Source organism: Hyperolius riggenbachi, chromosome 1 (genome assembly GCF_040937935.1).
Source record: "Hyperolius riggenbachi isolate aHypRig1 chromosome 1, aHypRig1.pri, whole genome shotgun sequence".
Lineage (NCBI taxonomy): Eukaryota > Metazoa > Chordata > Amphibia > Anura > Hyperoliidae > Hyperolius > Hyperolius riggenbachi.
Genome location: NC_090646.1, coordinates 427,468,967 through 427,613,145, shown reverse-complemented (window position 1 = coordinate 427,613,145; position 144,179 = coordinate 427,468,967). Strand labels below are relative to the sequence as shown.

The following is a 144,179-nucleotide window of genomic DNA, read 5'->3' as shown; positions in this document are numbered from 1 at the left end:
CTCTAGGTCTTGGCAAGCTATGATTAAGGAGCCACACATTGCTCCGATACGCGTGAGCTTTTTACTTGTACACTGGTAATGGATTAAGATGGATTTACAATAAAGTATTTTTTCTACTTCACCCTACCTCTTGGTGTAGCGGGACTTCCTTGGATATTTATTTGTTATCATGGTCTCTGCATTGTATAGAAACCTGTTCTTGCTTCAGGTTGCTGCTAGTGGTATTGGAATTTCATGCCCTGCTGATATTTACCATTCATTCTGAGTAGTTGATATCTAAAGCATAAAATTAAAAAAATACTTGTCGTCACACAGCACTCCACAGGTTTTGGCAATTACCCAAGAAGGCAGTGAAAATGTTATTTTGTAATGTGGACTTTAAGACTTGATTCTTCGACACTGGACTTTTGCCATTTACCGTTGACGTTTTTCTTTCTTGCTGATCAAACAAACATTGCAAATATTTTCTTTTCATGCATTCACTTTCATCTTTCTGTTATGGAGAACATAGGGCAACTTTAATCAATAAAGTTAACTAAAATTACCGTGGAGTGTTTAACTCTAAGGTGCTTTTAAAAGACTCTTTCAGTGGTTTACAAATTTCTCCTTTCCCACTCTTCTGAATTATTAGGATATAGGGCCCTAAAAAGCTTTTACAATACTTACGAACTGTACCTACAGTAGTATGTTAATGCAGCAAGGGAGTGATCTCCTTTTTCTTCAGAATGTCACCCTAGCATTGCCTAACCAGTTCTATTGTCATACCAGTGAGGTAACCCAGACAGGCAGGGTTAATAGGGAGAACGGTGTGTACAGAGCTTCATTCTGGTAAGTTTAAGCATTTTTCCAATTTGTAGATAGTGCATCATTACCTTGTTTTAGTCCAGGAAGGAAACACTAGTCTCTAAATAACAAGCTGAAAATTCAGAGAACCCCTTCAGCTTGGTCTAGATCAGTGTTCCCCAACCCTGTCCTTAAAGAGCACCTAAACTCAGAATATCCTCTCTGCCATTACAGATAATCAACAGCATAATAACCTTTAAAGAAAAACATGTATTTGTTACAACTTATAGAACTCCAACAGAGATCCTGCAGTGTTTACTTCCTGGTTTTCTGGGAGCACTGAAAGGGTTCAACTCCTGTGTTTACATATCAGCACAGAACCTCAGCACAGCTCAGTCAGAGCTGACAGCCCTGATTTACACTTGCTGATTACTTGCAGATAAGGGGGGATTAGATTGGATGTTGTCTGTAAACACACACACAGGGTGGATCTCTCTGTGTTTTCCTTGTCACCTTTGCAAGAGTTTAGGTCCACCCACCAACAGTGCATTTTTTTTAAATTAAACTCTACAAAGACAAGCCATTCAGTATAGGTAGTCAGAAGAAGCCCCCCCCCCCGTATAGATAGCCAGTAGCCTCATCAGTATAGGTAGCCCGAGGACCCCCAGTATAGGTAGTCAGAACACTAAAAATAAATAAATATTATTACACCTCTCTGGTTTATTGTGTTTTCTGGGACTGCATTGTATATCCCCCCTCCTGGTATAATCCTCCTTAATAAGGTCAATGGATTTGGGGTGAAACCCTTTCTCCTTAGCATTTGGACAAAGGTGTAATGCAAAAGGAAAGGAGGTGTTGTCTCCCTTTACAAAGTTCACTACCAATGTTAAAAGCCATAGACTTAGATTGTCAGCTATTTTGTGTTTTGGATTTTGTTACACATTTATTCATATTAATGATGTCACTGTTATTACCAATTCTGTACTTTGTACCAAATCTGTATTGTGTACCAACCCTGTATTTTGTATAGTGGTGTATATCATTGTCTGCATTATTTTATTTTGTACCTCATGTTTGTTTCTTACTTTGTGCAGCACCAGGGTATATGTTGGCGCTTAATAAATCAATAATATTAATAATAGGCCTTGTCATTGGTCAAGGGGCTGAACACCATGTTTGTGGGTTTCATCTTCCAAGGCAATACGACCATTCATGGTCAATGGAAAGTTTGGGACAAGAGCTACGCAGTTGATATTTTTAACAAAATAAATTTTAATAAACATTTTCTCATATTATTTTTTGGCATGGAAAATATTGATACAGTGGGATGCGAACGTTTGGGCAACCTTGTTAATCGTCATGATTTTCCTGTATAAATCTTTGGTTGTTATGATAAAAAATGTCAGTTAAATATATCATATAGGAGACGCACAACATGATATTTGAGAAGTGAAATTACATTTATTGAATTTACAGAAAGTGTGCAATAATTGTTTAAACAAAATAAGGCAGATGCATACATTTGGGCACAATAAAAAAGAAATGAAATCATATTTAGTAGATGCTCCTTTTGCAGAAATTACAGACTCTAAACGCTTCCTGTAGTTTCCAATGAGAGTCTGGATTCTGGTTGAAGGCATTTTGGACCATTCCTCTTTACAAAACATCTCTAGTTCATTCAGGTTTGATGGCTTTTCAAGCATGGACAGCTCTCTTTAACTCACAACACAAATTTTCAATTATATTCAGGTCTGGGGACTGAGATGGCCATTCCAGGATGTTGTACTTGTTCCTCTGCATAAATGCCTTAGTGGATTTTTAGCAGTGTTTAGAGTTGTTGTCTTGTTGAAAGATCCAGCCTTGGCGCAGCTTTAGCTTTGTCACTGATTCCTGGGCATTGGTCTGCAGAATCTGCTGATACTGAGTAGAATCTATGCGTCCCTCAACTTCGACAAGATTACCAGTTCCTGCACTGGACACACAGCCCCACAGCATGATGGAACCACCACCATATTTTACTGTAGGTAATAGGTGTTTTTCTTGGAATTCTGTGTTCTTTTTCCTCCATGCATAACGCCCCTTGTTATGCCCAAATAACTCATCAGTCCACAGCACCTTATTCCAAAATAAAGCTGGCTTGTCCAAATGTGCTTTAGCATACTTTAAGCAGCTCTGTTTGTGCTGTGGGCTTCCTCTGCATCACTCTTGCATACAGCATCTCCTTGTGTAAAGTGCGCTGAATGGTTGAACGATGCACAGTGACTCCATCTGCAGCAAGATGATGTTGTAGGTCTTTGGTGCTGGTCTGTGGGTTGACTCTGACTGCTCTCACTATTCGTCGTTTCTGTCTATCTGAGATTTTTCTTGGTCTGCCACTTCGAGCTTTAACTTGAGCTGAGCCTGTGGTCTTCCATTTCCTCAATATGTTCCTAACTGTGGAAACAGACAGTTGAAATCTCTGAGACAGCTATCTGTATCCTTCCCCTAAACCATGATGGTGAACAATCTTTGCCTTCAGGTCATTTGAGAGTTGTTTTGAGACTCCCATGTTGCCACTCTTCAGAGTAAATGAAAAGAGGAGGGATTACAATTGACCCCCTTAAATACTCTTTCTCATAATTGGATTCACCTGTGTATGTAGGTCAGTCGTCATTGAACTTACCAAGCCAATTTGAATTCCAGTAAGGGCCGGTTCAAGGGGCTCTGGGGCCCTGTGGCAAATTGAAGTGGGGGCCTCCTGGCCAAACACTTTATCCCCCCTTACACTTTATATATAATGGGTGGTGGTAGAGCATCCCCCCCCTTTAGACATATTTATACTATCCCACCCCCTTCTCCCCCCCCCCAACCAAAGGAGAGCGACAGATGTCCTGGCTGCCTGCAGTGCAATTGCCAGAGTGACTTACCAATTAGCAGTCCCAATCAGGCAGAGGCAGGCTCTGGCTCACTCAGGCGGCATGCGCACGTCTACCGCCAGCACAGCACCGCCAGGCAGCGCATGGACGTCCACAGTCACAGGCATGGATATCCATGCACTAATGTCCATGCCTGCGTGATGTCACATCAAGGAGCTTGGAGCACAGCTACGCCGGCAGCGCTGCGTGTATGGAGGGAACCATGGAAACAGCCGCCGGAACCGCTATGAAGAGGTATGTATCAGAGTCTCTCCTCCTCCAGGTTCAGTCACTTCATTGCCCGCATGGCCGCCACCCGCACCCAGCAGCAGACCACACAGGCAGCACGTGGGGCAGTTGGGCAGACACACACAGTTGTCAGCATCGGGCAGGGCCGCGCGGACATCGGCTGCCAGACAAAGGGGGGCCCCCAGGGACACTGGGGCCTGGGAGCAGTTGCCCCCTTTGCCTTACTTGTAGCGCCGGCCCTGGTTCCAGTAATTAGTTCTAAAGTTTTTGGAATCAATAAAATGACAACAGTGCCTAAAGTTATGCACCTGCCTCATTTTATTTAAACAATTATTGCACACTTTCTGTAAATCGAAGAAACTTTATTTCACTTCTCAAATATCACTGTGTGTGTTTTCTATATGATATATTTATCTGACATTTTTTATCATAACAACCAATGATTTATACTGGAAAATCACAACGATTAACAACGTTGCCCAAACTTTCGCATCCCACTGTATAACATCCTTGATGTTTTGACACGTTGATGAAGCAGAATTGCCAGCTGTCAACTGGCAATCAGAGCCTCTGTCACTAAGGGCATTGAGATGGTTAGCGCTATCGCCTTGCAATGCTGGGTCCCCGGTTTGAATCCCAGCTAAGTCAACATCTGCAAGGAGTTTGTATGTTCTCTCAGTGTCTGCATGGGTTTTCTCCGGGTACTCCACTTTCCTCCCATATTCCAAAAAACATACAGATTAATTGGCCCTAGACTACGATACATACACTAGATGATGTAGACATAAGACTATGGTAGGGATTCGATTGTGGGCCCCTCTGAGGAACAGTTAAATGCAGTGGCGTAGCTAAGGAGCTATGGGCCCAGATGCAAGGTTTACATGGGGCCCCCCAAGCGCTCCATACATAAAAATTGATACGGCACACCAAAACCTGCCAAGGACAGCCACAGTGTCAGAGGTGCAAGAAGGGGATTGGGAGCAGTTTGTTAATGATAACTACTAATAAAAGCATCTATAGAAGTGATTATTTATTACCAGCATAGGATCAATAGAGAGTTAATACTGTGGTTGAGGGAGTGCCCTTCAGGGCCCCTCTGGCCCAAGGGCCCCGATGCGGTCGCTACCTCTGCACCCCCTATTGCTACGCCCCTGGTTAAATGACAAGTCAATACTGTATATATACTCTGTACAGTGCTGTGGAAGATGTTGGTGCTATATAAATACTAAATAATAATAATGAATTACTTATATGCCATTGATTGTCAGTCAAGGTGGCATGCACAAGCCTGTTTTGCTGGTTAAATCTGTGATATGAATTTTTTCCTGATGGTGGATTAAATAAATTAAGGCCTTGGTGTGTCATTGGTGGACCCAGGGCCGGCCCGCTCATGAGGCGGGGTGAAACTTTTGCCTCAGGCGGCAAATTTCCAGGGGCGGCACCCGCCCGTCCGTGGGTGCGGGGAGCCGGCCCGCCGAGCTGGAGGGGTAGCTGGCAGGACGGGGGTATTGGGCCAGCGGCGGGGAGGGGGGTCGGACCCCCCCCTCCCTCGCCTGGGTCCCCCGTCCTCCGCTCCCCTCCAGCCTAAATAGAAGCAGCCGTATGCGTAAGAGGCACAGGCGGGGAGGACACTCACCTCTTCCTCGCTCCAGCGTGCGCTCCACTGACATCACTTCCTGCAGCAGGAAGTGACGTCAGTGGAACGCACGCTGGGAAGAGGTGAGTGTCCTCCCCGCCCGTGCCTCTTACACATACGTCTGCTTCTATTTAGGCTGGAGGGGAGCGGAGGACGGGGGACCCAGGCGAGGGAGGGGGGGGTCCGACCCCCCTCCCCGCCGCTGGCCCAATACCCCCATCCTGCCAGCTACCCCTCCAGCTCGGCGGCCCCCCAGAGCGCCCCCCCCCCCCCCCCTCAGGCGGCAAAAAGTCTAGGGCCGGCCCTGGGTGGACCAACATGGGTGTAGAAAGATTTATACATGCTCTATTTTGGAATGAAATTAAGATACTTGAAGAGTTACACCAGCATTGTTATTCTTCACTAAGAGAATATTTAAAGTGGATCCGAGCTAAAATTTTACTCATTGCATAATTGTGTTCCTTTCATATAGTTTCTAGGGCCTTCCTGGAGCCAAATACTTTTTTTGTTTTGTTTTAATACTCTAATTCCCTATAAACTAAACAAGCCTCGCCCACAGCTTCTCCAGAGAGCCTTGGCACTCTGAGCCTTAGTAGCCAGGGCTTATGGGATCTCAGTCTGGGCAGGAGGAGGTTACTAACCAGAGATTTCAAAGGCAGAGGGGAGGAGGGAGGAAGAGAGTGGGAGTGAAGTTTTCACAGGCCGAGGGCTGGAGATGCAGATCAGCTTGCCTGTGTGTAATGTTACAAACAGAACATGGCTGCCCTCATTGTATCACAGAAATAAATAATCATAAACTGTTGAAGCTGTTTGCAGCTAGATTTGCTGTGTAAACTATCTAAACTTTAGATAAGATATATAGACAAGTTACTTGTTAGTTTTTTTATCTCGAATCTGATTGAAAGAAAAACCATAACCAAGAATTGAACTTCATCCCAATCAGTAGCTGATACCCCCTTTCCCATGATAAATATTTTCCTTTTCACAAACGGATCATCGGGGGGGGGGGGGGGGGTGCTATAGCTGATATTGTGGTGAAACCCCTCCCACAGTGGGATGTCAAGACCATGGTTCTGACAGTTTTCTGTCTGTGAACCTCATTGCATTGTGGGAAATAACAGCTGTTTACAGCTGGGTCCAATGGCCAAAAAAAGCAAGCAGCATCTCCTTCCACTGACATCACCTGCCAGCAGTAAAAATGTCACCATGTGGTAAATGTCAGAAAGTAAATCAAGGGGAGGAAAGATTTTACAATGTGAAAAAAAAATCGCTAAATAATTTATACATAATTATTGTAAAAATGAAGCACTTTTTTATTACATTATTTTTCCTGGAGTTCCTTTTTAAGATCAAATCGGTAGTCTTGTTACTGGTATGTTTTGAAACACAAGGGCCTCAATTCACTAAGCTTATTTCTTGTCTTTAATAACATTTCTAGAGTTATCACCATGGTGATGAGGCATGTAGTATTCAGAAAACATTTTACCTCAGGCAAACCTAAAGTTAACTCTTCTGTCTTTAAAGAGACTCTGTAACAACAAAAACCTCCCCTGGGGGGTACTCACCTCGGTTGGGGGAAGCCTCCGGATCCTAATGAGGCTTCCCACGCCGTCCTCTGTCCCACGGGGGTCTCGCCGCAGCCCTCCGAACAGCCGGCGACTGTGCCGACTGTCAGTTCAATATTTACCTTTGCTGGCTCCAGCGGGGGCGCTGTGGCGACTTTCGGCACGGAAATAGACGGAAATACCCGATCTCCGTCGGGTCCGCTCTACTGCGCAGGCGCCGGAAACTTGCGCCTGCGCAGTAGAGCAGACCCGACGGCGATCGAGTATTTCCGCCTACTTCGGCGCCGACAGCCATCAGAGCTCCTGTGCAGGAGCCAGGAAGGTAAATATTGCGTCACGGCTGTACGGAGGGCTACAGCGAGACCCCCGAGGGACGCAGGACGGCGTGGGAAGCCTCATTAGGATCCTGAGGCTTCCCCCACCCGAGGTGAGTACCCCCCAGGGGACGTTTTGTCGTTACAGTTCCTCTTTAAGTTAAGGTGAGATCTGAAGTTAACTCTTCAATAAAATAACTCCAGAATTCTAAAATGAAAGACAGGGCCCACATGCAATTCACTTTTTCACCTGAGTTTTCTCCTAGGAGATAATTTTTCATCTTCAATTTATAGCAACTTTTTAGGATTTTGCAATGGAAAAAGTACCAAAAAGTAGGTGAAAAAGTACTATAAAGATTATTTTGAGTATTTGTTTGCTTGTTGGTGGTTTAAAATGCATTTTATTGACAAGTTTGAAAATTTCACCTTGGAGAAAACTCAGGTGAAAAAGTAAATTGCATATGGGCCATGCTGTTAATTAACTGCATGTGAAAATAACTACAGAAGAGGTAACTTAAGGACTGAAGAGATAAGATAACTCTCTCACTGAGAAGACTTATCTCTACACCTTAAAGGGAACCTTAACTGAGAGGGATATGGATGTTTCCGTTTAAACTGCAGCTGTCCTTGGACGGTTTTGGGGTTCCATATCAATAGAGTTCTTACTTTTGCCACTGCTTGTATTGCAGTCTCTTTAAAGGGAACCTAAACTGAGAGTGGTATGGATGTTTCTTTTTAAAAAAAATATCAGTTGCCTGGCAGTTCTGTTGATTTTATTCAGCTCCAATAGTGGCTGAATCACACACCTGAAACAAGCAATCAGCTAATTCAGTCTGACTTCAGTCAGAGCACCTGATCTGCATGCTTGTTGTGGGGCTGTGGCTAAAAGTATTAGAGACACAGGGTCAGCAGTAGAGTCAGGCAACTGGTATTATTTTAAAAGGAAAAATCCATATCCTTCTCAGTTTAGGTTCCCTTTAAACCTGTGTGGGTGGAGCACAATGAGGGGAAGTTGTAAAAAAAAAGTCAAAATAGAAGAAACCCAAATAGCTTTTGGAGCAATTTTGAGCATAGATGAGTAATATAGTTTTAGAATATTTTGTTTGACTATGTTCTTAATGATATCTAGGTTTTGACGATTGATGAAGTGAATTATCATCTTTGCTATTGCAATGGTTCTTACAAAGCTAATTATGGGCTTGATTCACAAAGCGGTGCTAACCTACTTAGCACGCCTAAAGACTTTTGGGCGTGATCAGCATTGCACTAAGTAGGTTAGCACCGCTTTGAGGGAAAAACTCGCGCGCAAAGTTTTGTGCGCAAAGTCCGGTGGGCGCGAAATGTCGCATAGGGTTTAATGGCGTTGTGCGCGTAAACTTTGCACACAAAAAACTTTACACGCGAGTTTATTTTATCACGCCTAAACTGAGTTTAGGCGTGATAATGGGCTTTTCATCAGCGTGCTAACAGTTAGCATGGCTTTGTGAATCAAGCCCTATAAGTGATATATCTGATACTACTGAAACTTATACAGTTAACAAATCCATGTTTTCAGTCCAGCTCAGCTGATCTATGGATCACTTCTCTGAGCTGTATCATGCAATAGATGGGGAGGCTACTCATCTCAGCCTATTAGGCCAAGTAAATGAGAGGGTGTTAGTTATTCAATCTGGCGTATAGTTTATGCAATTTATAGATTACTATATAGCATTTGAATTTCTAAGATTTTCTTTGTCTTCCATACTCAAAATGTAAGTCAATTTGTACTGGTACTATCTTTTGACTATTTGTGAGTTTATATTTGTTGAATTTTTCGCTTCAATAAAACTTGATGGTGAAAAAAAAAATAGATCAGATCAAAAAATAAATAGAGGCCCACCCAGCATCTCAGAGTGGGTTAAGGTTTGTGAGAAGGCTGACATAGCATTGCCACTTAAGCTTGTGTAAAATAATGACTAAGATCGTGCTTTCATTTGACTTTACCGGTGACTCCAATTGGGGACACAATAGCAGTTCTCTACACCTACTTGCACTAAAACTCAGAACACACACTGGTGGTCATCTGTTTGCCCACTCACTACATAAGCCACATTCCAAACATAGTATTTAATTTGATTATTTTCAGTGTCCCTCTTTACTCAGGTGTTCCAATATGTTTGCTTCTAACCTATGCTTAGCTTTCTCATACCTTACAAGTGTACTTTTAGACCTGATGGTCAACAAAGCATTATCAGTTCTCATATGTTGAAGAACAGAGTATTTGCATACTTTCTAGTACAGTACAGAATCAAAGACTGAAACTGTTAGGTCTCGTAGTTGGTAAAATTCTCAATTTTGTTGTGCATAAAATGAAAAAAAAATTATACTGTAGAAACATGTGTTCCTTACAGCATTGCTCTCACTGTATGTATATACAATATAGTGCATTGCAAGTTTTTAGTACCCTGTCTTGTGTTCCAACTTCCCAGGAACCCCAGCAGTGTGTCCTCAGCTTTCTAGTGCCCTACTTTATGCCCCAGTTTGGGTCTTCTTGTGGGAGATATTTTTATACCTTATCAATAAAATATTTTTTAAAGCAAACCTTAAATGGGGAGGGGATGGGGTAAAAGTTAGATACTTACCAGTGGGAAGGTTCCTGTGCAGGGTCTCTTCTGCTGTAGTCCCAGCTCTGGAAGGGTACATATAGCCTGAGCATGTGCGAGTAAGGTCCATGCATGCCCAGCAGAACAAAATCATAAATGCATGGCTTATTTTCCTCTATTACAAGAAACCTATTTGACAAGCTTTTCTAAATGGGTTTAGAAGGACCTGGGCTGGAACTGTGGGCTGCAGGAGGATCCAGGAAGCCTTTAGATTATCCAAAGGCTTCCCACTACCAATGTAAGTATGTAATTACTGGCTGTTTTGTGGAAACTGATAGTAGTTTTACGGACATGGGAGGCCTTTAAAGCTTTTTTTGTGAGGTGTTCTGATCAAAGAAATTAACCACTGAAGTACCAACGGTCTCTGCCCCCTTAAGGACCAGAGACCGCTGGTACAAGAAACAGCAAAATAGCAACGAATGCTGACGAATCTCCGCACATAACCGATGCAATTGCCAACACAGCCGCATGTTGTGAACCTGGGCCACCCACTCTGCCGTCTCTATGACGGCATAGTTCCTGTGAGCCGGTCAGAAGCCGCTTTCATTGGCTCCTGACCCTGCCTATCAATGTAAGCAAATGGGAGCTGCTTACGTTGGACAGGGTCAGGAGCCAATGAAATCGGCTTCTGACCCAATCGGCTCCTGACCCGCTCACAGGGCTCTGCCGTTATAGAAATGGCAAATCGAGTGAGCTGCGGCAGGAAGACAACAGCGATATCGTCGGGAGCGACAAAAGCGGTGAAAACACGCAGCCTCGCTGTATTGAAATCTATGTCCTGGCAGCCAGATAGCCATGAAAACAGGGTGTACATTTAAATTATCAAGGTCCTTAAAGGGGAACTTCAGCCTAAACAAACATACTGTCATTAAGTTACATTAGTTATGTTAATTAGAATAGATAGGTAATATAATCTCTTACCCACCCTGTTTTAAAAGAACAGGCAAATGTTTGTGATTCATGGGAGCTGCCATCTTTGTCATGGGGGCAGCCATCTTTTTGGTTGAAAGGAGGTGACAAGGAGCAGGAGAAACAGTTCCAACTGTCCTGTGTCCTGATAACCCTTCCCAGCTGCGCACCCTAGGCTTCAAATGTCAAATTCAAAATGTAAAAAAAACAAATTTGCACCAAAACAGCAGAACGAGAGCAACAACATCAGAAATCCCATCATGCTTTGCACAGCATCAGGGGAAAAAAGCCCAGGCAGTTTTCTTCTGTGCAGCTAAAATTGAGGCTTGGATAAGAGAAACAAAGTTCTGATGCTGTCATACTGTTAAAGCAACACCAGGCCTTTTCAGTGCTGCTGAGTCGATTTTTAGTCCGGAGGTTCACTTTAAGTAGTTAATAATGTTCCCTTATAAATTGATTATTTCTTGTAATACTACAGGATCCTTTGTATGCAACCCCCTAATTCCTAATAATGATATGTTTGTTCTACTGCTTTGGCACTTGCCATATTTGATATATCATATTTGAAGTTTGACTTTATAGCCTGTATTATTTCTGGCATGGTAGGGCTTCCAGGATCCCTCCAATGTCTAGCTATGATAGATTTAGTAGCGAGTAAATTATTTGCAACTAATACCCTAAAATGAGTAGGAATTACTTCCGAGCCCAAATTGAATAAAGCCAGACCAGGATCTAGGCCTAGCCTTGTCCACTGCAGATATTGATATTTGTATAAACTGGAAAACCTGCTGATAATACCATATATTCTCTGCTTATTGATACAGTTTGTGATATGTTTACTTTCTTTTTTATTGTAAACCGGTGATGTAATGATAAAACTTGATGTATGTGACTGATATGTTGAGCCGCAATAACAAAATTAAAAGCAAAGAAGTTAATCAGATTAAGACTCCAATTTGGGGCAATATTTTGGCATTCCGAAGTGGAAAAGATATTAAGTGGGGGTGGGACGAAGATTGAAATCAAGATTTGTGTTGAGGTACAAGTGGACTTGTTGATAAGTTTGGGAAGAACTCGGGTGGGGAATGGAACGGCGTATGGGACAAGGGGAGAAAAATGTAGGTTGAGGGCGGAAAGCATAATACATACCGTATTTTTCGCCGTATAAGACGCACTTTTTCTCCCCCAAAAATGGGGAGAAAAAGTCCCTGCGTCTTATACGGCAAAGGCAGGGAATCCCCAACTTAATAACGCCCGCCGTTCCGAACCGCCGACCCGCCGCCATGTTGGGGATTCCCTGCCTGCTTTCCCCATGCCTGCCCGAGTCTCCTGGCCCCCCGGATGGAGTGTTAATAGCAGCGGCAACTTACCTTTGGCAGGCTCCCGCGCTGATCCTATATCATCGCGCTGCCCCCCCGCTAGCCTCCTCTGCCTCCCCCCACTGTATCTGGCCCCCCCGGGTGAAGGAATAAGTATCGGCAGCTTACCTCCGCAGGGCGCCCGCGATGACTGCAGACGTCCGTCTTCAGGGCACTTCTCGCTCTAGTGGCCGGCTTTGAACTGCGCGTCATCAGTTCAAGCCGGTCACTAGAGCGAGAAGTGCCCTGAAGACGGACGTCTGCAGTCATCGCGGGCGCCCTGCGGAGGTAAGCTGCCGATACTTATTCCTTCACCCGGGGGGGGCCAGATACAGAGTCGGGAGGCAGAGGAGGCTAGCGGGGGGGGGGGGCAGCGCGATGATATAGGATCAGCGCGGGAGCCTGCCAAAGGTAAGTTGCCGCTGCTATTGACATTTTCATCCGGGGGGGCCAGGAGACGCAGGTGGGAGGGAGGAAGGCTGGGGGGCACTGGAGGACATATGGGGGGCACTGGAGGACATATGGGAGGCACTGCAGGACATATGGGGGGCACTGCAGGACATATGGGGGGCACTGGAGGACATATGGGGGGCACTGGAGGAAATATGGGGGCACTGCAGGACATATGGGGGGCACTGGAGGACATATGGGGGGCACTGCAGGACATATGGGGGGCACTGGAGGACATATGGGGGGCACTGCAGGACATATGGGGGGCACTGCAGGACATATGGGGGGCACTGCAGGACATATGGGGGGCACTGCAGGACATATGGGGGGCACTGGAGGACATATGGGGGGCACTGCAGGACATATGGGGGGCACTGGAGGACATATGGGGGGCACTGCAGGACATATGGGGGGCACTACAGGACATATGGGGGGCACTGGAGGACATATGGGGGCACTGGAGGTCATATGGGGGGCACAGGAGCACACATGAGGACACACAGGAGGGGCACAGAAGGACACGTGGGGGGACACATGAGGACACAGGACACATGGGGGGCACAGAAGGACACATGGGGGCACATTAGGACACACAGAAGGACACATGGGGGGCACAGGAGGACACACAGAAGGACACATGCGGATATGGGGGGCACAGGAGCACACATGAGGACACACAAGGATATGTACAAGACGCTCCTGGAATATGGACGCACCAGGTTTAGTATTTTTTTTTTCCCCTGGTTTTTGCCCTCTAAACCTGGGTGCGTCTTATATTCCGGAGCGTCTTATACGGCGCGAAATACGGTAATCTGTATATAGAGTATATATATTATATAGTAGCAAATATATCGGCGCCAAGGGACAATGGAACCGCCGCTGAGAAGAACAATGTGCAAAAGTTCAGAAGTCAGGCATACATCAAAGGTCAGCGCAGGTTTAGAAAGTCATTATATGTAGGGAATGGTAAATTCTTCACCACAATATATCAAATGGTCAGAGGTAGATATCCGCCAAACATCAAAACTAGAAAAGGCTTACCAGCTCCCAACAACCCCCATTATAAGGTTGTAAAATGGCTCAGGTCACAGATAACGTCCAGGGAACATCAGACGTCGTGAAGATCCAGTGGACATCCGTATGGAGGTAAAGTTTCAGGAATTTATATAGGAAAACAAAAACGGCAATATCTAAGCGTAACCCGTTTATTTAGATAAAATTTCTTTAAAAGGCAGTAGATATAAAAACGATAACTCACATACGGGGCCCATAAACAGGGTACCCCGGAAGATTAGCGCGCATGTAATGGTCAATCGTAGATCAATAGACAATAGTGCCGCCTGTTACCTTCCCGACCGGTTTCGCAGTCTTGCGTCCCCTGATGACGCAAGACTGCGAAACCGGTCGGGAAGGTAACAGGCGGCACCATTGTCTATTGATCTACGATTGACTATTACATGCGCGCTAATCTTCCGGGGTTCCCTGTTTATGGGCTCCGTATGTGAGTTATCGTTTTTATATCTACTGCCTTTTAAAGAAATTTTATCTAAATAAACGGGTTACGCTTAGATATTGCCGTTTTTGTTTTCCTATATAAATTCCTGAAACTTTACCTCCATACGGATGTCCACTGGATCTTCACGACGTCTGATGTTCCCTAGAGTATATATATTACTTATCTGTATGTATCTGGTTTGGTTTTCTTATTTCCTTTATGAACACCTTGAATAGAAGAATTATTAACAATAAAAAAGAAAATCAAACAATGATGTGAACCATACCCAATGATGGGAGTGCTTCAATGAAGCCAATATTTCTCTTGGGTACAATACCGTGGGTACGCCGAGTTTGAAAAAAAAAAAAAAGATTAAGACTCAATTAAAGGTTTTAGAGCAAAACAGTAGAACAAACCTTTATTACAGCAGAGGCTTCAATTATAGCTAACCAATCACGTGATAATAAGAAATACTTGATAGAGGCAGTACACCAGTTGAAGGTTTATAAAATGACTAAAGTCAATCATAAGTGCTTCTTCATGGAGCAGGCCTTTTTTGAACAAGGAGACCAGACTGGTTATTTACTGCTGATCATCACAAAAGCTCAAGAGCTGCATAATTATATCTCAGCTTTGACTGATACAGGAGATATGGTAATTGATACTCCTGGAATATTAATATAACTTCAACGTTTTTATACTCAGCGTTAGTAGTCTCCTATACTTATAAGGAACTGTACTCCTATATTCAGGATATACCTTTACTTAAATTGGAAGAATCAGATACATTTTTTCTGGAGGCCCCACTTATGTTGGAAGAATAAGAGATAGCCCTAGCTACTTTTCCTATTAAAGTGGACCTAAACTCATGCACAGGACAGAAGGAAAACATAGAGAAATGCACCCTGTGTGTCTTTGGAGAGTTTAGCCAGTCTAATTCCCCCTCATGTGTGTCTAATCATAAATTGTAATTTGTGTCAACTGACTGCCATGGCAGATAAGCTAATTTGAAAGCACATGGCGTTAACAATATGTCTGCTTCCATGAAAGCAGTAAGTAGTATCAGTGCAGATTTATTTCAAGATTTGTATCAGCTGTAACAAAGAAATGTTTTTGTTTTAAGGTTATTATGCTGCTGCATTTCTTTTAGACCAGAGAGGAAGTTCTGAAATCAGGTCCACTCTGATAAGGTTCTGGGAGTGATGGCCTCCCTATGGAGCTATACAAACTGTACTCAGAGGTTTTACTCCCTAAGCTCCTGGAGGTTGGTCTTTGATAAAGAGTCCCTGGCTCCATCTATGGCTGAGGAAAAAATCCAACAAGTCCGACAAGATAAAATCCGACAATCCTTGTAGGATTTTATCTCACTTTCCACCTTTCTCTTAGTGTGGTTTTCTTACCACCATTTAGCTGGTTTACACTATATGTACTTTATTTTGGATGTATTTAGTCCTGTGATCAATGGATCATCTTATGTGATGGTACTCTGTATTTTGAGGATTGTGTCTATTGATTCCCATATTTATTATACTATAGATATTGCTCCTTATCACCAGTTTGATTATGTGATATTTATATATTTATATTTATATATTTAAATTTACCATATGTAAGAGTGAACCATATAATTTGACTATTATATTATAATTTTGTTTATATGGACCGCAGACCCATGTTGTTTGTATGTGGTTTTTAATTTTTTCGATGGATTTGAATAAAAGTGATTTATTATTGTTGATCTATATTCATTGGTCAGTGTGGTGCTTACAAGGGCTCTCTTTTTCTCCTTGTTTCTAACATTGTTTCTTCCTTTCCCTCATCACACTTTGTACCAATATATATTATTATATTATTTGATTTAATTGTATGGTGCTGGTCCAACACTTTTTTATAATTAACTATGCCAATGTAGTCATCTATGCCAGTAGAACATATGAAAGCCATTTACTAGGTGCACTGTGCACCTTGCACTCCATATAGAAAAAAACAGATTGAACCTATCACGCTAGGTGCTATGTGGACCAATACACAATATCAGCTGGCTGCAGTACAGTGAGCTAGGCAGAATCGGAGACGGTAACAGGCTAAGCTCATATACGTTAGATCGGATGGCTGCAGTACAAAGGGCTAGGCAGAATCGGAGTCGGTAACAGGCTAAGGTCATACAAGTTAGATCAGATGGCTGCAGTACAGAGGACTAGGCAGAATCAGAGTCAGTAACAGGCTAAGGTCATACACGTTAGATCAGATGGCTGCAGTACAAAGGGCTAGGCAGAATCGGAGTCGGTAACAGGCTAAGCTCATATACGTTAGATCAGATGGCTGCAGTACAAAGGGCTAGGCAGAATCGGAGTCGGTAACAGGCTAAGCTCATATACGTTAGATCAGATGGCTGCAGTACAAAGGGCTAGGCAGAATTGGTGTCGGTAACAGGCTAAGGTCATACACGTTAGATCAGATGGCTGCAGTACAAAGGACTAGGCGAGAGAGTGGTCAGTGAAGCTAAGGTCATATCTAAGTCAGTCTAGCAGTCGCATTGAAATACAATAATGAAAGTCACATTGAAATACAATATGATTATCACAGAGAGATAAAGTGCCCAGCAAAACCAGCGTACTGATTGCTATCACGGGCAGTGAGCAACTGAAGGAACAAAGCTTATATACAGGTGGAAAAGATCACAGTCCAGCCCAGAAAAGGAACTGGCCAATCAGCAAAGGTTCCAGCAGAAAAGTGTCAGCTGACTAGTGTTGGGCGAACAGTGTTCGCCACTGTTCGGGTTCTGCAGAACATCACCCTGTTCGGGTGATGTTCGAGTTCGGCCGAACACCTGACGGTGCTCGGCCAAACCGTTCGGCCATATGGCCGAACTAAGAGCGCATGGCCGAACGTTCCCCGAACGTTCGGCTAGCGCTGTGATTGGCCGAACGGGTCACGTGGTTCGGACCCGAACGCGCTCTGATTGGCCGAACTGTCACGTGGTTCGGGTAAATAAATACCCGAACCACGTCATATCTCCGCCATTTGTCTGTGGGTTTAGCTTTGGGTAGGCAGGCAGGGTAGTTCGCGCTCCAGCCACGCTAGCCAGGGTCCCCCCCAGTCATTGTGTGTCGCTGCTGGGAATAGTAGTACACCGCTCGCTCAGCATTCTGTTTACTGCCACTCTGTGTACCTCGCTCAGCCACACTATATAGCATTCTGTTTACTGCCACTCTGTGTCTGCTGGGAATAGTAGTACACCGCTTGCACAGCCACACTATATAGCATTCTGTTTACTGCCACTCTGTGTACCTCGCTCAGCCACACTATATAGCATTCTGTTTACTGCCACTCTGTGTCTGCTGGGAATAGTGGTACACCGCTCGCTCAGCCACACTATATAGCATTCTGTTCACTGTTCTGTGTCTGCTTGGAATAGTGGTACACCGCTCGTTCAGCCACACTATATAGCATTCTGTGTACTGTTCTGTGTCTGCTGGGAACAGTAGTACACCGCTCGTTCAGCCACACTATATAGCATTCTGTGTACTGTTCTGTGTCTGCTGGGAACAGTAGTACACCGCTCGCTCAGCCACACTATATAGCATTCTGTTCACTGTTCTGTGTCTGCTGGGAATAGTGGTACACCGCTCGCTCAGCCACACTATATAGCATTCTGTTCACTGTTCTGTGTCTGCTGGGAATAGTGGTACACCGCTCGCTCAGCCACACTATATAGCATTCTGTTTACTGTTCTGTGTCTGCTGGGAATAGTGGTACACCGCTCGCTCATCCACACTATATAGCATTCTGTTCACTGTTCTGTGTCTGCTGGGAATAGTGGTACACCGCTCGCTCAGCCACACTATATAGCATTCTGTTCACTGTTCTGTGTCTGCTGGGAATAGTGGTACACCGCTCGCTCAGCCACACTATATAGCATTCTGTTTACTGTTCTGTGTCTGCTGGGAATAGTGGTACACCGCTCGCTCAGCCACACTATATAGCATTCTGTTCACTGTTCTGTGTCTGCTGGGAATAGTGGTACACCGCTCGCTCAGCCACACTATATAGCATTCTGTTTACTGTTCTGTGTCTGCTGGGAACAGTAGTACACCGCTCGCTCAGCCAGAGTATATAGCATTGTGTTTACTGCCACTCTGTGTACACCGCTCAGCCAGACTATATACCATTGTTTACTGACACTCTGTGTACACCACTCAGCCACACTATATACCATTGTTTACTGACACTCTGTGTACACCGCTCAGCCAGACTATATACCATTGTTTACTGCCACTCTGATTCTGCTGGGAACAGTAGTACACCGCTCGCTCAGCCAGACTATATACCATTGTTTACTGACACTCTGTGTACACCGCTCAGCCAGACTATATACCATTGTTTACTGACACTCTGTGTACACCACTCAGCCACACTATATACCATTGTTTACTGACACTCTGTGTACACCGCTCAGCCAGACTATATACCATTGTTTACTGCCACTCTGATTCTGCTGGGAACAGTAGTACACCGCTCGCTCAGCCAGACTATATACCATTGTTTACTGACACTATATAGCAGACTATATAGCATTGTGTGTACACCGCTCAGCCAGACTATATACCATTGTTTACTGACACTCTGTGTACACCGCTCAGCCAGACTATATACCATTGTTTACTGCCACTCTGATTCTGCTGGGAACAGTAGTACACCGCTCGCTCAGCCAGACTATATACCATTGTTTACTGACACTCTGTGTACACCGCTCAGCCAGACTATATACCATTGTTTACTGACACTATATAGCAGACTATATAGCATTGTGTGTACACCGCTCAGCCAGACTATATACCATTGTTTACTGACACTCTGTGTACACCGCTCAGCCAGACTATATACCATTGTTTACTGCCACTCTGATTCTGCTGGGAACAGTAGTACACCGCTCGCTCAGCCAGACTATATACCATTGTTTACTGACACTCTATGTACACCGCTCAGCCAGACTATATACCATTGTTTACTGCCACTCTGATTCTGCTGGGAACAGTAGTACACCGCTCGCTCAGCCAGACTATATACCATTGTTTACTGACACTCTATGTACACCGCTCAGCCAGACTATATACCATTGTTTACTGCCACTCTGATTCTGCTGGGAACAGTAGTACACCGCTCGCTCAGCCAGACTATATAGCATTGTGTTTACTGCCACTCTGTGTACACCGCTCAGCCACACTATATAGCATTGCGTACTCTGCCAGTCAGTGTGTATATTGCTGGGATCAGTAATACTCCACTCACCGTCAACCACTATATGAGCTCAACATGAGTTCCCCAGAGACCTCCGCTGTGAGCAGCACTCCCAACAACAGCAACAGCCAACGCCCCACGCAAGCTATAACATCCACCCCAGCAGCCAGTGGTCAGCAGCAGCCCTCCCCGGAGGAGAACGTTGTGTCCATCAGTCCGTCGCCAGAGCGATTAATGAGGGCTGCCATTGAGGAGATGATGGGGCCTGATGTGGAGGAGGAGGTCTGGCTCAGGCCAGCATCCCAAGTTAATGTTGAGGACGATGAGGGGTCTGTGTCTGGGGATGTTGGGGTGGCAGAGGTGGTGGGTGGGTCAGACTCAGGAGAAGAGTTGTATGATGAGGATGATGATCGGGACCATCTGTATGTGCCTCAGAGTCCGACCCCGGAAAACATGTTGTATCGTGTGTTTAGGTACTAAAATCTGCGTTCCCTCCCAGTAGTGTTGGGCGAACAGTGTTTGCCACTGTTCGGGTTCTGCAGAACATCACCCTGTTCGGGGTGACTATATAGCAGACTATATAGCATTGTGTTTAATGCCACTCTGTGTACACGGCTCAGCCACACTATATAGCATTGTGTTTACTTCCACTCTGTGTCTGCTGGGAACAGTAGTACACCGCTCACCCGCCACTGTATAGCATTGTGCTCTGTGTCACTGCTGACAATAGTGGTACACCGCTCACCCACCACTGTATAGCATTTCTGTACTGCCACTGTACTGCTGCCAGTCAGCGTGTACTTTAAGGATAAGTGAAATGAGGAAGAAATCCGGTGAAAGAGGGAGGGGCAAGGGAAGAGGTGTTTCCCCTGACGGTTCACGTACAGGCCACAGGGGAGCACCCAAGAAAACCCACTCAATACTGCCCATGTTGTCCAGGACAACAACCCTCACAGATCCAAAAGAACAGGACCAGATAATTACTTGGATGACCTCTCAAGCGTCCAGCAGTGGGTTAAGCAGCACCAGCACATCACGCACGAGGTCCGAGTCCTCAGCCAGTTAAAGTCTGGGCTTTCTTTGAAGACTGCACTGAGGATGTTACCATGGCGATTTGCAAGGTGTGCAAGACCCGCCTGAGCAGGGGGAAAAGTATTAACAACCTCTCCACCACCAGCATGAGCCGCCACATTCTATCCAAACATCCCACTCTGTGGGCAAACGCGGCAGGACAGGGTACCACCAGCAACACTGCCTCCCTTGGGTTCACCAGACTCACCACCAGACCCGCCTCAGCAGCAGCAGTAGCCCAGCCATTGCGTGGTTCACAACATTCACAAACATCAGACGATGCTGACACTGTCACTTTCCGGACTAGTGCTCTTGAGGTCTCCCAGTGTTCATCAAACACAACAACCAACAGCCCTTCGGTGTGCAGCGCTACGGTTGAGTTGTCTGTTTCTGAGATGTTTGAGCACAAGAGGAAATTGCCAGCAAATGACCCCCGGGCCGTGGCAGTAACAGCCAGCCAGCATAGCCAAGCTTCTGGCCTGCGAAATGCTGCCATATCGAGTGGTGGAGACAAACAGCTTCAAGGGCATGATGTCAGTGGCCATCCCACGTTACGTGGTTCCCAGCCGCTACCACTTTGCGCGCTCTGCAGTGCCTGAGTTGCATGAGCACGTGGTCAGCTAAATAACCCGAAGCTTGAAGAATGCCGTTGCCTGCAAGGTTCACCTCACCACTGACACCTGGACGAGTGCGTTCGGCCAGGGTCGATACATCTCCCTTACCGCGCACTGGGTGAACCTTGTGGAGCCTGGCAGCGATTCCTCACCTGCTACGGCGCGGGTGTTGCCCACGCCGCAAACAGCTGGATAACAACAGCAGCACCTACCTCTCTGACTCCTTCTCCTCCAACGCATCTCAAAGCTGTACCTCATCCGGAAATGCTAACCCAGCACCAGCAGCAGTAGGATCGTGGAAGCAGTGCAGCACAGCTGTTGGCATGCGTCAGCAAGCGTTGCTGAAGCTGATCTGCCTTGGGGATAAGCAGCACACAGGGGAGGAAATTTGGAGGGGAATAAAGGAACAGACGGATTTGTGGCTGGCACCGCTGGACCTGAAACCGGGCATGAAGCTAGACACCTGGCACGAACTGGCAATGTACGCAATAGAGGTGCTGGCTTGCCCGGCAGCCAGCGTTATGTCGGAACGCTGTTTCAGTGCTGCCGGAGGCATCATCACAGATCGGCGTATCCGCCTCTCCACAGAAAATGCAGACCGTCTGACTCAAATTAAAATGAATCAATCCTGGATTGGAAACGACTACGCAACACTCCTGGACCCCAACCAAGTAACATGACCGATGAACATCTGGGATGGTTTAGCGTTTCCGGTCCCTGTTTATTGAACCTCTCATCTGTATTACATTTATGACTGCATGGCGGCAAAAAGCATTGCTGCTATATCCGCACGCTTTTTGTCCTCATGCAAGGCCTGGGTTGTTGTGTCTCACAAAGCGTGGCCTTCTCCTCCTGCGCCTCCTCCTGTTCCATCACGTGTGCTGCTGCTGCTGCTGGGTTACCGTTGCCGCGTGGTCCCTGTTTATTGAACCTCTTATCTTTATTACATTTATGACTACATGGCGGTACAAAGCATGCTATCCGCACGCTTTTTGTCCTCATGCAAGGCCTGGGTTGTTGTGTCTCACAAAGCGTGGCCTTCTCCTCCTGCGCCTCCTCCTGTTCCATCACGTGTGCTGCTGCTGCTGCTGGGTTACCGTTGCCGCGTGGTCCCTGTTTATTGAACCTCTTATCTTTATTACATTTATGACTACATGGCGGTACAAAGCATGCTATCCGCACGCTTTTTGTCCTCATGCAAGGCCTGGGTTGTTGTGTCTCACAAAGCGTGGCCTTCTCCTCCTGCGCCTCCTCCTGTTCCATCACGTGTGCTGCTGCTGCTGCTGCTGGGTTACCGTTGCCGCGTGGTCCCTGTTTATTGAACCTCTTATCTTTATTACATTTATGACTACATGGCGGTACAAAGCATGCTATCCGCACGCTTTTTGTCCTCATGCAAGGCCTGGGTTGTTGTGTCTCACAAAGCGTGGCCTTCTCCTCCTGCGCCTCCTCCTGTTCCATCACGTGTGCTGCTGCTGCTGCTGCTGCTGCTGGGTTACCGTTGCCGCGTGGTCCCTGTTTATTGAACCTCTTATCTTTATTACATTTATGACTACATGGCGGTACAAAGCATGCTATCCGCACGCTTTTTGTCCTCATGCAAGGCCTGGGTTGTTGTGTCTCACAAAGCGTGGCCTTCTCCTCCTGCGCCTCCTCCTGTTCCATCACGTGTGCTGCTGCTGCTGCTGCTGCTGGGTTAGCGTTGCCGCGTGGTCCCTGTTTATTGAACCTCTTATCTTTATTACATTTATGACTACATGGCGGTACAAAGCATGCTATCCGCACGCTTTTTGTCCTCATGCAAGGCCTGGGTTGTTGTGTCTCACAAAGCGTGGCCTTCTCCTCCTGCGCCTCCTCCTGTTCCATCACGTGTGCTGCTGCTGGGTTAGCGTTGCCGCGTGGTCCCTGTTTATTGAACCACTTATCTTTATTACATTTATGACTGCATGGTGGTACAAAGCATGCTATCCGCACGCTTCTTGTCCTCATGCAAGGCCTGGGTTGTTGTGTCTCAAAGCGTGGCCTTCTCCTCCTGCGCCACCCTCCTCCTGTTCCATCACGTGTGCTGCTGCTGGGTTAGCATTACCGGTCCCTTTTCCTGGAACCTCTTATATGTATTACATTTATGACTGCATGCCGACAAAAAGCATGTTACCTGTGCAAAGAAAACAGACATTTCCCGCATTTAAAAGACAGTTTTCCCTTTGAAACTTTAAAATCGATTTTCTCAAAAACTATAAGCTCTTTTTGCTAAATTTTTTTTTCCTCTTGTACCCACTCCCAAGGTGCACATACCCTGTAAATTTGGGGTATGTAGCATATAAGGAGGCTTTACAAAGCACAAAAGTTCGGGTCCCCATTGACTTCCATTATGTTCGGAGTTCGGGTCGAACACCCGAACATCGCGGCCATGTTCGGCCTGTTCGGCCCGAACCCGAACATCTAGATGTTCGCCCAACACTACAGCTGACCAGTGTGTCAGCTGACACCCACTAGACCCGCCTCCTCAACCTATAAGAACTGCTCTGGGGCAGGTGTGTCCCCCTGGGGAGGCTGGAGGAACGTACACGCTGAGTCACAGCCGCAGGGGTGCTAGGGATGCCGCTGCAGAAATCTGAAGAGGAAGCATCCTGCAGCAGCCCAGTGCTGCCTGAGCCCTCGCTGGAACCATTAGCATGTAAGAGCATTACAGAACCTATATCTGTTGATGATACTGTCTGTAAATCTTGACTTTAGAGAGCCTGGTCATTGGTTGCTGTTATACAAATACATAATGATTTATAGACTGTGAAAAGAAATAGTACTTGTGCTATATCTATATTCCCTTCATATGCTAACTTAATTTTTATAGTCTGCTTAATAACTGAAAGTGGCTGTAAACAGACATCAGTCACTGTGTAATCAATGCCACAGTATCCCAGGTTGAGGTTGGCAGCAATGCGGGCCACACCTCTGACCATGTCAAATCAGAACACCAGTTAATTGACTTCTTATCTGCTATTTATTTCTATAATGACACATTTCTCTCTTTCTGAAAGCTCTTCAGTGTAACAGAACACTCTGTAGCTGATAAAGATACATCTGTAGTTGCCAGTTCTTAGAGTACAAATAGAATGGGTGGAGTGCCACTGAAGTAGGCCCCACATGTTTACTTTCTTATACAAAGTTTCCTATGGTACTTTCTCATGAGTAAAACGTTGATGTATCAAAGCCTTCGATTCAATAGAATGGTCCGTTGGCTGTCTTAGGGAGGTTCAGTTTTGGCACCAACTTTAAAAAATGGTTCAGCATTTTATATAACTCCCCTAGAGCAAAAATTAGAGTCAATTCAAAAATATCCCATAGCTTCGAAATTACTTGTGGTACCAGGCAGGGGTGTCCACTCTCCCTTCTGTTGTTTGCCATCGCAGTAGAAACCTTAGCCCAATCCATCAGAATGTCACAATTAATTCAGGGACTTAAGATAAATAAAAGTATATCATTATATTCAGATGGTATATCTTGCAGATCCAGGCCCTTCCTTAAACACTGTATTAGACATATATGACAGATGTGGATCTTTGTCCGGTCTAACAATAAACTGGTCCAAGTCAGTACTATTCCCTTTAGATAATTTCAACACCCCTATAATCTCCCCCCGCTCTTGCTTACAAATAGTAGATAAATTCAAGTATCTTGGGATCTGGGTCCAATGCTCTCCGAAGAAGTTCCTCGAGTTCAATTTACAACCAATTATGGAATCTATTGAACTCAAGCTAAAAAGATGGTTATCTCTTCCCCTTAATTTATGTGGTAGAGTGTGTATAATTAAAATGAGTGTGTATAATTAAAATGATAGTAGCTCCAAACTCTTATATGTTCTGCAGATGGCTCCAACATGGATTACTCTCTCTACATTTAAACGTATTGACTCTCTCATTACATCATTTATATGGTCAAACTCCACATCCAGGATTGCTTTATCCACATTGCAATTGCCTGTCTCTCAGGGAGGACTTGTAGTTCCCAACTGTTTCTTGTACTTTTTGGCAACACAACTCATTCCCATTAACTTTTGGTTAAGCGACTACAGACGAGATTCTTCGCTGACGTTGGAAGCTGATGTTGCGAGCTCTTATGAGTCCTTGTGTGGAGCCATCTATAGATATACAGTTCCAGGTCTTGGTAGAGGAACTACACTTATACAAAATACAATTAAAATGTACAAAACCACTCGTAAAATCTTAAATGAACCTACAGTCCCGATGTCTCTCAGCTCCCCAATATGGTTCAATACGAATCTCCCAGAGTTGCTCTCGGTGCCTGACTCCAGCTTCTGGATACAGTACAATGTCAAATACTTATTATAACTTTTCTCTGATGGGAACATTAAGGATTTTTTACAATTCCGTACAGAGTTTGGTCTTCCTAGACATGCCTTGTTCAGATATTTTCAACTTAGGCATGTTGTAAGGGCCCAAATTGGGCTACATGGCATAGATTTAACACCCTCAAACTTGAAATGCTACTTTTACATAAGGACAGAACCAAGAAAATATCCAAATACTATGGCTTTTTGTTAACATCCCACATCTTACCCAAATGTACATATGTGAAGGAGCGATGGTCAGGCACCGAGGCTGACTTTACTAAGGATGATTGGCAGGATTTTACAAAATGCTATCATAGAACAGTTATTGCTGCATATGATAAATTGATTACTTTAAAATGGTTTCACCAAGCTTATCTCTCCCCTACCTGCTTAAAAAAAATGAGCCCCCTCCAGGATGGTCGGTGTTTTAAATGTGGTCAGGATCAAGCACACTTCTTGCACTGTGTATGGTTTTGTCCCTAGGTCAATGGTTACTGGAAATCAGTAACTCATTTTTTGAGAGATATTCTAGACCTCCCTGATGTTTTCTCATTTAAAGCATGTATGCTAGGTATGCTGCAGGATATGTGGTTGCTGGAAGAAAACAATTATCCAAATTATATTGTTTTATGCTAGGAAATCTCTAGTCATTAAGTGGAAACTGAATACGGTCAGCCAATTTATCGGATTGGAAGAGACTGGTGAACTTGCCTCTTCCACTTTATAAGCTAACTTATCAGTCTCGCAATCAACCTAGCAAATTTAATAAAGTTTGGTCAATTCGGTAGACTCCTCAGACACTGTAATACCCAATCTGGATATTAATATCTCAGTCCAAGACATACCAGTAATACCTTGATAATGTGTGCACAACAGAATACACCTTACATTGATTGAGTGCTCCCTTTTTTCTTCTCTCTTAAAGATGAACTCCAGTGAAAATAATGTAATAAAAAAGTTCTTCATTTTTACAATAATTATGTATAAGTGATTTAATCAGTGTTTACCCATTGTACAATCTTTTAACTCCCTGATTTACATTCCGACATTTATTACATGGTGACATTTTTACTGGTGGCAGGTGATGTAGCCGCTGCATGCTTTTATGGCAGTTGGAAACAGCTGTAAACAGCTATTTCCCACAATGCAACAAGGTTCACAGACAGGAAACTGCCAGGAGTACCACAGTCCTCAGAGTTTCTTGTGGGAGGGGTTTCACCACAATATCAGTCATACAGCGCCCCATGATGGTCTGTTTGTGAAAAGTAATAGATTTCTCATGTAAAAGGGGGTATCAGCTACTGACTGGAATAAATTTCAATTCTTGGTCGGAGTTTCTCTTTAAAGGGACTATGAGCTCAAAATAAAAACGAGATCAGTACTCACCTGGGGCTTTCTGCAGCCCACTGTAGGTTGGGAGGTCCCACAGCGTCCATCTGGCTCTTCTCCCAAGCCTTTGCTCAGAAATGGCTCCCCGGCGGCTCCCGGCGACACTGGGCCAAGTGTCGGGCTCCTCTTCCTGAAATGTCATGTCTGTCGTCACCACACCGGCCACCCCGCGTCATCACGGCGGCCGGCATGACAGTACTGCGCATGCACAATTTAATTGTGCATGCCAGGGCCCTGGCTAACCTATACTGCAGGCACCTACCTATCTAGCCTATACTGCAGGCACCTACCTATTTAACCTATACTGCAGGCACCTACCTATATAACCTAAACTGCTGGCACCTACCTATCTAACCTATACTGCAGGCACCTACCTATCTTACCTATACTGCAGGCTCCTACCTCTAACCTATACTGAAGGCACCTACCTATCTTACCTATACTGCAGGTACCTACCTATCTAACCTATACTGCAGGCACCTACCTATCTAACCTATACTGCAGGCACCTATCTACCTATCTAGCCTATACTGCAAGCACCTACCTATCTAGCCTATACAGCAGGCACCTACCTATCTAACCTTACTGCAGGTACTGGGGGGCGATTTTTACACCCTCGCCCTGGGTGAAATTTAGCCTAGAAACTGCCCTGCTACACACCTTATCAATAAAATGCTTTTTAAGCCACCAGTAAGAAAGTAAATACTCAGAATACGTTTGACAGTATTTTTTCTCCTACTTTTAAGTACTTTTTTTTAATTGCAGAGTGCTAAAAAAATATTTTAAACAGAAGTTTGGCCAGGCTGCGCAAGGGGTATGCGGGGGGGGGGGGGGGGGGGCTGTATCGCAGCGGTTAGCGGTGCATCGGCGGCGGGCGGTGGCGATCAGACCAAACACGCAGCTAGCAAAGTGCTAGCTGCGTGTTTGAAAAAAAAATTATGTAAATCGGCCCAGCAGGGCCTGAGCGGCACCCTCCGGCGGCTTACCCTGTGTCACACACACGGCGTTACCGCCAAGGAGGTTAAGATGGTGTTGCTCCCTAAGGTCCTCTAGGTTGGGGGAAAATAAGTTGAACTTACTCGGGGCTTCTAATTGTCCCCCGCAGACATCCTGTACCCACGCAGCCACTCGCCGATGCTCTGGCCCCCGCCTCTGGTTCACGTCTGAAATTTCAGACTTTAAAGTCTGAAAACCACTGCGTCTGTGATGCCGTGTCCTCGCTCCCACTGATGTAACCAGGAGCGTACTGCGCAGGCCCAGTATGGTCCGTGCCTGCGCATTACGCCCCTGGTGATATCAGTGGGAGCGAGGACACGTCAATACAGGCGCAGTGGTTTTCAGACTTTAAAGTCTGAAATTCCAGAAGTGAACCGGAGGTGGGGCCAGAGCATCAGTGAGTGGCTGCACGGGCACAGGATGTCTGCGGGGGACCATTAGAAGCCCCGGGTAAGTTCAACTCATTTTCCCCCGAGCCCCCTACAGTATTCCTTTAACTTCTTTAAAAAGCTCAAATCACTAGTAAATAGTTTTATCTGAAATAAATCCAGTGTTAGACTTTGGCGCTACCCTCCTTTAACAAATACTATGCTGCTGTGCAAATACAGAAACTTGCCAGCTGGTTCATAAGCAATGATCATTGTAATCCTTAAACCTATGGGTATCCATTAGAAATCGGCAAAGATAACTTCGCATTGGAAATTTTAAAGAAAACCTGAACTGAAAATTAAAAGTCAAAATAAGCATACACAAGTCATCCTTACCTTTCATGTAGTCTACTCCTCAGAGTCTTTCTCCTGTCCCGCGTCCTGTTTGTTCACTGTGATCAAGGGAATTTTCAGTCCTCCAATTTGAAAATGGCCATAACCCATAACAACTTTCTGGTCAGCACACTGTTAAACTGTAACATCGCCCACTTAAGCCATAGGGAAACATGGACATTACCTGGTACATCAGTTTTCCTCTCAGCTATAACTGACAGCAACTGATATTTTACTGACAGCAACTGATATATTTCAGATCTGACAAAATATTGTCAGGACTGGAAGGGATCGTTGTCAGAAGAAAATGGTGAACTTCTGAGAGGAACTGATGGCGAGGTAACTATGTAATGTTCATTTGAAGTTACCTCATGTGTTTATTTTAAATATTTTTACTCAGTACAGGTTCTCTTTAAGATGTCATATAATGGGACATGAACAGCGGCACACAATAGTGAAAACAATATTGATCTGGAAATGGTTGACAAACTATCTGAAACTGAAGGGATTAGAGCATTACACTCCACTCTGGTGTAACCCAACCCTGGCTGAGTTGCTGCTGCTCCCTGATGCTTACTTCTGGATAAATAGGGGAATCATGAGGATTGGGAAAGTGTTGCCATTTGAAGATAGTAACCTAATACTCAGTACCTACCACACAAAGGTTCAGGTATATCCAATTGCTACATGCCATGTGCTCCCAGTTTGGCACGCTTCCTATTATCTTGCATAGTCCCCCTGTGCTAGATTGTATTAGAGATAGCCCCACCAAACACCTCATTGGAGATATATACAAAGAACTAGTTGAACATGTAGTTTTAGATAGCACACAACAGCCGAGGTCAGTACATTGACACCTCTGATAATAAGAATTTGGATGAGGCTCTGTCTGGAACTAAGCGAGCCTCACCCAATCTGCACAGAAAACACAACTATATTTTCTCCATCAAATCTACATCACCCCTGTTAGATTACACAAGATGAACAGAACAATCCCAGATGCCTGGCCTAAGTGTCAAGGCTTTTTTCCACCCTGTATGGGAATGCTCCCCAATAGATGAGTTCTGTGGTCCCAGTTCAGTGTCTGCTGGGTGTGTTTTCGATGAGAGCATTCAGACAGACACAAAAACATTTATGTCAGAGACTTTATTTGCAGCCAGGCAAGAAATACTTTTGAAATGGCTGAGCCCAAACGCCCACACATTCAACTTAGGCAGAATGGGTGCAGCGAATTGAGAATGCCCTTCCATATAAAAAAAACTAATCTATGCATATAGAAACCTGTCCACATGGCAGAGGCGCCTTAAGCCACAGACACTACAGCTGGCCGCCTAGAGCGCTGTGGCACTGAAAGGCGGCACTGCTGGAACCTGTAGTGCACCACCGCACTTGCGCATGTCACTATTTGTCCCCATCTTGCAGGCTGCAGCGCTCGACACATTGTTCTCATCAGCGCCGCCTTCATAACGTCCCTCTCCACCCGCTGGCCAGTAGAGACAGAGCAAATGTGCTCTGCCTTGCCTCTCAGACCACCCCTTCCTCACCACCTGGTGCAGGGCCAGCCACTGAAGCAGCATGATGCTCCCTGGTCCCGCCTATTTCAGCCTCCTACCAGGAAGAAGTTCGGGGAAACTATCTAGCCACTGTCTGATAGATCATTCCCCATTGATATACTGCGTCTCGAGTCTGCTGTTAGCGGTGACTGAGCAGAAGTTTAGAGAGAGAGAGGAGTGAGCCATTCAGTGAGAGGCAGCCGTGAGCCCCGGTCAGCAGTTTTTGATCCCAGACATGCTGCAGTGACAGCTCTCACTCTGCTGACAAGAAACAGACTCACAGAAATGGAAGCACAGACAAGTGTTAAGGCTACAGGGGAGACCTCTAATCAGATCTGTGCTATAGTGTGCTGGCAGCTGAACTGACCTGCACCTCTGCTGAATGACTGGTATCAGCTTCAGCCAAAAGCAGGAGCAAATGTTACTTTTCTGACACAAACCCCTATGTAAAAAAATAAGTGGGGAAAGGTGCAGATGTACTGAGTTTATTCATGATTCCACTAATACGTGAGTGCAACAGAAAATGTATGACAAGCCTGTGTAACCAAAAATGAGAAGTATTTGATAAAAAAGAAAAATGCATAACATAGAGAAAATGCTTCTTAAAGGGAACTGAGCACCTCTGTTACATTAAAATATTTAAAATGAACCTCCCCTAAGGGAGATTTGCAAATTATGAGTACTTTGTGGGGGCAGTATTCATTTACTTACCTACAGGGAGGGGGGTTGCTCTGTAGGCCCCTCCCTCATCTATACAACAGCATCCATCTTTCCTCTGTCAATTCTGCAGATCCGCAGGTTCGAAGTGCCCACGATGTGTGTGTCCCTGGCCACTTGTGCATGCCGTCAGATGTACTAGCAGCCAGGGGATGCTACATATTCTGGATGGGGATGCTACATCTCCCATCATGCACTAGCGTCTGGATATGCGCTTGACATTGCGGGCATTTCGAACCTGTGAGTCTGCAGCATTAACAGAAGGAAGATGTCATCAGGATAGAGGCTAGAGCTATACCATGTAGCTAGGTTCCACTTCTCTTTCACTATTCACAGAGGAATGATTTACTGTTTGTTTCTGCCCGCCTGCTTTCTCACAGATCATATCAGAACAACTGAGGGATTTTTAGATACAGAGAAGGATCTGAAAAGAAAGACCTGTACTTTTTCCTTACTTGTACCTTTCACCCCATTCAGAATGAGCTATTCCAAACCGTAAACTGTTTACTTCAGACAGCTAGTCAGAGAGAGTCAGAGACAGGAACACATAGAGCTGCAGATGATGATTATTTCCACATATTGGAAGCTATATTTCTGCTTTCTATCCTTCTGAACCATTTCAAGTCACAGTATTACAGTCAGTGAAGATTGTTTCTGTATGCTGGTTGTTTTAGACCATCCTCATCAGTAATGCCCACAGTGAAAACTGTTCTCTGTAAATGTCATGTCATACTTTCTTCACATAAAATATGAAAAGATGAAAAAAAGCCTTTGTATTGCTATTTGCTTGTAATTACTGGAAATATATGTGGCATTTAGAATTTTTGTTAACTTTGATAGTTCTCCTTTAAACAGTTGGGTTATTGCAGTGGCATAGCTAGCGTATTGGACACCCAGTGCTCATTACTTACAGACCCCCCCTGCACACACACACACAAAGCAAAGCGGGCCATGGCAAAAATGGGCATGGTCCCCCACAGGTAACCATATAGGTAAGTAATCCCCACCCCTCAGTCTCAGACCTCCAGATCAGAGGCGACTCAGATTAACTCCGCCCCTTCCATCACAGTCGCTCCTACCCTTCACCCACAGTAGCTTCACCAGCGGTAGCTCCACCACTTCACCCAATTGTGAAACACACTCTCTCTTGCTCGCTCTCTCTCTCTCTCTCTCTCTCTCTCTCTCTCACCCCTGACACACATACAATTCCTCTCAACACAAACAGTACACGCACACATGCACCAATGCACCACTTACACACAGACCATCTCACTACACTGTCCTGCTGTCCTCTTCTTTGCGTGCCCCTTCACATAACTTGTGGCAGAGCTGGTGGGAGGAGGTGTAGTGGAACATCCAGCCCTGCTGTAATGCTGAGGGGGGGGGTCATACTTTCTGACCACCCAGCGCAACAAAGCTAAGTAGCTGGATAATGGAAGAGGCTCCACAGATGGATACAGGAGTAATAAACAAGGGAGCAAGATTGCCCAGAGCAACTGCAGCTCTGGGCCACCTATCAGGCTAGATGCTAAGTGATATAATGCACACCAGACGTAGTCGGTAACAGGCTTGGGTCATACATGTTAATTCAGATACCAGTCATATTGGAAGGATTAGGCAGATTCATAGTCGAGAGGCAGGCAAAGGTCGGTACACAATACAATATTACAATAATATAATACTGACTAGAGTACATATATATCGCGCTGATGCGCAATATATGAAATGTATGTCTCAAATGACTCACTAGCTAAAGCACAAGTAATGACAATTAACAAGACAGACAACAGACAGACAGACGGAATGCTCAGCCAATCTAGTCGCTGTTTCAGCGACGGCAACATTCACACTGACATAGACAAGACTACAGGTAACTAATGGCAACCGCTGCTTTTGTTACGTTCTCAAGAACTAGGCAAGAAGAAATACTACCAGTCACCAACGTGGTGCTGGCAGAATCCAAGCTATCAGGATCAGAAGGACCTTACTGTATCCCCGCAGATACAGCAAACATCCAAACAAGAAACACGATTAAACAAGGCAACATACAATTCAGAAAAATAACAAACGGCTCAACTAACAGATAAATATACATTCGCAAGTCTGCATATATATTTATCAAGAAACTAGCTAAAGCACAAATAATAAGGTCACATAGAGCTACAATAACAGAACTATACAGAGTAACAAGGTGCCCAACAGATCAATGTACTGACCACTATAACAAGGGGTGGGGGTATGAAATGGGAGGCAGACTTCTTTTATGCTGGCATCAGCCAATGGATGCAGGTATGCAAATCTCCACACAGCTGAATGGTAATCACTCAATCCTGAGCTGGCTTGATTGCCATTTGCTAGCTGGCTGTGAATGCAAAGGACTCCCATAGGAAATACATGCAGTATTATGTAACAACATGCATGCAGGAAATTCAGGGCTATCTGTCCGCAGCTCAGCTGCAACAAGCAATTGGTGGAATGATGACAGCATCCTGAGCTAGCCCAGAACTGCAGAGCGATTGCAAATGACAATGAGACCCATTGCAAATGCACAACCGAATGTAAGCAGATAAGCCAGAACTGTCCGTTTGCAGCTCCACTGCAACGGACAGAATACGCTACAGGAGGGATCCTTACACCTGCCCTCTGAAGTAGCACAGAATGAACACACTGGCTGGTACCACTGCAGAGGCTGGAGCCTCACGTACTGCATACTACTTCTCCCTGAGTGTCACCCCACACCCCGAGGTTTCACCCAGTGCAGCCAAATCCTCTTGCACCTGCCTTACAACGCTACTGGTCGTTGCTATTGCTATCTTGCTTTAACACTTGAATGTCTCGATACTGGCTGCCATTTACAGTATGTTAATATTTAACCTGCACCTTTGTAGGTAGACCCTACTGATGCAATTTATTGATCAATATTGTTGTCTAAATTTGTATTTGACTTCCATTGATTGCTCCAAGTTGCACCTTGATGCACTTTTCAACTGTTATGCTATTAAAGGACCACTAGTGCAAAAATGTGTAAAATTTTAAATACATGTAAAGACATGCAAATAAGTATATTTCTTCTAGTGTAAAATGAGCTATAAATCACTCCTCTCATATGTTGCTGTCACTTACAGTAGGTAGTAGAATTCTGTTGGAACTGACAGATTTCGGACTAGCCCAATTTTATATGCGGGATTTTCCGTTTTTCATTTATTCTATTACAAAAGCACTCCCTGCTAAGGATCTATATAAAGATGCAGCCCCCCACACACACACCTGTGTGCACACTAATCTAGCAGTTGGACTGAGCAACTGCTATTCACTAAGTGCTTTTGGAAATTAAGAAAACCCTGAGAATCTCCCATAAGTAGATGGACTAGTCCGAAACCTGTTAGCTCTGTCAGAATTCTACTACCTACTGTAAGTGACAGCAACATAGGAGAAATGTAATTTATAGCACATTTTATCTGGGAGAAATGTACTTTTTATTTATTTTAGTGTTTTTGTAACAATTGTGGGATATCTCCGTGGTCAGCGCACAAGATGTGCGCTGACACTGCGGAAGTCCTTCACAAGCGTGTCAAAAATGATAGAACCCAGCTTTTGGTGCAAGCACCAGTAGAGGGCAATTCCCACCGGCAGATGGAGCTGTGGAGTGCAAAGGAATAAACCCTCTGCGCTGCCACAGATGCCAGATGGAGATTGTACGAAAAGAAGCAACACAGGGCAAGATAGCCCCTAAAGAGAGAGAGTACAGAGACAGAATCAATGTGTATCCCCCAAACTAGTCGACACCCAGCGACGGTGAACACACAACGGCGGAAACGAAGTGGGAAAGCAATCGCAAGAATGGCGATTGCCAAATAGTGACGCCAGACTGAGCAGGACAGAGCACGAGAGTAGCAAAGGCACAGCAAACAACAATCAGAGGATAAGTAAAATAACAAACGCTAGGTAAACGCGAACACCGCACTTATTCACAACAGCGAACGCGTTTTCTGCACGATCACCGCGCGTTAGGCGCCCAGTGATAAGCGTGCCACCCTAACTAGCCACAAGTAACACAAATGAACACAAACAGACAAGACAGACAAATGAGGTAGCCAGTAGCAACCGCTGCTCCAGCTTACACTCCAGGAACACAGATCAGAAGGATCCACAGCCGCTCCCGCTAGAGGCTAGTGCGATCCAAACAAGACGGACAGATGAGGTAGCCAGTAGCAACCACTGCTCCAGCTTACACTCCAAGAAAACAGATCAGAACGATCCACAGCCACTACCGCTAGGGGCTAGTGCGATCCAAACAAGACAGAGCGATTCGCTATCAACCGCCGCTGGCGACAGCGCAATCGCGACAGAAGAACAAGACAGGACTGAATAGGCAGTACAAATTATACACAAACTGACTGCACTAAATAGGAATGCAAGAAGCCCTCCCCAAGAATTAACTATACTAAGATAGCAGTGGCTGACACTCCAGGTGAGTCCAGCAGGAACAAACCTCTATGAGCAGCAAAGGATTCTGGGATCACATGGTATTTATACTGCAAGCCTTCAAAGGAGGCAGCTAGGCCGTTTGCATGACAGGTATATGCAAATTGCTCAGCAGCAGAGCAGGTCTGAAACTTGCAAAGAACGGGCAGGTCTCTTTTCCAGAGACCTGCAGCCCTCAGACTTAAGGAATGGACAAACAACTGTCTGCCCGTGCCGACAGCTGAGCAGATCGTTACAGTACCCCCCCCCCCCCCTTTCTAGGGACGGATTCCAGACGTCTCTCAAAACTGACGTTTCCAAAAAGATCTAATTGAAGACTCATGAAGGTCAGGTCAGCCCGACAAGGCCCAATTCCAGAGTCAATCCTCCCGAAACCGACCTCGTCAGAAACAGAAACCACCGAAACATGCCCATCAGTACTACAAGTCTCAGCGTAACACCCAACAGAACTGTGAATGCCAGAGAACAAGCCATCAACACCCTCCAGGCAATACCCACCACCTTCCAGGGAGCGTCCAAAAATACCAAACCTGCCACAATACCTATTTGAAGTGTTCCTTTCAACAGAGAAGCCACTGTTGATCCCATCCAGGTCACCCAAAAAATTTTCTCTCAGAATCTCCCAGAACACTTTGAAGCCCCGCAGAGATCCCAAGAGGCCAGAACGCCCACCAGGCTCACATGGAGAACTACCAAGAACCCCTATGAAACCTATGATTATTCCGTATTCAGGATTACCAGGACAACCATCAAGATCAGGGCTGTCAGGGACCACTTCTAGGCATGCAGGCAGGCAGGCAACATCAGAACATGTCTCCACCGGTGAAGCATCTGAGCATGCTGGTAACCGAGGCACACTTGGGCTTTCTGGGTCACAGAGCACATCGGGGTACACTAGCACAGGAGAAACCTCAGGACATGTCGGGGAACTGTCAACCTCAGAGTCCGACACGACAAGACCAAAACCAGGACCAGGCAGAGAATCATCACGAGTAGTGGTCACAGGTACTGGTCTTCCAAAAGAAGACTTGGACTCAGACTTAGAAGTTTCCGTGACTATAATTGTATCTAACCAAAACTCATCATTGACTATGCATGACTGAAGCTCCACAGGAGCTGCAAGGGTAGTCAGCATAATGGCAATGCCTACAGAAGTGGGCAATACCTCAGACGGTTCTGGGGGACAGGAGGCATCCCCCAAAAGTTCTGCACCCTTTGGAAGGAACTTGGGAACCTCCAAAACATCAAACAAGACCTCAGAAATATCATTTTCCAAGTTTTCTGACAAGGATTCTGAACTATCCATGTTACAGGGCCGAACATTAAATACCTTCTGCGGACAGGGCAGCTGTCCCAGGAATGGTTCTACCATATGCTGAGACTGAATTTCATCATCAAGACAAGGATACACTGGAATATCTAGTGAAACTAGATAGCGATTCGCTATCAACCGCCGCTGGCGACAGCGCAATCGCGACAGAAAAACAAGACGGGACTGAATAGACAGTACAAATTATACACAAACTGACTGCACTAAATAGGAATGCAAGGAACACTCCCCAAGAATTAACTATACTAAGATAGCAGTGGCTGACACTCCAGGTGAGTCCAGCAGGAACAAACCTCTATGAGCAGCAAAGGATTCTGGGATCACATGGTATTTATACTGCAAGCCTTCAAAGGAGGCAGCTATGCCGTTTGCATGACAAGTGTATGCAAATTGCTCAGCAGCAGAGCAGGTCTGAAACTTGCAAAGAACAGGCAGGTCTCTTTTCCAGAGACCTGCAGCCCTCAGACTGCCCGTGCCAACAGCTGAGCAGATCGTTACAGTTTTCATATATTTTACATTTTACATTTTTTGTGTGATATTGCTCCCTTAATGAGGGAGTTATTGATACCTCACATTATTATTGCATTCTTTATGTTTAATGGAGATGTAAACTAATTTGATATTGTGCTCAAATAAACTTTTTTGTTGTTGTTGTTAAAAAAAAAACAGAAGATGAAACATTATCTTCTAAGTGAAGTGAATTGAATAAGGGCCTAAACCACCTGAGGGTTACGGACGAGCTTAGCTCGTCCAGTAACGCCGCGGTGGATTGCTCAGGCCCTGGCGGGCCGATTTGCATAATTTTTTTTTCAAACACGCAGCTAGCACTTTGCTAGCTGCGCGTTTGTTCTGCTCGCCGCCGATCACCGCCGATCCGCCGCTACTCGTCGCGAAAAAGGCCCCCCCCCGCAGACCCCTTGCGCAGCCTGGCCAATCACCGCCAAGCTGCGCTATGGGGTCGATCGGGACTCTCCCTGACATCAATGACGTCGATGACATCATTCCGATCGTCGCCATGGCGACGGGAAAAGCCCATACAGGAAATCCCGTTCAGAACAGGATTTTCTGTTGGGTATGATCGCCGGCGGCGTTCGGAGGGGTGGGAGGGACGCTGCAGGGAGGGGGGAATCATGTAGCTTGCGCTAGGCTAGCTACATGATAAAAAAAAATTAGGTAAAAAAAACCCTCCCGCAGCCGTGCGCCGCAAATAATCAGAACGCTAGGGAGGTTAACCTCCCTGGCGGTAAGCCCGAGCTGAGCTCGGGCTATGCCGCACAGGGAGATATCTCAGCCCCTGGTGGGGCGATTTTCACAATGTAAAGTGCTGTGCGCGCAGCTAGCACTTTGCTAGCTGCGCGCACAGCTTGATCACCGCCGCTCTGCGTCGATCGCCCGCACGCAGCGGCAGAAGAGGGCCCCCCCGCCAGAGCCCTGCGCTGCCCGGACCAATGAGTTCTGGGCAGCGCTATGGGCTGGATCGAGTGCGCCTGACGTCAGGACGTCGGCTGGCGTCCATGACGTCATGCCGATCATCGCCATGGCGACAGGAGAAGCCAAACAGGGGAACGCATTATATACGCGTTCCCCTGTTTGCTATTGTTGCCGGCGGCGATCGGACTAGAGGGCCACATGCGCCCTCTAGTGGTGTTTCATGTAGCTACCACTCTGGTAGCTTTACATGAAACAAAAAAAATTAAAAAAAACGTTTTTTTTCACTATTTGAAAAAAAAAATTAACCGCCAGGAAGGTTAAGCCACCAGCAAACATGAAAATTCTCAGAATAATTGTGACAGTACTTTTTCACTTACTTACTTTTTTTTGGTACTTTTTTCGATTGCTGCAGTGCTGAAAAGTTCTTTTTAACAGAACATGAAAAATTATACCCTAGGAGGAAAAGTGAAGTGAATAAGGGTCAAGTGAGAATATTATAGTGTTCTCTAGTTAAACTGTCACCACAGCACCTTTCCTTCACAAGCACTGCTCCTCACTCTTTCATCACAGTGTGTACGGATTTCCTTTGTTTCTCACTAATTTGCAATTGGCAATTATGTTGAAATCCTGCTAGTGACAAAACTTACAGCAGTGGACTGTGTAAGCACTTGTGTAAAGTTATCAAGTTCACCTTCCCAGTAGAAGGATAGGCATGTCATTCAATATTGTATCACTTTTGCTTCCGAGAAAATAATTCATGACACAAGTCACCCTGTTTCCCTTCTTTCTATGTAAATGTCCTGCTGACATGAAGCAATCAGCAGAGTGAGCAATTAGATTTCCTAAAAGGTGGAGCGAGAATACAGAGAATACAAGCTGGGAGTGTCTGCTAGGCAAGTCAGGTACACCTCTGTCCTCCCTGTCTGCACAAATCATTTAATTTCTGAGAACTTTTGACTAGGCTATAGCTGCTCCAAGATATATGCTGCTGACTGGAAGTTGCTGTGAGGGACATGGAACTCACTGAGAAGACCTATGATGGGGCTAATGGTATCAGCAACCTTACCTTTGAGGTCAGTCATCTATGCACTCAGTTTTAATCTTAAAAAAACAAATGCTGTGTTTTGTGTTGTGGCTTTAAAAAAAGGTGTTGCATTCTGCAATTCATAATTGATTGTTTAATTAAGTCTTATGTGTAAATGGAAAATTACGTTTGTTCTCTCATACGTTTACAGGTGTACTAAGCATGAGAGGAACAGGTGCGCCTCTGTGTTGTTGTTTGTTAGCCAGCAACACAATAATAAATATAAGGCATACAATAGATCTGTAGAAAATGCCAAAGGCTCTCTTGTTTTCATGCTGCCGGCTCTTTGTCGTGACTTGTAGATTTAGATACTTTTTGCCAAATGGGTCAGCTTACCATTGAAAGGAGTACCTTTCATTATCCTGTACAGAATTGTTGTGCCCGATGTGTTGGTTTCTACACTATCCCAGTCTATAGTATGCTGCATTTCTCAATCTCTAGCACTGAATCTATCAGAATTTATGCCACAGGCTAACTCTAACATGGACACCAACACCAATAAATACTTCTGGCCCATTTATACAGATGGCAATCTACAAACCACCACAAAAGTGCTGCCATTTCTACAGAAATAACATCTTTTTTGCTGATGGTCAGATTTATAAATCAGCTAAATACCACTTGAAGGCCCGGTTCACACTGGCATTAAAAAACATTACATTTGCGGATCAGAACGGAATGGATGGGAATGGATCCAATGTTAACATATGGATCAGTTCACTTCTGTCTGATAAAACAGATCCGTTCCACACATTCTGCTGAATGAAACGCACGTTTCCTGCAGCACCAATTTTTCCGGACCGCTGAGCCCAGTGGAACGGAAGCTAAAGCACTGCATTGGGGGCTATGAGAAAATAGAATATTTCTTCACACTAGTGAAGAAACGGACCATTCTAAATAGAAAAATATACTTTGGGGTGGGGGTCTGGGGGATGTGAGGAAACAGAACGGAAACGGAGTGGCAGCGGAGTGAAAACGGATCCGATCGACCAGTGATCAGATCCGTTTTCATGGATCCATTTGCCACTCCAACACAAGTGTGAAGCGGGCCTTATATGATTGTCGCTATTGCCCTTAATTATCAGCAATATGAACCGAACCTGCATTTATAAATGACCCTGTCGCTGTGATAGGCAGCAGGGCAGAAGAACTGAGAGCACTGTTGTTCTTTCAAACATTGCATGGTGAAATGTGGATACATTATTTATTTTTAAACAACTCTGGATTTGGATGTATAGTATAAACAATATTTTTGGGTTGTTTTCAATTTGTTTTTAAAGTGTTTTAAACGGCTTACATCAGTTTATACAATACTGTAACAAGTAACAACAAAAATATGTGTACTGTATATTTTGTACATAAAGACATCTTTGTGCGCATGTGGGAAGAGTTATAACTCAAGTCATTTGTAAGTAGGAGACCGTTTGTATAGAAGAGTCCTAAAATCTGATCGCCTTTTAGAAGAAATATGGGGCAACAATAAAAGGGTCAATCAAATTCTACAAAGTGAAGAGCAAAAAAAGTTCATTGATTGTTCTTTTCTTTTTATAAATAGACTCTTTGGAAGAACTCAAGCTCTTCCCTATAAATGTAAAACTAGACTAACAGATTGAACTGGAGATGTGGTGAAATGAACATGAAAAGTCTCAATATTGGCCAAAACACTGGTTGTAAACATTGCATTACTAGTAATTAATATATGTAAAGTAATTGCATGGCATACTGTTTTGTATTTAGGTGTACTCACTTGTAATTATGCTTATTTGATCTATGTATATCTCAGCGTTGCAGAGGGAAGTATCTGTTTTATTGCATGTTACATTATGTTTATGATCCATTCAGTACATATCATTTGAAACAATATCCAGAGTTTTGGCAGCAAAGTCTTGTCAGTCAGAACATCTCAAATGTAACATACGATGGTCATCTAATGTCTTCTAGGTGTGAAGGAAAAATACATTTACATAAATTAATGATGCCACTGGTTGCCTCTACAATACATTATCCTATATAATAAAATACAGGTGTCCCTGCGTCTGTCCCTGCATCTGTCCCAGTGGACGGGTGCACGTGCACTGACTGGCGGCGGTGGCGGCGTGAAGAGACCTAGAGCCCATTTTTAAACGGGCTTAGGTCAACTAGTAGAGAATATTTATGTAAGAACAATGCTGGCTGTGTTGCATGGCATTGTGTAGAGTGGGAGATGCTAAACCTCAGAATCATTAGAAGTCTGCTTGAGAAGTTGAAGGGTTCCATCCTGTAGCAGGCATTGCACACACTCCCTTTGCACTACTAATAATGTATGCCACTGGGTGTAACTCTCCTGTAGTTAACCTCTGAAATGTAATACAAATGTAGCTGCAAGCAAGTTGGGCTTTGAGAAGGGGGCTGTAATTCCCAAGTAGGAGCTAGGATTAGCTGACAAATGGAAGGATAAACAGTGAAATAATGAAAACATAATTGCATAGGGGAAATATGATCAGCATAGCAGAACCCAAGTTAGTTGTGCCAAGTCAAAATATACCAGGTTTTTAATCATTTGTATTTTATTTATTCTGGTACAATCCTAAAGATGAGCTTTTTAGATATCCATACTTTGTTACTTTTTTAGCGAGAGAGGCACCACACGGCACCTGATAATTGGGTACCACCATGGACAGCAATGTGAATTGCAGCTACAACAACACACGATGTATAATTTGAACATTCAAACATAGTCGAAGTCCAAATTTTGATTACGAAGGGACAGGTAGTGTTAGGTGTAGAGTTTACAGTAGGGCAATATTTAGGAGCAGTTAGGGGGAGGATCAGGCCCGTTTCTAGGGGTGGGTGAGTTGCGGTATTGCACAGGGCACAGCGGGGTGCAGGGGGCGTATGCTGTACATTACTGTATTGGAAAGCAATCAATTTGAAAGCCCCACGGGAATATCATTGTATAGCACTGCTATCGTCCGTTGCAACACAATGCAAGGACGTAGTGTGAAGGGTTCCTTATTCTCTACACTTTTTCCATTGTATGATTATTAATGCAATTAAATTTACTTTTCTCTTTTAGTCGCAGTATTATAAAAGTTGTATAGGAAACGTAATGTTAAACGCAAAGAGAATCTTTATTTGCAAATAAGTATGGTTACAGACTACCCAGCAAGCTCATGGGTAACCAACGTGTAAAGAGCTATAAAGGACCAAAAATGCTCACTCAACCTGAATTATTGCAAATACCTTCTGTTTTAAAAAGGCAAACTTTATTTAGCATAACAAATAAGTATGGCAACAATTTTCAGGAGGCAAGCAGTTGCAATTAATACATTGCAGTAAAGGTAGTAAAGACCAGGGCCGGATTTACCATAAGGCACTGTAGGCACGCGCCTAGTGGCGCCTGATGATGGCAAGGCGCCTCTCCCCTAGCGCCTCTCTCTTTCACTATACACAGTCCTGATGAGAGTGTAAATGAGAGGTTACTCACCCTGCTCTCGGCATTCCACTAACGAGATCTTCCTTCAGTCAGGGGCATCTCTAGCTACATAATACTGAGGTTCCTCTAGCTACCTAATACTTGGGGGCACCTCTAGCTACTTAATATTGAGTGTACTTCTAGCTACCTAATACTAAGGGGCACCTGTAGCTACCTATAATGGGTTAGGGAAGTAAGGCAGAAGTGACAGCCAGGGCAACCAGCCATCCTGTGGTACAGGTCGGTGGGGGTTTGTAGGTTCATAGAGGGTGAAGTCTGAGGTGCCAGGACATCTGTGCCTATAGGCTCCTGTGAGGTAAATCCGGGCCTGGTAAAGACAGTTGACAATGCTTTGGTAAATTTTCTTTTGAAGTATAAACTCTGCTTATAAATCAGTGACTTCTGTTTTCAATGTTTATTGGGTACCTGAAACAGGTCAAATTATTTAAATTATTTAAAGTTTAACATAAATGCATGATGTACCTGCAAATGAATATTGCATACTGACCTCACCATTAGTTCTTCTGAGAAGCTCACTATTTTCTTCTAAAAAATATTCCTTCCAGTTACGACTGGATCTGGTTGTATTTGTCTTTTCCACTATATAAGTTGCTTTCAGTTTTAACTGAAAGGACAACTGATGTGCAAGGTAATGTCCATGTTTTCATATGGCTCAAGCAATATTACTATTAAAATGGAGGATGGAGAATTCCATTGATCACAGTGGACAAACAGAAAGCAGTACAGGAAAAAGAGATTGATGAGTAGACTAAGTGGGAGGAAAGTATGACGTGTATGTTTATTTTGACATTTATTTTTCAGTTCAGGTTTGCTTTAAGTTAATTAGTGACTTGTAGGGAAGAAATCAATTCCATTGTACAAAAGTACATCGTAAAGAACGATAGATTTACAGTTTCTGGTTGGAGAGCTGATAATAGCAGTGCAGAACATACAGTGGCTTGCAAAAGTATTCGGCCCCCTTGAAGTTTTCCACATTTTGTTACATTACTGCCACAAACATGAATCAATTTTATTGGAATTCCACGTGAAAGACCAATACAAAGTGGTGTACCCGTGAGAAGTGGAACGAAAATCATACATGATTCCAAACATTTTTTACAAATCAATAACTGCAAAGTGGGGTGTGCGTAATTATTCAGCCCCCTGAGTCAATACTTTGTAGAACCACCTTTTGCTGCAATTACAGCTGCCAGTCTTTTAGGGTATGTCTCTACCAGCTTGGCACATCTAGAGACTGAAATCCTTGCCCATTCTTCTTTGCAAAACAGCTCCAGCTCAGTCAGATTAGAGCAGTTTTCAGATCTTGCCACAGATTCTCGATTGGATTTAGATCTGGACTTTGACTGGGCCATTCTAATACATGGATATGTTTTGTTTTAAACCATTCCATTGTTGCCCTGGCTTTATGTTTAGAGTTGTTGTCCTGCTGCAAGGTGAACCTGCGCCCCAGTCTCAAGTCTTTTGCAGACTCCAAGAGGTTTTCTTCCAAGATTGCCCTGTATTTGGCTCCATCCAGCTTCCCATCAACTCTGACCACCTTCCCTGTCCCTGATGAAGAGAAGCACCCCCAGAGCATGATGCTGCCACCACCATATTTGACAGTCGGGATGGTGTGTTCAGAGTGATATGGAGTGTTAGTTTTCCGCCACACATAGCGTTTTGCATATTGGACAAAAAGTTCCATTTTGGTCTCATCTGACCAGAGCACCTTCTTCCATCTGGTTGCTGTGTCCCCCACATGGCTTGTGGCAAACTGCAAACGGGAATTTTTATGCTTTTCTGTTAACAATGGCTTTCTTCTTGCCACTCTTCCATAAAGCCCAACTTTGTACAGTGCATGACTAATAGTTGTCCTATGGACAGATTCCTCCACCTGAGCTGTAGATTTCTGCAGCTCATCCAGAATCACCATGGGCCACTTGGCTGCATTTCTGATCAGCGCTCTCCTTGTTCGGCCTGTGAGTTTAGGTGGATGGCCTTGTCTTGGTAGGTTTACAGTTGTGCCATACTCCTTCTATTTTTGAATGATCGCTTGAACAGTGCTCCGTGGGATGTTCAAAGCTTTGGAAATCTTTTTGTAGCCTAAGCCTGCTTTAAATTTCTCAATAACTTGATCCCTGACCTGTCTTGTGTGTTCTTTGGACTTCATGGTGTTGTTGCTCCCAATATTCTCTTAGACAACCTCTGAGGCCCTCACAGAGCAGCTGTATTTGTACTGACATTAGATTACACACAGGTGCACTCTATTTAGTCATTAGCACTCATCAGGCAATGTCTATGGGCAACTGACTGCACTCAGGCCAAAGGGGGCTGAATAATTACGCACACCCCACTTTGCAGTTATTGATTTGTAAAAAATGTTTGGAATCATATATGATTTTCGTTCCGCTTCTCACGTGTACACCACTTTGTATTGGTCTTTCACGTGGAATTCCAATAAAATTGATTCATGTTTGTGGCAGTAAAATGACAAAATGCGGAAAACTTCAAGGGGGCTGAATACTTTTGCAAGCCACTGTAACTGGACCCAGATTTAAAAAAAAGAGACTGCATTAGATACAGTAACATACGGCACCAATGTTGCTCTCCACTCAAGCACTGATCCCATTCAGTGACATGGAATGGAGAAATGCTGCTCTGCAGACAAAAGATGCATGCAGCAGTACATTTTCGGAGTTCACTGCTGTGAAATGCGTATGTGGGAATGTCAGACAATGCAGTGTCTAATGTCCTTGCTTAGTGTACATCATACATATTGCTTATATACCCATAACTTAGTGCAGGGGCTGCACTTTACTGCAGTGGTACAACTGCTAATTTATGAAACTTTCAGTAGTGCCAGCGTAGGATAGGAGTGGGAGGTTAGTGTGGCTTTAAAAGGGGGGGGGGGGGTAGTATGAGAATAGGAGACAGAAGGGGAATATGACAGGGTATTGGCCAAAATGTATCTTTGGTAATATCCTATGCCGAAAAGAAAAAAGAAAAATAAGAAATGTATGCTCTGTTTGGGGGGGTGAAGGTTTCGGGGGGGGGGGGGCTGAGATTTCAACGTTGAGAAACAGGATTCAAAATTGTGTGTTGATTCCTTTTTGTATGTTCTTTTTTAATGCAAAATTCAATGTGCAAGATATGTTTCAGCCTAGTAATGTCTATGACAATTCATGGGGAGTGCCGGTAATCAGTTTGATCAGGTGGTACATTTGTAATTCCTCTAATTTGATGGTCAAGATTCGATTAAGACCATACAGGGCCCTAGGCAGAGCAATGACTTTGGTTCCCTTTCCCCCTTCCTAGGCTCACAGCTTATCAGTTGAAATGGTGGTCAGGAAGATTGGAAGATTTGAGCCCAACAGGGAAGGGGAGACAGCAACTCATTATACTGCCGCAGAAGCAGCCTGGCTTTTATCTAAAGGCCACACAAATGTTATCAGATAGCCGTGTGGTCACTATATATTAGAGTTAAGCAGCTGGGTACCCCAGATATCACAATTTAGTAGCTATTATGCCCCAAATGCATAAATTAAGTAGCCAGGGCCAGGGCCAGTTCTAGACTTTTGCTGCCTGAGGCAAACTAGTGAGGATGCGACCTCCCCTCGATTTGGAATGATCGCACAGCACCCGACAATTTACTCTACTTCATTTGATATTCTCACATGACATGCTGCGGCTCAACACAATACAATAGCACACTGGCTGGCTGTGAGTCTGTGACAAACAAACTGATGACCTTCAGCCACTCCATTCCTCCTCAGGAAGGTAAAAAATGCTGCCCCTGAAATCTCTGCGCCTGATGCAAATGGTTTACCTTTCTTCATGAGAGAACCGGCCCTGGCCATGGCCCTCCTACATTCCAGAATTAAGTAGCTATGTACTTCCAGATAAATGAACTAAGTAGTCACATGCCTCCACATAAAAGAAACAAATGGTCAGTAGTCACATCCCCCCAGATGAAAGAATTAAGTATTCAAATGCCTACAGATGAAAGAAGAAAATGCCCCCATGGAAAAGAAAAAAATGCCTCAAGATAAAATAATTACCGTAAGTAGACAGGTGGCCCTATATACAAAAATGAAATAGCCATGTTCTCCAGATAAAAGAATTAAGTAGTCATGCTCCCCTAGATACCATTATTAGGTAGCCAAATGTGCCCCCAGCCAGGTAGCAGTATAAAGTAACCCTGGGTGTCCCTTTTCCACACCCACCCCTCGTTTTACTCATGGCAAGTATGGCCAGCCTGACCAAACCCTCTCTCCTCATTCCCCAGTATAATTCCTTTCCCAACTCCCCCTTCTCCCATATCACATATGGTCAGCATGATTACACCCTCCCCTCCTACAACAACATTGTGTCAGTACAGTCTCCCTCCCTATATGCACAGGAGCACAGAAGAGCGGTGTTTTTAACTTTTCTAGATGGTCTGCATTTCTCTCTTCTCTCATATCAGGCAGCTGCCCACTGAACTGTTACTTCTGTGTGGCTCCTGGGAGTTCTCGAAACAGGTGACACACGTATGAGTCACATGGAGGTAATTATACCACTCATGCTGCTGACATCCGTTAAGAGGAGCAAAGATTGGTGGAGCACCCATCTCTCTTCTTCAACCAGAGGTTGGTGCCTCTGTCACCTCAGCCCAGCTATGGCCATACTGGATCAACTTGCAGACAGCATGTATTTCCACCACAAGCTGCTCTAATTAAAATGTATATATTAGTTCCAAAACATGCCGCAGTATATGGCTATTCAGGACAATATAGACAATAGAGACATAGGACTGTAATTCTGAAATAATAGACATTTCCCCATCATCCAGTACTCTCCCAATACTACAAGAAGTTGTTCTCCCTCCCCTAGTCCTGTGCAAGGATACATGACACCGCAATCAAGACAAAAAAACAGCTTTAGCCACAATTACAATACAATTAAAGGCTGTCTATTTGTAATGCTAGTTTTTTTGGAACTTAAAGAGAACCTGAACTGAAAATTAAAAGTCAAAATAAACATACACAAGTCATACTTAACCCCCATATAGTCTACTCATCAACCTCTTTCTCATCTCCTGCGTCCTGTTTGTCCACTGTGATCAATGGAATTCGCTGTCCTCCATTTTGAAAATGGCCATTACCAAATAACGGCTTCCTGGTCAGAACACAGTTAAACTGTAATATCGCCCGCTTGAGCCATAGGGTAGCATGGACATTGCCTTGCACATTCAGTTGTAACTGACAGCAGCTGATCTATAACTGACAGCAACTGGTGTATTTCAATTCTAACAAAATATTGTCAGAACTGGAAGGGATCACTGTAAGAGGAAAATGGTGAGCTTCTGAGAGAAACTGTCGCTAAGGTTAGTATGTAATATTCAAATGCAGCTACATCATGTGTTTATTTTAAATAATTTTACTCAGTTCAGGTTCCCTTTAAAGAGGAAATCCAGTGAAAATAATGTAATAAAAAAAAGTGCTTATTTTTACAATAATTATGTATAAATGATTTAGTCAGTGTTTGCCCATTGTAAAATCTTTTAAATCCCTGATTTACATTCAGACATTTATCACATGGTGACATTTTTACTGCTGGCAGGTGATGTAGCTGCTGCTTGATGTTTTGGCAGTTGGAAACAGCTGTAAACAGCTATTTCCCACAATGCAACAAGGTTCACAGACAGGAAACTGCCAGGACCATGGTCCTCAGAGTTTCTTGTGGGAGGGGTTTCACCACAATATCAGCCATACAGAGCCCCCTGATAATCTGTTTGTGAAAAGGCATAGATTTCTCATGTAAAAGGGGGTATCAGCTACTGATTGGGATAAAGTTCAATTCTTGGTCGGAGTTTCTCTTTAAGCTCAGATTTAAGGTAATTGTAGATTGTATTAAGAGTCTAATTAGAGAAACATAGAAGGTTAGAGTTAGCATAACGTCTTTTCAGAGCTTCCTGAAATCCTACTATAAACTTTTCCCGATCATGTCCTGCTTATGCCAAACAGTGCTCAATATATGGTACTGTGGCCTGTATTTGTGCAATTAACTAATTACGTGTCCAAGTACAGAACACAATTTAGAGGTAAATGGATGTGATCATTCTGTATCTACTACCTAATGACTATATTACTTTGAAGATGCTTTAGTAAAAGAAGTTTGTTTGAACTCTGCTATCAGTAACATGAGGCTCTAAACCTTTTCATTTAGAGGTTACTTTTCCTTTCCTGTCTAATGCTGGGAATACACAATTAGATTTTGTATTAGATAGATGGTTCGATAGATAATTTCTGAAATGTTTGATCTTATTTTCGACCGTTTTCCTGATCGATTTCTCATAGAAGTGAATGGAAATTGATAAGAAAAGATAAGAAAATCAATTGGAAAATTGATCTGAAATAAGATCAGACATTAAATCGACTGAGAAATCTCATCGTGTATTCCCAGCATAAAGGTGACCACGCACTGTACAATTTTTTAAAATATATTTTCAATTCAAGAATTGCAATCAATTTTTCTGACTGATTGTAATGCCTAGTACACACGATGAGATTTTCAGGCAGATCGTGTGTGTGCCAGATCGATTATTTTCAACATGTCCGATCTGATTTCGATCGATTTTCCGTTCACTTCTAAGGAAAAAATCGATCAGAAAATTGATCTAAATCAGATCGGACATGTTGAAAATAATCGATCTGGCAGGAAATCTGCCTGAAAATCTCATCGTGTGTACTACTAGGCATAACATCTATGCATTGCATTAAAAAATCTGACCAATGTACCACATACATATGTTCCATTTTCCCCAATTATAAAAAAAAGACATTGAAAACTCTGAAAATATTGCTTGGGTCTGTACAACAAGTAATTGACAATCTGCCCTGCTCCATACAATTTCTTACATTTATTTTCAATTGAAGGATTACAATATTTTTTTCTGATTGGTTGCAACATTTGAAAAATCTGACAAATGTACCACACACCTGTTCAATTTTTTACCAATTATGAAAAAAAAATATTGAAAAACTTTGAGAAAAATGTTTTGGTATATATATTAAGAAATTGACACTCTACCACACACCATAAAAATTGATCAGAAAAATCCATCACTCTCAATCAACTTATATTGAAAAAAAATGAAAAAAACGATTGGATTTCTTGCTTGAATAAAAAAAAAAATGCTTTTGATTTTTTGGGAAATCTGATTATTTTTTATTGAACTGCAATACAATCAGATCATTTTATTGTATTGTGTGTGGCCACCATAAAGGTGGTTATACACTGTAAATAAAAAGACAGCACCTGAAGAACAACATTTAGTAATTTTTGATGATTGATTTTCCATTGATCTGACATGTTTATTTCTTATCTGATTGAAAGTGCTGGGAGCATGGGGGGAATTGCACAGATGGCAGCAGTATGTGGTCGAGGCTTCCATAGCTTTGCATTGTAGCATTGTGCAATACAAAGCTAGCAACAGTGGCAGTGTAAGCAATATAAGACAATAATAGACAAGCGATTTCTCCTGATGTTTTTCCAAGAAAAGTTAGACAATCAATACCAAAAAGGTTTCAATCATTTACCTCATCCAACACACAGTTACAAACATGTGACTAGCACAACATTGCCGGTATAGCAAAATGCTCAATGTATGTCTCTTAGATAGAAGCCTGTAGTAAGGACTTTTGGTAATAAATTCAGAGCAACCTGTATTTTTTTCACTAACCTCTTTTCACTATAGTCTGGACAGTTTTTAATAAATCTAGACCATCCATGTCAAACTCCGGTCCACAGGCCAAATCTGGCCTTCAGAGCCATTAAATTTGGTCTGTCCTCAAGTGGTTTCCCCACTTTGCATTATGTTTGGCCAACTCTAGATAAGATCACCAGAGAAGCTATAATGGAGTTGAAGCCCTAGAACAACAGGTAAGCCATACATGGGAGGTAGGGGTAAAGCACTGAACACTAATAAACTGTATAGGTGAGGGTGGGGAGCACTAGACACCAGGGAACAGTATAGGGGAGGGAAGACCACTAAACACCAGGGAACTGTATAGGGGTTGGAAGGGGGGGGGGGGCATTAGACACTTGGGAATTTTATAAGGGAGGAAGGTGGCTAGTAGACACTGAGGTTGGCCATCGACTAGGTCCCAGTGTACAATTTCGGCCCTCTTTGTATTTGAGTTTGACACCTCTGATCTAGACCATGTTTGCTGGAATCACAGAGGTACTATACGAGGAGGAAGGAGGCACCACTCAAAAGATGAAAAGATAAAATAATTAAAAACTGGTTAAAATTACTAGAAAAAGGCTTACCTCTGGGGCAATAATAATAAATACCTTATTCTAAATAAAGAATGCTACTGAATGGCAGCATTTGTAGCCCTATGCAAGTCAGCATTTGACACGTGATGAAGTTACCAAGCAGCAAAATATATATAGCCACACTCTGCCACACTCAGATGTGGCTCAGTGCAATGGCTGCCTCTGTACTGCCAGTGCCCGGCCAGTGCATGGAAACAGCTGAAAGGCTTCCATGTAAAAGAGGCCTAAATTATGTTCTAAGTTATAACAAAGCAGCAGGTCCCTACAACCTAATTCTTTCTATAGGCAGGTGAACTTTATTAGTCTATTAACTAAACACAACAAACAAGATAAATGTGTTGTTTAAATGACATTTACAGTGAGTCACAGATACTAGCACACTAGACATTTAGTGAATTGCTTTTATGAATCAGGAACAAGTCAGGCACACCTTTGTTGCAATTAGTTATTTTTATGTATTAATATCCTTGTATATATGGTATGTGACAGAAGTGATCACATGAAAACACCTTCTGTTTTGAGATGGTATTGCTGTACTTCACAGTTTTTAATATGGGGAGTTATGTGTTTGGTTCTTTAGATGTTCCTTAAGGTGTACCTGAGAGGCTACAATGTAAAGATTTGATTCTCATCCGTGGCTTCCTTCAACTCCATAAGCACCGCTGAGTCCCTTGCCGACCTCCCAAGTGCCTTTGTTTGGCCGCAATCAGCAACTGTAATCTGGCTCAGTTGTGTCAGTCGGGCTCTTCTGTGCATGTGCGGCCCTTCTGTGCCTGAGCAGGAGAGCTTGATTGGCGCAGTTTCCCAAGGCTGATTGTGGCTGAATGGAGGCACTTGGGAGGACGGCGAGGGACTCAGCAGTGCTTATGGGGCTTGAGGAAGCCCCAGGTAAGGAACAATCTTTAGATTATAGCGTCTCAGGTTTACTTTAATTACGGTGCTTGCATTTAGGGTTAAGGTGCTAAAATGTATAATATCAGCTGGGCATTGTGAATACTGATGACTTTGCGTAATTTGTACTATATTACAATTATGTATTACTCTACCTTGAAGGGTACCCGATGCGCATACATGCAAAAACAACGCGGGTTAATTTGGACCGATAGCAAAGCCGAAGAATGGCTCATCCTGATAATGCAAAAGTTCCTGCGATGTTAATGACTATTCCCCATCCAGGCCACCAGGGACTCAGGAAGAAAGAACTAATTCAGCTGCCAACCATTGTTGGCAGCCGAAATACGCTGTTTTTATAGTAATTTGGGCTCCATGTTTTGACGGCACCCAAATTAGTGTCTGAGCACCGCTATAGCCATAACTCATATTACGGCCTATGGCGACGTATGGTGCCCCCAAATTTCCCTGCTCTGTTTTGCGCTGTCTCGACCTGAAGTGGTATGTGGCATGTAAGCACCTGAACATACAGGATCTTCTCAAAAAAATTGCATATTGTGATAAAGTTCATTATTTTCTGTAATGTACTGATAAACATTAGACTTTCATATATTTTAGATTCAAATACACACAACTGAAGTAGTTCAAGCCTTTTATTGTTTTAATATTGATGATTTTGGCATACAGCTCATGAAAGCCCAAATTTCCTATCTCAAAAAATTAGCATATTTCATTCGACCAATAAAAGAAAAGTTTTTTTAAAACCTTCAAATAATTATGTTCAGTTACGCACCTAATACTTGGTCGGGAATCCTTTTGCAGAAATGACTGCTTCAATGCGGCGTGGCATGGAGGCAATCAGCCTGTGGCACTGCTCAGGTGTTATGGAGGCCCAGGATGCTTCGATAACTCATCCAGAGTGTTGGGTCTTGCGTCTCTCAAATTTCTCTTCACAATATCCCACAGATTCTCTATGGGGTTCAGGTCAGAAGAGTTGGCAGGCCAATTGAGCACAGTAATACCATTGTCAGTAAACCATTTACCAGTGGTTTTGGCACTGTGAGCAGGTGCCTGGTCGTGCTGAAAAATGAAATCTTCATCTCCATAAAGCTTTTCAGCAGATGGAAGCATGAAGTGCTCCAAAATCTCCTGATAGCTAGCTGCATTGGCCCTGCCCTTGATAAAACACAGTGGACCAACACCAGCAGCTGACATGGCACCCCAGACCATCACTGACTGTGGGTACTTGACACTGGACTTTAGGCATTTTGGCATTTCTCTCTCCCCAGTCTTCCTCCAGACTCTGGCACCTTGATTTCCGAATGACATGTAAAAGTTGCTTTCATCCGAAAAAAGTACTTTGGACCACTGAGCAACAGTCCAGTGCTGCTTCTCCGTAGCCCAGGTCAGGCGCTTCTGCTGCTGTTTCTGGTTCAAAAGTGGGTTCATGCTTCCATCTGCTGAAAAGCTTTATGGAGATGAAGATTTCATTTTTCAGCACAACCTGGCACCTGCTCACAGTGCCAAAACCACTGGTAAATGGTTTACTGACCATGGTATTACTGTGCTCAATTGGCCTGCCAACTCTCCTGACCTGAATCCCATAGAGAATCTGTGGGATATTGTGAAGAGAAATTTGAGAGACGCAAGACCCAACACTCTGGATGAGCTTAAGGCCGCTATCGAAACATCCTGGGCCTCCATAACACCTGAGCAGTGCCACAGGCTGATTGCCTCCATGCCACGCCGCATTGAAGCAGTCATTTCTGCAAAAGGATTCCCGACCAAGTATTGAGTGCATAACTGAACATAATTATTTGAAGGTTGACTTTTTTTGTTTTAAAAACACTTTTCTTTTATTGGTCTGATGAAATAATTTTTGAGATAGGAAATTTGGGTTTTCATGAGCTGTATGCCAAAATCATCAATATTAAAACAATAAAAGGCTTGAACTACTTCAGTTGTGTATATTGGAATCTAAAATATATGAAAGTCTAATGTTTATCAGTACATTACAGAAAATAATGAACTTTATCACAATATGCTAATTTTTTGAGAAGATCCTGTATAGTATCAATCCTACTTACAACTTGCCTTGCCCATGTTCATTTTTTTCATTTATTTTCTCATTACAAGTGCTTTATCACTGCACAGCAGCAAGAAGCAGCTCTCCTGAAAACTAGAGGCCAGAAAACCTTTATGTGGCTGTGCAGGGTAGTGATATCAACCTCATTAGGTCATCATTTCTCTGTGGGGGAGCTGAATGAAGAGCAGTAATGTAAGGGTGATGTTAAGCATTGCCTAGACTTTAAACTGAGATCTATTTAGCTTTAGGTATACAAATACAATAATCTTTGTCATAAGTTTATCTTAACTTCAGGTTTGCTTTAAAGAAAACCTGTAATGAGGAAAACCTCCCCTGGGGGGTACTCACCTAGGGTGAGGGAAGCCTTCGGATCCTATTGAGGCTTCCCCTGTCCTCCTCGGTCCCACGGCGGCGGAGATAAAGCTCCCCGAACAGCGGGGATGTAAATATTTACCTTCCCGGCTCCAGCACAGGCGCAGTATCGGCTCTCCACTCGGAGATAGGCAGAAATAACTGAGCGCTGTCGGCCTGCTCTACTGCGCAGGCGCAAGTCGCCTGCGCAGTAGAGCGGACCCGACAGAGATCAGCTATTTTCACCTATCTCCATGCGGAGAGCTGCAAGAGCCCCCCCGCTGGAGCCAGGAAAGGTAAATAAATCAGCGCTTGTCAGGCTTGTCGAGGGAGGATTCCGGGACACTTTGGGGGATCCATCGCTGGACTGCCTGCAGCTACAGGGGAGGGGGTAGCCTCATTGGAACCCCGAGGCTTCCTCCTCCCAAGGTGAGTACCCCCCAGGTGAACTTTTTTTTGTTACAGGTTCTCTTTAAGTTTTCCAGTACTATATTTAGCAACTGAAGCAGGGCAAGGATTTGAGAGCACTGCCAAGAGAACAGGATCCATTTTATTCTGGACTGAGGACTTATATAATTAAAATCTACAGTGACAGAATTGCATAGTCTTAATAAATGTGGCTCCCGGCCTGAGTAAACAATCATGGCTTAATGCACGCCAGTAATGCAAGAGGGAAAAGAAAAGTATCTTTCAACTTTAACAAAGTATCTCTGTGTTTTTCACACTGTTATTGGCATTGTGGTGTTTGCTTCTTGTCTAGTCATGTCATTTCTTACCTCAAGATTACCACTAATGTTGCATAAACAAGGAAGAGTAACAATATCAAGCCTGACGTGGTGTTGACAAGGTTTCCTGCATAAATCAGTGAGTAATAAAGTTCATAGGGGCTATGTGAATACATGCTTTTGTGAAGTCACTTACAATTAATATATCAGCTTCAGCCACAAAATAGAAGTTCTTACATTAACTCATAGTGGATTGTAGTAGATGACTGTAATCATGGGCAGTATCATAGTTTATTGTTTATGCAAAGAGTAACTATTGTTGCAGAAGATATACATTGAGGGTCCTTTCACATTGTGCGTTGTGGTATTTTTACCAATTTTAGCAATACACTTCCGCGCACGTGATCGATTCGGCCACAGGAAGTGAGCGTCATTTCCTGCTTGGCCGGCTGCCAGACGGGGATTACTGTGTACTAACACAGTAATCCCTGAAGGCATGTTTGTGGTAGTGCCGCCAAAGGGATCACACTTGTCTTTCAGTTTTTGGCAGGGTTCACACTTATCTTTCCGTCTTCTGCGTGCATTCGTATGCATAAAAATGCACACTTTTTTACAGTAGCTATTGTAACTTATAGCGAAAGCTGACAAGTGGCTAGATTCACTAAACTATGATAACTCATATCAAGGGCGTGCTAGCGTTTTGCACGCATTATAATGCACATAACGGTTTACATGCACAAACGCGAAGTTTTCGCACAAATGAGTCCGATAATTTGTGTTTGCACGCATAAACCGTTACGCACGTTATAACGCATCACGTTATCACGGTTTAATGAAGCAAGCCCAAATAGTGCAGAATTAAGCTGCAGGATGTCAAGGTTTTTTTTCTGCATGTGAAAAAACGCTTTCAAGTGTGAACTAGCCCATTGATTAACATGAGTTCTCAGTTTATTATTTATTATTTCTCAGTTTATTATTTCTCATTTTTTTTATAGAGAACAGATCGTTTCCAGCCTGCAGCTCCCCTATGATCACAGTGATTATATGATCACTGTGATCATGTGACCCCCGATGCTACTGCTAGCTAAGGGACTCAGCTACAGTACAAAGCAGGGTCCCGTAGTATATCGCCGGGAAGAGAGGCGCACAGACGGACGTCTGTGCAGCTTTCCTCCATTGTTATGATTGCAGTGATTACATGATCACTGCGGTCATGTGACACGCATAGTGGCGATGGGCCACTCTGCTACTAACCACGGGACCCGGCTACAGCATACTGCCAGGTCCCGTGGGATACAAGTGGCGGGGGGGCATTCAGCTGCAATTACTGAGTGCCTGAGAACTGACACTCGTGCGCTCTTTATAAATGGCACTCAGTAGTAAAGAGGTTAAAGAGAGAATTGTGTGTATGGTTGTTATTTTTCAAAGTGTAAATTAACCTCTCTGCCCTTAATGCAAAATGTGTGCTATTATGGTCCAATATCTACTCATTATTGTCAGATAATGATATCTCATCATGTCACATGTCACCTCGGGTACACGTTTAAGCACACTCCCTATCCTCCTTTGCAACAATTTCCACTACTGTCCTGGCTGGTAAGTTATGATACATTATTGGGTTAGTATGGTCAAGGAAGGTTTGGGTAAAAGTGGACTTGAACTCTTACAAAGGACACAAGGAAAACAGAGATAAAATCACCCTGTTTTTAGAGAGAAGAGCTTGTCTAATCCTCCTTCATCTGTAAGTAATCACAAGTGTAATTTGATCTCTTATGGGTCTCAGCACAGGAATTCAGCAGTTTCGAAAGACACAGATATTTTGTAAACACAGGATGTTAACCCTTTCTCTGCTTTCATGAAACCAAGAATTAGACGAACTGCTTATTTTTTATGGGAGTTCTGTAAGCTGTAACAAAGAAATGTTTTTCTTTAAAGGTTACTATGGTGTTGCAGGGGCGTAACAATAGACCCTGCAATGGATGCAGCCACAGGGGGCCCAGAAGCCACAGGGGGCCCCGTGGGGGGAGAAGTTTTTTTCCCTGTCATGAGAGACAGACAACTAAGGGCACAGAAGAGAAAAAACTTTCTGCTCTCTGCACAATTGTTCTAATGACTGCATCTGCTCAGCCACTGATAACAAATCATAGAGAAACAAGTAGACCATCCCTATTCAGTGCACAGCAGTCACTTGTGTACAGCTTCCAGCCCCCAACCTCTCTACCCCTCTGTCTCCAAGTACTGTGTACTGCAGTGATGCTGGAGAAGTATGCAGAGCCAGTTCTGCTGCTCCATCAGAGATGGACAGAGTGAGTGTAATAAAAAGCTGCAGCTGGGAGCACACTCGTCTGTCAGTTTTCTGTGTGCATTTTTCTGTATGTGTTTTCTGCACATCATATGTGTCTGTATGTGTGGAACCATGCGCGTTTTATCACAGAAGCTAATGTAATTGATAGTGGGTGCAGTGATTCATTGCTGTCTGTTTTTATCTGCATGGAGAAAACACATTCAAGTGTGCACTAGCCAACTGAAAACATTGGTTCTGAGCTTACCTGTGCAGAAAGCAAGGTGGGAGAGGTGTAGGAGGCCCCATCCAAAATTTTGCCTGGGGGCCCAGTAATTTCTACTTACGCCCCTGTGATGTTGGTTATCTTTTAGAACAGAGAGGAAGTTCTGAGTTCAGGTCTACTTTAAAGGATATGGGGGTTTGGTGTGGAATGAGGAAGAAGGCAAAATACGGTACTATAGAGTATAGAGGTAGGTTACAGTTAGGTTGGGGTTATCAGTTAGGGTTAGATACAGCTAGATAAGATATGTAGCTAGATCTAGCTACATAAAGGTTAATGGCTGGCAGGTCTCAAGTTAGTTCAGGGTAAGGAATTATTTCATTGGTGAGGGTAAGAGTTAGCTAGAATTTAGGTTTACATTAGGTATGTCAGAAAGTGAGGGTGAAGGTTTGGTGCACAGTTTAAATTGGGAAGTGTACAAGATGAGATTCAAGTTAAGGGTATACAAGAGAAAAGGTAAGGTTAGGGTTAAGTGTAGGCCAAGGAAAAAAGTTAAGTTTAAACTTAGTGTCTTAAACATTGCAGCTACTTGGTGCACAGAAAATCAGACTGGAAGAGGAGAGGCATGGTTGCTGCAATTTTCCCTTCTATCACCCTCTCATTCCCTCCGATTAAAGGGAATGAATGGGGTAGGGAAGGGAGGGAATGGGAGCGTGATATAAAGAACATATACAAACAATGCTGCTAATAGAAAATTTGGGAAGCAGCAATCAATTAATGCAGTCTGCATTCTTATGGTGCCTACACACATGTAAAAAGAACCAGAGATGAAGCACCCTCATGTATTTTACCTTATAAATCAGTGGGAACATGACAGTAAACACCTAATCTGCTCTTTGTTTCATTGTTCTCTGTTTAATCTGACTGTTATCACCTCTGATAAGAATCCCCAACTGAGCACTCAGTCTAGCTTTGCTACAGAAAGATTATAGCTGAGTCTGTCTTCTCTGGTGTCTTTTCAAGCCCAAGACTGCTCCCTTGTGGCTCTGCTATAATGACTCAGCTATAATTATTCCCTGCAAAGCCAGACTGAATGCTCAGTCCGGGATTCTTATCACAGCTGATAACAGACACCTTTAGCAGTGAGGATGAAACAGAGAGCATGGTAAGTGTTTTCTCTAATGTTCTTACTAGGGATGGGACGACGAATCCGGCGATTCCACGAATCCCTCGAATATTAGGAAATATTCGAGATTCGTGGACTCGAATCCCGACGACATTTTCTGATCGCCGAATCCCGACGCTGCATCGCCGCGCATCCGCCGCTTTACCCATTTGCAATTGTCCTCCACCCTCCCCCCGCAGCCTCCTCCGCTCGCCCGCTGCATAAATAAGAGGAAGCAGCCTCCCACCTCCAGCATCAGCGTGGAGCCCGGAGCGGCAGACCTCCTGCACACTTCCTTATTCCCCCTAGTGACCGGTTCTTACTACGCGTCATCAGTAAGAGCCGGTCCGGTGGCCACTAGGGGGAACTAGGAAGTGAAGAGAGAAGTCTTCCGCTCTGGGCTCCACGCTGATGCTGGAGGTGAGAGGCTGCTTCTCCTTATGTATGCAGGGGGACGAGCGGAGGAGGCTGCGGGGGGAGGGAGGAGGGTATGTGCCACTGCTACCCAGATATATTATACTGCAGCCCCTCATAGCCTGCTACCTATACTAAAGTACCCCCATAGCCTGCTACCTATACTGAAGCCCCCCATACTGTAGTCCCCCATAGCCTGCTAACTATACTGAAGCTGGTTCTTTGGGATTGACAAGATAGTTCCAAGTGTCAGAGGAGGTGTAGACTTGGAACGATTGCTCCTCCAAATTGAAAGTAAATGGATCATGAGATTGCAAACAGAGGGGCCGATGGGCTTCAATGATAAATTAGATATGGCAGTGTTTCTGTAAATTGTTGGAGGTCGCATAATGATAATTGAGACTCGGAGTGGTGTTACCACTCTGGTAGGTCTCACTTTGAAGCAACCCATTGTGGATAAATGTTGGTGAATTATTATGCATATATTGTGCTTCTAATGTATGTGGCAAATTTGTAGTACGTAGTACAATGATAATGGTAGATCTGAGGGTACAGTGTGATCTGACCCGGGTTATCTACCAAGTTTGAGTCTACAATTGGCGGATTCTATTAAACCTACTATACTGGGGCCTCCTACCTGTTCTCTTTCCTCAATGTAGTGATTAAAGGGTAGTGCAATGAAAAGCAGTGACATAATCCTGGTGGGGCACTACTCCCAGATTGGTCACGTTTTGAGACTACCTAGAATTAACTTTTATATGGACAGATGTATTGTTATAGAGTGTTAGATGAATTGTTTAGCTGCATAGTTTCACACAATGATTCTTCCTATGACTATGATTGTTTTAACAGTAATTTAGTATAATAATTGTAAATTGTTCCAATGTTATTGGCATATGTATGTCTCTAGTGGAGAGTGGGGCTGTATCATGGTGCTAGCTTCATTTATTTCCCTATATTTTCCCCTTACCAGGCAGCCACTGTCCTTCCGAAACGTGGTTTGTAATTCCAACACTAGATGGCACTGTTCCTCACTAACTCCCCACTCCCAGAGGTAACGTGATGTACGTCTTCACGTATGGAGTCATTGGGGCACGCCGCTGGAGCGCATTGCGCACCAACGCTGAAGGCAGCCGGATTTCCGGCCCGACGCGGATGCGGCTACGTCATAGGGTATGTGGGCTGGCGGCGCCGCGTATCCACTTAGGATTGGCCAGGCCAGTGATAGTAATTTAGGACAGGTGAGTCCGCAACATACGGGCGAGTGGGGGACAGGTGATTGGATGACAGGGCATATGGGGCGGGCGCAGGAGGAGCGCACCTGGGGGGATTGGGGCTGGCATGATAGTATATAGCCTGACTCTCCATGAGAAGGGGGTGTTCGGTCTCGAGAAAGCCCTAAGTGGGGGCGAAACGGCCGTCGACTCATCCTCTGCACCTCTATATCCACCCTTGTGTCTGATAAGTATATTTTTATACAATGTGTACAGCTTTTTCAAAAAATTTTTAAAGATGTTGGATTAAATGGTATTTTTTAAAGTGATGGTGAGCTGCTCCTGGAATCTTTACCTCTCTCTTTTTTTGAAAACAATGAATGATCTATGCAATTACATCTGGTTGATGCACCACCAGTGTTGAAGTTAGTACAGTGGACTTTATCGTGTGCACTCGCCACGCTCTGTTCTTACCTAAAGAAGTAACTATACTGAAGCCCCCCATACTGAAGCCCCCCATAGCCTGCTACCTATACTGAAGCCCCCCATACTGTAGCCCCCCATAGCCTGCTAACTATACTGAAGCCCCCCCATACTGAAGCCCCCCATAGCCTGCTAACTATACTGAAGCCCCCATAGCCTGCTCACTGTACTGAAGCCCCCCATAGCCTGCTAACTATACTGAAGCCCCCCATAGCCTGCTAACTATACTGAAGCCCCCCATAGCCTGCTAACTATACTGAAGCCCCCCATAGCCTGCTAACTATACTGAAGCCCCCCATACTGAAGCCCCCCATAGCCTGCTAACTATACTGAAGCCCCCCATACTGAAGCCCCCCATAGCCTGCTACCTATACTGAAGCCCCCCATACTGTAGCCCCCCATAGCCTGCTAACTACACAGAAGCCCCCCCATACTGAAGCCCCCCATAGCCTGCTAACTATACTGAAGCCCCCCATAGCCTGCTAACTATACTGAAGCCCCCCATACTGAAGCCCCCCATAGCCTGCTAACTATACTGAAGCCCCCCATACTGAAGCCCCCCATAGCCTGCTCACTGTACTGAAGCCCCCCATAGCCTGCTAACTATACTGAAGCCCCCCATAGCCTGCTAACTATACTGAAGCCCCCCATACTGAAGCCCCCCGTAGCCTGCTAACTATACTGAAGCCCCCCATACTGAAGCACCCCATAGCCTGCTAACTATACTGAAGCCCCCCATACTGAAGCTCCCCATACCCTGCTCACTGAACTGAAACCCCCCATAGCCTGCTCACTGTACTGAAGCCCCCCATAGCCTGCTAACTATACTGAAGCCCCCCATAGCCTGCTAACTATACTGAAGCCCCCCATAGCCTGCTAACTATACTGAAGCCCCCCATACTGAAGCCCCCCATAGCCTGCTCACTGTACTGAAGCCCCCCCATAGCCTGCTAACTATACTGAAGCCCCCCATAGCCTGCTAACTATACTGAAGCGCCCCATACTGAAGCCCCCCATAGCCTGCTCACTGTACTGAAGCCCCCCATAGCCTGCTAACTATACTGAAGCCCCCCATAGCCTGCTAACTATACTGAAGTGCCCCATACTGAAGCCCCCCATACCCTGCTACCTATACTGAAGGCCCCTATACCCTGCTGCCTATACTGAAGGCCCCTATACCCTGCTGCCTGTACTGAAGGCCCCTATACCCTGCTGCCTGTACTGAAGGCCCCTATACCCTGCTGCCTATACTGAAGGCCCCTATACCCTGCTGCCTGTACTGAAGGCCCCTATACCCTGCTGCCTGTACTGAAGGCCCCTATACCCTGCTGTCTATACTGAAAGCCCCTATACCCTGCTGCCTATACTGAAGGCCCCTATACCCTGCTGCCTATATTGAAGGCCACTATACCCGGCTGCCTATAATGAAGGCCACTATACCCTGCTGCCTATACTGAAGGCCACTATACCCTGCAACCTATAGTGAAGGCCCCTATACCTTGCAACCTATAGTGAAGCCCCCTATACCTTGGTAGCTATACTGAAGACACCTTTACCTAGCTACCTATACTGTGGGCACCTATGCCTGGGTACCTATACTGCGGGCAACTATACCACGGATCGCACAATTCTTATGTGCAGGATTCGTTAGATTCGGGATTCGAAAGGTTCGAGATATTCGAGAACCTTTTTAGATTCGGATCCGGATTCGGATTCGAAGAAATTGTGGATTCGTCCCATTCCTAGTTCTTACTGATATATATGGTAAAATACACAAGGGTGCTTCGTCTCTGGTTCCCTTTAAAGAGACCCTGAACAGGTTTAAAAATGACAATTTCCACTTACTTGGGGCTTCCTCCAGCCCCAAGTGAGGTCCCCCGGCAATCTCCTCCCTCTTTTCCTGGTTCTGCTGGCGGCTCCCTTAATTGGCGACTTCCTCCTGAAAGCCGCCAGTCTTCTCCCAGGCTGAGCACGCTACACGTCATTGCGCCGGCCGGCATGCTTCACCAAGTTGGCCGTCGTGAAAGTCCTGCGCATGCATGGTTCTCTAATTCTAAACCGTGTATGCACAGGACTGTCACGCCGACCGACTTGATAATGCACCCTGGCCAGTGCGATGACATGTAGCATGCCTGGAAGAAGACTGGCGACTTCTGAAGTCACCAGTTAACGAAGCCGCCAGCGGAACCAGGAAAGGAGGCAGGAGGACGGTGGGGGGCCTCGTGGCCTACAGTGGGCTGGAGGAAGCCCCAGGTAAGTGGAAATTGTCATTTTTTAACTTGCTCAGGGTCCCATTAATTTCTGTTGCCCACAGGGATCGAGACTCGATCACTCAGGAAACAGTTCAGAGCCCAATGCTGTACAGATGCGTCTCTAGCTTCTAGGCTGATAATGCATTGTGTTGCTATGGAGGAGCGAAGGACAATGGATTCAACCGGTACTTGGATGAGATAATTTGGCATTCCAGATCTTTCATTGACACATTGGGGAGAGGGGATCATGGGATGCTGTACATGTGCTAGATTTACAGCAGAGGCCACCTCAGTCAAGAATCGTCTATCATTTGTACAAGGTGGTAGTCCCCATCTTATTCTCATCTAACGAAGCACTACATCAGGCTTTGTGCTGCAGAGACAGATCTGGCACCCAATGTGCGGCTAATTTGATTTTGTTTTCAGTGGTATTCAATATTTCCTATGTTGTCCTGGAGGGAGCTTAATGTAATTAAAAACATTCATGACACTGTGATCATAGAAGAGGGAGATTGTGCACATCTTTACAATTTCCAGCTGTGAATGAATATGACCATTTTAACATACAATAGTGTTTTTCTGTGAATAGAACAAAACAAAGTAAACTAAACTGCCAACATCAGAAAATGTGTTAAAGCTGCTTGCCCCTCATCTTATATGGCAAATATGTGGGCAGGGCAGCAAAGAGTACTAAGTGGCCATTGCTTCCTGTGCATCTCTGGCTATTTACAAAGGTGGAACAAGACTTTTCTTTCACTGATAAACATACAATGCCTAGACAACACAGCAGTACATAACCACAATAAATAGCACAATGATACTCTAATTAACATGCTGTAGCTACAGTACTGGGAATGTTAACTAGAGGAAGTGGCCAGGTCCATAATCATCTTGCAAGTTTCTCTGTTATTGCAGAAATACTCAAGAACCAGTTTAGCAAGCCCTCCATCAATAAATGAAAACATTTAGAACAATAAGAACTCTGTAAACGTAGATATGTTGTGGTAGGCTGTGCACAATAAGTGCTGTTTTGTGCCTGAATTAACTAATTAGGTAAGCAGATGATTACTAAACCCCAAAGTTGGTAGTTAAATGTAAATGTTATTAACCACTTAAGGACCGGGGCTGTTTTCACTGATCTGTGCTGCGTGGGCTCTCCAGCCCACAGCACAGATCACCTTGCAGGCAGGGCAATAAGACTTCCCCCCTTTTTTCCCTACTAGGGGGATGTCCTGCTGGGGTGGGGTCTGAACACCGCCGCTCTGTTGTGCTTTGCAGGGGGGGGGCTCCTCAAAGCCCCCCTCCGCAGAGCTATTCTGTCCTCCCTCTCCTTCCCTCCCTCCCCTCCTTCCCATGGGCGATACAGGACGGCGATCCGTCCTGTACCGCCTCTGATAGGCTTCAGCCTATCAGATGCCGGCGATCCCCGGCCAATCAGAGGCCGGGGATCGCCGATCTCCTTTACGGCACTGCTGCAACAGCAGCGCCGTACGCTGTAAACACTGGGATTTCTTCCCCGCATGGTTACATTTAGACAACCTCCGTGAACTGACATGGAACGGCCGCTCGTAATGGAAATCCGCTTACGACCAGCCGCCGCCTATCGCTAGGCGGTCATTATTGATTGGGTTTTATTCCTCTTCATTGTACATTTGTCATAAATAACAATATTTGCATAATGTAGAAACTTAAATTTGCCCACTGCAAAGAAATGCAGGAGTGCTGTTTAAACTACAACCAAAGCATTAGATAAAATTAGAATGAGTTTCAACAAATATTCAATATAGAATCTTGTATTATTTCTATGTGGTGGTTCAAAGTAACAGATGGGAAGATTTTGCCTCTATAACTCTCAACTCCCTGGCCCTTATTCAATTCACTTTTATTCCTAGGTGATATTTTCACATCTTATCAATAAAATGTCTTTTACCCTCCCTGGCGGTATGATTCTTTCCTGATTTTAGGGTCTAAAAGCATTACAATTTTTTAATTTGCTTTTAGACCCTCAAAGCACTAAGACATACTGCAGAGAGATCAGCAGCAACTTCTGCACAGACTCACCTCCCTGGGATTACCGCTCCCAGCAACTTTACTCTGAGCCTGACTCGGGGTTACTAGTAGTGATGGGCGAACAGTGTTCGCCACTGTTCGGGTTCTGCAGAACATCACCCTGTTCGGGTGATGTTCGAGTTCGGCCGAACACCTGACGGTGCTCGGCCAAACCGTTCGGCCACATGGCCGAACTAAGAGCGCATGGCCGAACGTTCCCCGAACGTTCGGCTAGCGCTGTGATTGGCCGAACGGGTCACGTGGTTCGGGCCCGAACGCGCTCTGATTGGCCGAACGGTCACGTGGTTCGGGTAAATAAATACCCGAACCACGTCATATCTCCGCCATTTCTCTGTGGGTTTAGCTTTGGGTAGGCAGGCAGGGTAGTTCGCTCTCCAGCCACGCTAGCCAGGGTCCCCCCCAGTCATTGTGTGTCGCTGCTGGGAACAGTAGTACACCGCTCGCTCAGCCACACTATATAGCATTCTGTTTACTGCCACTCTGTGTACCTCGCTCAGCCACACTATATAGCATTCTGTTTACTGTTCTGTGTCTGCTGGGAATAGTAGTACACCGCTCGCTCAGCCACACTATATAGCATTCTGTTCACTGTTCTGTGTCTGCTGGGAATAGTGGTACACCGCTCGCTCAGCCACACTATATAGCATTCTGTTTACTGTTCTGTGTCTGCTGGGAATAGTGGTACACCGCTCGTTCAGCCACACTATATAGCATTCTGTTTACTGTTCTGTGTCTGCTGGGAATAGTGGTACACCGCTCGCTCACCCACACTATATAGCATTGTGTTTACTGTTCTGTGTCTGCTGGGAATAGTAGTACACCGCTCGCTCAGCCACACTATATAGCATTGTGTGTACTGCCACTCTGTGTACACGGCTCAGCCTGACTATATAGCATTGTGTGTACTGCCACTGTGCACCTCGCTCAGCCACGCTATATATAGCATTGTGTTTACTGCCACTCTGTGTACACCGCTCAGCCAGACTACATAGCATTGTGTGTACTGCCACTCTGTGTACACCGCTCAGCCAGACTCTATAGCATTGTGTGTACTGCCACTCTGTGTACACCGCTCAGCCAGACTATATAGCATTGTGTGTACTGCCACTCTGTGTACACCGCTCAGCCAGACTATATACCATTGTTTACTGACACTCTGTGTACACCGCTCAGCCAGACTATATACCATTGTTTACTGACACTCTGTGTACACCGCTCAGCCAGACTATATACCATTGTTTACTGACACTCTGTGTACACCGCTCAGCCAGACTATATACCATTGTTTACTGACACTCTGTGTACACCGCTCAGCCAGACTATATACCATTGTTTACTGACACTCTGTGTACACCGCTCAGCCAGACTATATACCATTGTTTACTGACACTCGGTGTACACCGCTCAGCCAGACTATATACCATTGTTTACTGACACTCTGTGTACACCGCTCAGCCAGACTATATACCATTGTTTACTGACACTCTGTGTACACCGCTCAGCCAGACTATATACCATTGTTTACTGACACTCTGTGTACACCGCTCAGCCAGACTATATACCATTGTTTACTGACACTCTGTGTACACCGCTCAGCCAGACTATATACCATTGTTTACTGACACTCTGTGTACACCGCTCAGCCAGACTATATACCATTGTTTACTGACACTCGGTGTACACCGCTCAGCCAGACTATATACCATTGTTTACTGACACTCTGTGTACACCGCTCAGCCAGACTATATACCATTGTTTACTGACACTCTGTGTACACCGCTCAGCCAGACTATATACCATTGTTTACTGACACTCTGTGTACACCGCTCAGCCAGACTATATACCATTGTTTACTGCCACTCTGTGTACATGGCTCAGCCAGACTATATAGCATTGTGTGTACTGCCACTCTGTGTACACCGCTCAGCCAGACTATATAGCATTGTTCACTGCCACTCTGTGTACACGGCTCAGCCAGACTATATAGCATTGCGTACTCTGCCAGTCAGTGTGTATATTGCTGGGATCAGTAATACTCCACTCACCGTCAACCACTATATGAGCTCACCATGAGTTCCTCAGAGACCTCCGCTGTGAGCAGCACTCCCAACAACAGCAACAGCCAACGCCCCACGCAAGCTATAACATCCACCCCAGCAGCCAGTGGTCAGCAGCAGCCCTCCCCGGAGGAGAACGTTGTGTCCATCGGTCCGGCGCCAGAGCGATTAATGAGGGCTGCCATTGAGGGGATGATGGGGCCTGATGTGGAGGAGGAGGTCGGGCTCAGGCCAGCATCCCAAGTTAATGTTGAGGACGATGAGGGGTCTGTGACTGTGTCTGGGGATGTTGGGGTGGCAGAGGTGGTGGGTGGGTCAGACTCAGGAGAAGAGTTGTATGATGAGGATGATGATCGGGACCATCTGTATGTGCCTCAGAGTCCGACCCCGGAAAACATGTTGTATCGTGTGTTTAGGTACTAAAATCTGCGTTCCCAGTAGTGTTGGGCGAACAGTGTTCGCCACTGTTCGGGTGCTGCAGAACATCACCCCGTTCGGGGTGACTATATAGCAGACTATATAGCATTGTGTTTACTGCCACTCTGTGTACACGGCTCAGCCACACTATATAGCATTGTGTTTACTGCCACTCTTTGTCTGCTGGGAACAGTAGTACACCGCTCACCCGCCACTGTATAGCATTGTGCTCTGTGTCGCTGCTGGCAATAGTGGTACACCGCTCACCCACCACTGTATAGCATTTCTGTACTGCCACTGTACTGCTGCCAGTCAGCGTGTACTGTAAGGATAAGTGAAATGAGGAAGAAATCCGGTGAAAGAGGGAGGGGCAAGGGAAGAGGTGTTTCCCCTGACGGTTGTGCTGGGGAGCTGTACTCCACGGCGGCGGCCCCCCACAATGACATATGACGAGTTTGAGGAGATGGAAGAGGAGGGTATGGACAATGTGGACATAGACCCAGATTTTGTTTGTGAACGAGAACATCGCCGTCGTAGCAGCAGCACAGATGAGTCTGTTGAAGAACCCACTGCTGCACGAGTTCGCCTTGTGCCACAAGGTAGGCGGCGCGCAATTTCAGGCACCACAAGCGTGGAAGTTCAAGTGAGAGGCAAAAGAGGCGCAAACAGAAATCGCCAGCAAGGCAGGTGCTCCAAATTCTGGGCTTTCTTTGAAGACTGCACTGAGGATGTTACCATGGCGATTTGCAAGGTGTGCAAGACCCGCCTGAGCAGGGGGAAAAGTATTAACAACCTCTCCACCACCAGCATGAGCCGCCACATGCTATCCAAACATCCCACTCTGTGGGCAAACGCGGCAGGACAGGGTACCACCAGCAACACTGCCTCCCTTGGGTTCACCAGACTCACCACCAGACCCGCCTCAGCAGCAGCAGTAGCCCAGCCATTGCGTGGTTCAAAACATTCCAAAAAATCAGATGACGCTGACACTGTCACTTTCCGGAGTAGTGCTCTTGAGGTCTCCCAGTGTTCATCAAACACAACAACCAACAGCCCTTCGTTGTGCAGCCCTACGGTTCAGTTGTCTGTCTCGGAGATGTTTGAGCGCAAGAGGAAATTGCCAGCAAATGACCCCCGGGCCGTGGCAGTAAGAGCCAGCATAGCCAAGCTTCTGGCCTGCGAAATGCTGCCATATCGAGTGGTGGAGACAAACAGCTTCAAGGGCATGATGTCAGTGGCCATCCCACGTTACGTGGTTCCCAGCCGCTACCACTTTGCGCGCTCTGCAGTGCCTGAGTTGCATGAGCACGTGGTCAGCAAAATAACCCGAAGCTTGAAGAATGCCGTTGCCTGCAAGGTTCACGTATCCGCCTCTCCACAGAAAATGCAGACCGTCTGACTCAAATTAAAATGAATCAATCCTGGATTGGAAATGACTACGCAACACTCCAGGACCCCAACCAAGTAACATGACCAATGAACATCTGGGATGGTTTAGCGTTTCCGGTCCCTGTTTATTGAACCTCTCATCTGTATTACATTTATGACTGCATGGCGGCAAAAAGCATTGCTGCTATATCCGCACGCTTTTTGTCCTCATGCAAGGCCTGGGTTGTTGTGTCTCAAAAAGCATGGCCTTCTCCTCCTGCGCCTGCTCCTGTTCCATCACGTGTGCTGCTGCTGCTGGGTTAGCGTTTCCGGTCCCTGTTTATGGAACCTCTCATCTGTATTACATTTATGACTGCATGGCGGCAAAAAGCATTGCTATATCCGCACGCTTTTTGTCCTCATGCAAGGCCTGGGTTGCGTCTCAAAAAGCGTGGCCTTCTCCTCCTGCGCCTCCTCCTGTTCCATCACGTGTGCTCTGTGCTGCTGCTGCTGCTGGGTTAGCGTTACCGGTCCCTGTTTATTGAACCTCTCATCTGTATTACATTTATGACTGCATGGCGGCAAAAAGCATTGCTATATCCGCACGCTTTTTGTCCTCATGCAAGGCCTGGGTTGCGTCTCAAAAAGCGTGGCCTTCTCCTCCTGCGCCTCCTCCTGTTCCATCACGTGTGCTCTGTGCTGCTGCTGCTGCTGGGTTAGCGTTACCGGTCCCTGTTTATTGAACCTCTCATCTGTATTACATTTATGACTGCATGGCGGCAAAAAGCATTGCTATATCCGCACGCTTCTTGTCCTCATGCAAGGCCTGGGTTGTTGTGTCTCAAAGCGTAGCCTTCTCCTCCTGCGCCTCCTCCTGTTCCATCATGTGTGCTCTGTGCTGCTGCTGCTGCTGCTGGGTTAGCGTTACCGGTCCCTGTTTATTGAACCTCTTATCTTTATTACATTTATGACTGCATGGCGGTAAAAAGCATGCTATCTGCACGCTTCTTGTCCTCATGCAAGGCCTGGGTTGTTGTGTCTCAAAGCGTGGCCTTCTCCTCCTGCGCCTCCTCCTGTTCCGTCACGTGTGCTCTGTGCTGCTGCTGCTGCTGGGTTAGCGTTACCGGTCCCTGTTTATTGAGCCTCTTCTCTTTATTACATTTATGACTGCATGGCGGCAAAAAGCATTGCTGCTATATCCGCACGCTTCTTGTCCTCATGCAAGGCCTGGGTTGTTGTGTCTCAAAAAGCGTGGCCTTCTCCTCCTGCGCCTCCTCCTGTTCCATCACGTGTGCTGCTGCTGCTGCTGGGTTAGCGTTACCGGTCCCTGTTTATTGAACCTCTTATCTTTATTACATTTATGACTGCATGGCGGTAAAAAGCATGCTATCCGCACGCTTCTTGTCCTCATGCAAGGCCTGGGTTGTTGTGTCTCAAAAAGCGTGGCCTTCTCCTCCTGCGCCTCCTCCTGTTCCATCACGTGTGCTGCTGCTGCTGCTGGGTTAGCGTTACCGGTCCCTGTTTATGGAACCTCTTCTCTTTATTACATTTATGACTGCCTGGCGGTAAAAACCATGTTACCTGTGCAAAGAAACATGACATTTTCAGCATTTAAAAGACAATTTTTCCTTTGAAACTTTACAATCAATTTTCTCAAAAACTATAAGCTCTTTTTGCTAAATTTTTTTCCCTCTTGTACCCACTCCCAAGGTGCACATACCCTGTAAATTTGGGGTATGTAGCATGTAAGGAGGCTTTACAAAGCACAAAAGTTCGGGTCCCCATTGACTTCCATTATGTTCGGAGTTCGGGTCGAACACCCGAACATCGCGGCCATGTTCGGCCTGTTCGGCCCGAACCCGAACATCTAGATGTTCGCCCAACACTAGTTACTAGCAAGGAGGTTAAGCTTATCAGCAAGCAGGAAAATATTTTGGCAGTATTTTTTTCACTTACGTTTTGGTACTTTTTACAATTGTAGAGTGCTGAAAAAAAAAATATTGAAAGAGCATCTGTTAGAAAATGTATGGGCACCCTTCCGAGACTATCAAAGTCTCTACATGTTATGTATGCAGGTTTTTCAGTCTACACTCCATATTTATTTTACAGTGCTGCATGAAACTCTATACATAAAAGACAACAATAATTAAAAGTGTGCGTGAGGACTTTCAATTTTGACTTGAGGTCTATTTTAAAGCGGTCTGTTTACAATATGATTTCAGTGTATGGTTGCAGACATGCTTTCAAGAACATACTGTACATTTTATGTTTTAATATAGTAAACAGAGGTGCCAAAAGAATAAAATATGCTAAAATTGTTAAAATATGCAGAGGAGGTTGTGGTGGACTTACCTCCCCAAAGCAGGCACAGAACTGTAAATTTCAAAAACACTTAATTTTATTGACATACCGTACTACAAAAAAAGTGTTGCAACGCCTCTGTAACTGAGGCGATATTCTGAACCATTACAGTTTGCATACTCCTCATTTATTGCCTGATGAAGCGGGTTGATGCCCGTGAAACGAGTTGCAACACTTTTTTGGAGTATATCAATAAATGTATGTGTTTTTGAAATTGACAGTTCTGTGTCTGCTTTGGGGAGGTAAGTCCACCACGACCTCCTCTGCATATTTTAACAATTTTAGCATATTTTATTCTTTTGGAGCCTCTGTTTACTAAATACAATACTTGTGTCCCCCCCTGGTGGAGGGTATCACACCCCCTCCTTCTGATCTACAGAGAGTGACTTCTTAATCAGGTCTAATCCCCCCTCCTGCATTTACAGTGGTTGCCTATTATTTCACTTAATTTATCATCTTTCCACAACATACTTACTACACTATATTGGGCTCTCTGCATCCCTTTTTTTGTATTTTATTTTTTAAGGCATCACTGGAAAAAAAGAAAACAAGAAATGTTATTTTTTAAGACATCATTGGAAAAAAAGAAAACGAGAAATTGTGCAGATAAAGAATAAAAAAAAGTTTCAGACAATGCTAAGCATTCACCTTTTCAGCATTTTTATTCTCTCGCCATTTGTGAGCTTCTAAGTATCTGACAGATTCTTCAAATTGCTATTTCATATAATGACAAGATTACTGTTGCTTGAAGTTGGTATAACACATTTGAGGTTACTGCTGCTAATGTGAAAAGTTCTGCATTAACAGAGACATGAATTATTCAAAAAAAACCAGGACAAAGAGTGACGATAATGTGTTACATTCCGTTAAAGATCAATTGAGATGAACATAGGTCAACTAATAAAATATTTGATTGGTTACTGCCCTTCCCTGGGTGAGTGATCTTGCTACTACGCATCATTTCCAGAATGCTAATTGGAGCAGTGCTTTTAAATAGTAACTATAAGTCAGTAAACTGAGAATATTTATATTGTTTTGTTGCGCACATTTAAAAAAGTCAAATTTGGGCGTGATTTATCCGCAAAAATAAAAATAGCGGTAATTTAGAATTATCGCTAAATAACGGTATTTGTAATGTAAAATCATTAATTCCAATTATTACCGGTACGTTAATGAAATTGTAAAATGAAATATACTGTTTTGATTGAAGTTGAAGATTGAAGTTGATAATGAAAATATAAAGTATTAACGTTAAATAACGTAATGTAATTCAACAATAGAGCTTAAAGAGACACTGAAGCGAAAAAAAAATGATGATATTATGATTTGTATGTGTAGCACAGCTAAGAAATAAAACATTAAGATCAGATACATCAGTGTAATTGTTTCCAGTACAGGAAGAGTTGAGAAACTCCAGTTGTTATCTCTATGCAAACAAGCCATTAAGCTCTCCGACTAAGTTAGTCAAGGAGAGGGCTGTTATCTGACTTTTTTTATCTCAATTGTTCCTGGACTATTTACTTTTCCTCTGCTAGAGGAGAGATCATTACTTCACAGACTGCTCTGAAAGACTCATTTTGAATGCTGAGTGTTGTGTAATGTGCACATATTATAGAATGATGCAATGTTAGAAAAGACACTATATACCTGAAAATAAAAGTATGAGAATATTTTCTTTGCTGCTAATCTTCTAGTAATTATTCATAGTACACAACCAATTCACTATATTATATTTTTTTTTCGCTTCAGTGTCTCTTTAACCCAACCCTACTCTCACATAGAACACTCCCTTGGTGGTGCCTAACCCTAACCACCCCCCTGGTGGTGTCTAACCCTAACCACTACCACTGCATAAACACCCTTCTACACATAGAAAGGATAATATTGTAATAACACATATTATCGTAAATAAATCATTACATATAATGACCTATTATCGTAATTACATCATTACACATCTTAAAGACATATATAATTGCTAATTACCGTAAGTACATCATTACACATCTTTATTTATCGTAATTTCACATATATCGATACAATCTACATATATCAATATAATCGTCAAATATTGTAATAAACATACACAATATCAGACAATGAAAGTCTAGATTTAGTTTCACAAACCTCTATTTATCAATCGTACTTATTGTTTTACATAAAATGTCGATATTTTGCAACGGCACCCACAAACATTTCAAAGTTGAGTGAAAAATTACAAAGCCGATAATTCACATTAAAAAGATAGCCACGCCCAAATCTATTAGCGCTATAATTAGCTGGTCCGTGTTTTGTCTAATCTGCATCAGTAAGCAGGAGCATGCATACATTATGGTCTAAAGTCCAAAATTAAGCAAAGCATTTTCATTAATGGTGGTCACTAGTGCAGGAAGAGCAGGCCATACATGCATCAATTTTCCCTGACAGCAATTTCAATTTGTAGCAAAAATCAATAAAATGTATCAATACATGGAAAATTACGGTCAGTTGGACGCAATGGGGGAGCGGCAGTAGGTCGATAGCGTTGCTGAGTGTTTAACAGTGCAACTCTGGGGTTAGATAGAATTTCAATAGATTTTACAGTGAAACCTATTGAAAATCTGCATGCAGTGTATGGGGGGATTCTTGTGAGTTTCCTGTATGTCCTACCTTGTATGTTAACCCTTTTATCTATTGTGCAGCGCTGCATAATATGTTGGCACTTTATACATACAATAAATAATAATAATAATAATGATTAATCTGTTTGCTACGTTAGGTGTAAATCTATGTGTATATGGGCACCTTAAGACTCAGTATACAGTAATGTTTACATAAACAAACACAGTGTGATCACATTAAATAGGACAGAAATGAGGACATATATTATACTGGTGGAAGGAATGAGGGTCCATGTTATAGATGAGGATAGAATTGGGGCCCATTTTACACATGAGGATGGAATATGGGGGCCCATGTTATACAGGAGGATACAATGAGGGCCCACGTTATACAGGAGGATACAATGAGGGCCCACGTTATGCAGGGGAACATAATGAGGGCATATGTTGTATACAGTCAGGAAGACAGAATGGGACAGTTTGTTATACAGGATGAAATATTTGGCCACTTGTTTTCCAACGCGGTGGAATGGAACACTTCTTACGGTATACAGCGAGACACAGAAGGGACATCAATAGGGAAGCAGCCATGTTTTTTAACTAGGTCAAGTTTTTAAGGAGACATACGTATTTTGGTTTATCTTCGTTGTCAAGGACCACACCTGTCAGGACCGGTGAGTCCAGTGAAACCACAGAGTTGAGGACAGCTTCTCTTGCAGTTCACCGCCCTCGATCCCTAGAGTTGAAACAGGAGAAGTCGGGCAGCAAAGGGCAGGAGGGCTTGGTTAGATGCTTGGTCCGGAATCAATCCAGTAGCAGATGGAATGATCCAGATGCTGAGTACCAGTTGACAGGACGGAAGACAGCTCCTGCTGTAGAGATAACCAGTAACAGTGGCAGATGCTGATAGAAGAGTAGCAATGCCAGAGGAGGCCTGGGTTCAGCGACAGTGCAGGTGGTCAGACAAGCAGGAATCGGAAACTTAGCAGGTAGTCGTATGAAGCAGCAACAAACTGGGTTCAAAGACAAGCCAGGGTCGGTAACAGAGTAGGTAGTCGGACAGAGCAAAGTTCAGCAACGGATCGGGTTCCCATATCAGCAACAACAGGAAATCAGGGCAGACATCAAGTCACGTCACGGGAGTAACACAAGCTGCAATACTACAGCGACCTCTTGCTGTCACTCTTCCGTTTACATAGACCTCTTGGCACATAACGCGCAAACACTTACGCACATGATTGCGTCAGCGAGTAACCATGTACGCATGTGCACGTGATCGCCAGCACACACACAGCCACCCAAGCCCTTTGACCCAGGCGCCACGCATACACCACTTATGCACGTGATTGCGTCAGCAGGTAACCATGTACGCATGTGCACGTGATCGACAGCACGCACGCAGCCACCCAAGCCCTTTGACCCAGGCACCACGCATACACCAACGTGCCCATGCCATTACGCACCACCAAGATGGAAGCACGCAACAGCGTGCGCAGCCACCCACAGACACCCATTAATGAACAGCTGCCATTACAGAGCATGTAAGTGACCATGACAACACCCATGATGACTTGGACAATGTAGCATAATTCAATAAGAGGGAGAAGGAAAGAACTTGAACAAAGCTGTGATACAGTTACCACAATCACTCCTAGATAAAGACTCTCCCTGAAGCCTTGTAGACTGGACATCCCATTGGCAGAAGCAAGACTGAATCTTGATAGTTACACAAACAAGGTTACATATGCTCATACTCCTGGGACTTAAAGTGAACCTCCGGTCTACTCAGCAGAACTGAAAAGGCTTGGTGTTTCTTTAACAGTTTCACAGCATCAGAACTTTGTTTTTCTTACCAAAGCATCATTTTTAGCTGCATTTTTAGCTAAGCTCCACCCGTCAAAGAAAAAAAGCCCAGGCTTTTTTTTCCTGATGCTGTGCAGAGCATGATGGGATTTCCTATGTTGTTATTCACGTTGCCTAGCAACTGGGAGAGGTGCTCAGGACACAGGACAGTTGGAACTGTATCTCATGCTCCCTGTCACCTCCTTTCAACCAAAAAGATGGCTGCCATCATGAAATCAAACATTTGCCTGTTCTTTTAAAACAGTGTGGGTAAGAGATTATATTACCTGTCTATTTTAATTAACATAACTAATGTAACTTAATGACAGTATGTTTGTTTAGGCTGGAGTTCCTCTTTAAGTAAGGTACAAATGGATGACTACTATCATCCACAGGAATCAGGACTCAATCAAATGCATCGCTATTTTAGAGATTAATAACTGTCTCTTGCTGTGGAGAGAGAAGGAGGGACAATGAGCAGTGCACAAGGAACAGGCTTGTAGCAGGCAATATGAGCATGAGAACAATAAGCTGGGAGGTTATTTAGGTGTCGGCATTGCTAAAGATCTGGCATATCGGGTCTGTAGGTTATGTTGGGGATCTCCTGTACACATGCTACTGTGTACTTAGCATTAAATAAGGGAAAAAAATTTGTTTCAGTTACATGGGGCTTCTGCCAGCCCCCTGCAGCTGCCCTGTGCCCACGCCATCCTGGAAGGTGCATCCTTGTTTGCGCTCCTGTCACAGGCCGGTGACAGGCTGAGCCACTGAAAGCAAAACTGAGCCGTGGCAGAGGATCATTCCAGGAAGGTGTGGGCAAAGGGTGGCTGCAGGGGGCTGGCAGAAGCCCCAGGTAACTGAAACTTTTTTTTAAAAAATCATTTTAGGTTTCCTTTAAAGCCCCTTTCACACTTGAATTGCAAGTGTGCACAGCGCTTCCCTGTTTTACCGCAGGGTAATGCAATTGCATGCAAGTCAATGAGGCCTAGCACTCTTACCACGTCGCATTGCGCCGAAGTACGAATCGACACTGAGCTGCAGCTAAGTCGTCTCGTTACCACCAGACTTCCAGAAGAAATGTAAGTCAATGGGCGACTCATACCTTTTAAAAAGGTGCGTGGAAGTGTTGCGGCATGCATGCGTGAGGGAAATACGACGGGGATCCCCAGGAATCCCAGTGACGTACCTCCTGTCCAGCAGGGAGCACGTCACTGGATAAGGGGCGTGCAGGGGGTGACTCTATGCATAAGACTCTGTCGGCATACTCTGCTGCAGGGTAGACTGTTTGGGATTTTGTGTATTGCGGTGCAATGCGGTGGGGAAGGATCACAATGCACTCCTCAAGTGTAAAACCAGCATAAGGGTTTTTAGCCTCCTCAAAGATGATAACTGAATTAAAACTTTTGGTAGTCATACTGTAGGTCTCAATAGGCGTCATCTTGCTTTTCATACTTCAGGAAATCCATATCTATATCTGTGATATGTGTTTCGCTTCAGCCAGATCAGGCAAAACTGATACAAAACATGCCACATGTGACCATATTCTGTTGATGATGTGAATTATGACTCTATAATCCTACTATGTAAAGAGACTCTGTAACAAAATTTTCAGCCTTATTTCTTCTATCCTTTAAGTTCCTATACCTGTTCTAATGTGGTCTATGTTACTGCAGCCTCTTCTAGTTGCACAGTGGATGTGTTATCTCTGTTATATGATCTAATTTTCTCTCTTCTGTCTGCTGTGTCGGCTGAGGTTGGAATGTGCTGCACTGCTTATCATTGGCAGAAGCTATACACACCCTCTCCAAGCTCTGTATGAGTCAGAGACTGAGCTAATCTCAAGCCTATCACACTCTAGTTAGAAGCCATGTCTTTTGTTTGTAAACACTGCCTAAAAATGGCAATTGCAAGCCAGGATTGCAGCAGGGAGTGGCAGAAACAGCACAGAGGGGCCCAGGAGAACATAATGAATAGAATGGTATGCTTTTTATTGTAAGAATTTTAGAGCACAGATTCTCTTTAAAGTACCCCTGAAACGGGAGTGGGAAAAATGAATTAAGTTCATAAAGGGCTAGATTACCTTACCCTGAGAATGCTGATGCTGCTCGATGTCTTTGAGGTCCCTTCCGTTTCCCAGTCCCATCCCCCTTCTTCTTTGTCAGGCTCCGTCAATCAAAGAGCATCTTGGAAGTTCCTCCAGTAGAGACAAGCTGTTCAGAACTGTGATTGTGGGAGTTCCGAACCATGTGTGTGCAGCAGAGGGATGCACGGAGAAGCGATCTCTTTCACTGCACACACAGTTCAGAATTGCTCGTCGTCACTGGCGGGAATGTCCAGAAGGCTAGGGACAAAAGACCACTGATAACGGGGTTCGGGAAGGACCCTAAACACAATGAGCAGCTTCAGACTTCTCAGGATAATGTAATCTAATTAACGTAATCTGATAAATTGTTTTTGGTTTTTTTTCTCGGTGCTTTAAGATGTTTCCCATTTTCTACTATGATGTTTGGACAGGTTTGTATTAAAGGGAACCTTAACTGAGGGAGATATTGATGTTTCCTTTTAAACAATACCAGTTGCCTGGCAGCCCTGCTGATCTTGTTAGCTGCAGTAGTGGCTGAATCACACACCTGAAACAAGCATGCAGCTAATCCAGTCTGACTTCAGTCAGAGCACCTGATCTGCATGCTTGTTCAGAGGCTGTGTCCAAAAGTATTAGAGACACAGGATCAGCAGGAGAGTCAGGCAACTGGTATTATTTTTAAAGGAAAAATACACATCCTTCTCAGTTTAGGTTTCCAGTTAAGTAAAATATGGTATAACTGCATTATTGAACATGGAGTAGTTTAATTAACGTATATAAAAAGTGCATCAGTTTCTCTTATCTAGAAAGGAAATATCTATGTATGTTATGTGAAGATACAGCGTTAAGAGATAGGTGGTTCTTGCTATAATTTCAATGTGTGGGTTGTTCTTAGAATTAATGTATCTTTTACAGCCGAGATTAGTTTGTGAACTGCTGACTAAACAGAAATGCCTATGAATAATGATATGTTTGCAATTACATACTGTATAATTGTGAGTGTCCCATCATTTTGTTTTACTTAAGGTCATTGCAGAACAAGTCCAGCACACAGTGAAATCAGTCAAACAACTGCTAATGTTGCCTGTTTTCAAGCAAACTTCATGGTCTTATCTCTGTATATTTCAAGTAGTGAACCTGAGATGAAATTGTTAAAAGTATTTATACTTACCTGGGGTTTTCTTAAGCCCTCTTTAGGCCGTGGGCCCCCTTGCCATCCCCCCGGGAAGCTTTGTTTCTTAAAAAAGGTTACAAACTTATGTTAGTAGGGGGGGCACTTCCCCAACCCCTCCACTGGCAGCTGAAACCCTCTTCATCTTTGTGACCATACTCCTCTTCATATACAAGTGCAGACACAAGGGGGTTTGCGTCTGGGCAGTAGCACAGATCCGATCGCGCATGGAGGAAAAGGCTATGCCCGAGCAGTTCCATGCTATTGTGCAGGCGCGAGCCATACTTTGCACCTGCCCAGTGTTGCCACACTCGTACACAAAGAGGAATGAGACTGTGAACAATCTATGACTTTAAAGCGGAATTAAACTCAGCATTTCTTCTTTGCTCTAAAAGATTATTTACAGCATATTTTATACTACCACAAATTTTTTACAAGAACAGCATTCAACTAGTTAAACACAGGACTAGCTCCCTGCCGGGAAAGCTGGACGCATCCGAACTGGAGATAATGTTATCTTGTGTTTACATTTCTCACTTGATACAATTAAGGAAACACTTCTCTGACACTGCAGACTCTCCTGAACATAGTCAGACACTCAGAAAGCATTTCTGCTTACATTACAAGATGGATAAACCAGTTATGTATAAAATGTAAAGTAAGAGCAAAAAAAGTGTACTTTGGGAACTTGTAATTTTGAAATGAATAATAATACTTATGTACAAAAGCAAATATGATAACTGTATGGCATATAAAAAGTATGTGAGGGTTTTATACCGCTTTAATGTCGAGGATTGTTTAGCGCAGTGTTCGCAAACCCTGTCCTCAAGGCCCACCAATAGTGCACTAATTTCCTCACCTGTGAATGTTTTTGTTTTTTTTGCAAAATATGAACTGATGGTGGGCATTGAGGACAGGGTTTGGGAACTCTGGTTTGGAGGGTCTCAGTGCTGTACATGAGGTATGATGGGAGACCGAAGAGAGCCTCTGGACCATTCAGAGGCTTCTACCTACTGAGGAAAGTATCTAACATTTTTTTTAAGAATAGAAGTGTACTTAAACTTCGATAGGGAAATAAGGCTATGACTGTGGTAGCGAGTAAATTGTGAGCCCCTCTGAAGGACAGTTAGTGACAAGACTATATACTCTGTGAAGCAATGCATAAGAAGTCAGTACTATATTAATGCGCAATAATAATATATCATTGTGTCTTTTTATTGTCTTTCAGGATGATGATGAGTCTGAATACAAAGAAAAGCAAAGCAATAATGATTTACATAACAGGAGATATGTAAATGGAAATTCTGTCATAATTGGTCAGGTAAGTTAAACTAAGGCAATAGAATGTGCAGCTCGAGTTTCTAGAATAATGAAAAATGAGAACAAATGATAGAATCAGTGAAAATATAAATGTATGAATCTAACATTTAAGAAAAAAAAATTCTTCTTTTAGGGCTGGTGCACACCGAGCGGCTTTTTGGGCGTTTTCAGATCCGCTTGCGGCTGCGGATCTGCTTGGTCAATGTATCTCAATGGGGTGGTGCACACCAGAGCGGCAGGCGTTTTGCAGAAACGAAAAATGCCTGGGTGAGGCATTTTTGGGATTTCGGATGCGTTTCTGCCTCAATGTTAAGTATAGGAAAAACGCAAACCGCTCTGAAAAACGGCACTTCAGAGCGGTTTTGCAGGCGTTTTTGTTACAGAAGCTGTTCAGTAACAGCTTTACTGTAACAATATATGAAATCTACTATACTGAAAACCGCAGCAGCAATCCGCAAAACGCTAGCAAAACGCCTCATAAAAATAAAAAAAAGCGTTTAAAAATCTGCTAGCATTTTGCGGATCTGCTAGCGGGTTTTGGTGTGCACCAGCCCTTACAAATGTTTACCTACTTTTATTCATAGCACTTTTCTTTTTTAAGATGAGATTCTCAGTAAGAATACATTAACATCAACCTGCCACTTTCATCATCAAAATTATATTACATTTAAGTACAATGAGATGAAGGAGACAATGCAGTAGTCCCAGTTAACCGGGACTTTACCAACCGGTCATGAGGGCGTGCCTCTCTCATTATGCAGAGCAGGGGCACAACTAGACCTAATAGGGCCCCCCTACAAAAGTGATAGGATGGAGCCCCCTTGGTCCCTGAACCCCATGAGGGTCACATGATCGGGAGACGGCAAATGGTGGCAGAGTGGAAGCAGGAAAAAATTACAGACACTTCCGCTACTCACTACTCTGCATGGCGGGAGGAGGTGCAGGGACATTTTTTGTGAGCGAGCAGGGAAGTTGTTTTGCTAATTGGCTGCACTTACAGTTGGGGAGGGGCAGGAGGAGGGGCCCCAAAAGCCCCTGGGCCCCCATATGATGGCAGGGGTCGCACGGGTGATTGTTACACCCATGATGCAGAGTAGCGCACAGTGGAAACTATTTACAAGAGCTCTGGGCACCAGTCCTCTTCAATTCTACAGATGCCTGCTGCTAAACTGCATCCGTGTACAGCTCCTGATGTGTTAGCTGACCTGCATTGGGTCACCTGCATGCATCGGGGAGCCATGCAGATGACGCAGCAAAGCAGCAGGCAGCTGCAGGAAATGAAGAGGACCCGCCCCAGAGCTTCTGTAAGTGATTGATACAGAATGCTGCTCTACATTTGCTCAGGAAGGGGGGAGGAGTTCATTTTATGTTGAGGCCCCCAGTTACTCGAACTCTCAAGCGAACAGCAATAACACATATTCGGCTTCAGGCAATACAGGTGTTTTTTTGTTTCTCTTTCCAGTTATAGAGTTGCATAATTCCAAACAATACACAATGTGCACTGGTCTCTGGTTCCTTGGCCCACTAAGGTGCTACTTATATTAATATTAGCAACTAGTACAGCTATATATGTGGATGAATGGCTTGTCAGGCTAGCCTTTTCTGACAATGTTATAAAATAGATCACCCATCTCTCACCAGATGTAATGGTCTGGTCTCTCTGCTTTCAGTGGAGGATGCCCAGTGTGCATTCTGTAATGCATGGTCAATGAAACCCTGGTCCAATTTGAAAACACAGGGCACAGTATTACTTGCTTTTTGTGTTTGCCCTGCTTTACTAAAATGAATATGAGCCTGAAAAATTCATTCTACTTGATGCCTCTCCTAAGTGAAGACTGCCTCTGTGTGATGATACAATATTTCTGTGTATTTCTATCCAGTTCAGCAAGGATACCGAATACCTTGATCTATAAGATTTGAACATGCAGAATAAAGTGTTATTGAACTTAGCATTTCCTCTTTGCTCTAAAAGATTATTTGCAGCATAAAATCTACTACCACAAATGTAGCAGAACAGCATTCAAACAGTTAAACAGAGCACTATGTTATTCAGTGGAAAGTTACTTGCTTCAGTGGGCAGCTTCTGGACGCATCTGAAAACGTGATAACATTATGTTCGGTTTACATTCCTTTGTCAGATACATTTAGTAAACCGTAGCAAACTGAGCTGTACTGAGCAGCAAAGCAGAAAGAGCTGAGAAGCAGAAATCACTAAATAGATTTCAATATATAAATACAGCAGCTATGCAATACAATGTAATGGCAGCTTTAAGAGCAGATAAACTGTACTTTGGGAATTTGTAATTTGTAGACAGGCAATATTACTTGTACACAAAAGCAAATATGAAAACTGTATGGGTAATAAAAAGTAGGAAAACAGGTTGAGGTTGATTCATTAAAAACAACAGGCTGGAACAGCGCAAGTTATTTTCCCTTTCTAGAGCTAATACACCAGCGCGACTTAATGACCCCTGCTTGGATGCTGCTCGGGCTAGTGGCAGCGTAGCGTGCATAACTAAGCAACAGCCGCTGCTTACAATAGCCCGCTACTATGTTCATTAACATAAAAGCGGCCGTGCTAGTGAAGTATCGCGGTAGCAATACATCACTACCGCATGGCTATTGTAAGCAGAGGCCGTTGCGGGGGTCATTAAATCGCACTAGAGTATTAGCGCCAGAAAGGGGAAATAAATTGTGTTGTTATTAGTGAATCAACCCCATTTTTTTATGTTATATCAGAGTTTTATTTCACTTTAATTCAACATCTTGAAAGATTTTGTTAATTCGAACATGATCAGGGCTAGATGTCCGCAAAAGCCAAATAGATTAATGGCCATGGGGGGATTACTCCACGTGATGGGGAATGTGAGCTTGATAAAGGGTGACTGCAAAGAAAATAGGAAGGATGCACAAGGGGAGGCACACAGAAGGGGTCTGCTGCTGCAAATGGGAGCTGATTTTCATGGAAGAGGTCTAGTACATGGAGGGGGTGCAAATGGAAGAGAAAAGTAGCTTTAAATGGAAGGGGGAACACATCCAGCAGAAGTATCATGCTGTCATCATGTGGTCACACAGTCAGTCAAGAGTAGTCTTGGCAGAGTTTTTCATTGAGTCATTTTTTTCATATTTTTAAATGAATTTTGAATTGTCCTTAATTTTGTTTTCTGTTTTTCCACTTTTGGATCTTTCATTCAGTTTGATGATGGCATGCAAAATTCCGTGGCTCAATATGATGATGATAAAGACTCAAAACACAGAAGGTATGCCACAAATGTGTGACTCTATAACTGAAATGCACAAGACTTGCCATTTTAGGGGGGGTTTGATTGATTATGAATATAGTATAGTGAGCTAAAGACACATCGTACAAGTCTTATTCAAAGGGATGGAGGGCGAGAGTTAGTGTTTTTGCCTGGAGTGACATTTTAAGCTTCATCCACCTATGTCTACATTTCAAACTTTAGTACTTATGTCTAAAATAATAGCTACAGATTGATCAAAACTGTAATTTGGTCTAATTTGCGTATAGTTAAGTTAACTACCTTCAGCCTCAATAAACCTAATGACAATGAGCCTGGGTTGCAGCTGTCTCGAAGTTTAAAGCAAAAGCAGCTTTTATTGCACCTGGGCACTAAAAGGCCTTTTCAATACTACACTGAAATCAGAGACTGGCATCACCTTTAGTACCCTTTCACAGAGGACTGGCCACATGTCAGGCAGGTCAGCCTCCCATCTGCCCCTATATACAATTTCATGCAGCCAAATAGGAGTGTTTGTAATCTCAAGCAAGTCAGCACTTGACACACATTGCGGTTATCCAGCAGCAAAAACTGCATCAGGCCACAGGCACGTTCAGATGTGAATCAATGAGGGCAGGGGTGCTGCTAAAGTATTTGTGGCCCCAAGCAGCACATAATTTATGGCCCTTACCACCAGTCAGAGGCCCATTCTCACGTAATATTTGGTAGCCAGAGGTGTCCATGTATAGATAGCCAGCCCCAGTATTGGTAGCCAACGGTTTCCGCTGTATAGGGCAATAGTGTCAGTGCAGGTATGTAGCTTCCTGCTATCTCCCCATCCCAAAAACTCACAGATCTGCAGAACAGCAGCCACCCAAAGAGAGAAGGGTAGCACCCAGTAACAGTGTGGCACAATTCAATAAAGGTGTTTTTGAGCAGAGACAATGAAACAGTAAAAACTTAAAAACTAGATTTAAACATAAAATAAAACTGTGGGATATTTTAAAAAGTCATTTTTAGGAGGAGGAGGATAGATACAATTGTTTTTCTCATCAGTTTATTTTCACCTCGGATGTCCTTTAAGGGCCAGGAGGGGTTAATGGCTGCAATACCTTATGCTCCCCAATTGCAACTGTTAATTCCTCCTGGTCTCCAAGTGCAGCCATTAACTTTGCTGGGTAGACTTATACTTGAGTCAAAAAAAAATTCCAGCCTAAGAGGTTCCAATATTGGAATCGACTTGTACACTAGATTGACTTATATTCGAGGATATACAATAGTTCTACTCTGACTTCTCAGTGTCTGGCAATATGGTAAACAAAGTATAAACTGAATTATATTCTGGAGTACTTCTCAAACAATTTGTGACCCACTATTATGCATAATGGTTTATAAATCTACAGAACTTTAGTGAAATGCTTATAATAATATAAGCTGCATTGAATATTGTGGATGTGGGTTAGACATACTTCTCTCTGAAACACTTGACATTGACTCTAATCAATAAATGAGAAGACAGTAAAACTGGTAGAATAACATGTAAAAAGCATGCAAAGTACTTTTAAATAGGCCCTTATATTATTAATAGAAAACAAATTTAGTTTTATGTTATGGATCATCACTAACTGTATCACTGCTAGTGAGACAGTACTGTTTTATTAATGCTGTTTTTTCCCGTGTATATATTTTCTCATAGTTTCCTCGAAACAAAATATGAAGCCGTATGTACCTTCTACAACAAACATAAAACTACCATTAAATATGTGATCTATGGCATTTTGCTGGCAGGTAAGTTTACCGTACCATTAAACTAGACAATGATATGCTCTTTGCTATAACAAAAGAATAGAAACAAATACCATTTTGGATGCAAAACTGTTGCCAAAATTATATTTGATTTACAAGACCAAAGTGGGGTAAGTTAGTACAATAGAAGTGCAGTCAGCTGTCAGTTGTGCAAGGGAATCCGCTGCACACACCTGGATGCTTAAAAAGGAATAACAGATAATTTCAGTGCTCTTCACTGGGAAATCAGTAATTAAGCATTATTAACTCGCCTGTAATAAATAAGAACCAGGAAACTTATATACATATACTAAGGCTTCTTTTGAATGGATGCTTGAACTGTGTGCCTGTCGGCAGTACAGTCTCCTGTCTCCTGATCTCTTGAGTGCCTTTTGGGCTGCAACTGAATGCAACTGAATAGCAACATTTGTAGCCCTCCACACGGTGGGGTTACCTGGAAACATAAAAACACGTTTTGTTGTGCCAAGCGCTTGGAAGGACAAGAGCAGGCAAGCAACTGACAGGCAGTGAATTTACCGCCTTCAGCCTCCCATGGATAGAGCTAAGTTTTGCCTAGTTAAAGTGAACATTAAATGAAAATAAAGTAGTGAGATTAGCAATTGTATCTATCCTCCTACTCCTAAAAATTACTTTCCAGTGAATTCAAACTGATTCACATTACATTTTTGTAAAACAGGAGATATTGGTAGCGCTTCCAAATACAGGCTAGCTGCATCCAAATATGGCTAGCTGCATTCATGTGTATCAGTTTCCATTCAATTTATTTAGAATAGGGCTTAGTCAGGGCCAGATTTACCATTAGGCACTTTAGGCACGTGCCTACAGGCGCCTGTTCATGGAAAGGCGGTACACTCCCCTCCTTGAGTGCCTCCCTCCCTCTTTCCCTATGCAAAGTCCTGAGCAGAGCGTAAATGAGAGGTTACTCACCCAGCTCTCGGAATTCCACTGACAAGACCTCCCTTCAGTCTGAGGCACTAGTAGCTACTACTTAATACTGAGGGTACCTCTGGCTACCTAATGCTAAGGGGCACTTGTAACTGCGTATAAAGGGCAAAGGAAGTAAGGAAGAAGTGACAGTGGGGCCAGCCAGCACATTCGTGGTGTGGTTTGGCTGAGGTTTATAGGCCTGATTGAGCGCTGACAATCTTTTCTCTGTTCTTTAGAAAATGTATAGACCATTTATGGCTAGCAGCCAGCCTCAGGTTCATACTATGTTTTAACTGTTACAGTAGCTAGTGGTTAGGTCTCCTCCTAGAGAGATCGTCATTGTGGTGGGAGAGTCTAGTATTGAACAATCTGTGCACAGGCTGTCATGCTGTCATTGAAGTCAACGTCCTCCGTTACTGCATCTGTTTTGAATGCAAGTTGTGTAATCTGACCGTTTGTGGGCTCTGCACATCTATACAGCTGGTCAACTCGGATGCAGCCTGTATTTGGAAGCGCTGCCTCTTTCATGTTTAGTTGTCCCCTTTAGCTGCAGCCGCCCAAGACCCGGGCATTTGGGAAATCCGGCCACAGTCCATAGATGGGATCAAAGATGGTCAAACTGATGCAAATGATTCTGGCTCACATTTAAATATCACGTATATTGTATGTAGCTTGAAACTCAATCAATCAAAATATCTTCCTGTCAATTTTGATTGGTCTAGTTTCAAGATGCATGCAATTTGCATAAAATTTTAATGCAATTCAGCGTTATTTGCATTCTATAGAAAGGGGAGGAGTCCTTTTAGGCATTGATATGGGAGCTTTCTTGTTAGGCATATAAAGGACAGGGTTCCTGTTACGGATAGATGCTGGAGAGTTCTTGTTAGGCATCGATAGGGCAGGGTTCATGTGAGAGTTAGGGAACAAAAGGGGCATAGTAGAATATCTGTAAAATTACCAATATCCTCCATAGTGGATCAATATTGGTAAAATTATCGATACTCCACTGTAGCAGATAATAGAATATCAGTAAAGATATTCTGGCGGCTTAACCGCATTGTTAAAGTATATGTATGCTTACCTTACTGGGTATTTACCTATGTATGCTTGTCATGTGTTTGTATTTGTTTTTTGCAAAACTCAATAAAACTTATCTGTTAAAAAAAAAGTTACAGATATTCTATAACCGCTATTTTGTGCCTATTTTTCATCATGACTTTTTTGCATAGTTAACTCTAGGCAACAGCCAGCCAAAAGAAATTAGAGGTAGAGTACTATGAAAGCTGTCATATGTTTTTCCTTTTAACCGTCCATTCCGGGTAAGCCGCGCAGGAGGATTTCTCAGGCGTGTACTGCCCGATCGCCGCCGCTCCGCGCCGATTCGCCGCTACCCACCGCGCCGCCTCCCCCCCCCCAGACCCCATGCGCTGCCTGGCCAATCAGTGCTAGGCAGCGCTGAGGGGTGGATCGGGACTCCCTTTGACATCACGACGTCGGTGACATCATCCCGCCCATCGCCATGGCGACGGGGGAAGCCCTAATGGAAATCCCGTTCAGAACGGGATTTCCGGATGGGCTTGATTACCGGAGGCGATCGAAGAGGGTGGGGGGATGCCACTGCACAGCGGCTGTCATGTAGCTAGCACTAGGCTAGCTACATGATTTTTGTTAAAAAAAAGAATTTTAAATAGTGCTGCGCTGCCCCCTGGCGGTTTTGATTGACCGCCAGGAGGGCTAAATAATACCAGTTGCCTGGTGAGTAGGATCTAAAGCACACACCTGAAACAAGCATGTAGCTATTCTTGTCAGATTTGTCATAGGCATCTGATCTGTATACTTATTCCAGGTCTATAGCTTAATCAGCAGGACAGCCAGGCAATGTGCATTGTTTAAAATAAAGCAAACATGTTGGCCTCCATATCCCTCTCACCTCAGGCTCCCTTTAAGTCATCCATGTGAACCAAGTTTCAGGATCCAATAAGACAAGGAGAGAAGAATTCTGGGTATGTTTACCACCAAACTGCACATTATTTCCAAGAATCTTTGTGGAAAATGAAAAAGTTATAGAAGCTACAGTGTGACTTGTTCAGTGATGATATGTATAGTAGATTTGTATTAATGTTGTATAGATTTGTTTATATGTATGGAGTTACTCTTTAGTAACTGTGATTTGTATTTCCTTTAGGTGTCCTGGCACTGGTAATTGCAGCTTGTGTGCTGAACTTCAGAAGAGCCTTGGCCCTCTTTGTGCTCACAATCTTGGTCATCTTTTTTGTATGCTGGGATTTATTCATCGACAGATATGAAGGCAAAATTGTCAAATTCTTCTCGCCTCTTGGTGCATTCTTCAAAAAACATTGGTTTTGGATGAAATGGTAAATACATGGCAGGTTCATGTTTTCCATGCACAGTTAGGACCTCACTCCACTACTGCAGTTTCAAGGCATCTGTCAATCATTATCGTCATATACTCTGGATTATGCTGAATGTTAATCGTGTTGTCTTCTTCTTAGGGTTATATGGATAGGTCTTCTTGCCGGTATTATTCTGTGGCTTATTTTTGACACTGCAAAAATGGGAATGAATCAGTTAATTTCCTTTGGTGGCCTGGTGATGTATGTTCTTTTGATGCTCATCTTCTCAAAACATCCAACCAAGGTATGAATAGAAGGTATCTAAAGATAATAATGACATCAGCTGAGTACGATGAACTATAATTAGTAATTTGTTGTTTTACATTTTATTATTAGAATTATATTGTGATATCAGATTATATTCACTAATGCCTTGTAACGTGCATGATAAGTGTTGATCGAATATAATGTAGGATGAATCTAATGCTAAACTGAATTACATCTTAAGTAGTTACGGTACATCTTTATAGGCATACTGATGTTATATTGCGCAATACAAATTACCGTATTTTCTTTAATGTACCTGTATAAGACCCAAAGGTCCTTACTCTAGTCACCTTTTCTCCTAGGTTTTCTCCCAGATGATATTTTCACACCTTATCAATAAAATGCCTTTTAAAAGGAACCCGTGGAAGTTGCCAAATTTACTTCTTTTTATACAATACCAGTTGCCGGACAGTCCGGTTGAACTTTCTGGTCAGTAAGGTCTAAATCGCACACCTGAAACAAGCATGCAGCTAGTTTTGTCAGATTTGTCATAGACATCTGATCTACATGCTTCTTAAAGTGAACCAGAGATGAAGCACCCTCATGTATTTTACCATAGAAATCAGTGGGAACATTAGAGAATTCATTTACCCTGCTCTCTGTTTCATCCTCACTGCTAAAAGTGTCTGTTATCAGCTGAGATAAGAATCCTGGACTGAGCATTCAGTCTGGCTTTGCTATAATGACTCAGCTATAAAGATTCCTGAGCAGAGCCAGCAGGGGGCAGGCTTGGGCTTGAAAAGACACCAAAGAACACAGTCTCAGCTATAATCATTCTGTAGCAAAGCCAGACTGAATGCTCAGTCGGGATTCTTATCAGAGGTGATAACAGGCAAATTAAACAGAGAACAATGAAACAAAGAGCAGATTAGGTGTTTACTGTCATGTTCCCACTGATTTATAAGGTAAAATACATGAGGGTTCTTCGTCTCTGGTTCTCTTTAAAGGGAACCTAAACTGAGAAGGATATGGATTTTTCCTTTTAAAACAATACCAGTTGCCTGATTCTCCTGCTGATCATGTGTCTCTAATACTTTTAGCCACAGCCCCTTATAACAAGCATGGAGATCAGGTGCTCTGACTGAAGTCAGACTGGATTAGCTGCATGCCTGTTTCAGGTGTCTGATTAAAGGGACACTTAAGTAAAAAAAAAAAAATGAGTTTTACTCACCTGGGGCTTCCAATAGCCCCCTGCAGCTGTCCGGTGCCCTCGCCGTCTCCCTCCGATCCTTCTGGCCCCGCCGGCAGCCACTTCCTGTTTCGGTGACAGGAGCTGACAGGCTGGGGATGCGAGTGATTCTTCGCGTTCCTGGCCACAATAGCGCCATCTATGCTGCTATAGCATATATCATATACCATATAGCAGCATAGAGGGTACTAATGTGTCTGGGAACGCGAAGAATCACTCACGTCCCCAGCCTGTCAGCTCCTGTCACCGAAACAGGAAGTGGCTGCCGGCGGGGCCAGGAGGATCGGAGGGAGACGGCGAGGGCACCGGACAGCTGCAGGGGGCTATTGGAAGCCCCAGGTGAGTAAAACTCATTTTTTTTTTACTTAAGTGTCCCTTTAAGCCACTTCTGCAGCCAAAGAGATGAGCAGGACTTGCAGGCAACTGGTATTGTTTAAAAGGAAACATCCATATCCCTTTCAGTTAAGGTTTCCTTTAAAGGGTAAATGGCTTAAACTATTAGAGGCAAAGGTCAGTCGGGCAATGTGCATTATTTAACCACCCTGGCGTTCTATTAAGATCGCCAGGGCGGCTGCGGGAGGGTTATTTTTAAATAAAAAAAAAATACTTCATGCAGCCAACTGAAAGTTGGCTGCATGAAAGCCCACTAGAGGGCGCTCCGGAGGCGTTCTTCTGATCGCCTCCGGCGGCCAGAAGTAACACGGAAGGCCGCAATGAGCGGCCTTCCGTGTTTTGCTTACTTCGTCGCCATGGCGACGAGCGGAGTGACGTCATGGACGTCAGCCGACGTCCTGACGTCAGCCGCCTCCGATCCAGCCCTTAGCGCTGGCCGGAACTATTTGTTCCGGCTGCGCAGGGCTCAGGCGGCTGGGGGGACCCTCTTTCGCCGCTGCTAGCGGCGGATCGCCGCAGAGCGGCGGCGATCAGGCAGCACACGCGGCTGGCAAAGTGCCGGCTGCGTGTGCTGCTTTTTATTTCAACAACATCGGCCCAGCAGGGCCTGAGCGGCAGCCATCGGCGGTGATGGACGAGCTGAGCTCGTCCATACCGCTAAGATGGTTAAAAGGAAATAAACATGTCAGCCTCCATACTCCTCTCACCCCATGTTCCCTTTAAGCCACCAGTATGCAAGAAAATACTACAGAATAATTTTGGCAGTACTTTTATCACCTACTTTTTGGTACTTTTTCAATTGCAGAGTGCTGAAAATTATTCATCAACTGATGATGAAAAAGTATCTAAAATGAGAAAACTTGAAAAAGAAAAAGTGAATTAAATAAGAACCAGAGACCCTTATTTGATTTACTTTTTCCCCATCGTTTTCTCCTACAATTTTTAGCACTCTGCAATTTAAAAAGTAGGTGAAAAAGTACTGTCACAATTATTCCTTAGTATTTTCTTGCTTGCTGGTGGCTGAAACGGCATTTTAGGGTGTGAAAATATCACTTAGGAGCAAAAGTGAATAAGGGCCAAAATGTGAGTTATACCTACAGCAAACATGTAACAGTATGCTTTCCCCTTGGGGTACATTTAGGTGCTTCAGTTTCCTCCAAATATATAAAAAAAAAATATTCTAAATAAATTTGATTTAAAGTGACACTGAAGCGAAAAAAACGTATAATAAAATTGTATGGGTAGTACAGATAAATTAGTAGAACATTATTAGCAAAGCAAAGAGTCTCATATTTTTATTTTCAGTTGTATAGCTTTTTTTTTATATAACATTGCATAATTTTATTTGCAATTACAAACCACACACTGTATTTTAAACTATGAAACAGAGCAGAGCTAATGACCATTTGAACTCTCCTGGAGTAAAACGTTATCAGAAGCTGTGTCTCACTGTTTCTTTGATGTATAAGTGCTTCAGAAACTAGGACTGTCTCTGACCCAAATTGGGTGGGAGAGCTCAGAGAAGCTCTTTTGCATAGATAACTGAAGTTTGTTAACTCTTCCTGTACTGAGACTCTGTTCTTTGCTAATAATGTTCTAATTCTTAGCAGTACTACACATACAATTCATTATAGCATAAGTTTATTTTCACTTCAGATTCCCTTTAAGCATCATAAACAAACGAATGATTGAGGGGAGTTTAGGTGGAGGCTTTTTTTCATGAGTTTTGATGAAAGGGTTAGTTATGATTAGGGAGATCAGTTAGGGCTAGCTATTGGTTTTCAAAGAGAGGCATAATGTGTAAGTTAGTGAAGTGGTTAGGGTTCTGTAAAGGGTTAGGGTTAGATGTAGGCTGAGTGAAAAACAATGGTAAGTCAGGGTCAGGCAAGTTAGAGGGGAAGGTTATGGTTAGGGAACATGGTAGGGATGAGGGTAATAGCTAGGACCAGACCGCCAAGAAAAACCCTGTTGGTTAGTAAAGAGCTAAATCACCTATGAGCCACACACGGCATATCCGATGCTTACACCCAAACAGCCTGCACCAGTCTCATACATACTCCAGCTGGTTTATTGTTCAATTTTCTCAGCAAAGCTCTACAGCTCAATATAAATGTTTACAAAACTGAGGAAATAAAAACTCTGTCTGGAGTTGAGCTCTAACACATATTTTGATGGCTACTGTTTGATGAATTGCTGTGTTCAAATCTGTGAGATAAACACGTTTCTAAGTTTTAATTGAAAATACCGTTAGTTAGTATATTTTCTATCAAGAGCATTTGTCAAGAATACTAAAAAATTTGAATTTTTTTTAACTATAGTGGCTTCGTGTATATGAACACTACCATTTAATCATATTTTATTATACATTTTATTTAAATAACCCTCCTTCTCCTCTAATAAGGTTAACTGGCGGCAAGTGTTTTGGGGCATTGGGCTACAATTCCTTCTGGGGCTTCTAATCCTAAGGACTAAGCCAGGGTTTGATGCATTTGATTGGCTTGGAATACAAGTCCAGGTAAGAGCCTATCAATAATTGGCTAGAACAACGAAATAATGCTTTCAGGTAAAACAGCAAGTATACAGATACTATGGATACAGACACATGGATAGATTCATGTCCATTTATTTTATTTTTATGGTCTTTTCTATAACTATTTATTTTTTTAGTACATACATGAAATGGTAAAAGTGAGGAAATGGGACTATACTGACTATATTAATGACAAATTCCATCTTTGTTTGAAAAATGACAGAAAGACAACTATTTGATGCACACACCTTTTTGTAAACTGAAGTTATTAAATGATCTCATTGTTCCAATTTGCAGACAGTTAAGAATTCCCAGATCTACCAGTAAACACAAACTGTATTATTTGTAACCATGGCAACAGTACTCCATTAACTCTGTTTGGTGTGCTGGTACCATGAGACTATCCAGAATCGTGAACAGATAAATAGGATAGAATTAGAATCCTAAAAGGCATACTACTAGGCTGCCAGGCAACTGTATTGTTTGGGAGGAAGTGGGTATGGCGGTCTCCATGTTCTTCTCGCTTCGGTTGTCCTTTGAGAAAATGTCTGAGAGCAGAAGGATATTATTGCCTGTGACTGATGGCCTGAAGTTTATCTTTCTAAAGTTGCCCATCAATGCCATGGTACAGTTTTTAGTGAACAAACATATTTTCGATCAGATTATTTAGGTAATATTGTATGAGGCATACTACTACTTCCTGAGAGGGGTCTTAAATGTATCACCACTTCCTGGGAAAGGAGTCCTAAAATATATATACCACTACTTACTGGGCGAGGGGTCCTAAAATATATATACCACTACTCTCTGGGAGAGGATTCTTAAAATATATGGAAGAGAAGTCCTAAATATAAAAATGTATACTACTACTTCCTGGGAGAGGAGTCCTAAAATATATACCACTACCTCCTGGTAATATATATATATATATATATATATATATATATATATATATATATCCCAACATTTTGAGATCAGACAGAGGGACACTTAAGCCACGCCCTGCCACACCCCTGATCACAACCCCAGTCACGCATACCATAAAGATTTCATAAGAAAAATATGTTGTTTTGTAATTCAAACCACACTGGTCCTTTCTATCCTACTTAATTTTCCTTCATATTAACATTTTAAAATTAGTAATATATCAATTCAAAGGATGGAAATAAAGTTTAGAGTCAATCAAACACATTTTAGTAGAGAAATATATATATATATTTATATATATATAAAATCTAACATTTGATCAAACACCTGATCTGCATGTACAGTACATTTGATCTGCATGCTTGTTCAGGGTCCATGGCCAAAAGTATTTGAGGCAAAGGATCACGAGAGATCAGCAGAAAAGCCAGTCAATTTGTATTGTTTAAAAGGAAATAAATATGGCAGCCTCCATATCCCCCTCACTTCAGTTGTCCTTAAAATCGTCATTAAAATTGTACTTATCAGCATGATCTTTTAAGATTGTATATAAATAGTGAAAATACAGACTGAATTTATGTATAGTTTATATCATTTCTAGAAATATACATAAAGCAGCTTCATAAAAATATGCCTACTTTAGCACTCTAAATGCTACAAACATTTTATCATAAGGATTATTTTTTGGGAGAAGGGACTGCCAATTACTCTCAAAAACCAGTGGGGATGGTACTTCCCTACAAGCTCTTATCAGTGGTTGCTTGAATCACCACTTTCTCACCTACTTACACTAGACTGGGCTACCATAGTCCCTGTATCTTCCTTTGTTCTCCCGCCTACATCCCCAACGCCGCAGAACTTGGCATGAGATGTCCTGCTACATTGCAGAAAGAACTGCTTGGATGCTATGAATTCATTTCACGTTATGTGGTTCTGAGCAGAGATGTTCAATGAGATGCTAGGAGAGTAACTCTGCCCTGCATGGATATTTAATACAAACTGCCACTTGGAACTGAGCCAATTAACTGCCTGCTGAATTTTGATTGGCACAATTCAAGGCTATATAAAATTTGCATTCAATCTGCGTTCAATCTGCACTCAATCCATAATCATTAGTATCTCATTCACCATCTTGACCCAACATGCCTCACTAGCGCAACTGTCATGTGTTCTGTGATGCAATAGTCATGTGACCAATAGTCATGTGACCATTATGCCAGAGAATTCGGAAGAAAAGACAGCACAGTTGGTGAAGAGAGCTTAATATTGGCAAGCAGGTAGCAAAGATACGTACCTAGTGGTATATACCCACAATAACTCTTCACACACTCAAATTCATGCACACAAACATCTTGCACAGACAGCACCTACAATTATTGTGAAAACAGGAAGTATTAGATCTAAAAAAAAAACTAAAGCTGTTCATAATGTAATAGCCTTGATGGGAGTGGTCAGGATTAATTAAAATACTGAATTTTATAACTAATGCTTCCTGCTTTCACAATACTGGCAGTGCCTGTACTGCACAAGATTGATGTGTGCATGGATTTAAACGGGTTGATATTAATAAATAGTGTTTGAATAGATTACACCCTTTGGAACCTCCTGCTGCCTTACCTGTTTAAATTCATAGTGCTTACAGCACAGGTTACAGTATTTAGCTGTATGCTTCTCTGCAGTGCAGGTCCCAGGTTGGCAAATTAGCAGTCAGTTGTTTTTCTCCTCCCACAAGTATAAGTAGTTACTGTGTTTTTCCTAACAGGAGTTTACAGCTTGGTACACATGCACGATAATCATTGGCTGAAACGTCTGTGGGACGATAACAACCACTTTGGCTGACAATCGTTCATGCAACTAGTGCATGTAGAGCAGCCATCTGATGTCACTTAAAGTGAACCAGAGACGAAGCACCCTCATGTATTTTACTGTATATATCATGATTCCTTAGCAAAGCCAGACTGAATGCTCAGTCAGGGATTTTATCAGGGCTGATTAGAAGCAGGCTGAGCAGTGAGGATGAAACAGAGAGCAGGGTAGATGTTTTCTCTAATGTTCCCACTGATATATACGGTAAAATACATGAGGGTGCTTGGTCTCTGGTTCACTTTAGGTATCCGGCACGCTGGATCTTTAAAAAACCCTGACACCTGAGTACGACTGATAATGCAATTTTTGCTCCCCCCACCTGCTCCATCATGCACAATTCTTCATTCTTCCCTCCTCCCTTCTAGCCTGAATGCTAACGATGCATCTGTACAGCACCATGCCCCAGTTTGTTGCCCGAAGGATTGTTTCCCTATCCCCGATGTGCGACAATAATTGCATGTGTGTACTTAGCTTAAAGTGTACCAAAGATCTCTGAAAGGCAAGATTCTTTACTTACCCGGGTCTTCTTCCAGCCCCATAAGCACAAGTGAGTCCCTCCCGTCCTCCCGTGGTCTGCCATTCAGCCGCGATCAGCCCCGTTAACTTGCTCAGTCAGGTCCAGTCTGGGTCTTCTGTGAATGTGCGGACCTCCCGCGCATGCGCAACAGACCCAGACTAATGCAAGTTACTGGGGCTGATCGTGGCTGAACGGCAGACCGCAGCAGGATGGCGAGGGACTCACATGTGCTTATGGGACTGGAGGAAGACCCGGTAAGTAAAGAATCGTGCCTTTCAGAGAACTCTGGTTCACTTTAAGAATGGCTGCTCTCATGAAAAATGAATCACACAAGTGTTTTGCTCTACAACAGATTTGCTTTAAAGGACACTTGAAGTGAGAGGGATATGGAGGCTGCCATATTTACTTATTTTTAAATAATGCACATCGCCTCGCTGTCCTGCTGATCCTCTGCCTCTAATACTTTTAGCCATAGACCTGAACAAGCATGCAGATAAGAGACGTTTACTGGATTTGCCACATGCTTGTTTTAGGTGTTTGACTCAGACACTACTGATGCCTGACAAATCAGCAGGACACTAGGCAACTGATGCTGCACAACTCACTACATTACTGGAAGTGCAGAAGGAGCAGTAATACTAGCGATGCAGTGGTGAACTAGCCAGGTTTCTTTTAGATTTACAGTAGGATTAGATGGGCTTAAATTATAGAGAGGTCTATCCACGTTCTAAGCAGTGCTAGAGCTATTTGCTACGCTGGAATGAGGAATTTACTTATCTCATGGGAGTCTATTAACCCAGCTATTTTGCTTCAACTTTTACTGAGAACTCCTGGCAGGAAAAAGACAGTAATTACTCATACTTGAGAAACAAAAGTATAACAAGAAACTCCAGTTACTCTTGTTTGTTAATTTTTATGGCTAAAGGAAGTAATTAAATGTTTTATTTATTAATGAAAAGGATATTTGAGGTGTAACCTGCTATATACAGTAGCCAGGGCCGGCGCTACCATTAAGGCAAAGGAGGCAGCTGCCCCAGGGCCCCAGAGCTTGTAGGGGCCCCCAGTGGCTACAAGAGGAAAAAAAAATTTCAAAATCGGCCTTATAGTTTTTGAGAAAATCGATTTTAAAGTTTCAAAGGAAAAAAATACACATTTAAAAACCTGCCGACTTTAATGGTTAATAGCAAATCCACCTTAAATGCTAGAAACCCTAAATTTGTAGGGTATGTTAAGGAGATCATTAGGAATAAGAGAAAAAAACAATTTTTCAAAAAGACCTTATAGTTTTTGAGAAAATCGATTTTAAAGTTTCGAAGGAAAAAAAGTATACTTTTAAATGCGGTAAATGTCACTTTTAGTAGCAAACCTAACGGTAGTGTAATTTTACATGCATCAAACGAAAGCGCAATAAATTTCCTGACGGGGTTTCCAGGGGGTCTATACGCAGCCGCAGCGCTTTGGCCAGGGATCGCCATACAGCCGCAATATGGCTGTATGAAGATCCCTGGCATGTTTTCCTATTTTCCCCAAAAAAAAATTTTTATGTTTAGAGTGTGGGAATTTAACAAAAAAAATTGTGGGGTCCCCCCTCCTGAAACTTTTTAACCCCTTGTCCCCCATGCAGGCTGGAATAGCCAGAATGTGGAGCTCCGACCGATTGGGGCTTCACACCCTGACTATACCAGCTGCAAAAAAGGTCTCTTAATGCCGATTTTTGTTCAGTAGCTGTCTGATTATATAGTATACCTGCTACTAAAAATGTATGCACAGTCACAGAAATAGGATAGCAATGCTTTCCATGTGGCCAGGCCAATAGAATATTGTTATAAAATGTTGTTTTGACTATGAAATATACAAACTCTGTATGAGTATCCTTTTTCCTTTTGCGTGAGAGCAAGTTCCTCAAAAGGATCTCAAAATAACTTAATGTGCACCTGAAGTGACTTGTGATATGATGAGATAAACAAGGGAACATATAGTACCATAATTACTTGCCTATGTTCCCTTTGTATTCTTGCTTGTGTTTGCAGCCCTCTCATAGTAGGCCGTAGCAATTGTTGCTAAAAGGTTATTGATTTAGCAGTTGCTAAATAAATCCAGCCCAAACGTACGTCTTTTGTTCTCATAGTCCAGCCCTGGAGAACATTAAAAAGGAAATTCTTGAGTCCTCCAGGCATTTCCAGTCAGAATATCATAATATTATAAGTGTGTGACCTGCAGTCTCAAGCAGGCACCTGCAGTACAAACTTTTTTATAAACTCAGATTGCCCTGGATATATTTACAGAATTCTTGCCGTGCATGCCGCATATAACTGCAGTCTGATTTGACTAAAGCGACTGTGGCGTATCATAACCACTAGTTCAATTAATTCAGTCCCAATTTGCTGATTCACTTATAGCAGCTCCACTGGAGATGCTTGGAGTTCTCTGAAGGTCCACTGTTTAGGGTCTATTTGTGTGATGTGATCATCGCATGGTATCAGATCACACTTAAGGTGGCCATACACGATACAATAAAAATGTTTCATTTTCCCGTTTTTTCATTCTAAATGATCGAATGGAATGAAAATATTTTTTTTTCGATCAAGAAATTCGAACAATTATCCTGTTTTTTTTAGATAAATCTGATCGGACATGCTGGAAAAATCTTTATATTCGATCTAACGGGATAATCGAACTAAATTATCTAGTCAAAAAAAAAAATGAAAAATTGTACCATGTATGGGCACCTTTATGGTGGCCATACATGGTACAATGTTAAATTTTTTTTGATTAGATAATTTAGATTATTCCGTTAGATCGAATATAAAGATTTTTCCATCATGTCTGATCAGATTTTTTTTGAAAAAACGGGATAATCGTTCGAATTTCTTGATCGAAAAAAAAAACATGTTCTACTTTCATTCGATTCGATCATTTAGAACGAAAAAATGGGAAAATGGAACGTTTTTATTGTATCGTGTATGGGCACCATTACACAGAACCATTGCAAGTCAATGGTGCAGTTTTCATTGCTTGCGAGCTTTGCGATGGGACCTGGGAAAAGAATCGGATGCAGGCTACAGATTCTGGCACCCAATTCGACAATGCTAATCGATACTAACAAACATGTATATGAATATGAATGTCTCAATCAGGGTAGCTTTAACTTTAGGAAGGAGACAGCATTTCTTACTACTTTCCAAACAAAGCCACCATACTCTGATGTTTATATTTTTATTCTTTATTATGTTCCATCCTGAGCATAAAAAAATATATATTTTTTTGTATTCAGGCTTTTTTCTGATTACCAGGCAAATGCACAATACGTATCTGCAATCCTTTTCAATGGCTGAACTTCAGATGCACCCTCTACCTGGAATTCCATGTGGATTCTCAGAAATCTGCCTTAAAACATGGTTAACTAGTTTATAGTTTATATTTTATCCTTCCTAGCAAAGTCAAAAAGTAAAAATACATCCACTCAAATATTTGTGAATTCATTTTGGAATGTAAAAACCACATAAAAGTAACATGGGTTCCATCAAGCACTCAGCCATTCCAGCCTTTTTATTGCTAATAAAAATAATTCCATGTGCATAGAAGCACTTGTGCCATTTCCATTGCAATGTAAACTGAAGGACTCTAAGCAATGTCCTTATCAGAACTTACATATGGAGCTCGACGCTATTAATTTACTACTGTGTGTTTTCAAATTCGCCAATACATAGGGTGTGAACACCAATATTGCCCTTTTATAGGAGTAAGCAGGGAAACTTCTGTGTACAGGAGGAGTAATAAAAGTTGTCTGTGTGTGGTTTGGTTCGGCTCCTAGGTCTGTTCAAAACGGCATCAATACTGGGGAGACAAATATCGGTGGAGAGCGCACTCAATGAGTGTGGTGTACAGCAGGCCAGCCAGCCGTGGATTGATCTCACCTCAGTCTTTTGCTGGTATCCCAGTATGGGTCAACCAGCTATCGGGCATGTGTCCCACTCAGCCGGAGACTGGGCATGTGACTGCAGATATGACCGTCTCTCATCTTCTCCCCACAGATAGTAATCCTGTGTACAGCGCTGATCAGCCAAGCAAGGTCATGAACATTCAAACACCTTCAGCTCTGAGCGGTACTGCATGCTGCAGCCACTCATTGCTTGGAGATGGGGGAGGGGGTTGAGACAGGGAGTGAGGGTGCAGTAAGCGTACAGAGGAAACAGGGACCCTGTAGACTTTAGTTTTGCTCATTATGTAACGTGTTTTGAAAGGGAATTCAGCTGCCCTTTCTTCATCAGGCAAATTATAGGGGAGAAACAGCACTTTATGAAAAAGGAATGAAAATAAGACAATTAGGATTTATAGTATATGCATTTGTATATGGATGTTTTTATTCTGTAAAAAATAAAATACTGTTTTTAAATCACACAAAAAACAAAAACAAATTACATATTCTTAAATGTAACACTAGTTTTGTAAATGAGATCAAATACAATATTTCCCCTAAAAAGTGCCAGTGGCCATTTATCTGTATTTATATTTGTGACATATAGGGTTAGGGAAAGCTAATATAAATCTTAACAAAACTACTTACTATACATGATCCTGGTCTCACATAGACCATTTAGTTCATCAGAATGTGTTAATTAACATAAAGTGCCCCTAGATGATAGAATCCTAATTACACAGTCTTAACAAATCTTTATACTTGTGAACTGACTGACTATATTTTAGACAGTCCCGCAAATATAAGTGGTGAGATTATCCAAACAAAACTGTATTGTTACTTTTTGCAGTTCTATGCTTGTAATACTCAGTAACATGTGAAATAATTAAAAAAAGAATCTTTGTGGCAAAAGTGTATCTCCCCACTTTTGGGGGAGAAAAAGTGCATCTTATAGTGCGAAAAATACGGTAGTCTGTGTCTAGCCATAAAAATGCATGGTTGAGTGCCATATATATATATTTTTGATAATTTACCATGGTTTTTATTTAACATACTCTTATCATGTTATTAATACTTTGCAAGTTTTGCCTTTATGTATGTAACATTTGCAAAATGTATATTCCTAGAATAATCCTAATGCTTAATGTAGTCAGCCTGCACTAATTATTTGATATGTTTCTTTTGTTTTCAGACTTTCCTGGAATACTCTAACACTGGTTCAAAATTTGTATTCGGAGAAAAGTATGTTGACCACTTTTTTGCTTTTAAGGTAAGATCTACACAGTACTATGACACAAATAGAAAAAATGTGATCTCAAGTGTTACGCAAGTTAGAGGCTACATTAGTGAAATCTTCTGGAGACAAAGACAGATATAAATGGTGATATGAGTTAAAATTGGTCACTGCATGTATTGAATTGAGTTGTACAGTGGTGACAGGAGACAAGGAACGACAGGGGTGTTGTCAGGGGCGTAGCTAGAAATCTCTGGTCTCCCCTGCAAAACCTTTGATGCCCCCTCCCCCCGAAGAAGCAAGAAAATTAGGCACCAGCTGCACTGCCAAGTTTGGGTGCCGCCATGGCCATCCACATTAAAATCAATTGCAGAGGGAAAGTTGGGCACCTGCTATCTGTAGCCACAGTTTGCATAGTGGGCAGCCTCCGGCACACAAATTTCCATCTATGACTAATATTGCTATGGCCTCAATTCACGGAGCATTATCAAACGTTTATCAAACACTTTATCAAACGTTTGATAATTTACCTCATGGGTAAAATCTCATTTTAAATTCACTAAGGTGTTATATATTTATCGAATATTTTACCGATAAAACATTCAACAAATATATAACACCTTAGTGAGATTTTACCCATGAGGTAAATTATCAAACGTTTGATAAAGTGTTTGATAAATGTTTGATAATGCTCCGTGAATTGAGGCCTATGACGCCTATGGCGCCACCCCAAATTTTGTGTTTTTTTTGTGACAAATTTGTGGCAAGATAAGTGTTAATGTTAGGCATCACGAAGGTGGGGGTTTTAAGGTCAGGCATGAGGGGGGATGTTAACATGGTTAAGTGTGTATGGGGGTTGGAAGAGTTCTATGTGAGAGTAGGTTTAGGTTTAGCTGTAGTAAACACACATAGACCATTACATGTAAATGGAATGAAAGATACAAATAAACATCATAAGACAAACATGCAGAGAGAGTCATCAGCCATGTGAAAGTTATGGTGGCCATACACTGGTCGATTTGCCATCAGATTCGACCAACAGATAGATCCCTCTCTGATCGAATCTGATCAGAGAGGGATCGTATGGCTACCTTTACTGCAAACAGATTGTGAATCGATTTCAGCCTGAAACTGATCACAATCTGTGGAGCTGCCGCTGCTGCTGCCCTGCCCCCCCTGCATACATTACCTGCTCTGGCCGGCGCGAGTCCCCGCTGGCTTCTCCGCTCCGGCCCCGCCACGCTCCGGCTACTGAACTTCCTGTCCAGGGGAAGTTTAAACAGTAGAGGGCGCTCTACTGTTTAAACTTCCTTCCGGGACAGGAAGTTCTGTGTAGCTCTGGAGCCCGAAGCCCGAAGCGGAGAAGAAAACCAGGGGACTCGCGCCGGCTGGAGCAGGTTATGTATTAACGCTGTATTGCGTCGGTCGTCGGGAATTCGAACGCCGCTAATGACGCACTCCCGACCCGCCGATGACCAAGAAAAATCTTCTGCATTGATGGGTCAACGGGAATCGATGGGAACGATCAGTTTCGGATGGAAATCAATCGTTCTGTCAGCGGTGTGCGCGGCGATTTCACAGCCGTTTCGATCACTGTGATCAAAACGGCTGTATATCGGCGGGAAAATCGTTAGGTGTATGGGCCCCTTAAGAGAGACAGAGAGACAGAGAAATCACAGGCAAGTTGCAGGAAGCAATAAAAAAATAGCACTACTGCATCTCACAAAGATTACCATTTGTTGGTGGTGGGGGAGGAGCAGAGAGAGAGAACCACTCATTATCTGTTGCCTGATAAAGAAAAGTAAACAGCAGAAGCATTACTCGAGAAGGAGAGCTGAGTAATTAGTGCTGATCACTTATTTACATGCTCACTGCATGCAGCACTCACAGGGCTTACAGCCACAGTCAGGCTGTATCACAATGGCTTATGTACAGTTACTGTTTTCTCCAAAGTCGGGACAGGAGGAAGTCCCAGACCATGTTGTATGCTTGAGGGACTGGGCAGAGAATCAGGGAGGAACACACTGCTACACAGCATTTGGGGAGGGAGTGGAGAGGCTGGGGGCAGGGCACTGTACATAAGACCCAGCTGCACACTGAATAGGGGCTGTCTAAAAATATTTGTATGATTTCTTATCAGTGGCTGAGCAGATGCAGTCATTGGAATAATTGTACAGAGAGCAGAAAGCTTTTTCTCTACATACTCTTTGATGTCAGTCTCTCAGGATTGGAAAATAAACTACAGTACCCCCAATTCTTTGCAAAGCATCCCATGACACTTTACGTGCCGCATTGCTATTCCACTTAAGTGGCCGCTCTCGGTTGGGGGAGGATAGGGAAGGTAATTTTTAAACTAAAGGTGAATTTCATACAGGTTAGAAAAATAATGAAAAAAAAAGAATATATATAAATATTTTCTTACACTGTTAATGGTAAGGTTCTCAAACTTTGCACAATTGACTGGGATTAAAATTCAGAAAAGTGGGTGGGGCCTACAAAAGCCAATCAAAAATCACCTATTGATTTTTAAGGGGAATATTTAATTGCTGCCAATCTTGCACTGTTAATGACACAAGCCTCAAACCTGGTACAGTTGGTAATTGGGTGACTGGGGTTCAAATTCAGAAAAGGGGATGGAGCCACAGCCAGATTTGTTTCATTTCAATGCAAATATTAATGTCAGAGACTGCGAAGCTCACAAACTAGGCCATTGAGTAATTGAGTATTAGGGTTAGAAAAAGTGAGCGGAGCCAACACCAGCCAAATACATACTCGGGCAATGCCGGGCCATCAGCTAGTATATATATATATATATATATATATATATATATATATATACTCATGGTAAAGGATTTCCAAGGCAATTTTCACAGATTAATGTTTGGTTCCCTTTAAATAAGATGTTGGGTTGTTATTCTTTGGTACTCTGTGGCAACCCCACTTTGTGTTATTTGTTGTGCATTAATCACTTAAAAGAGAAAGTTGTTATAAAAAGAGAAAATTGTTATAGTATTCAAAGTCATGCTGACATCACAGGACTGCATTCAGCAGATAATTGTGTGGTAACTTGTGTGGTACCAATATATATATATATATATATATTATTTGTTTTCCACAAGTTGAGACTGATGTTATGTCTGTTGCACTCCTGACAAAGCCTAAATTGGGTGAAACATGTTGTCAGACATGTCACTGTACTAGTGTTGGGCGAACAGTGTTCGCCACTGTTCGGGTTCTGCAGAACATCACCCTGTTCGGGTGATGTTCGAGTTCGGCCGAACACCTGACGGTGCTCGGCCAAACCGTTCGGCCATATGGCCGAACTAAGAGCGCATGGCCGAACGTTCCCCGAACGTTCGGCTAGCGCTGTGATTGGCCGAACGGGTCACGTGGTTCGGACCCGAACGCGCTCTGATTGGCCGAACGGTCACGTGGTTCGGGTAAATAAATACCCGAACCACGTCATATCTCCGCCATTTGTCTGTGGGTTTAGCTTTGGGTAGGCAGGCAGGGTAGTTCGCGCTCCAGCCACGCTAGCCAGGGTCCCCCCTGTCATTGTGTCACTGCTGGGAACAGTAGTACACCGCTTGCTCAGCCACACTATATAGCATTCTGTTTACTGCCACTCTGTGTACCTCGCTCAGCCACACTATATAGCATTCTGTTTACTGCCACTCTGTGTCTGCTGGGAATAGTAGTACACCGCTTGCTCAGCCACACTATATAGCATTCTGTTTACTGCCACTCTGTGTACCTCGCTCAGCCACACTATATAGCATTCTGTTTACTGCCACTCTGTGTCTGCTGGGAATAGTGGTACACCGCTCGCTCAGCCACACTATATAGCATTCTGTTCACTGTTCTGTGTCTGCTTGGAATAGTGGTACACCGCTCGCTCAGCCACACTATATAGCATTCTGTTTACTGTTCTGTGTCTGCTGGGAATAGTGGTACACCGCTCGCTCATCCACACTATATAGCATTCTGTTCACTGTTCTGTGTCTGCTGGGAATAGTGGTACACCGCCCGCTCAGCCACACTATATAGCATTCTGTTCACTGTTCTGTGTCTGCTGGGAATAGTGGTACACCGCTCGCTCAGCCACACTATATAGCATTCTGTTTACTGTTCTGTGTCTGCTGGGAATAGTGGTACACCGCTCGCTCATCCACACTATATAGCATTCTGTTCACTGTTCTGTGTCTGCTGGGAATAGTGGTACACCGCCCGCTCAGCCACACTATATAGCATTCTGTTCACTGTTCTGTGTCTGCTGGGAATAGTGGTACACCGCTCGCTCAGCCACACTATATAGCATTCTGTTCACTGTTCTGTGTCTGCTGGGAACAGTAGTACACCGCTCGCTCAGCCAGAGTATATAGCATTGTGTTTACTGCCACTCTGTGTACACCGCTCAGCCAGACTATATACCATTGTTTACTGACACTCTGTGTACACCGCTCAGCCAGACTATATACCATTGTTTACTGACACTCTGTGTACACCGCTCAGCCAGACTATATACCATTGTTTACTGCCACTCTGATTCTGCTGGGAACAGTAGTACACCGCTCGCTCAGCCAGACTATATACCATTGTTTACTGACACTCTGTGTACACCGCTCAGCCAGACTATATACCATTGTTTACTGCCACTCTGATTCTGCTGGGAACAGTAGTACACCGCTCGCTCAGCCAGACTATATACCATTGTTTACTGACACTCTGTGTACACCGCTCAGCCAGACTATATACCATTGTTTACTGCCACTCTGATTCTGCTGGGAACAGTAGTACACCGCTCGCTCAGCCAGACTATATACCATTGTTTACTGACACTCTGTGTACACCGCTCAGCCAGACTATATACCATTGTTTACTGCCACTCTGATTCTGCTGGGAACAGTAGTACACCGCTCGCTCAGCCAGACTATATACCATTGTTTACTGACACTATATAGCAGACTATATAGCATTGTGTGTACACCGCTCAGCCAGACTATATACCATTGTTTACTGACACTCTGTGTACACCGCTCAGCCAGACTATATACCATTGTTTACTGCCACTCTGATTCTGCTGGGAACAGTAGTACACCGCTCGCTCAGCCAGACTATATACCATTGTTTACTGACACTCTGTGTACACCGCTCAGCCAGACTATATACCATTGTTTACTGCCACTCTGATTCTGCTGGGAACAGTAGTACACCGCTCGCTCAGCCAGACTATATACCATTGTTTACTGACACTCTGTGTACACCGCTCAGCCAGACTATATACCATTGTTTACTGCCACTCTGATTCTGCTGGGAACAGTAGTACACCGCTCGCTCAGCCAGACTATATAGCATTGTGTTTACTGCCACTCTGTGTACACCGCTCAGCCACACTATATAGCATTGCGTACTCTGCCAGTCAGTGTGTATATTGCTGGGATCAGTAATACTCCACTCACCGTCAACCACTATATGAGCTCAACATGAGTTCCCCAGAGACCTCCGCTGTGAGCAGCACTCCCAACAACAGCAACAGCCAACGCCCCACGCAAGCTATAACATCCACCCCAGCAGCCAGTGGTCAGCAGCAGCCCTCCCCGGAGGAGAACGTTGTGTCCATCAGTCCGTCGCCAGAGCGATTAATGAGGGCTGCCATTGAGGAGATGATGGGGCCTGATGTGGAGGAGGAGGTCTGGCTCAGGCCAGCATCCCAAGTTAATGTTGAGGACGATGAGGGGTCTGTGTCTGGGGATGTTGGGGTGGCAGAGGTGGTGGGTGGGTCAGACTCAGGAGAAGAGTTGTATGATGAGGATGATGATCGGGACCATCTGTATGTGCCTCAGAGTCCGACCCCGGAAAACATGTTGTATCGTGTGTTTAGGTACTAAAATCTGCGTTCCCTCCCAGTAGTGTTGGGCGAACAGTGTTTGCCACTGTTCGGGTTCTGCAGAACATCACCCTGTTCGGGGTGACTATATAGCAGACTATATAGCATTGTGTTTAATGCCACTCTGTGTACACGGCTCAGCCACACTATATAGCATTGTGTTTACTTCCACTCTGTGTCTGCTGGGAACAGTAGTACACCGCTCACCCGCCACTGTATAGCATTGTGCTCTGTGTCACTGCTGACAATAGTGGTACACCGCTCACCCACCACTGTATAGCATTTCTGTACTGCCACTGTACTGCTGCCAGTCAGCGTGTACTTTAAGGATAAGTGAAATGAGGAAGAAATCCGGTGAAAGAGGGAGGGGCAAGGGAAGAGGTGTTTCCCCTGACGGTTCACGTACAGGCCACAGGGGAGCACCCAAGAAAACCCACTCAATACTGCCCATGTTGTCCAGGACAACAACCCTCACAGATCCAAAAGAACAGGACCAGATAATTACTTGGATGACCTCTCAAGCGTCCAGCAGTGGGTTAAGCAGCACCAGCACATCACGCACGAGGTCCGAGTCCTCAGCCAGTTAAAGTCTGGGCTTTCTTTGAAGACTGCACTGAGGATGTTACCATGGCGATTTGCAAGGTGTGCAAGACCCGCCTGAGCAGGGGGAAAAGTATTAACAACCTCTCCACCACCAGCATGAGCCGCCACATTCTATCCAAACATCCCACTCTGTGGGCAAACGCGGCAGGACAGGGTACCACCAGCAACACTGCCTCCCTTGGGTTCACCAGACTCACCACCAGACCCGCCTCAGCAGCAGCAGTAGCCCAGCCATTGCGTGGTTCACAACATTCACAAACATCAGACGATGCTGACACTGTCACTTTCCGGACTAGTGCTCTTGAGGTCTCCCAGTGTTCATCAAACACAACAACCAACAGCCCTTCGGTGTGCAGCGCTACGGTTGAGTTGTCTGTCTCTGAGATGTTTGAGCACAAGAGGAAATTGCCAGCAAATGACCCCCGGGCCGTGGCAGTAACAGCCAGCCAGCATAGCCAAGCTTCTGGCCTGCGAAATGCTGCCATATCGAGTGGTGGAGACAAACAGCTTCAAGGGCATGATGTCAGTGGCCATCCCACGTTACGTTGTTCCCAGCCGCTACCACTTTGCGCGCTCTGCAGTGCCTGAGTTGCATGAGCACGTGGTCAGCTAAATAACCCGAAGCTTGAAGAATGCCGTTGCCTGCAAGGTTCACCTCACCACTGACACCTGGACGAGTGCGTTCGGCCAGGGTCGATACATCTCCCTTACCGCGCACTGGGTGAACCTTGTGGAGCCTGGCAGCGATTCCTCACCTGCTACGGCGCGGGTGTTGCCCACGCCGCAAACAGCTGGATAACAACAGCAGCACCTACCTCTCTGACTCCTTCTCCTCCAACGCATCTCAAAGCTGTACCTCATCCGGAAATGCTAACCCAGCACCAGCAGCAGTAGGATCGTGGAAGCAGTGCAGCACAGCTGTTGGCATGCGTCAGCAAGCGTTGCTGAAGCTGATCTGCCTTGGGGATAAGCAGCACACAGGGGAGGAAATTTGGAGGGGAATAAAGGAACAGACGGATTTGTGGCTGGCACCGCTGGACCTGAAACCGGGCATGAAGCTAGACACCTGGCACGAACTGGCAATGTACGCAATAGAGGTGCTGGCTTGCCCGGCAGCCAGCGTTATGTCGGAACGCTGTTTCAGTGCTGCCGGAGGCATCATCACAGATCGGCGTATCCGCCTCTCCACAGAAAATGCAGACCGTCTGACTCAAATTAAAATGAATCAATCCTGGATTGGAAACGACTACGCAACACTCCTGGACCCCAACCAAGTAACATGACCGATGAACATCTGGGATGGTTTAGCGTTTCCGGTCCCTGTTTATTGAACCTCTCATCTGTATTACATTTATGACTGCATGGCGGCAAAAAGCATTGCTGCTATATCCGCACGCTTTTTGTCCTCATGCAAGGCCTGGGTTGTTGTGTCTCACAAAGCGTGGCCTTCTCCTCCTGCGCCTCCTCCTGTTCCATCACGTGTGCTGCTGCTGCTGCTGCTGCTGCTGGGTTACCGTTGCCGCGTGGTCCCTGTTTATGGAACCTCTTATCTTTATTACATTTATGACTACATGGCGGTACAAAGCATGCTATCCGCACGCTTTTTGTCCTCATGCAAGGCCTGGGTTGTTGTGTCTCACAAAGCGTGGCCTTCTCCTCCTGCGCCTCCTCCTGTTCCATCACGTGTGCTGCTGCTGCTGCTGCTGCTGGGTTAGCGTTGCCGCGTGGTCCCTGTTTATTGAACCTCTTATCTTTATTACATTTATGACTACATGGCGGTACAAAGCATGCTATCCGCACGCTTTTTGTCCTCATGCAAGGCCTGGGTTGTTGTGTCTCACAAAGCGTGGCCTTCTCCTCCTGCGCCTCCTCCTGTTCCATCACGTGTGCTGCTGCTGCTGCTGCTGCTGCTGGGTTACCGTTGCCGGTCCCTGTTTATGGAACCTCTTATCTTTATTACATTTATGACTACATGGCGGTACAAAGCATGCTATCCGCACGCTTTTTGTCCTCATGCAAGGCCTGGGTTGTTGTGTCTCACAAAGCGTGGCCTTCTCCTCCTGCGCCTCCTCCTGTTCCATCACGTGTGCTGCTGCTGCTGCTGCTGCTGGGTTAGCGTTGCCGCGTGGTCCCTGTTTATTGAACCTCTTATCTTTATTACATTTATGACTACATGGCGGTACAAAGCATGCTATCCGCACGCTTTTTGTCCTCATGCAAGGCCTGGGTTGTTGTGTCTCACAAAGCGTGGCCTTCTCCTCCTGCGCCTCCTCCTGTTCCATCACGTGTGCTGCTGCTGCTGCTGCTGCTGCTGGGTTACCGTTGCCGGTCCCTGTTTATGGAACCTCTTATCTTTATTACATTTATGACTACATGGCGGTACAAAGCATGCTATCCGCACGCTTTTTGTCCTCATGCAAGGCCTGGGTTGTTGTGTCTCACAAAGCGTGGCCTTCTCCTCCTGCGCCTCCTCCTGTTCCATCACGTGTGCTGCTGCTGCTGCTGCTGCTGGGTTAGCGTTGCCGCGTGGTCCCTGTTTATTGAACCTCTTATCTTTATTACATTTATGACTACATGGCGGTACAAAGCATGCTCTCCGCACGCTTTTTGTCCTCATGCAAGGCCTGGGTTGTTGTGTCTCACAAAGCGTGGCCTTCTCCTCCTGCGCCTCCTCCTGTTCCATCACGTGTGCTGCTGCTGGGTTAGCGTTGCCGCGTGGTCCCTGTTTATTGAACCACTTATCTTTATTACATTTATGACTGCATGGTGGTACAAAGCATGCTATCCGCACGCTTCTTGTCCTCATGCAAGGCCTGGGTTGTTGTGTCTCAAAGCGTGGCCTTCTCCTCCTGCGCCACCCTCCTCCTGTTCCATCACGTGTGCTGCTGCTGGGTTAGCATTACCGGTCCCTTTTCCTGGAACCTCTTATATGTATTACATTTATGACTGCATGCCGACAAAAAGCATGTTACCTGTGCAAAGAAAACAGACATTTCCCGCATTTAAAAGACAGTTTTCCCTTTGAAACTTTAAAATCGATTTTCTCAAAAACTATAAGCTCTTTTTGCTAAATTTTTTTTTCCTCTTGTACCCACTCCCAAGGTGCACATACCCTGTAAATTTGGGGTATGTAGCATGTAAGGAGGCTTTACAAAGCACAAAAGTTCGGGTCCCCATTGACTTCCATTATGTTCGGAGTTCGGGTCGAACACCCGAACATCGCGGACATGTTCGGCCTGTTCGGCCCGAACCCGAACATCTAGATGTTCGCCCAACACTACACTGTACATAGTTACTGTGAGCACACTGACAGTACACAATTGGTCCAGTCAATCATCTGCATTGCTTGTGGCTCCCACAAGTTACCATAAAATTATTTGTTGCATGCAGAGCCTGCTGTCTACTTACATCTCTTTATCATTGTACTCAATAGTGATTAATTTTTCATGTGTTATTTATCACAAGTATGACTATGTGGGTATGAGGGTATGCAGCCTAATAAGCATCACTGGCTACTTGTTGGGGGGTGCTGCCTATTATGGGTCATAAACACATTTCTGTAGTTTTTGCCAAGGGGTGCTTTGAAAAAAATGTAAAAGCCATCAAGTGGGCCCTCACCCAAAAAGGTTTGAGAACCAATTGTGTACACTATCTTAGTGAGGATAAAGTGGGGACTAGAGCAATGATCCTTAGTGGTGCTACATAAGCTGTTGCTTGTCATGAGCACACAACCATCTCATTAGGTGAGCATACACTTGCTTATTACAGTATTCTCCTTATCTTGCAATAATTATCACTGAATATTTTTAGAATGGACATTCTAAGCCTCCTATCTTTTTATCTTTAACGTGTCTAATTTTTTTGCAATTGCATTTGTGTAAAATGGGGGCTCAGAAATTGTATACAAACACTGCACAATTATCTTCTATTGTGATTTTCCCCAATTTGCTTGCAATTTCCTATTTTGATGTTATTTATTTCATACCTAATCCAATTCAAATTACAACAGGCAAATGCAGCACAAAAGGTAAAAAAAAAAAAAGTTTGTGTGCAAAATCTGTGAAAGTTACAATCATAGTGCTTTGCATTTGCACTTGCGTTTGTGATTTGGACAGGGAAAAGGTCCATAATTGAGCTAAGTTTGATAGCTGGAAAGCTGTCCTTAATCATTTGATAAGACTGACTAAAATAGTTTATGCAATGATTAATTTGCACTTAATTAGGAACTAAATGTATGAACCCTCTCTCATCATGCATATCACAAAGAATCAAGAGATGTGGTTTTATCATTCAAATTGCACTGGTCCTTTCTATCATTAATCATTCAGTCAAACACATTTTTCAGTAGAAAAATACATATATTAACACAAATCTGTACATCAGTCTTCAAAGACAGACAAATAAGGAAGAAAGAGGGACAGTGGGAATTCTTTCCCAAAGAGGTACTGTCCCTCCAAAAGAGTGACAGTTGTGAGCTAAGCATATTATATAACATCACTTGCAGTATTGATTCATTTGATCTCTATACAGGATAGTGAGGTGAAGCTGACTACTCTCCTTTGTTATAATGCAGGTGCTGCCGATCGTAATATTCTTCAGCACAGTCATGTCAATGCTTTATTATATCGGCTTTATGCAGTGGCTCATTAAAAAGGTAAATATTCAGTTTTTTTTTACTCTTTACTCGCTTTACTAGCCGGATTCCCTTCTTATTTTCACCATCTTGTATTTGTTCCTTTGGTTTAAAAAAAGTACCTTGGTGCTAAACATTCACAATGTTGCATTCACATTTAGGCATAAGTAAAGTAAAGTAAACTGTTCAGTAACAGGGTTTAGGATTTGAACCTTTTGGTCAGAGTTGCACACCCTACTAATTACCAACATTGATTTTCGTTTCTTTTTTTAATGTAAAGTTTATATTACATTCCAAAATTCAGCTGTCATTTTCAGGGCTAGTTAACAGTTCTTAGTTGCGTTGCAGAATAATTCTGCATGTCAACTCACTGCCCATACAATACTATGGGGCTGTTCACAGACAGTACTGCGTTGTAGCTGATTGTGTAAGTCTAACTCGCTGCATGCAGGCTTTGTATTAAAGTATATGTCCATTCTCCATTGTAGTAAACTCATTATTACGCATTATAACGTGTGTGTTATGCAACTGACCACTGTGAATCCGGCCTCAATGTTCTAAATGAATTGGTGTATAGTAATGGTGTAAAGTAGGCGTTTTTGATAAACTTTTTAGTTAGAACGAGAAAAAAATTGGAAATATTAGGTTGGGGTAATGCAAAAAGGTAATGAGAGGGTCTCTGTGGCTGATAGGGGCAGGATATGTTATGGTGTGACGTGTCCTCAAATTGTTATTTATGGGTCAGTAACTTTGTGACATACAGTGTAATTCAATATACTGAAATACATTCAGTATAATGTTTAAAAACTTAAGTTATATATGTCCCAGGCTTGTTATTCTCATTACATTATATGAACTTATATTGCCATGTTATATTACCATGCTGAAATGAGAGAAAAATGTAACATGTACAACTAAACTGGTATTTTTTTTGAAGGTTGGCTGGCTAATGCAGGTAACTATGGCGACAACTCCAACAGAATCTCTGGTTGCAGCAGGAAATATATTCGTGGGACAGGTATGAAATTCAAGTACACATTAAAAGGTTATATTCATGGTTTTATTACTATATAAATTAGAGCACGATCTCTGCATGTATGAGATGACACTGAGACTTTCAACTCCAGAACCAGCATTCTGAGGCCAAGGGCTCAACTGGAAGTATGTGGTGCTTAGAAGGAGAAAGACATGTGAACAAAAGTGGGCATCATACAACATTTCATATGTGCTACAACTTAGGCCTCCATTCTGGCACCTAAATGTCATAGCTGGGATGGTGGGAGTAGTTGCCTTTAGTGGGGTTCATGAAACCACAAGAATCCAATAGTTATAGAGCCCTGTAATGTGTCATTACACAGGGGAAAATCATTTTTCTTTGGAGTTAAGGCCGTGTCAAATGAGAGGGACTATTTTATAAGGCTCCCTGCACACTGCAAATCCGTTTTCCGATTCCGATTCCGATTCCGTTTCCGATTCCGATTCCGATTCCGTTTCCGATTTTCCTTGAATACATTCAACAGAAAAACGGATCAAAAAACGCAGCATGCAGTTAAGATTAAAAATCTGAATCAGAATCGGATGTAAAAACAGATTAAAAAGCGGAATCGGAATCTGAATCGCTTGCAGTGTGCAAGAGGCCTAAAGGGGCTTTTATAAAGAGGTTATTGTGCCATTATTGGATGAGCTGTTGTATACATTGACCCCTTAGTAGTTTCTATGCAACAATTTATTAAGTAGTTGCTACAAATGTTTTTCAAATGTAAACTATGACCAACTACAGCTTGGTTCAGAGATTTGAATGAAGGGAAGACATCACTGCTCCACCTCCCCACCAAATATCCATTTGGTAATATTTTGTTTTCCTTTTGTTCTTTGTAGACTGAATCTCCACTTTTAATCAGACCATACCTTGAACACTTAACCAAATCTGAAATCCATGCTGTGATGACTGCCGGTTTTTCCACAATTGCAGGAAGTGTTTTGGGAGCATACATTTCATTTGGTGTAAGTACTGGTTTCATTTACTATAGGCCATGTGTTGGAAGACTTCCTGTGGAAATTTCTTGTTTGACAGAAAAGATACGTATCTCACTTTTTGGATGACATTATCACTGCTACAATTTGTTGTTACATTTAGGTGGTTAGAAGAACCCCTTTGTGTTTTTAATAGTTTTTATAGATGTCCTATGTTCTGGTATGCTATTAACTATGATAGTAACTCTTTTTTATATGGATAATGGAAATAAAGTTATTCAGTGCAGGCACCACTCAAGTCCACAAATAGTTATTTCTCTTCCTCTGGTGATTCTCCCAGTTTTTTCTCCTCATGTGTCACAATTCAACTGCCCACACACCTGATGAAAACGTCACTTACCAGACCCCCAGGAATATTCCCAGGTAAACCCCAACCTCTATGATCGATGTTGCTGCAGGCTCCAGGTCCAACTTCAGTATCCCACTCACCACCACAGATATTACCTCTCATAAGCGATATAAAATCCTCTCTAGCATAATACTGTAAAACTAAACGTTTGGGATGCGGTGAGTTGAAGGCAGCCGACTGCTTACTGTGAAGACAGACACTGGAAGAGTCAGCCTAGGCCACCAGCCATATTGATATTAGAGGTCGGAGATGACCTGGGAATATCCTCAAAGCACCAGTAACTGCATCTGAAGAGTGCTGTTTTGATCGGGTGTGGTGGTGGCTGCATTGGGACATGCCAGGAAAAGGAACTGTGAGAATCAGCAGAGGAAGAGAAAGAGCTACAGTATATGTGGACTTGAGTAGCACTTGCAATGAATACATTTCCTATGAACTGTTAGTAATAACAGTAGGTGCACCAGAGTACATTGAAATATATAATAAACGTGTGTGTATAGAGAGCTAGAGCACATCAGATATAGTTTTTTTTAAATAAAATTATCTTTTTATTCCTATCCTTACAAATGCAGCTCACCTTTTTTTTAGGGATTCCTTTTATTTTGTGTACTAGTATGTCAAATCATCCCTGGTCTGGTATAGCAAATGTATCTTGTCTGTATCTTGTTCATATTTGCTTTAACTAACCATTAACAGACAAATGAATTTTTGCATTTCTAGGTGTCCTCCTCCCACTTGCTGACAGCTTCTGTCATGTCTGCACCAGCAGCCTTAGCTGTATCCAAGTTATTCTGGCCAGAAACAGAACCTGTGAAAATAAATATGAAAGCCCTAAAGCTGGAAAAAGGGTAAAGGTTATACAAAAAGCAGTTATTTAATGCTGAGCTCATTATAATATGTAGAATGCAAAGATGGATATGTTATTGCAAATACCTCCTTTTTTTTCTAAACACCTTTAATATGCAGAAGGGACTGTGTAACGCCATATAGTGGTAGTAAAAGGAAAAAAAAACATCCTTCACCTTATCAGACCTTATGGAGAGCTAGGGTGCCGGGGGACAGTGATGGGCTGCGGGTGGCAATAAGAATGTACAAGAAGCTCTCTGCTGACAGGAGAGTGTCTTGTGGGCAGGCAGATCATTGAATCAGACTGACTCAAATCCGCCCAGCCACAAGACTCTCCTGCCAGCATGGCGTGCATTGTTTATCCAAGCAGGACAGTGTGCAGAGGGAAGGAAAGCGCTTCTTACACATTCTTATTGCTGCCCACAGCCCACCTGCACTCAAGCTCTCCAAAACGTGTGACAAGTTGAAAGATGTTTTTTTTCCCTTTTATTAACCACTATGGGCCATATCCTATTCCAGGTGATAATTAGCTTGCAGATGTGAGCTACTTATTACCTTGCCATCGCGCGAGGATTATCGGAAAATCCTATTGCCCATATCCTTCGCGCGACGGCCGCTCGTTAGGGAGCATTACTCAGGCGAAAGCCTGAGCGATGCTCCCTTTTACCGGGCAATGGGGAGTGAGGTTTACGCTGTGGTGCTGTCCTTCAGCACCACGGCCTCACTCCCCACACATGCGCACTCGCCCGCCTAACATCCGCCGCCATCTTCTGCCGCTGCATCTGGGGGTCTCCTTTACTAAGGAGATCCTTTACTAAGGAGATCCCTAGAGCTCCCCGTCGGGTCGCCGCACATGTTAGAAGCCCCCCCACGTAGCTCTGCCGGGCACCCCTGTAAATATACATACCGCCGCTAATCCCTCGACGGCTCTCGCCGCAAAATCCGTTGCATAATTACAGTCTATATATCACTGTAATGTTTGTGCACATAGGAGCCCGGACAAAGCATCTTTGAATTTGCAACCGGGGCTCCCCATTGGTCCACTGTCTGAGCCAAATGCCCTGGCTGCAGATTCAAGGATGCTTTGCCCGGGCTCCTATGCGCACAGAAATTACATTGAAAGATACACTGTAATTACGTGACGGAATTTGCGGTGAGAGGTGTCCGGTGATTAGTGGCTGTATGTATCTTAACAGTGGTGCCCGGCAGAGCTACGTGGGAGCTTCTAACATGTGCAGCGACCCGACGGGGAGCTCTGGGGGTATCCTTATTAAAGGAGACCCCCAGATGCTGCAGTGACGACGTGCATTAGCTGGTTTAGACCTGCAGGTCTAAGCTAACTTTCATGTCTGCAGGGGTAATTGTATACCGTGTAAAGAATTAGTTGGGTGTATCGCCCAAGCGAGGTTTTTTTCCACCTTGTGTGGTCTAAAGTTTAATAAGATTAGGTGATGCCCCCATCGCCTTTGTTAAGAAATCGCCAGCGCTAAGTTCAGCAATAGGATATGGCCCTATGTGTAATAACAAACTCTCTTCTGCCTATTAAAGGTATTTAGAAAAAAAGAAAAACTTTGCTCATGTACCATGTTCACTACACTTGTTGAATTATATTGAATATTAGTTGAATGCGCAAATACTGACACTAGTTTCTTTGAATCAGGGACGCAAGGAACATTCTGGAAGCTGCAAGTCAAGGAGCCTCTGCTTCAATCCCCTTGGTAGCAAATATAGCGGTGAACCTGATGGCTTTTCTGTCACTGTTAGCGTTCTTCAACTCTGCCCTTTCCTGGCTGGGAAATATGTTTGATTATCCACAGCTAAGCTTTGAGGTAAGCACTGCTTTTTACATGTAATAATACAGTTTAAAGAATATAATAGCAACTGTAAGCCATTTATTGGGCTCATTAAAGAGACTTCGTAACAAAAATTGCATCCTGTTTTTTATCATCCTACATGTTCCAAAAGCTATTCTAATGTGTTCTGGCTCACTGCAGCACTTTCTACTATGACAGTCTCTGTAATAAATCAATGTATCTTTCCCCTGTCAGACTTGTCGGCCTGTGTCTGGAAGGCTGCCAAGTTCTTCAGTGTTGTGGTTCTGCTATGAACTCACTCTTCCTGGCCCCTCTATGCACACTGCCTGTGTGTTATTTAGATAAGAGAGAAGAGAGAAGCTGCTCTAATCAGCTGGATAAATCGTCCTCTGAGCTGGCTGGGCTTTCACATACTGAGGAATTACAAACAAGGGCAAAGCTGTTTGCAGGAAGAAAAGAGCAGCCTGAAACTTCAGTGCATGGGGAAAGAAACACACAAATGATCTCTTGAGATTCAAAAGGAATGCTGTATACAGCCTGCTTATGTATGGATGTATTTTCTATGTGTGGACATACTGTACATCAACCTACTTCCTGTTTTAGTGGCCATTTTGTTTGTTTACAAACAAACTTTTTAAAACTGTTTTTAACCACTTTTAATGCGGCGAGGAACGGCGAAATTGTGACAGAGGGTAATAGGAGATGTCCCCTAACGCACTGGTATGTTTACTTTTGAGCGATTTTAACAATACAGATTCTCTTTAAATAACCAGTGCAAATTTAAAATATTTCTTATCTCAGACCGTCAGTGCTGGAATGGAGTGCAATTACTTGTGCATGTCGAGATCACACCACACACAGGGTGTAAACCACAGGGATGTTATTAAACAAAATGAACAGGAACTGTTGCATGATTTAACATTGGTACTTTTATATTGCCAAAGACTTCATTGCTTCACCATGCTGCCATGATTCACCAAAATTGGTGCTTAGAATGTAAACTCATGCTCCTCAATATCTCTCCTTGTAATGATCCGCTCAGCTGTCTGCACAGGCAGACAGCTGTTTGACCATTCCTTAAGTCTGTGGGCTGCAGGTCTCTGGAAAAGAGACCTGTCTTCATTTTGCAAGTTTCAGACCTGCTCTGCTGCTGAGGAATTTGCATACACTTGTCATGCAAATCGCCTAGCTGCCTCCTTTGAATGCTTGCAGTATAAATACCATATGCTTCCACAATCCTTTGCTGGTCATGATGGTTTGTTACTGATTAAACACTCCCAGAGTGTCAGCCTTGCTATTGTTTGCTAAGATTATCTTAGAGTATTCCTGGGGACTGCACTAGGCATCCCTCTAGTGCAGTCAGTTTGTATTATTTGTATTGCCTGTTCTGTCTGGTCTTGTCATTGCGATTGCATTGTCGTCAGCGCTTGGCGATGGTGAATCGTTTGGTCCATAACCTGGATCGCACTTGCCCTAGCGTTAGTGACAGTGGATCTCTCTAGTCTATGTCTTGGAGTTTTACCGTAGCGGCGGTTGCTACTGGTTACTCCTTCTGTCTGTCTTGCCATGTGGATTGCACTTGCTCTGGTGGAAAAGAGCAGTGGATCCTGCTAGCTCTGCTTCTGTACTTGGATCACACTTGCTCTGGTGGAAAAGAGCAGTGGATCCTGCTAGCTCTGTTTCTGTACTTGGATCACACTTGCTCTGGTAGAAAAGAGCAGTGGATCCTACTAGCTCCGTTTCTGTACTTGGATCACACTTGCTCTGGTGGAAAAGAGCAGTGGATCCTGCTAGCTTTGTTTCTCTACTTGGTTCACACTTGCTCTGGCGGAAAAAGCAGTGGATCTTTCCTGTCCTGTCCCTGAACTCGTAGAATCAGGAGCGGCACACCTTTCCGTACTGTATGTGGGTGCTGATCCTTTGATGCAAAGCAACATCAGATAATATTCCAGAAGTCCAAAGGTAGGTTCGCACACCAGCTTTTCAGATAAGCCAAAGATAGTTTTATTCCATCATAATGTGTCAACACTATGCATGACAATTGTTTCGGGGCCACGCAGGGTCCCCTTCCTCAGATACGTGCAGTTCAGATCCCTGAACTCGGATCGCACTTGCTCTGGCGGAAGAGCGGTGGATCTTATCTGACCTATTCCTGTTTTCCATTCGTCTGTCTGTCTGGAGCAAACGCTTGCGGTTGCCTGAGGTAAGGCAGCTGTTTAGCAAGCGTTCCTGTTATTTGTTCATTTGTGTTCATTCGTTAGTCAGGGTGGCGTACTTGTCTCTGTTGCGCTTAACGTGCGGAGACTGCGCCGTAAACGCGCTTGGCGCTGTTGCACGTAACGTGCGGTGACCGCGTTTAGGTATTGCGTTTCTTATTTTCGTTGACATTCTCATTGTATGATTTGCTGTCCCTTTCTCTCTGCTCCGGCGTTTAACCTTTACTCTGTCTTGTGTCACTATTGCCAATCGCCACTCTTGCGATTGCGTTCCTACTTTGTTTCTGCTGTTGTGTGTTCACCGTCGCTGGTTGGCGACTAGATTGGTGCACACACATACATTCTGTGTCTGTGCTCATTCTCATTGGCAATCGCATCTCTTGCGATTGCGTTCTCACTGGGATTTCACTGTTGTGTGTTCACCATCGCTGGTTGGTGACAAGATTGGTGGACATACATACATTCCTTCGCTGTGCTTATTCAGTCTTGTGTCGCTGTTAGCAATCGCCATCTCTTGCGATTGCTTCCCACCTGGTCTTCACGGTTGTGTGTTCATCGTCGCTGGGTGGCGACTAGATTGGTGGACACACATACACCGTGTCTCTGTGCTCTCTCTCTTTAAGGGCTATCTTGCCCTGCATTGCTTCCCCTCGTACAATTCCTATCTGGCATCTGTGGCTGTGCAGAGGATCTGTTCCTCTGCACTCCACAGCTCCATCTGCCGGCAGGAATTCCCCTCTACAGGTGCATAGCACCATTGCTGGGTTCTCTCAGATTATACGCTTGTGGAGGATTTCCGCAGTGTCAGCGCGCATCCTGTGCGCTGACCACGGAAATAATTGCACAATCGTTACACTCCTGGCTCTGATTTCCTCTGTCTGAGCTCTGCATGTCTCCATCTTCCTTTATCTCAGTCTTCCCTTTATAAAGGGATGAGGATATCCTAATTCTATTGTTGTTTTTTTGACAGGCTCAATGTAGTCTGATTCATTTGAATGGATACATAGGAACACACCATTGGATGTCAAAAAGACAACTCCTCCCATGAATTTTGCCTCATGGCTCTTTCAGGCTTCAGATTTTCAAAGTATTTGCCTCATCCCTAGTGACAATGTGTCTTTAAAGAGTTACTCCAATTTAGAATAAAATTGTACATAACATATTTTATCAGCATGCAAGTGATTGGCAGGAAGGAATGCATTGCCAAGGAGGAGGAATGGAGAAGGCTACAGCTGTTCAAAGCAAGAAGAGGAGGGAAGGAGGTGGGAGGGTAGAAAGATAGTTTCTGCCTATACCATAAAAATGTTTGTACTTGCTCTTGCTATTCATCAGAACACTAATGTATTGTATTTTTTCTCTGAGCAGATAATATGCTCCTATGTCTTCATGCCTTTCTCGTTTATGATGGGTGTGGATTGGGAGGACAGCTTCATCGTTGGCAAACTCATCGGATACAAGACCTTTTTTAATGAATTTGTGGCATATGAATACCTTGCTGGGTTGATCACCAAAAGGAAACTTGGTGGACCGTTGTTCGAAGATGGAATAAAGCAGTACATGTCGGTATGTCAGATACTCATAGTAAATATTAAATAGATTAGATATATATTCTAATTCAACAGCACACATTCTGCATTTATGAACATAAATGTAGCATGACATTGGCCTATTTATAAAAAATGTAGCAGTCTGATAACTGATTACAAACTATCCATGACTTTTGTGTATGTGTGTTTTTTTAAACAGATTCGGTCTGAAACTATTGCAACATATGCCTTGTGTGGATTTGCAAATTTTGGATCTCTGGGAATTACAATAGGAGGGCTAAGTATGTGCAATTTTTTCTGGTTGTTTTTCTACATTTAATAACACACCAGATCTATCAGAATAAATGAAGGAGTAATTACTGTGTAAAAGAACAATATGGAGCAGCCGCACTGAAAGCGCCCTCTTGGAATGTTGACAATTGTCTTGTAAATGTTTTCTACATTAAAATGCACTTCAAATAGAAATTCCATTCATGTCTTTGTAGCCAGCTGTAATACTGTACGTGTATATTAATGCAAGAGCAGGGCAGTTTCTAGGCTAAAATGCACCCAGGGCGAAGGTGTAAAACGTGAGCCCCCCCACGGAGCCAGGTATAGGTGCCTGCAGTATAGGTTAGCCAGGTCTAGTTGCACTCAGTAGCCAGCTATAGGCCGCCCCAGTATAGGTAGCCAGGCATAGGTACCCCAGTATAGGTAGCCAGCTATAGGTCCCCCCAGTATAGGTTAGCCAGGTAGGTGCCTCCAGTATGGGTAGCCGGTATAGTTGCCCCCAGTATAGGTTAGATAGGCAGGTGCCCCTAGTATAGGTTAGATAGGTAGGTGCCCCCAGTACAGGTTAGCTAGGTGGGTGCCTCTAATATAGGTAGCCAGAATAATTGCCCCCAGCATAGGTTAGATAGGTAGGTGCCCCCAGTATAGGTTAGTTAGGTAGGTGCCACCAATATAGGCTATCTAGGTGGGTAGGTCACCCCAATACAGGTTAGATAAGTAGGTGCCCCCAGTATGGGTTAGATAGGTTGGTGCGCCCAGTATAGATTAGACGGGTAGCTGCCCCCAGTATAGGTTATATAGGTAAGTGCCTCCAGTATAGGTTAGATAGGTAGCTGCCCCCAGTATAGGTTAGATTGGTGGCTGCCCCCCAGTATAGGTTAGATAGGTAGCTGCCCCCCAGTTTAAGTTAGATAGGTAGCTGCCCCCCAGTATAGGTTAGATTGGAAGCTGCCCCCCAGTTTAGGTTAGATTAGGTAGCTGCCCCAATATAGGTTAGATAGGTAGCTGTCCCCAGTATAGGTTAGATTAGGCAGCTGCCCCCCAGTATAGGTTAGATAGGTAGCTGCCCCCAGTGTAGGTTAGATTAGGTATCTGCCCCCCAGTATAGGTTAGATTAGGATAGGTGCCCCCCAGTATAGATTAGATTAGGTAGCTGCCCCCAGTATAGGTTAGATTAGGTAGGTGCCCCCCAGTATAGGTTCTATTAGATAGGTTCCCCCCAGTATAGGTTAGATAGGTAGCTGCCCCCCAGTATAGGGTAGTTAGGTTCCCCCCATAATGGAGGGGGGAGTCAGCCGCAGGGAGGGCAGCCCGACCTCTCCCTCCCTTCCTCTCCCTGGCCGCCCTCCGTGCTCCCCCAGGGAAGCACTGCATACAGACAGCAACTCACCTCCCTGCGTTTACTTGCCGCTGGTCTCCTCCTCTGCATAGCTGCTGATACACACGCTGCTTCCTGCTAAACAGGAAGCAGCGTGCGTATCAGCGTCTATGCAGAGGAGGAGATCAGCGAATAGTGAGCGGCGATTGGAACGCAGGGAGGTGAGTTGCTGTCTGTATACAGCGCTTCCCTGAGCTCACTCTGCAGTCAGAGGGGAAAGCACAGAGGGCGGCCCGGGAGAGGAAGGGAGGGAGAGGTCGGGCTGCCCTCCCCGCGGCTGACTCCCACCTCCATTACAGCCCCCCCCTCCCTCAGCACTCAGGGTGGCCGCACGGGCCACACAGCACTAGAAACGGGCCTGTGCGAGAGTCTACCTATTAATAAGTGCAGGAAAAACTGAACTTGCATATCAAAAAGCAAACATGAATCAGCCTTAAAGAAGAAATATAGACACATATTTTCAAGTTTCTGTGAAACATGAAAGCGAAAATATCTCTTCTTTCCTGTGTTTCTCTGCGTTAGGGCTCACACCCACTAGCAGCCTTTTCTAAGCGCTAGTGATTTGAAAAGCTCTTGCTAATGCATTGCTATGGGGGATTTTTATAAAATCACATCGCTGAAGTGGGATCACACCCATAGCATTACGTCAGCAAGAGCTCTTCAAATCACAAAGCGCTCAGAAAAGCACTCCTATTTAGTCTTAGGCCTTACTGCCAGAAGCATATCTACAGATAATGCTCCCACCTGCTGCACCCTGAAAATTGTGATAAGCCCCTCTGCATTCCCCAACCATCCTGGCCCCATGGGAGTAACAAACGCCCGCGTGGGGGCCTGCTCAGGGCCGTTTTGGGGTGCTGGATGTGTCTGTATAAACAGGAAGTAGCGTCAGACACTAGAGAGAGAAGTATCCGTGCTGGAATGCACGGAAGGTATAATTGTCTGCCGCTGCACACCGCTGCACACATATTGAAGCTGGAGGGGAGCGCAGAGGGGAGAGCTCGAGGTGAGGGGGGGGGACCGTCCCCACTGACCGCCGACTGTGGCCATAGCTTTCCCCTCATGCTGCGACTCCTCCCGTACCCCAAAATGGCCCTGAGCGGGTCTCAGGGGGGGGCGCTCAGAATTTCTGCAGGGGGGCCCGGTGGGTTTTAGTTACGTCCCTGCCTGGCCCCCACATATAAGAGGTCAAAGTACAGGGTGGGCCATTTATATGGATACAACTGAATAAAATGGTAATGGTTGGTGATATTAACTTCCTGTTTGTGGCACATTAGTATATGTGAGGGGGGAAACCTTTCAAGATGGGTGGTGACCATGGCAGCCATTTTGAAGTTGGCCATTTTGAATCCAACTTTTGTTTTTTCAATAGGAAGAGGGTCATGTGACACATCAAACGTATTGGGAATTTCACAAGAAAAACAATGGTGTGCTTGGTTTTAATGTAACTTTATTCTTTCATGAGTTTTTTTACAAGTTTCTGAACACTTATAAAATGTGTTCAATGTGCTGCCCATTGTGTTGGATTGTCAATGCAACCCTCTACTACCACTCTTCACACACTGATAGCAACACCGCAGGAGAAATGCTAGCACAGGCTTCCAGTATCCATAGTTTCAGGTGCTGCACATCTCGTATCTTTACAGCATAGACAATTGCCTTCAGATTACCTTAAAGATAGAAGTCTAAGGGGGTCAGTTTAGGAGATCTTGGGGGCCATTCAACTGGCCCACGACGACCAATCCACTTTCCAGGAAGCTGTTCATCTAGGAATGCTCGGACCTGACACCCATAATGTGGTGGTGCACCATCTTACTGGAAAAACTAAGGGAACGTGCCAGCTTCAGTGCATAAAGAGGGAAACACATCATCACGTAGCAATTTCGCATATCCAGTGGCCTTGAGGTTTCCATTGATGAAGAATGGCCCCACTATCTTTGTACCCCATATACCACACCATACCATCAATTTTTAGTTCCAACAGTCTTGGAGGGATCTATTAATGTGGGTTAGTGTCAGGCCAATAGCAGTGGTTTTGTTTGTTAACTTCACCATTCACATAAATGTTTGTCTCATCACTGAACAAAATCTTCTGCGTTAACTGAGGGTCCTGTTCCAATTTTTGTTTTGCCCATTCTGAAAATTCAGTACGCCGATCTGGGTCATCCTGGTTGAGATGCTGCAGTAGCTGGAGTTTGTAAGGGTGCCATTTGTAAGTAGCTAATATCCGCCGAAGGGATGTTCGACTAATGCCACTCTCCAGTGACATGCGGCGAGTGCTACGCTGTGGGCTCTTGCTGAATGAAGCTAGGACAGCCACTGATGTTTCTTCATTAGTAACAGATTTCATGCATCCACATTTTGGCAAATCCAACACTGGGCCAGTTTCACGAAACTTAGCAAGCAGTGTGCTAACTGTAGCATGGGAGATGGGTGGTCTCGTAGGGTGTCTTGCATTGAAATCTGCTGCAATGACACGGTTACTGCGTTCACCAGACATCAACACAATTTCTATCCGCTCCTCACGTGTTAATCTCAGCGACATATCAATGGCTGTAAACAAAGAGAAACTTGTAAATAACTCATGAAAGAATAAAGTTACGTTAAAACCAAGCACACCATTGTTTTTCTTGTGAAATTCTCAATAAGTTTGATGTGTCACATGACCCTCTTCCTATTGAAAAAACAAAAGTTGGATTCAAAATGGCAGACTTCAAAATGGCCGCCATGGTCACCACACATCTTGAAAAGTTTCCCCCCTCACATATACTAATGTGCCACAAACAGGAAGTTAATATCACCGATCATTCCCATTTTATTAAGATGTATCCATATAAATGGCCCACCCTGTACAATAGCAGGATGATGCCCTTCCTGCCCTAAAGCAATATCCATGTTGTTACAGAATACACAGTATCCCTGTATAGACATGCGCAAACCAGTAGTGCCAGTATCCTATAGTATATCCATGTTCACCCAATAGAGCTATTGCCCCCTTGTAAAGAAATGTCATCTTAAAGTGGTTTGAAACTCTTAATTTCTTCTTTGCTCTATTTACAGATTTGCACTTATTACCAGAAAAAAATTGGTAGCAGGACAGAATTCCAACAGTTAAACACAACACTTTCTTCTTCAGTGGGAAGCTTAAAAGAATACTGTAGAGGGTCGGGGGAAAAGGAGTTGAACTTACAGGGGCTTCTAATGGTCCCCCGCAGACATCCTGTGCCCGTGCAGCCACTCACCGATGCTCCGGCCCTGCCTCCAGTTCACTTCTGGAATTTCAGACTTTAAAGTCTGAAAATCACTGTGCCTGCGTTGCCGTGTCCTCGCCCCCGCTGATGTCACCAGGAGTGTACTGTGCAGGCCCAGTATGGTCTGTGCCTGCGCAGTACGCTCCTGGTGACGTCAGCAGGTGCAAGGACACTGCAACGCAGGCGCAGTGGTTTTCCAACTTTAAAATCTGAAATTCCAGAAGTGAACCGGTGGCACGGCCGGAGCTTCGGTGAGTGGCTGCGTGGGCACAGGACATCTGCGGGGGACCATTAGAAGCCCCGGGTAAGTTCAACTCATTTTCCCCAGAGCCCCCTACAGTATTCCTTTAAGCCACATACACATACCTGACTTAAAGTGGACCCAAACTAAAAATACAAGATTTCAGAAATAAAATCTATTTTCTAAATTATAATAATTAATAGCAGCCTTTTTTCAGCTGCATGATGACAAATATAAAATATTTTACATTTATTAGAGAAACCCCTTCCTTTCATATTGCCGGCAAATAATCCGGCAAACTGGTGGAGTAGATGGTGTCCAGCAAAGGAGCTGCCACCTGCATAACCCTAGTTATGCAAAGAGATGGGTGAAAAGCATGCACTGAAATGCTCATAGGCTTGAAGGAGTGTTTATTTATCCTTGTATGTGTCAGAGTGGTGCAACTAAATATTTTGAATTTAAAAAATGTTTGGTTTGGGTCCGCTTTAAGTCAGCTGAGGTGGCGATAATGACCACCCCAGCCAACAATCAGGCATGTGTACCACACCTGATGACCCCTAACACCCAACCAGCGAGTGATCCACCGCACTTGTCTACCCAACCACAGCAACGCTGATCCCCCAGCCAATCACATTGTTTGGACCACTTCTTTGTCCGCTGCGTGACGTCATGCATGCACTGCTCGTCATTCCTCTGTTGTAGTCCCCCCCCCCCCCACATAGCAACACAGTGCGCCGTCAGCTACATAGCTGACACACATGCGTGCAGCAGGGTTCAGTGATGTCACCCAAGGGGGTCAGGTCCTGATCCACGACTGGTGACATTGGTTGTGTATTCAAACCCTTACTGCCGAACTTGAGCTTAAAGCGGAACTGAAGACTAAGAAAACCCAAAGTGTTTCACTTACCTGGGGCTTCTAAGTGTTTCATTTATTTGGGGCTTCTGCCAGCTCCTTGCAGCATTCCTGTCCCGCACCGGTCCTCCACGATCCTCCATTCTTCCGTCACCAGCTAGTTTTGTTACCTCCAACTTGTAACTTGAAGGCAACGGCACCTGCCCGCTCCGGGCCACATGTATCTTTCTTCGCGTTCCTGCCCGCAATAGCGTCCTGTGGTTGCAGGGGCTGTTTGCATAGTAGTTATGACCCTGCTTCCTGTTCTTATTACAGGCATCATGGGGCTGAAAATGAGAGTGAACCCTTAGGGCTCGTTCACGCTACAAGAGCTTTTCTGAGTGCTTGTGATTTTAAAAGCTCTTGCTAATGTTATCTTATGTGACACTTGAGCAATGTGATTTTGGAAAAATCCTGCATAGGATTGCATTAGCAAGAGCTTTTAAAATCCCTGGTGTTTAAAAAGCTCTCATAGTGTGGACCAGCCCTTTCTTTGGGAAAACAGGCAGCTATAAATACCCGGCTTGTATATATGGCCGTGAGGCCATGCTATATTGAAAAAAAATGACAATATGAATGTATTTTAACTGTATGTTTTGCACGTTTTGCACTACTGCACTGTAATGGTCTTCTGATGAAGCTTTCTGTAGGTATGGGAGTGAAACATGTCAGGCTAGGTAGAGGGTGGTGTTGTTTATGAATATGCATTTATTTTTATGTGATTTGAAGGGGGAGACATCCTGCAAATACTGAGGCTATATTAGCTATAATAGGGTGCTCCAACATATATTTACCTCATTAAGTACACCATATAGGCAGTACAGGCTGTACCTGAAGTTTTAAATGTTTTATTAAAAGTTAAGTTTTATATAGCTCTCTACAACAAGCATGAATAGTGTTTTGTAAGCTATAAATACCTGTCAGGAGCTTTTATCTTCCACTGGGGAAGGTCAATGAGATGCAAATAATCCCGAGGTTCTGTACATTGTCTATACAAATCTATGCACCATGGTGGAATCTGATACGTCCATGGTCAAGCTGCATAAATTTGCATACTTGCATACAAACATAGCATAATTATGTAACAAGTTGGAATTATTTGCATCTCATTGACCATCCCTAACCTCCACCATGCCATCCTAAAACAGAAAACTTTTGACTGGAGGTTTGCACTACAAAGGAACTCTGGAACTCCAGCTTTGAGAATGGCGAAGGGCTAAAGCATCACTCCGGGAATAAGAATCGCATTTCTAAAAGACTGTTCTTCAAAATGTATCAGCTACATATGTTAAAAATTCCTAAAAACCCTTGCTAGCTTTATTTGCTGCACTTCTGTATTTCAGGTTCCATGGCTCCCAGCAGAAAAAGAGACATTGCAGGAGGTGCCATTCGAGCTATGATTGCTGGTACAGTAGCTTGCTTCATGACAGCTTGTATTGCAGGTAATGTATTAAAGAAGGTCTCCAGTCTAAACAAAAACGTTTCTGTGGTGGTAGTTCTTTTGATGGTCTGATAGACTGTACTCACTGCAACTTTGATTTTCTTTGCAACTTCTCTGTAGGAAAGACCTACACTTTTAAGTGGTATATCTCTTTTCCATTGTTATTCTCACTGTTTGTATACTTTCTGCAGTACAATACTGTTAAAATAATGTTCAAGATGGTATGATATCACAGTGTGATATTCCAGCATTACTTTTATGCACACAGAGGGGGTTGTAAGTAAGCAGGAAAAGTTGGGATATCTGTAGAAATGGGCAGCAACAACTTTCAATGCTCCATCATCCTCCACTGCTGTTAACCCATTTTATGGTTATTGCAAAAAGTAGTGTTGTATAATTCTGAAATAATAATTATTTTCCAGTTTGGAATGACCTCAACTTTTCCTGGAACTCAGGCAGTTTAACACTTACCCATTTATCATATCAAGCTATTAATTTATTTATTGGACTTTACTACTTGATTTTGAATTTAAAAAAACTAGAAAAATTGGGTTGTTCTAAAACTTTTTACCGTGTGTGTGTGTGCGTGCGTGCGTGCGTGCGTGCGTGTGTTTGTATGTATGCTATTATCTAACAATACTTCCTCCTGACATTTGCAGGAATATTAACTCCACCAGTCGCAGAGAGCTCTTGCATCGATATCTTAGAAAATTATTTTATGAATTCTACTACATTGCCTGTTAGCTCTCCAGAGATAACTGACTGCTGCTTGACCCTCTATAAACAGTAAGTATGTGAAATTATTCAGATAACATCTAGTTTTCACAACGATAAGAATACTCATTTCCTCAGACAAAGCTTGATTGCTATCTGTGAAGAAAGAAACAGCACAATGTTGTGCAAGAAAGGAGCTGGATGTTTCGGTCTTTTGAATTGCGTAAATTAAAGCCTGCATCCTTCCAAGAAAGCCACTTGGGTTGCAAAATGAGTAAGGCATATACAGAGTTTTAAAAAAATACAATTAAATGCCGTTAATGGGTAATTTGACCGATAAAGAAAAAAATAAAACAAACAAACCTCTCCAGATAAACTATATTATTGCAGGAATGTCAGTTTAGTAGATGTGCCCTCTATTATGTTAACCACTTATGTACCAGCAGTCTCTGGCCCCTTAAGGACTACACAGACCCGCCACTCTCGCCATTCATGCCACCCACTCATCACCGCAGGCCCAGCTTACAGATCTCTTATGTCATAAGGATAGCAGAGCGAGGGGCTAGCAACAACGGGAGAGAGGTGCAATTGGCGGTAGTGGTGGGTCCGTGCTAGCGCAGTAATTGAAATCTATGCCCTGGCAGGAATAAGCAGCCACAAACAGGGTGTACATTTCAATTCCCATGGTCCAGAACAGTTTATAAGTTTCAACTCACTGCACTGTTATTTTTACACCTGTATTTAAATGAATATGTAAAATGATCACAGTGAAGTGGCACTGCTCTTCTCTGTGCTTCTTCTATAGAAAATACACCAGAAGAGTGTGGGTGTCTACTAAAAATACTTGAGGATTTACAGTATATTAAGAGATATGGCAATGTGGTTGATGCACTAACCACCCGAAATATTGCAGAGTGCTGCCTGCGAACGGCAATATTACCAGCAGTTAGTGCATCAACCCCATGGGAAGCTACGGTAGACCTGGCAACATGTAAATGCCAGCTTCTGCTAACGTTCTGTGAAAACATCCTTTGACCTATTTGGGTCTCCAGTAATAAAGGGCAAGAGATCATGCTGCTATTGGATTGCCTCAAACTTGGAGAGGTCAGATAAGCACTATCTCCCTGAATTATTTGCACAGGGATCTCATGAGGCCTTTTACACATTTGTTCAAAGTAAAGATACAGTAAAAGTGAAGAGTGAAGCAAAGTAAAAGTGAGGAGTCAATAAAACAAACACAGATTGGTGTTATATTTCATTATATACAGTTTGTTCAAATAATTCAGGCATCTTCTTCAGGGCTTCAGGCTTATTTGATGTATATGTATATATATATATGTGTGTATATATGTATATATATATATATATATATATATATATATATATATATATATATATATATATATATATATATATATATATATACACTGGCACCTGGCAGCACAAATTAAATATAGCAGTAAAAAAGACAGAAAAAAACAGTGGTTTAATGAACAACTGCCAAGATAACTCATTAGTTCACTGGTATCAAAAAAATTGTTTGCCAGACAAGTTTTGAATTTCCTGCAAGACATGTGGCCCATCTACAAGACCCAAATGAGTTATAGATATAGGCAGGGCAGAGAAAGTATGCCAGTGGGGTGGAAGAGCTGACAGAGAATGAACTATCACCTAGTGACTGTGCAACCAAACAGATGACTGCAATCAACAGTCACAAGGTGCCAAACTGCAATCAGCAGATCCAGTCCTGGAGCCCCAAAGTCTTCTAACAAGTTACAAATTGTAAAGAATAACAATAACTGTGTTTTAACTCTAACGTTTACACTTTGGGCAAATGTGTAAGGGTTCTCAGCAGACCCCTATACACATTACCCGGGGTGGGAATGCCCTGATTTGAGGTGACTCAATAGCACCATTAACCATTGTCTTATTACTTGCCACCCCACTGGGTCAGTAGTTGTCTGAAGTGCTGAATGCCAACTAGAAGTCTGGGGCAGGAGGATGTCTTTCCCGCTTTTCACAGAGCTGAACATATTCAGCACTTCAGAAAGCTTCTCCTGTGCTGCAATAGCTGTGCCAGGACAATCAGCTACTACAGTCATAATGCATCATCCCTAGCATGAGATAAAGACCACATATGTACTGTATATACTTGTGTAAAAGCTGACCTATGTATAAGTCGAGGTACCCACTTTTTGCTTAGAAACCAAGAAAAAGTAATTGACTCACATATAAGCCCCCTCCACAGTATAAATATGTGCCCCCAGTATGAGGCATTCCCCTCACCAATACAAATAGCTAGTTGTGCACCCACTACTATGCAAACCCCCTCCATGAAGCCAGATGTGCCATCAGTACAAGGGAGTCCTCCTCCCCATAGCCAGATTTGCCTCCAGTACTAGGCAGCCCCCCTCCCCATAGCCAGATGTGCCCCCAGTACTAGGCAGCCCCCCTCCCCACATGGTGAGCAGACTGTACATTAGTAAGTGGGAAAGGAATTATAATGAAGTCATCACATAACATCAGAATCACTGCACTAGCCATACCTCTCCAGTTCACATAGCCTGGGGGGAACACGGTCATCACTACACACTCACGGTGAGGGGAGATGACTCACATATAAGCCGAGGAGGAGGCTTTTAAGCAGATTTTCTGTGCTTAAAAGTCAGCATATAAGCAAGTATATATGGTATTTATGATGAATCGAGCATGCAGTAAGTTGCATTACCCATAGTAATGTATGTGCAGTGTACTTGCTTGTGTTGCTTGCAGCAATCATATCGAATCAATCCCTTGTATGCTTTTAATAGCATTTCAGAGCAGTTTACTAGATTGAATAAAGTTCATCTTTCAGTAAGTCGTATATTGATAATTCTGTATATTCGTCAGCCAGTCAGATTATTCATACTAAAAATTAATTTTTCATAAAGCTAGGAAGGGGACTTTAAGACCCCCCCCCCCCTTCCCCCCAATAATCATTCATGTAAATCGTCTCAAGGAGTTTGAAGTACTGCACAGTCTGTACCTGAAGAATTACCACTTTGTTGTGTCGGCCTGACTCATACCTTGGCACAGATCAGGTACACCCTGCCAAAGGGAAGGATCACTAGCTAGTTATATGTACGTTCATCAAATGCTGACATTTGTGATTAGCTGGATAAATCCTTTGGTTAAGTAGGGAAAGCTTTTTCTAAATGGACAGAATGCCTCACTAATGTTATTGCTGTTTTTATTTTTTTAGGGTGGTTACCAGTGGACCATCAAATGTCACCATTGCAGGGAATTACAGCTTGAACTCATTATCTGGTTGCTGCCAGTTAGTACCTTCACCATCTTTCAACTGTTCCTGGTTTGCGTAGACTTTTTGATGAATAAATACAGAACTAAATAAGTCAGCCCAGTATATAGCTAAGTCACTCCAGTGAAAATAATTTATGTGGACCTGAACCTGCTAAATACAAATGTGTAAGAAAAACAGTAAGGCTGCATTAGATGTAGCCTTTCTTACTTATCCTGCTCTATACTGTAGCTGAGTTTCAGCGATGCTATAGCTGAGCCTTGGTCAAACACAGCACCCAATTCATACACCCTGGTGGACATAGTAGTCTATGGTGGGCTCCCAATGTAGCTGAGTGGAGTCGCACCAAATTTACCTGATCCGTCCTTATTTGCCAGTGACTGAGATTACTTCTTCCACCTCCCATACCCCATATTATCTCACTCGGTATGTGTCTACAGGCTGCATGCCCCCCCCCCCCCCCCCTTACCTGCTGCACTACACTGATATACAAACAGTTCAAGAGACGCTCAACATTTCTGTTCACAATATCTACAGAACTTTATTATATAGCTATGACTGTGGCTTTACTATATGCTTGGCTGATTCCTTACTTGATATAGTTTTGCATTAAGCAAGTTTGTCTTGCATGTAAATAAATGTGAACATAGTGACAGCAACTTGTTATTTCTTTTTATTGTAAATGTTTTTTATGGGCTATGTTTGTAAATATATTTTTATACTTCAAATGAATTTACTTGAAATATTATACGAGTGCAGTATATTTTAGCTTTTTGTAAAAATAACTGTCACATGTCAAAAAAAGATGTTGGAATATGTAAACAGTATTTATATGCTATAAACACTAAAAAAAAAAAAAAATCAGCGAAAGATGCATTATTTCCTTTATGTCAGTTACTGTCTATAAATTGTCCAGTTTACATAATTCTGTTCATTTTTTAGTTGTCAAAAAGATGAGCGAACCCTATCAAGCAGAAACATTATAGATGAAAACTCCATCCTGATATATTTTATCTAGATATACATGTATGCCTATTTTTCAGTATTTCTTGCCATTCCATATGGTAAACAGGGCCAGATTTACCATAAGGCACTGTAGGCATTTGCCTACAGGCGCCTGGTGATGGATAGGCGGCTAACTCCCCTTCCCGAGCACCTCCCTCCTTCCCTATGCAGAGTCCTGATGAGAGTGTAAATGACAGGGTACTCACTCAGCTCCCAGCATTCCACTGATGAGATCTCCCTTCCCTAATACTAAGGGGCACCTGTAACTACCTATGACGGGCAAGGGAAGTACACATGCGGTGCAGTTTGTAGGTGCATGGAGGGCAAAATCTAAGGTGCCAGGACATCTGTGCCTATAGGCTCCTGTGAGGTAAATCCAAGCCTGATGGTAAAGACATCATATTTGCTTTGGTGCTAAATATTGTCTTTGCTTTGCTATACTGCTAGAGCAGCCCAGTTCCAGTTTTTTTATTTTATAAAATTAACCTTCTTACTCATTCTCCTTCAGCAAACAATAAAAGTGTGGAACAGTGGCAGTGACAATGTTTACAACTAGTAGCCTAGTTCACTGCAAGAGCTTTTTAAGCACTAGGGATCTGAACAGCTCTTGCTAATACAATGCTATGGAGGATTTTTTTTAAAAAAATCACATCGCTCAAGTAAGAACACACACATAGGATTGCATTAGCAAGAGCTTTTAACATTTCAAGTGCGTAGAAAATCTCTTGCAGTGTGAACCAGGCCATAGGGGTGTTTATTTTTTAGGAGGGTGGGTGTATTTTTTAATGGAGTGTCACAAAAAGGAAAATGAACTGAAGGAATGGCTTTTCTGCTAGTGATAACATCTTTCATAAAAAGAACCAACAGGAAGGCTTAGGAGGGAGAAGGGGTCAGTTTTCACCAGCAAAGTTTTCACTGCTGGTAGGATTTTGTAATCTGCATATGCTCAGTTTGGTTTGGCCAGGTCATGATTTGGGCCTGGTGCACACCAGAGGAGTTTTTCTGAGCGTTTTGAGTTTTTAAATCTGCTGCTAATCCTATGTGTCTGTGCACACTGGAGCAATGAGGTTTTGTAAAAAAAAACCATAGCATTACATTGGGAAGAGCTTTTAGAGGTTTCAAAAGCTCTTCCCAATGTAATGCTATGGGGTTTTTTACAAAACCTCATTGCTCCAGTGTGCACAGACACATAGGATAACATTAGCAGCAGATTTAAAAACTCAAAACGCTCAGAAAAACTCCTCTGGTGTGCACCAGGCCTTCGAGCTCATTGGACTGGACATTTGAGCAGGAATAAGATGTGTATGTTTTACCTTTTAAAACATTTTATAGAGTATTTAAAAATGTTTGTCCTTTGAAAGTTATAAGCTGTAATTGTTTTACCATGCCTCAAATTACTCCTGTAGGTAGCTGTCCCATTCATGCTATTGAAAGTGGCAGAGAGAAGTTGATCATCTGGTTGCTAGTTTTGACACACATGAGAACTATGACCCATGGTGATCAGGAGTCGATCGCTTGGGTGACAGTTACAGTAAGTTTAGGGTTGAGTGCTGTACTAGCCTAGAGACTGGCAGTAAGCCTGTTGCTTAACCTCTTGAGGACTGCAGTGCTAAATCCCCCTAGTGACCAGGCCATTTTTAGTAAAACTGGCCACTGCAGCTTTAACGCCAAGCTGCAGGGCCGCACAACACAGCACACAAGTGATCCCCCCCCCCCTTTTCTCCCCACCAACAGAGCTCTCTGTTGGTGGGGTCTGATCGCTCCCCCCATGTTTATTTTTTTTTTTTATAAATATTATTGTTTGTGTTTTTTTAATAAAAACCCTGTTTCTTTAATGGTCTACCTCCCTCCCTCCCTCCCTACAGTCAGCCAATTACAGCGATCGGCTGTCATAGGCAGAAGCCTATGACAGCCGATCGCTCTCTTGTCCCCAGGGGGACAGCGCTGCAGCTGATCGCAGCGCTGTACATGCAAATAGACGGCGATCACGCCGTCTAACAGTCTCCCGATCGGAGACTGAAGGCGGGACGGAGCTCCACCCCCCAAGCAGGAGATGCGATCTCCTGCATTAGCTGGCCCCAGGACTTTACACCAATCGGCGTTAGGCATACCAAACACACAATTGGAGAAACTCACTCCCAAACAGTTCTCTGCTGCTTTATAAAGCCTGCAGGCTGCTTATAAGCCAATGAGAAATGCACACATATAATACACCTAGCTTGCAGTGATTAATCAAGCAGAAGCTGAGCAAGTCAGCCAGTCAGTTGGAGAGGGCTTCAGTTGCATATAGACAATGGCTATATGACCAGCAGGGGGCACCAGCGTGCAGGATATTCCCTCTCATCTGCCCCCCTCCTAACTAAACTGCATGGGATACTACAATAAAATTAAAAACAATGGTGCATGAGCCAGCCTGGGGCCCCGGGAACTCTCACTGCCCGGGGCCCCAGAACCAGCATCCAACACCATATGTGAGCGCAGCCAAAACCTTGGAGCTGCCACCTCCAAGGCCTGTCTCCTACTGCTCTAAAACTTACCAAACACACAATTGGAGAAACTCACTCCCAAACAGTTCTCTGCTGCTTTATAAAGCCTGCAGGCTGCTTATAAGCCAATGAGAAATGCACACATATAATACACCTAGCTTGCAGTGATTAATCAAGCAGAAGCTGAGCAAGTCAGCCAGTCAGTTGGAGAGGGCTTCAGTTGCATATAGACAATGGCTATATGACCAGCAGGGGGCACCAGCGTGCAGGATATTCCCTCTCATCTGCCCCCCTCCTAACTAAACTGCATGGGATACTACAATCCCCAGATGCTGGTTCTGGGGCCCCGGGCAGTGAGAGTTCCCGGGGCCCCAGGCTGGCTCATGCACCATTGTTTTTAATTTTATTGTAGTATCCCATGCAGTTTAGTTAGGAGGGGGGCAGATGAGAGGGAATATCCTGCACGCTGGTGCCCCCTGCTGGTCATATAGCCATTGTCTATATGCAACTGAAGCCCTCTCCAACTGACTGGCTGACTTGCTCAGCTTCTGCTTGATTAATCACTGCAAGCTAGGTGTATTATATGTGTGCATTTCTCATTGGCTTATAAGCAGCCTGCAGGCTTTATAAAGCAGCAGAGAACTGTTTGGGAGTGAGTTTCTCCAATTGTGTGTTTGGTAAGTTTTAGAGCAGTAGGAGACAGGCCTTGGAGGTGGCAGCTCCAAGGTTTTGGCTGCGCTCACATATGGTGTTGGATGCTGGTTCTGGGGCCCCGGGCAGTGAGAGTTCCCGGGGCCCCAGGCTGGCTCATGCACCATTGTTTTTATTTTATTGTAGTATCCCATGCAGTTTAGTTAGGAGGGGGGCAGATGAGAGGGAATATCCTGCACGCTGGTGCCCCCTGCTGGTCATATAGCCATTGTCTATATGCAACTGAAGCCCTCTCCAACTGACTGGCTGACTTGCTCAGCTTCTGCTTGATTAATCACTGCAAGCTAGGTGTATTATTTGTGTGCATTTCTCATTGGCTTATAAGCAGCCTGCAGGCTTTATAAAGCAGCAGAGAACTGTTTGGGAGTGAGTTTCTCCAATTGTGTGTTTGGTAAGTTTTAGAGCAGTAGGAGACAGGCCTTGGAGGTGGCAGCTCCAAGGTTTGGGCTGCGCTCACATATGGTGTTGGATGCTGGTTCTGGGGCCCCGGGCAGTGAGAGTTCCCGGGGCCCCAGGCTGGCTCATGCACCATTGTTTTTAATTTTATTGTAGTATCCCATGCAGTTTAGTTAGGAGGGGGGCAGATGAGAGGGAATATCCTGCACGCTGGTGCCCCCTGCTGGTCATATAGCCATTGTCTATATGCAACTGAAGCCCTCTCCAACTGACTGGCTGACTTGCTCAGCTTCTGCTTGATTAATCACTGCAAGCTAGGTGTATTATATGTGTGCATTTCTCATTGGCTTATAAGCAGCCTGCAGGCTTTATAAAGCAGCAGAGAACTGTTTGGGAGTGAGTTTCTCCAATTGTGTGTTTGGTAAGTTTTAGAGCAGTAGGAGACAGGCCTTGGAGGTGGCAGCTCCAAGGTTTTGGCTGCGCTCACATATGGTGTTGGATGCTGGTTCTGGGGCCCCGGGCAGTGAGAGTTCCCGGGGCCCCAGGCTGGCTCATGCACCATTGTTTTTAATTTTATTGTAGTATCCCATGCAGTTTAGTTAGGAGGGGGGCAGATGAGAGGGAATATCCTGCACGCTGGTGCCCCCTGCTGGTCATATAGCCATTGTCTATATGCAACTGAAGCCCTCTCCAACTGACTGGCTGACTTGCTCAGCTTCTGCTTGATTAATCACTGCAAGCTAGGTGTATTATTTGTGTGCATTTCTCATTGGCTTATAAGCAGCCTGCAGGCTTTATAAAGCAGCAGAGAACTGTTTGGGAGTGAGTTTCTCCAATTGTGTGTTTGGTAAGTTTTAGAGCAGTAGGAGACAGGCCTTGGAGGTGGCAGCTCCAAGGTTTTGGCTGCGCTCACATATGGTGTTGGATGCTGGTTCTGGGGCCCCGGGCAGTGAGAGTTCCCGGGGCCCCAGGCTGGCTCATGCACCATTGTTTTTAATTTTATTGTAGTATCCCATGCAGTTTAGTTAGGAGGGGGGCAGATGAGAGGGAATATCCTGCACGCTGGTGCCCCCTGCTGGTCATATAGCCATTGTCTATATGCAACTGAAGCCCTCTCCAACTGACTGGCTGACTTGCTCAGCTTCTGCTTGATTAATCACTGCAAGCTAGGTGTATTATATGTGTGCATTTCTCATTGGCTTATAAGCAGCCTGCAGGCTTTATAAAGCAGCAGAGAACTGTTTGGGAGTGAGTTTCTTCAATTGTGTGTTTGGTAAGTTTTAGAGCAGTAGGAGACAGGCCTTGGAGGTGGCAGCTCCAAGGTTTTGGCTGCGCTCACATATGGTGTTGGATGCTGGTTCTGGGGCCCCGGGCAGTGAGAGTTCCCGGGGCCCCAGGCTGGCTCATGCACCATTGTTTTTAATTTTATTGTAGTATCCCATGCAGTTTAGTTAGGAGGGGGGCAGATGAGAGGGAATATCCTGCACGCTGGTGCCCCCTGCTGGTCATATAGCCATTGTCTATATGCAACTGAAGCCCTCTCCAACTGACTGGCTGACTTGCTCAGCTTCTGCTTGATTAATCACTGCAAGCTAGGTGTATTATATGTGTGCATTTCTCATTGGCTTATAAGCAGCCTGCAGGCTTTATAAAGCAGCAGAGAACTGTTTGGGAGTGAGTTTCTCCAATTGTGTGTTTGGTAAGTTTTAGAGCAGTAGGAGACAGGCCTTGGAGGTGGCAGCTCCAAGGTTTTGGCTGCGCTCACATATGGTGTTGGATGCTGGTTCTGGGGCCCCGGGCAGTGAGAGTTCCCGGGGCCCCAGGCTGGCTCATGCACCATTGTTTTTAATTTTATTGTAGTATCCCATGCAGTTTAGTTAGGAGGGGGGCAGATGAGAGGGAATATCCTGCACGCTGGTGCCCCCTGCTGGTCATATAGCCATTGTCTATATGCAACTGAAGCCCTCTCCAACTGACTGGCTGACTTGCTCAGCTTCTGCTTGATTAATCACTGCAAGCTAGGTGTATTATATGTGTGCATTTCTCATTGGCTTATAAGCAGCCTGCAGGCTTTATAAAGCAGCAGAGAACTGTTTGGGAGTGAGTTTCTCCAATTGTGTGTTTGGTAAGTTTTAGAGCAGTAGGAGACAGGCCTTGGAGGTGGCAGCTCCAAGGTTTTGGCTGCGCTCACATATGGTGTTGGATGCTGGTTCTGGGGCCCCGGGCAGTGAGAGTTCCCGGGGCCCCAGGCTGGCTCATGCACCATTGTTTTTAATTTTATTGTAGTATCCCATGCAGTTTAGTTAGGAGGGGGGCAGATGAGAGGGAATATCCTGCACGCTGGTGCCCCCTGCTGGTCATATAGCCATTGTCTATATGCAACTGAAGCCCTCTCCAACTGACTGGCTGACTTGCTCAGCTTCTGCTTGATTAATCACTGCAAGCTAGGTGTATTATATGTGTGCATTTCTCATTGGCTTATAAGCAGCCTGCAGGCTTTATAAAGCAGCAGAGAACTGTTTGGGAGTGAGTTTCTCCAATTGTGTGTTTGGTAAGTTTTAGAGCAGTAGGAGACAGGCCTTGGAGGTGGCAGCTCCAAGGTTTTGGCTGCGCTCACATATGGTGTTGGATGCTGGTTCTGGGGCCCCGGGCAGTGAGAGTTCCCGGGGCCCCAGGCTGGCTCATGCACCATTGTTTTTAATTTTATTGTAGTATCCCATGCAGTTTAGTTAGGAGGGGGGCAGATGAGAGGGAATATCCTGCACGCTGGTGCCCCCTGCTGGTCATATAGCCATTGTCTATATGCAACTGAAGCCCTCTCCAACTGACTGGCTGACTTGCTCAGCTTCTGCTTGATTAATCACTGCAAGCTAGGTGTATTATATGTGTGCATTTCTCATTGGCTTATAAGCAGCCTGCAGGCTTTATAAAGCAGCAGAGAACTGTTTGGGAGTGAGTTTCTCCAATTGTGTGTTTGGTAAGTTTTAGAGCAGTAGGAGACAGGCCTTGGAGGTGGCAGCTCCAAGGTTTTGGCTGCGCTCACATATGGTGTTGGATGCTGGTTCTGGGGCCCCGGGCAGTGAGAGTTCCCGGGGCCCAAGGCTGGCTCATGCACCATTGTTTTTAATTTTATTGTAGTATCCCATGCAGTTTAGTTAGGAGGGGGGCAGATGAGAGGGAATATCCTGCACGCTGGTGCCCCCTGCTGGTCATATAGCCATTGTCTATATGCAACTGAAGCCCTCTCCAACTGACTGGCTGACTTGCTCAGCTTCTGCTTGATTAATCACTGCAAGCTAGGTGTATTATATGTGTGCATTTCTCATTGGCTTATAAGCAGCCTGCAGGCTTTATAAAGCAGCAGAGAACTGTTTGGGAGTGAGTTTCTCCAATTGTGTGTTTGGTAAGTTTTAGAGCAGTAGGAGACAGGCCTTGGAGGTGGCAGCTCCAAGGTTTTGGCTGCGCTCACATATGGGTTTGGATGCTGGTTCTGGGGCCCCGGGCAGTGAGAGTTCCCGGGGCCCCAGGCTGGCTCATGCACCATTGTTTTTAATTTTATTGTAGTATCCCATGCAGTTTAGTTAGGAGGGGGGCAGATGAGAGGGAATATCCTGCACGCTGGTGCCCCCTGCTGGTCATATAGCCATTGTCTATATGCAACTGAAGCCCTCTCCAACTGACTGGCTGACTTGCTCAGCTTCTGCTTGATTAATCACTGCAAGCTAGGTGTATTATATGTGTGCATTTCTCATTGGCTTATAAGCAGCCTGCAGGCTTTATAAAGCAGCAGAGAACTGTTTGGGAGTGAGTTTCTCCAATTGTGTGTTTGGTAAGTTTTAGAGCAGTAGGAGACAGGCCTTGGAGGTGGCAGCTCCAAGGTTTTGGCTGCGCTCACATATGGTGTTGGATGCTGGTTCTGGGGCCCCGGGCAGTGAGAGTTCCCGGGGCCCCAGGCTGGCTCATGCACCATTGTTTTTAATTTAATCGGCGTTAGGCAGTCGGCAGTCGGTGAGACTGTTCCCTGCTCACTGTACTATTAATTGTACTATTACACATATATATTGGGGAGCTTCCTCCCAGTCAGTATAGTTCCATCCCCTTTTTCAGGGGGAAACCCCTGTAATATTGTATCCAGTGGTCCTTTTTGGTGCTTTTTTTTTTTTATTTGTTTCTGGAGTGTGACTCACCAAACCTGGCAGAAGTCATCACATCCGTGTGGAGACGGAATTCTCCACATGTCTGATATTGTGGTTGCCTACAGCAATCCACACTTGTACTCAGTGGGTTAGCTAAGGAGCTGTGGGCCCCAATGCAAGCACTCTATGCATAACAATTGATACGGTGCACCAAAACCTGCCAGCGGCAACTACAACGTCAGAGGTGCAAGAAGGGGATGGGGAACAGTTTGTTAATAATTACTACTATTCAAAGTATCTATAGAAGTGATTATTATGAGCAAAGGACCAATAGAGAGCTAATTCTGTAGTTGAGGGAGGGCCCTTCAGGGCCCCTTTGGCCCAAGGGCCTCGATGCATTCGCAACCTCTGCAACCCCTATAGCTACCCCCGCTAGTACTGCTTACGTAGTAGCTGTTTATTGCGTATATCTCACTACTTCCTATTGGCTCTCCTGGTGCTCTCTGTTATTTTCCATTTTTCCTAGGTTTCTGGAGATAAATCTCATCCACCAGATACACCACATTTTAGTGTTCCAGGCCCACAATCTATGAAATATTGACCTGCATCTATTCCATGGACTCAAAAGCTGTTCTCTGCAGGCAAGAGTTTTTTATGGCTTGAAATTAGTTATCAGTGAAAACTACACTATGGTCTGACTAGAGAGAAACTGTAATTTGCTTATCTAAATTAATAACCCATAAACTGTGAACACATGCTAGATGAAACTCGGCCGATGTGCCCAATAACGACCACCTCTGCTGAGAATCTAACGTGTACACCGGCCCCAATGCCGGCCGATACATTGGTAAGTGATGAGCCTGGTGGATCGTCTCGGCTGAGAGCATTGTTCTCCTCACTCACACCGGCCGCATAACATCCTGCACTTGCCCCCCCGCCCCTCACACACAAACATACACATGCCTCAACGTGGTTGCCTGCATACATGTGGGCGCGTGTGTGATGTCACACATGCACCCCCATAACTCCGGCAACCACGTGGGGCGCGTGTATGGACAAAGGAAAGCGCCCGGAAACCGCAGAGAACAAGCGGCGGCCACGGACAGGTAACGTATAGTTCACGGGGGAACCAGAGGGGCACATTGCACATTAGGGAAGACAGCGTTGGGAATTTCTTTGCTCATCTCGAAATCGCTCGCCATTACCGCTGTGCAACCAATCAAGTAAGTGGCCCTACATCTTGCAGAATGTCAGACTGATTAATCTGCCTAATTTCAGCCCAAACTTGGCTGCATAGTCAATAGGGCATGCAATTGGTGGCCCCAATTTTTGTTCGATCCCGATTATAATAATCGAATTGGATGATCAATCAGATCGGTGGTCAATCGGCCCCCGAGTCGCCTGATGTATAGCCACCTTAACAACATGTGGGTTAATGAGAGAGAGCCAAAGTTCCATACAAATGTTATTATTTCATTATGTGATAGGATTGCTTGTGATTGCTTTGAGTGAGAGTTTTCTAGCAATCATTATCTATAGGTAAACTGCTTGGCTTTCTGCTGAACATGCTGTTTTGTCCTATAGAGTGGAGTGGGAGAGGATGAGTTAAAGGGCAGCCAGCCTAAAACAGTGATGCATACACATGTATTTTCAATTTGTTGTGTGGTCCTGTAAGAGTCAAACTAACAAAAACATTACTTAAACACATGAATTTCCTTCCACGTAGATCTTCCTTTCTCGCGGTGAAGGTAGAATTTCATTTCCAAATGTGCTTATCCATTCAACTGTGTTGTATTCTAATGAAAGGGCCACTAGATGGTGCCAGTACTGCAGTAGCTCATTTAGCATGTCATGTTGATAGTAAAAGCTACCTTGCAAGTACCATACTAAATAGCCAAAATTAAGAATCTAAGCCCATAATGATATAAAGGTTGTCATTGGCTTTTAAAGAGAACCTGTAACAAAAAAAATCCTCTGGGGGATACTTTCCCCGGGAGGGGGAAGCCTCATGGTCCCAATGAGGCTTCCCTGTCCTCTGAAGCTTGGAGGAATCCAGTGCTGGCTCCCCCCTGAACCCCCCTGACAAGCTTGGCAAGCGGTGATATATTTACCTCTCCGCGATCCTGCGCAGACGCACTAGCGGCTCTTCATATGGGCTAGGTGGAAATAGCCAAGCCCGATCGTATCCGCTGTACTGTGCAGATGCAAAGGACTTGTGCCTGCACAGTAGAGCGGATATGATCGGGTTCCTATTTCCGCCTTACCCGAACAAAAAAACGAATGCTAATGCGCCTGTGCAGGATCACGGTGGGTAATTATTTACTTCGCCGCACTTTGGGGGGTC

The 144,179-nt window shown here is 44.0% G+C and overlaps 1 protein-coding gene across 1 annotated transcript; it reads left to right on the top strand.

The window, feature by feature from the left end:
• Positions 1 to 39,166: 39,166 nt before the first annotated feature.
• On the top strand, positions 39,167 to 133,861 carry SLC28A3 (solute carrier family 28 member 3). The gene is made up of 18 exons (XM_068271421.1): positions 39,167 to 39,307; positions 80,377 to 80,469; positions 83,664 to 83,728; positions 85,404 to 85,495; positions 88,626 to 88,815; positions 88,954 to 89,098; positions 93,105 to 93,218; positions 101,652 to 101,729; positions 112,757 to 112,837; positions 113,754 to 113,834; positions 114,695 to 114,820; positions 115,917 to 116,044; positions 117,703 to 117,871; positions 121,438 to 121,635; positions 121,819 to 121,900; positions 128,992 to 129,090; positions 129,749 to 129,875; positions 133,045 to 133,861. Exons 1-18 carry the CDS (start codon positions 39,248 to 39,250, stop codon positions 133,160 to 133,162), a joined length of 2,046 nt encoding a protein of 681 aa, XP_068127522.1. The 5' UTR covers positions 39,167 to 39,247; the 3' UTR covers positions 133,163 to 133,861.
• The last annotated feature ends 10,318 nt before the right edge of the window (positions 133,862 to 144,179 follow it).

Excerpts from the sequence above, each read along its gene's own strand:
- SLC28A3 (XM_068271421.1), top strand. The coding sequence starts at position 39,248 with ATGGAACTCACTGAGAAGACCTATGATGGGGCTAATGGTATCAGCAAC. Across the intron at positions 121,636-121,818 it reads GAATAAAGCAGTACATGTCG|ATTCGGTCTGAAACTATTGC; the intron begins GTATGTCAGATA and ends TTTTTTAAACAG. Across the intron at positions 129,876-133,044 it reads TGCTTGACCCTCTATAAACA|GGTGGTTACCAGTGGACCAT; the intron begins GTAAGTATGTGA and ends TTATTTTTTTAG.